Here is a 120,963-nt window from a genome sequence, read left to right on the forward strand (position 1 = left end):
TCCTGAAGATCTTCAATATTGAAATCTTCAACCCATTCAAGCCCTGAATATGGCAATTTATCCATCATGGCATAACCATAGAGGCTATTGGCATCTACATACAGTATATAATTTGATGGCCGTGCTGGATCATAATCAGGAATATATTTGTTATTTGCTCTGGCATATCTCTGAGAGCATTGCACCATGCCTCCTCTTATACATTGCTCCATAAACAAGTACATATCTTGATCTTGGATCAGATCCAAATGCATGTTAGTGTTTAAAAACATTGCAGCCCATGCTAGGCCCGGAGCACTGTAAAAATACATTGGATCCAGTTCATAATTTTGCATAGAAGATTTTCTGAATGCCTGCAATATATCAGCTAAGAGGGTCACATCAAGTTTCAAATATGCCATGTGATAATCACCAAATGTCTGGCATTTTAAATTGTTCCACATCAACTGGGCATGGTGATAATCTTCATCAGTGATTCCAGATCCTCTGATTTTGCTGTAAAACTCTTCTTGTGGTGGCAAAGAACACTTATCAAATTTAGAAAAATCTGTAACATAGTCATATGGATATACACCCTTCCGCCTAATTAATTTCAGGTCCTGATTTGGAAACAAAGCACATGTGATTTTGAATTGATCATCAGATAATTGAGTGGCCAGTGTAGCCAGGCTAGCAGATAAAATTCTGTAGGAATCAAGAAATCTTAAGTGAATAGGAACACCATTAACTTTAATTATTTTGCTAATGGCAATATATTTCTCATCATTTTCAGCTAAAATATTTAAATTCTGCTTGTCAAACCCCTCATATCTGATCAGATGATGAAAATCATAATTGGAAGCTCCATGGCAAAATATGGGGACAAATTTTGGTCTCTGGATCTTAATATTACATTTATTACACAGTGCCATTTTGAATTTACCATCTGTATGAGAATGGTGTTTCACCTTGATTTTTGTATCTGAAAATTCAGAATCACATACCGGGCATTTTTCTGCATTGTTGAAATCTTCAATCTGTTTCTCTGTTAAAGGCAACATAGGTTTTGATTTTAGTAAGATATTAGATGCTATGTCATGGCACTCAATTTCTATTCTATGTGCAAATTTTTTGATGGCATCTGGTCCCATGTGTGAATATTCTTTACTAACAACACCATCCTGTACAACAACATAATAAAAACTAGAAGGTTCATGTAGCTGGTATGGTGTAATTGAAGATTCTTCAGGATCTGGATTGCAGAATGCAAGAGGTTTGAGATTTGATTCAAAATCACAGACTATATATGCTGGGTGTTCCAACAAGGCTTCAAACTTTTTGAATTTGGCATTTTCACTTGGCATTGGCATCACCATATGAACAGGTTTATAGTTGCCACAGTATTTCAGATGCTCAATTAACTTGTTTTTAGCAATTTTTGCATTCACTTTACAAACCCCTTTTATTATTTTTTTTACCATCAAATACAGTTAAACATCTTCTGCACAACTTGAATATTGTATTGGATTTGTCTATTTGCTTTCTTACTAAAGCTTCAAGATTATGTATCAGAGTGTAATGATATGTGCCATCCCCTTCAATTAAGAGCAGATCAATTGGAACAGCAGAATCATCATCAAATGTACTGATTCTGAGAGGTGCTATCAAGCAATTGCCACGGCCAGTGGAACAAATAAATACATTAATAGATAATTGTTTACCATTAATATCCCTGGCCTTTTTTTCAAATTTATCAATATTCTGAACAGACATTGGATATTCTAAACCCTCCATTGCTTCATCAAAATCATGTTCATGTTGTTTATAATAACTTATTCTCTCTGGATGCCTTGAAACTGGATACAAAGCAGCTAAAATACACCACAAAAAGCATTTCTCATCATTATTTTTTATATTAACCACGGCTCTTTTGTTTTTAATATTGGCAGGTAATGGCAGATATGTAGATCCTTGTAATGGGCTGAATTCAGAAATATTAACATATAACTTGTGTGGAGATCTGCATAGGCTCCATCCAGACTCTTTTGCTGCAAATTCAGAGTGTTTAATATTTAATTGATCTATCAAACTGCTTATTATTTTGTCTGAATTTGCATTTGAATATACAGGTACAGTTTCTGTTATGTGGGGCTGTGTAAATTTTGTGCCGTTTGGCTTCTTATATTGTGTAAACAATTTGAGGGACAGCTTATAAGAGCCATTTTGTGTATTTAGAATTGCCTGCACATCAGGATTTACACTGTTCAAAAAATTCTTAATACCACATCTTGGCTCTGATACAAACCGGTAATCCCTTAATTGGCCATTAAAACTGCTATGGATAGGTGGTTCATAGCGTGGCTGCTTTGCCGGTCTAGCATTAACAGGTGCTTCATGCTTCCTTTTCAGAGCAGATATAGATGGTTGTGAGGGCAATATTGATGACTGTGCAGAGCAAGTACCTTTATGTTTATATGTGAAATATTCCATGCTATATTTTCTATGGCATTTAGGGCATATTTTTGTGGGAGTTCTGTATTTGTCTGGATTACAATTCCTTTGATGCTTAGCCCAATTGGGGCTGGATATATTTTTTTTGCATTGATTACAATATTTTTGATTTGGCATTTTTATTATTAGTTTATTATATAAAATTTCTTGGGTTTCAAATCAAAATTCTATGCTTAATAAAAAATATCAGTTGGGTTCAGCAGTGTGATTTGTGTGTGTGTATGTGTGTGTGTGTGTGTGTGTATGTGTGTGTGTGTAGCTTTTTAGCTTAATTTTAAGTATAGCCAAAAAAATATCAAGAGGGGCATATTTTTGACAAGTTTATGGACAAAAATCTGGCTGATGCAATTTTTGTAAGTGTGGGCAAATCAATCAGAGGGGGCTCATTATTTCACAGGAAATTCCCAAGGGCATTTTTACAAAAATCTTGGATTAGACAGGGTTCCACACTTGAGCAAAAAGCTCATATGCTCATGTTGAGCTAGTTTTAAGTGTAGGCAAATCTGCCTGAGGGGGGTCATACTTTCACGGGAAATTCAAGAGGGCATTTTTACAAAAATCTTGGATTAGACAGGGTTCCACACTTGAGCAAAAAGCTCATATGGGCATGTTGGGCTAGTTTTAAGTGTGGGCAAATCTGCTTGAGGGGGGTTCATACTTTCTCGTCCTCATCCTATATACTTTTACACTACTAACTTCTGTGATATATTGGAGTAGTGTATAGTATGAAACCGATTGAGAGGAATTTATTTGTTCTTTAAGTATATAAGAATCTATTAAAATTGTATATGATTCCCATGATATATTATTAATTTTCCAGCGATTAATGGGAAATATGATATGTTGAATTGGTTGTGAGGATATAAAATGTGAATGAATATAAATGGGATAATGATCACTACCATACATTTCTTCCGCTGTGGTCCACTGAAATTTTGGTAATAATGATTCTGATATTATAGTGAGGTCTATTGATGAGGGATTATTTCCGTTGCGTGGGACGTGGGTGGGCGATCCATCATTTAGAACAATAAATGAGTTATTTTCTATCCAGTCGGCAATGCTGGACCCAAGTCTGTCTGATGATTGTGAGCCCCAAATGTTATGATGACCATTAAAATCTCCAACCATGATGTATGGGCTAGGGGTATATAAAATATCTACCTAAAGCAGGTTTAGATATTCTTGTATCTTTTTACAATAACATATTCCGTACCGGTATAGTACCGAGGGAGTGGAAAGATTATATAGTTCTCCCAGATTTAAAAGCAAATAAATCACCACATTGTGCTACATCTTACAGACCCATAATGTTAATTTCAGTCTTGGAAAAAATATTCGAACGAACGATATACCTCAGAATTACCTGGACACTAGAACGTCAACGTTTCTTTTATCCTACTCAACTTGGCTTTAGAATCAATTATGGCAGTCAAGATGCAATAGCTATCCTAAGCACTGCAATTCAAAATAGCAAAATTAGTCGTGCACACTGTTATAGTCTTTTTATAGATGTGGAAAAAGCATATGATTCCATCAATTTACATATGCTCTGTAACAAATTAGAAAATCTTTTCATTCATCCTCAATTATCGTTAATCATATGGAACCTATATTCCAATAGAAAGATATATGGATGGTTCTCAGAAACAATTAGTGACCCTCCTTTCACTACCATAGGAATTCCTCAAGGTGCACCTTTAAGTCCTTTATTATTTAATATTTACACAAATGAAATTCACTCCTTACCTCTTCATCCGTTCCAGATAGTACAATACGCAGATGATTTCTGTTTTTACTGTACTATAGATGATGCAACCCAAGGTATAATCAAAACACAGAGATTAATTAACACCATTAGAGAATGGTTTCATAATGCAGGATTAACCCTTAGTGAAAATAAATCCAAAATCATTTGCTTTAATAACAAACGCACAGACAGTTATCCCAATAATATTTTACACATTTCTGACATCCCAGTGACAGATTCTCACAAATATTTAGGTGTACATTTTGATAGACGTTTTACATGGAATACACACATTCTATATTTATTAAACAAAGGTCAAAAGTTTTTAAACATAATTCGTAGCATGACAACAACAAAATGGGGAGGCCACCCAAAAATTTTACTTCTCTTTTATAAAAATTGCTTTCGCTCATTTTTCGACTTTGCAGCTTTCAGCTACGGGGGAGCAAAATCCAGTCTACTCGACAAAATAGATATATTACAAAGAAAAGCATCGAGAATTTGTCTAGGTCTTATGGAATCAAGCCCCAATGTAAGTGTTTATATGGAGAGTAAAGAGACTTCTTTGAGTCACAGGCGGATTCAATTAACAATAAAATTCCTCCTTAAATCATGGGAAAATCATTCTCATCCATTTAATAAATTGTTTGAAATACAAAAACAATGGGCTGAAGCCGATGTGATAAATCCTCATACCACCTCATATTTCCTTGTATACTGTCATTACTTATTTCCAGAACTTCGATCTAATACTTTCACTCTCTTACATCCTTTGATTTATCAACTAGATATTCCATTATATACTCAATGTTCAATCCACTTCAGAGATCTAGGTTTACATGCATTGTACAGAGAAAAATGGCCAATGCATGTAATGATTTACACCGATGGTTCTAAGAATAACAATGGTGTAGGATGTGCCTATTACATCCCAGAGAAAAACATTTATCAACAATTTAGATTACCTATAGATTCATCTATTTTTACTGCGGAAAGTTACGCCCTATACAAAGCCTTACAATATGGAATAGCGGAAGACTTTCAAAAAATTCTTCTCCTTACAGATTCTCTGAGTGTTCCTCAAGCATTATCTACATCCTATCCCAAATTATGTCACCAATCATATCTTATTATTTTAATTATTCAACAAATTCAATTTGCTTGCAAAAGAAACATTGACATACAATTCAGTTATGTCAAAGCACATAATATTAATGTAGGAAATGATAGAGTGGACATATATGCTAAACAGGCCAGAGATTTACAACTCATAAGTTTCAATAGGTTAATGTATCAGTGGCGAAGCTAAGGTGTAAATACTGGGTAGGCTGAAAAATCTGCTTATATTTTTTTATATACAACAGGTTCATGCGTCGATTCTTGTTGGTCGCAAAAGTATCAATTACTCTTTCCTTGAAGCCTTGATCAATAGAAAGTTCTTTAACCAGTTTTTTTTTTTTTTTGAATGGCTATTGTACTGAGAGAACTTAATCTTTTATTTTGCATTGAATTACGGAGATAATTTTTTTTACTCTCTTGAAGGTGCTCATACTTCTTTCGGAGGAAGCTGGGAATGTCAAGACCAACTTGATAAGTTGTGTTACTTCTTTGTAGATTGTTTGAAGATCATTGCTAACTATGAATTTTAGAAGGTCTGCAGGAGGTAAATGCTTTTCTTCATCAGCATAGATATTCTTTAAATCATTTTCTAATCGTTCTTTGTTGAAAAATGAATGTGTGGACAGAAGGTTACTTAATTTCATCACAGGAAAATGTAGTTTATATTCCCCAAAGCTATTTTGGTCTACCAATTCAACAAATTTTATCTTTTCAAGATCTCCAAAACGTATTTCCAGTTGTACAGTCAGTGTGTCCAAGATTTCGTAGGTTAAGCATCTGAGAGCCACGAAGTCTTGTTCACTTACATTTATTTTACTGCAAATCATCTTAGAGTTTCCAACACAATTTCACAGTATTATATTTTTATAACATAAATACACTATGTGACACACACGCGTGCATGTACTTGAAGTAAATTAACATTCAACAATGCAGCGCGTGAACGACGTACTTTGCACGAGAAGACTAGAAGCACAACAGGTTGGTTCTGAGGCTAGCCGCTTTTACCCAGCGAATCGACAGTTCCCTCCCCTTACCTTCCCCTCCCACCTACACAGAGCTCACGCTGCAGGGGGTGCTATTCCGGCTTCCCGCGCTACGGCGGCACGTGGAGGTCTTCTGCTAGAGTGACGTCAAAAAGGGGATCCCTCAGCTGCGGGCCGCTTAATAACATGTAAAATCATACAAGTTTATCGCCTCATAGAGGCGATTTTAACTCTTGGGAAGCAATGTTTATAACATGTAGTTCTTCTTCACTGCTTTCCCGTACCTTCTCAAGTTAACTGAGGATGGCAAACGAACAAATTCATGCTGAATTCAGCAAAAAGGAAATCAATGTCTTTGGTTCTTTAACACCATTTGTCTACACTTCTTCACGCAGCAATAAAGTTGTTTGGTTGGTTGATTGGTTGATTTGGTGTTTTAAGTCCACTTTATGCACAGTAAGGCTAGTCGGGACTGGACCTACATGTTAAAGTGGAATCCGAAGCACCATGTGCCTTCACCGGGTATCGACCCCGGGACCCCTTGATTACGAGACACAGCAATGAAGTTAAATGATTATTAGATGAGAGTCTCATCTTGAAACGAGCACAATAGAGAACACCCGAAAAATCGTAAAGTGAAACAATTTGAAATGCCTGTGTGTGCTGGAGGGGGGGGGGGGAGTAGAGTCTCGTGCGCATATTTTCATGCAAATAGTTTACTAAATTAATTATAGCGTGGACATAACTGCAACAGGATCGAGAGAGTAAGATTGAACGGAAAGGATTAAATAAGTCCCTCTACATGTATATAACGGGTCTCCATGACAGCATAACGCTTTAGGAAGCCAGAGGCCCCAGTTTGAACCATGGTAATGCATATAGCAATGTTTGTCTCATTCTCCACTCATTAGTTCATCATTCATCCTCATAGTAGCGATGAACCCAGTAGAAATTCGTCTTTAAATGAACAACACATACATACATATTGATTTGTTATTATTTTGTTTTTCTGCTACTTCTGGCTAATCGCGAAGATGAGGATGAATGGTAATAAGATGAGGCGTATGAAGGGACAATCATAAACATGTAAGGACAACACAATACGAGCCCCACAAAGGATTATAATGGGCACGAGTCCAGACGCCAGAGCCTCGCTAGTCACTAGTATGCAAAATGCAGTGGTATGAGTCCTGTCGAGTTACATCCACGGCAAGCTCCAAATTTTCGGTGTTGTGTGCGTGTGAATAAAACTATTATTATTATGAAGTTACAGTTACGCAATAATAAACGTCTAAGCCGTATGAATGCAAATATTGCCATCAGTTTCAATAATACGAATGTCTATAACAGTATCCTTCTTATTTAATTTTTATTTAACACGTAGGGTTTTTTTTTTTATACGGAAGAAACATGCATCAAATTATGTCAATATATTGTACATATATTCAGGTAGTGTTGTATTTTAAAAATTTCCAGCAGTAGAATTTCAGCAACTTCTTTGCAGGGGCGACTTATTGTTGACAAGAATTAATTGAAGTTACTGCTGCATAACATAATAAGTACGAGTATATTGCAAAATCATAGAGAAAATGCAGTGGGTGGAGGATGTCTATGCAATTTATCCTAGTGGGGGAATTTTCTTTAAGAGGATTTTCTTAACTAGAGAGATAGCATTCCAAAACCTTTCCCTCTTTGAGCACAGCTGCCTCTCCTGTGAAAAAATCTTGCGGTCTTTTTTGTCAAATTGCGTCATTACGAGGCAAATATTTTTTTCTTATTTTTGGGTTGCTTTCCTGTAACTTTTACCTAATTGGAAGGCGAGGATGAGTAATGAATAGATGAAATAGATGGACACCCGCAAAGGGACACAATGTCCAGGCGGGACTCGAGCCTTAAACCTTCGCTGGGTAGCGAGATCGTTACTGAACCAATTAACGTTCTCATCTATTTCTATTTTGAGAGCCTCCCGGATGGCGTAGTGGTAGCGTCATCGCCTTATAATCGAGGGATCCCGGGTTCGGTACCCGGTGGAGGCACGTATTGGTTCGGATCCCACTTTAAACTGTAGGTACAATTACCCTCAATGTACGTAAACTGGACTTAAAACGCCAATTCAATCAATCTGTTTTATTATTTCACGTCGCTTTTTGACATATAGAGCAAACTAGGGCAATGAAATGAAAATGAAAGATGAAATACATAAAACACACAATGATACACACCCATGCCTCAACCAAGGTTCGCTTCTGAGTTCATAGAGCGTTACGCTAGCGATTCGTCCAGGTAAGGAATATACGATAGACGATTTGACGTACACCGAGGGGGTTCATACCTGCAGTTGGGAACATTCAAATGGAAAGTAATTGCTTCCAGTTTCCGAAAGCGACATGGCTTTCATTGTTCGGTATAAGCCAACTTCGAGGCACAGATTTCTCCCAGATGTCAGAAAAATCTGCAGGTCCAGTAGTAGCGACCAGGTATTCGTTTACAGAAGTGCTTGCGCTGTTTGTCTTGAATATTAAAGTGAGTAATTTTAGGTCGTATTACGTGAATTCGGTGTCTGTACCATGAATAAGCGTGCCAAAGGTAAACATTCTTGTGCTGTTGCAGAGTGTACCAATTGGGGCTTTAAGGAATCTGGCACAACATCTATTTCTATTTTTAGGGTCTCCCCGATGGCGTAGTGGTGGCGTCATCGCCTTATAATCGAGGGATTCCGGTTCGGTACCCGGTGGAGGCACGTAGTGGTTCGGATATGGAAAAAGTTATTCAATTTGAGATTGTGTTTGCATCCTTCCATGGGTCAACTGTTTCCAAGCAACATAAAGTTATGGACACTCTAAAGACAGTACTTCAGTCAAAATTTCCTGAAGTTAACGAACAGATTATTTCCCTGTATGTCAGAACAAGAACTTTTATTAGAATTCGACATTTGAATAAACTAATGAAACTCAAGTCCATGGAAGCAAGTGCAGCGAGAAAAAGACGACAGTGGGTAGCATCGTCTTCAAAATGATAAGTCTCCAGGAAGGGTAAGTTGTAATGAATTTTTATTCTTACTGATATTTATTTCCGCCTCGGCCTCCACCTTATAGTGATTAACAAATCACATTGCTAAACCAAGACAGAGGCCAGGCCTATTGTTCATGTATTTGTTATTTGACGTCGCTTTTTTTACCACTTTTGGTTAATCGCGGCGATGAGTGTTGATCACATAAAATTGATGAAAGGGCAGGCACAAAGAACATCAATTCCCACGACGTGACTCCAAGTCGGTAACTTCAGTGATGGGATTCAAAATCGAACACGCGGTTGACCACATTCGACATCGAGCTGGCACGAGTTTCTTTGAATTTATTAAGGGATTACGCTTTCCCACGACATTGCATTTTATCCATTTATTATTTATTTATTAATTTCTAAAAAACATTTTTTAATGTTACGGTTATTTAAACACAAATCAGTTTAGGTAGAATATTTCTGCAATTTTACCATAGTGTAAACTTTAATGTAAGCGAAAGCATGTTTGCATCACTAGTTAAAGATTTTCACATCTACAAAAAAAAAAAAAAAAAAATATCCAAAACCCATTTCCACCTCACTCAAGGATTATGTTAATTCAATTCAAATTGTACGCGGGTTCAGTGCCATGAATCTAACCTTTACTGAACAGAATGAGATTGGTTCATAGAATGTATCGCCGAAAATCAATTTCGCTGATATCCCGTTGTCGCTGTTCTATTTTCATTAGATACGAGCTCCAATTACCATTTTAATCTTTCGATTTAAAAGTTATTCAAACACAAAAATAGTTATTGGGGGTCATTTTAAAGTTGTTTTTTTTTACTTCATTAATGTCTTCATTTGACTTTTTTTTTATTTTCTAAGAATTTCGGTGGAGTGCAGCCCCTTAAGCCCCCCCCCCCCTGCGTACACCAGTGCTTGCCACACTTATCTAGCCCATCAAATTTCATCATTCATTTTTATTGTTGCGGTTACCCTAAATACGTAGAAAAGCGACGTCATATAACAACAGCGACAGCGACATCCTATGTATACTAGATATATAAATTATAATGAACAAATTATTAATAACAAACATCTGTGAAAATTTGAAGGTGTGAAGGATAATAAGTATTGGTGTGGTAGCGAAATATTTAATACGTAAAATTGTATTTATTTACCCATCCGCAAGTTCACATTTCAATGTAGGGGCGATATAAGAGGATAGTCGTGATTACTTTTTGTTTGATTTGTATAACGCCATTTATTGTAATTGCGTGCTGTAAACTTCTTCATATTATTGCCTAGGTCTTATTCCTTGCGTTTTGCTTATTATTCTACTGCAAATGGTTAATAGAACCAAGATATGGACAATTAAAAATGAAAATATTTCCCGTAAGCTTCCATTGCTACGCGAGCCTCGCCCCTTGACAGATCCCCTTGGTCACGTCAGAGCTCGTTGCGGCTTCTGGCCAATGGGAGAGCTCCGTGTCTCGGAATGCTCTTCCTAAAATACTTCTATATTCCTTGCTCACGCTGTAGCTGGCTTTGACGAAAAGCCTCACAGTTCGGCCCGAACGCGCTCTCTTTTTCTGGCCTGCCTGACGAGATATATGGAAGGATCGGCGGAACCAAACGTTCGGATTATATAGTTTAATTCGTTTTAACGAACTTTGATTGTTACAGGGTACAAGAACATTTTAATTTCAACATTTTTTTGGGTAGGCTAAGCCTCAAAAGCCTCATAGGAGCTTCGCCACTGTAATGTATACTGATTTATTACCACGAGTAAAAATCAAACTTATGGAACAATGGAATGAATGGTGCAAGGATCAATTTAAGTTTGTGGGCAACACATATAGATGGATTGCAGAATTTAAATCTAAAGTCCCTTGGTTCAATTCATACACACTCCCACGGCAAGTCATAGTTTTCATTAATAGATTAAGAACAGGACACGTACGTACACCAGCACATTTAGCAAAAATAAAAATTAAAACTCAAGAAAATTGTAAATGTGGCAATAATAATCCTGATGCTCAACATTTAATTCTAGAATGTCCAATCTATTCAGATCAACAAATCATACTCTACAAAGGTTTTCAACGTTTAAAAATTCCATTTCCAATATCACTATCATCCATTTTAACAGATTTATCCCCTTCATTAATATGGATGCTGTATGCATATACTCGAAAATGTAGACTTGAAATATAAAGTGATTTTTAAGAAACAGCAAAAGGGACAAAAAAGTGAATTATTCCGATTAATTTGTGAGACTAACTACCAACTTTAGAAGAAAACATTAAAAGAAATAAAAAAAACAATAACGATGTCCAAAGTCGACAAGATAATGCTGACAGGGACAAAAAGAAGAAGAAGAAAATTATTTTAAGGGTGGTTTATATTTACCACTTTGGTTTTTCTCGAGTTCTTTACAGCTTCATTTGAAAATTTTGATTTCTCAAAATTTCTGGAGGGGCTGTAGCCCCATGAGCTCCGCCCCGCATACGCCAGTGACCTCCACTTGTGCGGCTACGTTAGTCTCCATGTGTTTTACATGGAGTTTCTTTACAGTTCAATGGCTTGTTGATCAACAAAGAGACAACTTCTTCACTCCCCCTCCTCCTACATTCGTTAGGAGATCACTAGACAAGAAGAAGAAAAAGAACAATTTCATTAGTCTGTGAACGTAAACAAATTAAATTCGTCCGTGTTTCGCATAGGTGTTCGCGGTCGGCTGGTAGGAAGAGGGATTTTTTAGTAGCTAAGAATCAAAATGGATATTTTTTTGTTGAAGCATGAATAACAGTGAGGTAACAGCTACAGTCAATCAGCACAATGTCTCTTTTCCCGGCGTATTCAAGTGATGCAAACACTCCAGCTTCCACTAGCACACAACCAGAAGACGGACAGCAATTCAGTTCAGGTATGGGAGCGATTTTACAATACCGGGAATTTCTCCATTTTGTTTGAAATTCGGGTACTATTATCGTATGGGTGAAACACCTACGAATCATATATTTCGGACTTCTTTACATTGCTAACGTGTTGCGGAACATTTCTTAAGGCGAAATAATGCATTTATAACTAAGATAATGTTTATTTTCTTTATTTACGAGTACTTACTGTTACTTGTTGTTTCGAATCTGTAACACATTATGGCCGTCATAGCATACAGGTTTAGGGGGCGTTCTGAGAGTGTTTTGTCGATTTATGCAGTGGTGCAACCTCGTTCACCGGAAAATATCTACTTTCGTGCCCCTATTTGAAATTATGCTAATACGTCGCATTTACGTGTAGAACTTGTAAAATAACCTTGCGATTTACCACGTTCATTGTCCATACACAGCAATTCGGAACCATCTTTCTTTCGCAATTCGGAACCATCTTTCATTCGCAATTCGTTTATGCTCTTCCTTTACGCACAACACTCTTGCAACCTTGAATATTGACGTCAGACGAGGAATGCCCAAGTGGTTAGGTTAGGCCTGTTAGGTTAGGTTCCATTAGCATAAATACAAAGAAAAAATAATATTTTCCTTAAGAGACGCGTTACCTTTCTATTGCCTAAAAGGTCTCTCCTGTGACGTCAGAACACAATGTTCGTAGAGTGTTGTGCGATAAGTGACACCCATTCGGGTCGGAACCATCTTTCTTTCGAAATTTGTTAATGCTCTTCCTTTACGCACAACCATCTTGCAACCTTGAATATTGACGTCAGACGAGGAATGCCTACGTGGTTAGGTTAGGCCTGTTGGGTTAGGTTCCATTAGCATAGATACAAAGAAAAATTATTATTTTCGCTAAGAGACGCGTTAGCTTGTATTGCCTAACATGAAAAAGATCTTTCCTGTGACGTCAGAACACAATGTTGCTACAGTGTTGTGCGATAAGTGACACCCATTCGGGTCGGAACCATCTTTCTTTCGTAATTCGTTAATTCTCTTCCTTTACGCACAACAATCTTGCAACCTTGAATATTGACGTCAAACGAGGAATGCCTACGTGGTTAGGTTAGGCCTGTTAGGTTAGGTTCCATTAGCATAAATACAAAGAAAAATTGTAAAAACAGCTCTCTCCTGTGACGTCGGAACACAATGTTGCTACAATGTTGTGCGATAAGTGACACCCATTCGGGGAAAAATGGCTTGTTCCGAACTCGACAGGTGGTTCTAGTGAAAATACGGCGAGGCTGAAACACTGGCTACGGGGTTGCATCGTCTTAACACACGGAACATTGCACTCTCATGCAAAAAGCAAATGGCGGGAGCAGAAACAGCGTGTCGGACAGAGATTTTCGCAGAAAACAACACGCATTCACATTAAAATGGATCAAATCTACATTCAGGAACTTCCAAAATGCTCAAGAAAATGATTTCCGTAAGTACTTTCTCCTGTAAATTTGAAGGAAATTTGAAGGAATCCGTTTTACCCATACGATAATGTTACCGAAATTCGGCATACTCACTAAATTAGGGCTCCTAATCACGAATCTGAAGTTAAAATTTGGCACTCACGTGTCAAACTTGCAAAATAAGAGGGTCAGTCATCGCAACCGACAATGCACAATTGCTCATTATTTATCGCAAGATTTTTCGTTTCGAATACTTAAAAGAACGAAATATATATATTCCTGATATTGCTACGACCCTAAAATTTAACTGTGTTTCCTAACCTAACCTAGCCTAAGCTAACCACGCGCCAATGGTTCGTGGGGCTAGCGCCAATGGTCCGTGCGGCTAGCCATAATTCAGGAATTTCTATACGTGAGCGCCAAATTTTAAGTGCAGATTCGTGATTGGGAGACCCAAATTAGTAAGTATCCGAAATTTCAAACAAATTGGAGAAATTCCCTGTATTGTTAAATTATACCCAGGTATGTACATGTCATATTAATATAATATTATTAGAAGGACATACAGCATCATTTGTAGAACTCACACATCTTTCTCTCTCTGAATATTTTCCAGAAAGCACGGGTTGACAGTGAAGTCCTGCATATGAATAAAACATAGCCATTCAGTACTTAATGCTCATGATGCTTACTGCATTAGGTAAAACTTCGGTATGGTCCCAACACGTCACTCGTTTATTTCGTCATTTTTAACATTCGTACTTACCTATTCTGGGTAACTATAGTATAGGGGTGACGGATTTCTTCAAATTTAGAAGAGAAAGTACTTACGAAAATTGTTTTGGTACCAGTTGTATAAGCCGGAGACACATTAAACTCGTTTATTTTCAAATAAAAATCATTTCTACTTACCTCATATGCATACCGGAACATTTTTCAAGCTGGGGATAACTTTTTTTTCCATGAAAAAAGCATTATTTTTAACATTATAATCATTTATTGGTCGTTGCTAATTTGGCAGGCAAATCTTGACTCACGTTGTCTATCGTCAGTTGATATGCAGTATCGTCAGCTGATGTGCAGTGTTTCCAAACTTATGAACCGATAAATGCCGCACAAACTATTCACAAAAGGTTTTTAAGTGAAAATTGAGGCTAGACAACACTCCACCATGAAAAGTGTAACATGTGGGGTGCCTCAGGGAAGTATTCTTGGCACTCTTTTGTTTCTCATGTACATAAATGATTTACCAAATGTTATACCTGAGGCAAATCCAATATTATATGCTGATGATACAAATATTATGGTAACAGACACTTCCAAAGATGCTCTACAATCTAAGGCTAATAATGTATTAAACAAATTAGATGACTGGTTTTTAAATAATAATCTACTCAACAGCAAGAGAACAAATTACATTACATTTTCTACAATCCAAACCAGAAATCAAATAAGCCTCAATCTAATATCTGGCAATACACAACTAGAACCTAAAAAAAGTTCAAAATTTCTGGGTATCCTTCTGGATGAGCACCTTAGCTATACAGAACACATAAACATGCTACAATCAAAATTAAGTAGTGTGTGCTATGCCCTTCAAGCACCCAAACTGTATGGCAAACTTTGATGCTTTACTAAGATACAGGATTATGGTTTGGGGTAACAAGGGCCACTCCAATATCCTTTTTATGTTTCAAAAAAGAGCTATAAGAATCATAGCTGGAGTAAAGAAAACTTATTTATGTAGAACTCTTTTCCATAAATTTAATGTCTTAACTCTCCCCTGCATATACATTTATGAATGCTTAATTTGTATTAAGCAAAATATTTCCAACTTTGCCACAAATGAGGAAATACATGGCCTAAACACAAGAAATAAAGACAAATTTCACATAAAACACTGCCGCCTTAACTTATGTAGAAAAGGTCCCTTAAACTCTTCCATATATCCGTACAATAAACTACCACAAGATGTGAGGGAAGAACCAAAATTGATGATATTCAAGCCCAAGATAAAATCGATGCTTCTGAAGCATGTATTTTATTCTATAGCTGAATACATGGAAGCGACTTTTACATAAGACAAAATGTATATAATGTAGTATAATCACATATTCTTCTTGTAAATTTAAATGTCAAATGAAGGTGGAAAATTAGTATCACCTAGAAGTAGGCTGTAGTGATCTACATCTTCTCGTATATTTTTTTGTGATTTTGATATAATACCAGAGTAAGGCCCAATTTTTTTACAATTTTTGGCTATGTATTTTGTATTTGTATGTAAAATCTATTAATGTAGTATTGTATTGTAATGTAAGTATTGACATGTCCTATATTACCATGTACTGTTATTTGTACACACCAGTAGTCCTTGGACGCAAATAAACTAAACTATAAATATTAGAATTTAAATACTCTGATTTAACTATGAACTTAGTCGCAGATTATATATATATCTGATATTAAAGTGAAAACATTTGGGAAGACGAATTGTTCATTCACCTCCTTAATTAATGTATGTGACCAGGTGGCCAGAATGTCTTACAAAAAGGGACTTTGTATTCAGAAATTAATGTTACACAACCAGGGTACATTGATTTCACAGATTGGCTGAAATTTATGCTCAATAAAAACTGGATTCGTTAATTATCAGCAGTTTTACCAACAGGGAAATATAAACATTTCTTAATTATTTTAATTATAATTTTCTACCAATATTCCTATTTGTTTTATTGTACCACAAATAATTTCAGGATCTGCCCCTTTGTCATGGCTTGAGAATGAAAGTTTTGCTTCCGGCACAAGGCAGTTGGTGGAAGAATTACATGCAAAGAAAGAAGAGAAGTCCATACCTGTAGATGACAGCCATATTTACAAGTCTCTTGAGCACCATAGAAAAAGAAAGAAATCCAGGCATAAAAAGGAAAAGAAGAAGTTAAAAAGCACAAGAAACAAGTAAGATATAAGTATATACATATGGTGGCTACTTTAAATACTTGTGTACAGAAGTTTTTGTTTTTGGAAAAAATGTGAATATTGTGGGCTAATGGATGTCATTTCAGTTTTTGACTAACTTTTTTTCTTTTCTCTTCTTTGTTGTGCTCACAGAGTTGTTCTGCTCACAAATAATAAACATAATGAGTAAAACTGAGATTGAAGTGTGTTTTGGTGTCTCACATTTGAGAGTTTTCCACAGTCAGATTTCGTGAGTATGGGGTTGGATTTTAAGTCCATTTTATACACACATAGGCTAATCGGAACTGGGTGTACAGTTTAATGTGTGATCCGATCCATTATGCAATGTGACTTCACCAGGTATTGAACCAGACCCCCCTTGGTTACAAGGCAACAACAGTACCACCGTGTCATCGGGGAGTCATAAAGGAATATGGAATGGAATGGTGATCTCTGCATCCTTGATGCCTAGAGCTTACAATATATATTCAAACTAAATGGTGATCACTTTCTTGACATCGTCCACAATGTTCATGATGGATGACATCTGGTGATGAAAAGTTCGTTCTCCCACATTTCAGGATTTTTGATGTGATTTTTGTTGTTAAGCATCACTTTGCTGCCACTTTTGGCTAATCAGGATGAGTGATATGATGAAATAGATGAAAGGACACTAACAAAGAACATGCTGGGATTTGAACCAATTGCCTCTGGCTTCGTAGCACAGTATACTAACCACTCCACCTTGGAGGTCGGCCAACACTTCAAGAGAAAGCTGTTCCGTTCCCTAATTTTTCATTTGGTTATTAGGGCATTCTGATTGAAAGTTAAAATTGTTTTCTTAATTACAGTGGTTAGGGGTGTAGCCAGGATTTTTTTAAGGGGTGGGGGAGCAGCCCAACCTTTGATAGAGAGTGTTGAAAAGTTGTTAAGGGAAAATAGAGCTAAAATAACTTGTAATCTCAGGGTAGCTACTCAACATGAATTCCTTGAATTATTGGCTCCGGGAATTCTGCATGACATGATGTGAAAAATTGCAACTTTTATTAATCCAAATCCCATTGAATTTATACATATGTATTAATGCCTTGAGACAAATTTTTCACAGTTTAGATTTTATTTTTATTGTTAAATGAAAAGAAATAAAAGTTGTGTGGAAAATAAAACAGAATTCTCTCAATCCATATGCTTTTTTAGTGTCCATTGCAGAACACTCTGACAGTTGGAAGATTATTGCAGGATAAGATATATTGAAGTTGATTGGGTAAATTTGAGTTTGAAATTCTTGTAATAACAGTTGGGCTGAAAAGTTTGTAGGCTGACTCATAGATGGCGTTACTAGAATTAAATCCATGTGATTTTTACTTAGTACTAACCTTCAAAGGATACGTGTATAAATTTCACAGCTGCCGGATAATTAGTTCGTGAGATATATCATTGTGAGTGAAGCAGCTTTTGTTATTGTGAAAAAATGGATAAAAAATAATTTCGTGTGTTAATAAAGCATTGCTTTTTGGCGAAAAAAAATACTGTTGAAGCCAAGGCTTGGCTTGATAAACATTATTCGGACTCTGCACCAGGAAAATCAACCGTTGAGAAGTGGTTTGCTAAATTTAAACGAGGCGAAATGAGCATCGAAGACGATGCACGCAGTGGACGCCCAAAAGAGGCTGTTACCGACGAAAACATCAAAAAAGTCCACAAAATAATAAAATCAAAAAGGGCCAGACCATCAACATCGATTATTACATAGCGTTGTTGGAGCGTTTAAAGGATGAAATCACGAAAAAAACGGTCCCATTTGAAGAAGAAAAAAGTGCTGTTTCATCAAGACAATGCACTGTGTCACAAATCAATGAAAACGATGGCAAAATTATATGAATTAGACTACGAATTGCTTCCCCATCCACCATATTCTCCAGATCTGGCCTTTTTCCTGTTTGCAGACCTTAAAAGAATGCTCGCTGGAAAGAAATTTTGCACTGATGAAGAGGTAATCGCCGAAACTGAGGCCTATTTTGAGGCTAAAGAGAAATCGTACTATAAAAATGGCATCGAAAAATTGTATGACCGCTATAATCGTTGTATCGCCCTCGAAGGCAACTATATTGAATAATAAAATCGAATTTTGTCAAAAAAATATTTTTTACTATGTTAGCCTACGAACTTTTCAGCCCAACTGTTACTAGCAAATTTTCATAGATTAGTATATCTTGTAACATTTGTGACTTGTGTTTGTAGATGTATTTCGAGTCTGAGTATGTGAAATGGCAAATGAACACTCCACACCTTAAATTAAATATTTTAAAATATGTACGAATACCATTTAATTAGGATTTTTTCATATTCTTATATTGCTAAGATATTTGTTTGTATGTGGTGGTGGGAATACGTAAGGTTGGAATAGAGAAAACATGTGCTTATAACTTTTAATATTTTAAAAGTTCGGCTTGAAGACCGTGAATTACAATGTAAGTCAAAATGATGTTCCCAATTTAATTCATTTCTTATACGAAAGGTAATGAGCTTTTCTTGCATATGTAATTTTTTTATGGAATAAAATCTCAGAAAGTTTTTTTTGTTTCTATTGAAGACTCGTAGTTGCACTGTCGGCCACCAGAAGGCAATTTAGTAGCAGTGAGGAAAATGGCTACCACTGGACAGCAGAAAGCGTTCTGTATTCTCTTTCAGCGGCATTTCCAAACAAGATTTGTGGTTGAACCGCCTTCTGGCAAGTCAATTAGAATATGCTACAACATTGGTGGAATTGCATGAGCGCATCACTGCAGCCATAGCCGACGTGGACCCTGGCTTGCTAGGAAGAGTGTGGCAGGAACTTGATTATAGACTAGATGTGTGTCGTGTAAAATGTGGATCACACAGAGAACATTTATAATAGGCCAGGAAAAACATTTTGAGTTTTTCAATCTGTGTTTGTAATATCAGTCATTTACGTATCATTACAATGAAATAAATAGACACTGAAGTTGGGAACATCATTTTGACTTACCCTGTATACTTGAGTTTTATTATGGTCAAAGAGTGGCCTCCTTGAATCTACGGCCAGCATTATTCCCAGCCTGCAATAGCATGTTATGTATTTCTAGCTACTTTGTAACACCCTCTTGTTGGAGGCAACCCTGCAGCTTAACTCCTAACTTTTTTCCTGATGCTGATGTCTTTCAGAGCAGAACCACCTGAAGCATCTTTGCCCGAAACAGACAAGCAAGAAATCTTCCGTGAAGATAAACGCCAGGATAAAAGTAATTTGTCAGTGTCGTGCTATTTGGGTTCATCAGTGCCTCGGTAAGTACGTGTTTGAATCTTATTACAGTAGTAAAGTACTGGTAAAGTATGATTTTGACCAACATATATTATTAATTATTATTTTTAGACTCCAGTCACGAAAAAAGCTATCAAAGTCATGTGAAAATTAATGTAAACACTTTCAATTTGCAATCTTGCTTGTACTCAGTGATATTTTAACAATAAATAAAAGTGTAATGTATATTGAGGTCATATTAATGTATGCCAAATCAGAAATATAAACTTGTTATAATTAGTATTTTTTTATTTTAAAAGAATACTTTTCATGTATAAAGTGGATTAGAAACATTTTTATCTTCTTGCTCAGAATATTTGAACATGAGTAGCAATTAACTTTGTATTGAAGATTTGATTTTTCATGATATTTTTTTGTTTTTCAAGTACGATATATGTTGAAATTTCTGCAAAAAAGGACCACAAGTCACATTTATTTCCAAATTTGCATTATTTTATGATTTCATATGCCTGAGAAATAAGTTGAGAACATGTAAGTAACACTGTTTTCAACAATTAACATTTTTTGGTTTTATCTCATTTGCGTGAAATCAAGGTTCCTACTATCACTAGGAATAAACCTGTTAGTAAGATTAACCTTAGCTTATCCAAGTGGGCTGCCAGGCCCATCACCTCAATTTTTCAACTGCATATCTCCTAGGGTGTTCATAATGTTTCTCTATTACTTTTTATGAGCATCATACGTAGGGGTAAAATCTATGTGGTGGGTCTATCAACCCCATTCCACCCTGCTTGTGATGTGTGTTCCGACACGACACTCATGCCTGTACCAGTGTACATAAAAAAATTGTGTCTATGTGCTTTTACCAACCGTACATATGTATGTAATATGTACATACAAGAAAAAAAGTGTACAATTGATTCGTAATGATGGTATTTTTGTAACTATTATAATCATTATACAACTGCACATTTATAATCAACAAAATAATATCAAAATGGTTTCTTGAATTTTAGTAATAAAAAATTGAGTGGGCCTCTAAGCCACCCCCCCTCTTTTGGTAAGTAAGTTTCTTGTATGACATGGGTAAGCTACGGCTAATATACATCTTTCATTATTACTATCAGACGAGAAAGAACATTGTGGTTTAATTAAGTACTTTTACTCACTACTGAAGGAGCCGGATCCTGTGGCCGAGTGGTTAGCACATCGTGCTGCGACGTCAAGGGTCCCGGGTTTAAATCCCGCTCGGGCTTGGTTGTTTGTGAATGTCCATTCATCAATTTCATTATTTCATCACTAATCCCCATCTTCGCAAATTGGCCAAGAGGCACAAAACGTGAAGTAAAATAACCTCAATCAATCAGTCACTACTGAAGGAGTGAAAGCTTATTTTTTCTTCAGTGGCGTAGAATTATATCACATGACGGTGAGAAGTTTTACCTTTTGTACTGTAATAATCTTGTTTGTATCTCTCCACAGGTATTATAGTGGTGGTTCAATTCTGGGTTTAAATATAACCAAGAAGAAGTTGTCCAAGAAGATAAAAATCTTGAGATATTTCCATCCAAATCACAATGAAATCTTCAGAGACGACATCAAGTTGCCAGCAAATGACTGCTTGACACAAGACAATGCAATATCCATCTGTAAAGACGTGGAAGATGAAGTATCAAAACTTACTGCTCATTACAATAAACAGCTAACGGAAACACCGAACCATGTGGAACTGTGGATAGAGTTCATTCGATATCAAGATAGATTCGTTAGGTACCAAAGAGGATACACATTTAACGAAGGGAAAGCCGAACGGGCCACAACAGATAGAAAGTTGGCTATTCTTGATAAAGCTATACAAGCTAATCCTAGTGCAATACCATTATTGAAGGAGAAGTATGTCGTATCTCTAGATAATGTGCCGACGGATTCCATCTTAAGTGACTATACTAGTCTGCTCAAACATTATCCAGACAATATGGTTATCTGGCAGCAATATTTAACTGTTATTCAGTCTGACTTGTCTCGGTGTTCTGCAACGTCTGTGTCTAAGAAGTACACTGAATGTTTGCAAGTGCTGAATAAGATGAGGAGAATTTCTAGTGATATGGAAAAACTGGAAATCATGATATTGGGTAAGTAACTCACAGTATTCTGATTTAATTCAATGTGTATTAACCCTACTAATGCTCTTATCTTTATTAGAATATATGAGAAAATTACGTATGGAGGATACCAATTTTTTAATGTGACATAAATGTACTCTGCTTCGAGATTATGAAATAAAGTTTTGCAATATGCAATCAGTTTTTATATTAAAATATTAATTAATTCATGTATCTGGCTTGTTGGTGTTACCCAAACCTTCTTCGAAGTTGGTAATAAATAGAAAATAGGTAGCTGTACATTGGCTGTTGTATGTTCATTGTTGTCTATGCTATTATTTTGTTCACATTGATTAAGATGAGTTTAAGGTTTGTTTTCACTCTTTCTAAGGCTATGAAAGATGTGGTGGGGGTCTTTAATATTAACACTAGGGATGGGCCAATATGAAATTTTGGCTGATACCGATTAAGTACCAATATAAAATTTGCCGATACCGATAACTGATATTCTACCGATCTGATATAAAATTAGAAATTGTCCTTGAAGAACCTGAAATGTTCATTGACCTCCTTAATAAATGTGTTTCAAGGGGACTGCAGTGAAAAAGAAATTGCATATTTAGACATGTACATTTTAGAAAGTAGGGCATGGAGATTATCCATAAAAATTACAACAAAATGGCAGAATATTGCACTAAATTATGAGATATTTATCGATATATCGGATCGGTAAATTACTCGGTAATTTTACCGATAAACAAATACACTGATATGCCTATATCGGCCGATACTGATAGAGTATAGTTTATTTATTTATTTAATTGGTATTGAATGACAGCAGAGGCCTAGATTATATTTAGCATTGATTAATCCTTGATCAATAATCAATAAATCAAAATGCAAAATTATTATATTTGGTCTAGGAATTAATTCGTGCGGTTGTTACGCACACATTGAAGCTGTAGTTCAAACACAAAATACATAAATTCCTTAAGAAGAATATTGTCCATTGCGAGCCACCACTTTCGCCCATCTGTCAGGCAAGTTACGGATTCCGTGGCGAAAGAAGTCCTCATCCTTTGAAGTGATCCAGTCAGAGACCCATTTTTCGATATCTTCTGAAGAAGTGAACCGCTGTCCAATCAAATCGTTATTCATGCAATCGAACAAGTAGTAGTCCGAAGGAGCAACATCTGGTGAATACGGCAGGTGGGGTAAAACTTCCCATCCGACATTTTCTAAATAGGTTTTGACCGGTTTTGCGACATGTGGGTGAGCGTTATCATGTTGAAAAATAATTTTATCATGTCTGTTCTCCCATTCTGGTCGTTTCCTGGCCAGAGCTTGCTTCAAATGCATTAATTGTCGTCGATAACGTTCTCCATTAATAGTTTCACCCGGTTGCAGCAGCTCATAGTACACCACACCTTTCATATCCCACCATATGCACAGCATAAACTTTGCACAGTGAATATCTCGTTTCGGTTGTGATGGACCTGGTTCACCTGGCTTCACCCAGGCCTTTTTTCGTTTCGGGTTCTCGTAATGGATCCACTTCTCATCGCCAGTAACAATGCGATGCAAAAAACCCTTTCTTTTCTGTCTTTGAAGCAGCAATTCGCAAATGGTTTTTCGTCTTTCAACGTCCCTGTCTTTCAATTCATGTGGAACCCAATGTGACATCTTTTGAATCATTCCCATGGCTTTGAGGCGTTTGGAAACTGTTGTTTGATCAACGCCTAATGCTTCTGCAAGTTCTTCCTGCATTTGACACGAATCCTGATCGAGCAATGCTCTCAATTCTTCGTCTTCAAATTTTTTTGGCTGTCCAGGTCGCTCTTGGTCTTCCAGGCCGAAATCACCACTTCTAAACCGTCCAAACCACTTCTGACACATTCGCTCAGCTAGTGCATGGTCACCATACACTTCCACCAAAATACGATGACTTTCGGTAGCACTTTTCTGCATGTTAAAGTAATGAAGCAGAACACCCCGCAAAAACACTTTATCTGGCACGAACTGTGCCATGTTCAGTTGACTACAAAATGCTGTTGTTGACGCGTCAATCAACTGCCCTATACTACGAACGATGCGCGCTGACAGGAGTTTTCAACGCATGTGTGGATACACGGAACTGTGGGATGATACGCTCGTTATGCCATCTCTTGTCCAGGCGCACGAATTAATTCCTAGACCAAATAGTTTAACTGATGTCCACCTGGGCCCCTGTTGATAGTTTACATAGATTCCATATCATTAGAGAGGTGAAGCATTTCTTGTGAAACAAAGGACCATAATGCTGCAGTGGTCCATGTCCTTACGAAGAGGAACATCTGTCTTTAACCATTTCAGTTAAATACATTTAGTTAAGTATAACAACAGTGACTAGAATTAGGGCAGTCGATACTTCTTTGAACTGATATTGACACTCTTAATGATTCTGTTGTCAGTACTCAAACATTTGCAACAATTAAAGTTGGTCAGAATATTCATGTAGAAGCTTTCCACTTGAAGTACAGAGTTTTGATTTAAAATATTCATAATTTCATGTAAGACAAATTTCTCCCCCCCCCCCCCAGTCCCTTTGCAAAAATAAAGGACATTTTAAAATATGTATTCCAAGATAATTATAATATGCAAAAGTTTCACATGACATTTCGGAGTTCTAATGTGTCATTTTGTGCTTGAGTTTTTTAAAACGTTAATGTGCTGACCAAGGCAAAATTTGAATGTTTTATTAACATGGAAACAAGGTTCAACGGTGTTACCATTGAGTTTTTTATTATGTTCCTGGTTATCAACAGTTAACAGCAGGTATAATTTTTGTATTAATATTTGTAGTTAGGCTGACCTCTTTGAAACGATTGCACAGACTCATTTGGAAAATTATGAATACGAGATGACTTTCAATATAGCTAAGTGTTTATCTAGCTTTTAATAATATGTTGATTTTGAGAGAATACATATATTACATATAGATAAGATTCATTCATTCCTATGTACTCATTTCAGACATCACACAAATGCTGAGCTTCTTTTTACAACAAGCAGGACTGTGGGAGAAATTAGTGACTCTGCTGCAAGTGCACTTAGCTTTGAATGTTTTTCACACGGAGACATCGGAGTCTGTTGGGAGAAAAGTGCATTCGTCTTCCCATGCAAGCGAAATCAAGAGTTTGAATTTCAGTTCTTCAATTAAGGAAGACTTTGTAGGTAAATATATTTTGCTTCCCTCCATGAGCATGTATGTTGTATAACTCTTTCACACTGTTAAACAAGGCATGATCAGAAGGTGCAAGGTCCAGCAGGTATGAAGGATGTTTGAGGATGGTATACCAGAGTTCCTGTAGGTTTGCCTTAGTCTGTGCAGACATGTGGGGCCTGGCATTGTTGTGTAAAAAAATAAAGACATGTTTGGGCCATTTTCCTGACTGTTCTTGGTGTATTCTTTGACTAAGATGATCGTGATGGCCACAGTACTTCTCGCTGCTGATCTTTGTGCTGTGTGGGAACCATTCCAGCATCAGAATGTCACCAGCATCCTGGAATTCACATGGCAGCTGTTTTTGACATCTGAAACGTAGTGTTTTTTCTTCTTGCTTGCATGTCATGGGCTGTTATGTTTCCGTTGAATTGATTTCTGCTTCTTAAGCTGTAGAAAGACTCATCTCACATGACCAAATGATTTGTCATGGAGTTCCACGAGTTCCCTGCACCTGTCAACATGTTCTTCCTTTTTTTGCTGGGTGAGGGCATGTCGCACCCATTGAACACAAACTTTTCTCAATTTTAAATCTGTCATGATGATATCATGGGATTGTTGCCTTCCCACCCCCATTCCATGCTGCAACTGTTTATGTGTAACATGTCTGTAGTGTGTTGGAAACTTTCTTGATGATATTCCTGAACATCCTGGACTTGTCACCCACTCACTTCCATCCTTAAAAACCTGCATCCAATGAAACACATCTACTCAGCTAGGATTATTATTTCCACACACTGCCTGTAACAGATTCACAAAAAGCAGATTGTCCACCGTTATCTGCGATGTCATGTTCCATGATGAACACCTCAATTGTCAATGTTACACTTAACACTAATTGGAAATACTGCTCACCCTGTGGTGCCAGCTGGTGGAATAACTCTTATGCTTCTGCTTGGCAAAGGCCAAAGTCACTAGTTATGTGAACCACAGTCACTTTTCCTTTAACACAAAACATGTTCCATTCACAGAGTCTCATTCTTTTCCGACCAAGCTAATAGTACCTAAATATTGAAATCTGAAACTTGAAACACAGTGTTGCAAAGGTATGCCTGTACAACTGGGAGGAATTTATCATTGATACCCATGCATTAGACTTGTGCAGTATGTCATGCTGATATGGTGTGAAACGTTGCTGTTGATTGGCTCGTTCTCAAGCATCTTATGCTTTCGGTCTGAAATCTTCCTTACTGGTAGAGATCCTACATAATACGTAGATGTCAATGGGTAATGTGTAGACCTGAGATTTTAGGTTTCTAACCTATTTTTTCCTTTACAGGTATGTAAGATATAATAAGTTATGTCAGCGTTTCGTTAAAAAATGCAACAACCGATGAAGTTTTTATAGTGCCTAAAAACCTATTTTGCTTGTTAAAACATATTTTAGGTTTATGTGCCTAAAGCAAGACTCTTTTAAGGTTTTTACATATTGTTAAAGGTTTTAGAGGATTTTTATGTCACACAGAGGCATTTGCTTTGTTTGGTCCCCCAAAAATTCAATGACGAACGTGTTGGAAACATACTCTCTGTCGATTTTCCTTCCTCCAAGTCCATGCTGATTTTTCCAAGCTCTAATCAAAGCAAAATGTCTAGTGCCCCTGTCACCTGTACAATCCAAAGTGCAAACTTCTCATCTGTGTGATCTTGCTCACTTTCGTGTCACTTTGGTGCTTTGTGGCATTCACGCCTTACAAACTAACATTCCAGCATTGAAGTTTGCACCACTGACTATGTTTTTGTTGAAATATTATTTTCAGCATATAAGTTGATCCTCACGGACAAAATTGCGGAGTTTGACTGAGGATAACATGAAAAACGATCGTTGCCTAACTATACGGCGAGGAGTGGATTTTAATAGCAAATTTCCAATGGTAAGTTCTGCCATCGCAGAAGGTTAGGCAATGCACATAACGTTATGCAAGATAGTGTGTATTTCAGGATATAGGTGTCCCATTTTCATTGCCGGTGACTATACCTAATCAGTATTTTTCAGGAATTTTGAACTATTTCAAGTTTTTTTGAACCTACTTCAGAATTTTTCGAGCCTAACAAGATTTTTAGGACCTATTTTAGGGTTTTTAGAACCTATTTTAGGGTTTTTAGAACCTATTTTAGGGTTTTTAGAACCTATTTTAGGATTTTTAGAACCTATTTTAGGGTTTTTAGAACCTATTTTAGGGTTTTTAGAACCTATTTTAGGATTTTTAGAACCTATTTTAGGGTTTTTAGAACTTATTTTAGGGTTTTTAGAACCTATTTTAGGAACATAAAAATCTGAGGTCTAGTAATGTTTCATGTAAGGTTGCTTTTCAGTTCACTGTAGAATTGTAGCATGCATTTCAAGAATCCATAATACTACACATTTTGTGATTTAAAGTGTGATGGTTATAATACAATACATGTTTTGTTTGTTTTGACAGAATCCTTGGAGGATGAAATAATCAGCAGTGACGTTCCTTTGCCTGAAATGTGGCTGAAAACTGAGAAACTTAAGACTTGCTTACACTGGTTGCCTTGGAGTTCACATCAAGAAGATAGCAGCGAGGCCGCAGAAGACTGCAAAGACCCACAGCGAATTGTGTTCATCGAAGACGTGTCCGAGTTTTTGTGTCCTTTGGTTTCCGATGCCGTCTCTTTCAGACTTGTTTCGTTGGTACTCCTGCTTCTGAAGGTCCCTCCCCTTCCATTCAGGGATACCACCTTTTGGAGGTTTGGACTCGACGTTCCGTGGACCTTTGAGTCTGCCGAGTTAATCTTGGCTGCTCTTTTCCCGAATTCTCTGATCGCAATCACTGAAGTATTTCCCTCAGGAATCAACGATTTGGTTGTGGGTCCACAGTACCTGAACACAATGCCTGGGCAGGAAGAATACTTGAGTTTAGTTGAGTGTGTGTTTCAGGAAAGTGCAAGGCATCTGCAGGAGCCTTACAGAACCTTTCTGTGCATTTGGTGGCTCCGTTTTCAAAGATTCTTACTCATCTTGGACAAGCAGCGCAAGTGTCAGGTACCCAAAAACAAGAAAAAGTCTATGAAGCATACAATAAAGGACTTTCTGAAGAGGGAAGAAAACAGGAATTCAGTCTTGTTCTACAGAGAGTATGCTTTAATTGAAAAAGAACTGGGACACTATGACAGTGCTTGCAAAATTATTCACACGGCAATGCTGGCATCCAATTCGAGCGTCGTTTCAATCGTGAACGAAGTAGATAAAGCAAACATGTGTTCCTTATACAGAACATACTTCGAGTTAGTTCTGATTGGTTCAGACAAGAAGAGTCACGCTATATGCATTCTCACGAAGCTTGGGCTCGGAGAATTACCGCACGGTTTAGATGAAGTTCCTTCCAAGGAAGACATTTCTTCTGCAAAGAGAAAGTACGGTGCGATAACGAGGGAACTTACGGCTTCTCTTAATTTTGACGGTGGGGGTGAGCCTTGTGAGCATCTTGAACCAAACTTCTTGCTGGACTGGGTGGCATGTCACATGTGGCTGGTTTATTTAACCGAGTCCTGTTGGGTGGCTGGCGTCATCTTAGAAGATATTCTCCATCAGCTTGAGACCGATAAAGTGAACGAAGGAACATGCTACAAGTGGAAAGTTGTCAGGTATGTTGAGGGAATTTTAAGATGATTCGTAGTGCCACATGTTTATGGTGAATAAAAGATCAAGATTTTGGTGCAGAAATTGGTCATATTTCGGGAAAAAGCGGTATATAAAATGGTATTTTGGTGTTAAAATGGTGAATAAGAACCTAAATTTGATTTAAAAACTATACTCATTACCCAAAATTAACATTCACTTGTAATAGCACATTTATATAGTTATCAGAGTATTAAGTTTATTCCTGTGTAAAGGAGTCTATTTTTGCTTCTCAAATATTTACAGCTGAATTAATCAATTTTCCATGATTTGCATAACCCGCAGGATAATGTACACCTCAGAAAGCATTGTGTTGGTAAATAAACCCTAAATTTCGTGTTCAGGAGTTTATCTCATATTTTGCAGATCATTTCGCATTACTTCGGGACAACACATGGTTGCAAAGTGAACCTTGCACCTTTAAAGAAAAAGAAAAAATAACTTTACAATGTGTTATTTCACATTTCGTGTTTTAGTCAAAAACAAAATATGCATGCCCCTAATGATTCGATGCAGTAATAGTAGCAGTCGCTGCTGCTATGTAGGGGGGGGGGAGTATCTTTCCTTAGATGTTGTACTTTTCATTTGTGGACTAGTAGAAAAAAATGTGAAAATGATTTGTTAAGTTAGGATTCTGACATTCCTGACATACTCACAAATCTGCAAAAGCATTTAGCAACTGAGGTACTTTAGTATTATACGGACTACCTCCAATTAGTATGCTATACATGCCTAACCTAACCATCATATCTAATTAGTATGCCATAGGAACATAACCTAAGTTATTAGATATGAAGATTATGTTAGGTACCTATAGTGTACTAATTGGATGTAGTCCGTATAACACTAAAGTACCGCAATCGACTCACGAGTTCCACGCCGTGCGTGAGTCTCTCCATGATTTGATTTGATTAATTTTTGTTATTTGGCATTACTTTCTGCCACTTTTGGTTAATTATGATGATGACGATGAGTGATGATATGATGAAATTGTTGAAGGGACACTCAAAATGAATACCCATGCCCTGACTGGGATTCAAACCTTGGAGCCCTGACATCGTAACATGCTGTGCTAACTACTCTGCCACAGAGGTCATCAGTCTGTCTTCATGAATTTTGCTTAACCCTCGCATTACCGAGAGGGGTATTCTGACTACCCTAGGTTGATTTTTTCCTATAATAATTTTATCTGAAGAGCTACATACTTGTGGTTTCATGACTTTGTCCTAAAATGATTGAAATTGTATTTACACTTGTGACTGACCCATTTTTTTTTTTGGTTTTTATAGTTATTTTTGACAGGATATATTGGTGGGGTTGTGAGACTACCCCGCTTGGTATGATATGTCTTCTCTTCTTATTTGTCAAAAATGAAGGTTTTATGAAATATGTCTCATTCATCTTCGTTATTTAATTTTTCTATTGTTGAGTTTTACCATACATCCATTGTTTAGCTCAAATAATATATATTGTTCTCTATTTTTTCAGGTTACTATTGTTGAGTTGAATTAGAGCACGCATACATGGCAACGCTGCACTAGTGTCACCATATGATGTTTATGTTCAGTTTAAATACTTTTAATAATTTGAAAAACTGTATTTCAATACTAAATAAAGCTATTCATTGAAAATAACAGAATCTAAAAACAAATATTACACTAAATCACAAAATTGTATTGGGGTAGTCAAAATACCCCACTTGGTAAAATAAAGGTGTCGAAAAGCTTGGCAACGGGAAGGTTAATGATCATTCATACTTATCATTGCAATTAGCAAAAGCTTGCAGAAAAGCAATGTAAAATAAGAAATATAAAAATTACTGGGTGATTGTAGCAATGTATGTATTCAAAACTTGTCAATGATTCCTTAACAATCTGAATTGCTTTGTGCATTTCCTTGATGGCTGCAGAGGTTTTTAACCGTCCACTCACCCTCTTCCCAAAACACAGGGACAAATAAAGAGGACCTTTCTGGCAACAATCTTCGAGTTTGCTGTATCCTGCTGAAAAAGAGTTTTCAGTTTTGCTTTAAATTCACTTTATGCACAGATAGAGTAAAGAGGACTGAACCTATAGTTTAATGTGGGATCTGAAAAATGATGTGCCTCCACCAGATATATAGCCCAGGACCCCTGGATTACAAGGCAACACTATTACAAACTATGCCAAGAGGGAGGCCATCCTGTGAAAAGGAAAGCAGTAGCGTGGCAGCTCTCTACAGTCCACAAATGTTAGAGACAGCTTGCAACAGACTATTGCAAAAATTGGAAATCCAAAAATGTAAAGGGGCAAAAATTGCATGCTGCACTCTAATATTTCACAGGAAAAAAATCAGAAATTTTATTATATTTCATCTGGATCAAGATTCAAGTTTCATACTCGTATTTCATAACAAAATCCAAGAAATTGTTCTTGTTTATATTGCAACTTATAAAAGTAATAAGACTCATGAAAAAACATTACTAATCAGATTTGTAATACATGGCTTGATAGACTAATACATTGAATATGTGTGGGGGCATGGAGGGGAGTCAATTTGGAGAATTGCAATTGTTACACTGGAGTATTTTCATCAGAGTGATTTAGACAATTGTAATGCAAGAATTCAGTGTATCTGAATGACGGTTTGATATTAAAGTAACACTTGAAGCTTTCTTGGCGACGAATGATGAATAGATTCTCTCGGGCTATCGACCAGGTGAGTTGTGGAAAATATTCCAAGCTTTCGAGAGCTTAACGTCACTCTCATCTTCAGGGTAGAAGTGGTTTGATATTAGATTCTTAAAATTCAATATTGTTGTTATTGAGTGTGGATTTAATGGGTACTAGATACTGTACTGTACCTATAAAATGAGACGATGGTGTAATACAGGAGTAATTCCTAAAAGGTATTCTAACGACCTTCATCTCCGTATCCCCACTTTCGATATTCCTGAACATGCTACAGCAGGTGGGAAGAATTTTGCAACCATGTTATGAGAAATAATCTCCCTTCAGATCTCATTTTGATTTAAATTTCAGGACATATTCATTATATAGTGATATGATTTAATATCATTTTCATTATAGTCTGGTGCCAAAATTGAGCAAAGTATAGTTTTTTTTTTGTTTTTTTTTAGGCGGGGAAGGGGGGGGGGAGTTAACATGTTATAGTGGAACCACAGGCAAAAGAGCTTGCACACACCTGCGACTCCTGTGCACTGTAGTCCTGCTGGAGGAAGGAGGAGAGTGGAACATGTTTCCTTTTGGCCAGAGTTGAACCGATGGAGGGGAAGGTGCGCAGAGAGTTTGGGCTAAAGGTTATTTTCCTTGTTGTCGCTTTATAGAGAGTTCTAACCAATCTGATATACAGTGAAACCCCGATTTTACGTTCCCGGATTATCATTCAATTTTCATGGTTCCAACATGGAAAAATGTTATAAAATTTATTTTACATTTTCCAGCATTTTAAGTTCTTGCTGGTCGGTTCTCTGAAAAATGTAAAATCGAGGTTCCACTGTATTTCATTTTTTGGGTCCTTAAAGATGAAACAGCTTCCTGCCATTCTTTGATTTCTAAAGTACTCCAAGAGTCTCCATTTTGTAAAATGATGGATACTTTCAGCAGTGAACCATATGTACCTGGAAATATACTTAAGTGTAATTGCAGCTGAAGTATGGTACTAGCCTAATCACATCACCGTAGCAATGGCTAGGATTATGGATGGGTGGAACACATCCTGCTTATGAGCCTCCATGCCTTCTTACAGTGTGCAGCAGGATGCTTTATTGAGATATTTGAATTTAGACATACTTATTTCATAAAATGATATTGAAAGCTGAAGTGTAGATGGAAAATTATGGTTTGACCGAGGCTTGAATGGGATTGCATGCCTCTGTTATAAATAGACCTCGGATTTTTAGGTTCTATAAAGTGTGCTTTTATGTTCCTAACATAGTTCGAAAAACCCTAAACTAGGTTCGAAAACCCTAAAATAGGTCCTCAAAATCTTAAGTTAGCTCGAAAAATCTTGAAGTAGGTTCAAAGAAACTGAAAATAGTTCAAAGAAACTGATAAATGCTTATTAGGTAGAGTCACCGGCAATGAAAATGGGACACCTATATCCTGAAATACGAACCATCTTGCGTAACGTTATACGGGTTGCCCAACCCTACAGCGATGGCAGAACATACCATTGGAAATATGCTATTAAAATTCACTCTTTGCCATATAGTTGGGCAATTTTTTTTTTTTTTTCATATTATCCACAGTCAAACTCCGCAATTTTGTCTGCGAAAATCATATTTTGTGCTGAAAATAATCTTTCAGCAAAAACAGTCAGTGCTGCAGACTTCAATGCTGAAATGTTAGTTTGCAAGGCGTGAATGCCACAAAGCACTGAAGTGACGTGAAAGTGAGACCACACAAAGCAGACCACTTTGTATTGTACAGGTATCAGTGTCACCAGACATTTTTCTTTGTTTAGAGCTTTGAAAAATCACCATAACTTGGAGGAAGGGAAATCGACAGAGAGTACGTTTCAAACACGTTCGTCATTGAATTCTTTCATGACCAAACAAAGCAAATGCCTCTGTGTGACATAAAAATCCTTTAAAACCTTTAAAAATATATAAAAACCTAATAAAAGGTTTGGTTTAGATGCATAAACCTAAAATGGGTTCTAACAAGCAAAATAGTTTTTTTAGGCACTATAAAACTTCATTAGTTGCATTTTTTAACAAAATGCTGACATAAATTATTATTTTGTAGATACCTGTAAAGGAAAAAAATGGTAAAAAAACTAAAATCCGAGGTCTAGTTATAACCAACTTAGCTACCAAGACACTTTTCGCAGCTAGGTTTTCTGTACATGCCTTTCAATATTTTCTGCAAGTTCCTAAGGTCCCAGGTGCAAATTTTGCTCAATTTATCCACCAACTTATTTCTACAGAGCATTCACTGACATTCGCTACGAGACTGCAGCAAGCGGCCCGGCGTCAGCACTTGTCTTTCCCGGTGAACAGGTCTGCAACAGTCACACGGTACAATCTGTTTTTTTCGCTCTCCCTGCCTTCGCTCTCTTTCCCTTTCTGTTGACATTGCAGACTGACGCCAGTATAATCCTTGCTCAGAAGATTGTTGTGTCGTGTCCGTGTGTTGAACATTGTGGCTTAATATGGCACCACAAAAGTTTACATTACAACAAAGGATTTATCTTGTCGAGTGTTACTTCGGGAAGAGGAATTGTGGAGAAGTGCGACAACGTTTTGCAACAAAATTTCCTGGTGTTCCCGTTTGACATAGGACCACTATATTAAACCTCATAAAAAAGTTTAGAGTAACAGAGTCAGTTCTGAATAAAAGTGGAAAGAGAAATGGTGAAATCTAAAAAATAAAGTATGCAAAGACAATCCGCACACCATCCGTGAGTTAAAAGAGAGTATTGTACGAGAAATCGGGAGAATTACAGTAGACGAACTTGCACATGTAAATGCCAAGTTTCTTTCGGAGATGCCAGGAATGTGTTGTAGCAGAGGGACATCATTTTCAACACCTTCTATATCAAGGTTAGTACACAATATGAAAACTAATTTTAATAGCTGACTCTAGCGACTGTTGTGGACCCCGTTCACCGGGAAAGACAAGCGCTGATGCCGGGCCACTGCCGCCGAGTCTCGTAGCGAATGTCAGGGAATGCTCTGTAGTAGCCACTTCTGTATGGTTGTGCTTTAAATTATGAAATTTTTATTCCTTCCAGGCAAAATCACCTGAGGGAATGCTTTTACGAAGTTTACCTGTCTATGTTATGGTACCATTGTCAGAATTCTCCAGGAACATACAGCATTCTCCAAGGCATTTTGCAAAGAGCATTGAAGGATTATCCTAATAGTCTGCACTTCCTTGCACTATTTGTGTATGTTGAGGTAATGTTGACAAACTATCACATAACTTATTAAGATTACTGAGCAAATTCTGATTTCAGTATACTAACCAGTCCTGAAAATTCTGGTTTCAAAGCTATACCATGGCAGAATTTCAGCAGTGTTATAATGTTACAATCAGACAAAACTAAAAATAATTCAGGTGTCGGCCCGTTATTCTCAGGAACCAGTTTTTTTTCAAATATGGTCTAAAAAAAGTCATCCTTCCAACTAAGATTTTGAAATGTGATCTTAAAACATTAAATTTATTAATTAATACAAGAATGGATTAAAGAACAGCATGAATAACTATTTTTCTTGTAGTCTACGGTTATTACAAGCATAAAAACACAGTTTTTTGTTGTGACATTTCAGGAGAACCCACACTCCCTTCATCACACATTTATTTTTAGTTTGATTAAAGATACAGTTATAACAATGGTCAAAATTTTTTTAAAAAAAAGGATCAGTTATACAATGGATGTTGTCAATGTTACATTGTTGTAATGTAGCAACTTAAGTGTGAAATAAGCATTCTGTTTTATTAATATTTCAGATAAAAAAAAATGATCATTTTTTCTTATAATTATGAATCTCAAATATGATCAGACAATTCAAAATCATCATTACTTGAACAGAGATTCTTGATGTTTTTAGGTTACATTAAATTTTAAAGATAGGGGCTTACTCCACTTGTGAAAAAGAAAACTCCATAGCGGGTCTATGTTACCATTTTCATTACTTTAGTCTATGGGCCAAGTGGTGAAAATCAAGAACTCGGTATAATGTGGGGGTACTAAGTTTCCTTTATACCACAGTTACATGGTTATGAATGGATGCCAAAAAACCATGATTGCCATCTCAAAGTGGTTGCTAATAGAAATGGCGGCCAATCCAAGATGGCGGATGTTGAAATTTGAAAAAATGACTATATCTCTGAAACCAACGGCCCGATCTCAACGAACTTTTTTTAAATGAAAGCTTAATATATGTTCTATATTTAATGTTATCTTCAGTTTTTCGATAGGAGAAACCGTTAAGTAGTTAATCACGGATTAGTAAAACAAAATCGTATTTTTTACTATTAATTTTATATTTATCATTAATTTATTAATAATATAAGCATCTGAGAAGAAAATGTTCCAAGCAAACATTGTAGCATAAATGCTTATCTTTAATTTGACATATTACACTTGTTGGTTTTCACCTTAGAATTCATATAAAACAAATGAATTATGTAATGTGTGCATCGAATTCTTCTAGCAGCAGGTGTCCTTAGTCCTATTTAATTACACGTATTGTAACTGGTATTGACTATTGAATAGTATGTTATTGTTATATACATACACATTTAATAATAATCATAATAATTTATATTAGTATAAAAAAAAGGTAAAGCTCTCCCCTGTGCATAGCACCACGCCATGAAGGCGTATAGGGGGTGTGGGGGTAAGGCCCCACACTTTCTTGATCCGGTCATGAGTGGGGGTGATGTGATCAGCATCATGCCCCTGACCGCCTTTACCCCCCAGGGTTTCCCCCAGGTACCCATGTTATTCGACGCTGGGTGGGCACCGGGGCCGCTTCCAACGTTAGAAAAGTTCCCGGATTTGAACCGGCCGGGGATCGAACCCGGGACCTTTAGCATGGTAGTCAGACGCGTTAATACTAATTTATATTAGTATTGTTATTATTATTAATAATAATAATAGTTGTTTTTGTTGTTGTATTAGGTAGCCATTAATTTTGTTTAATTTTTACCACTGTTCATGGAAGAATGTTATAGACTGATTGAAATTAAAATTTTGTATGCGTCAGCACTTAGGCTATTTTCACCCGTCATATTATATGAGGCCAAGCCCCTTACAATATATAAAAAATCACCATGCGTGTGTCTAAAATCTCCTTACCCAGGGTAAAAAGCGAGGCGGTACTGGAGCACTCAGCACATATATTCCTATGACCAATACACAGGAGACCATACATACAACCATACAAAGGTAGCCTCTCTGATGGTATAGTGTAACGTCGTCGCCTTGTGATTAAGGGGCTCCTGGTTCGATACCCTGTGGAGGCACAAAGTGATTCGGATCCCACTTTAAACTGTAGGTCCACTCCGGATTTTTCTATCTGTGTATAAAGTGTACTTAAAAAGAAAATCTCAAATCAAACAACACTACAAAGGATTGTGCTGGCTGTAGGTTCAGGCGCCACAGTCTCGTTGGTCTCCAAGACTGCAGTTGCTGTGGTGAAGTACGTGGAAATGAGGTTAACATTTTGGGAGTGTTCAGAAGAACATCATAACATACATATATACTCGTTATTAGTTATTACAGCCGAAGTGTCTGCTTTCAAGAAAGTGAAAATCTGTAAAAACAGAAGACGGACCAGAGAAGTTGTATTATACGTATGTTGGGGAAATGCATTCACCAAAAGACATAGACAGTTTTGTACAGTGCTGCCGTGAGCAGAAATTTTGATTGAGAATAAAGATGCATGATTTATGGGCTGAAAAATGTCATCGCATTGTGTCGAGCCAATTTGACTAATATCAAGTCCTTGAGAAGACTAGAAGCAGATGCTTCATCCTCACATTTGTTTTCTGAAAGTCGTCCTTGCTCATCAAAGCATGCCGAGAAATGCTTGAAACGGACACTCACAGATGTACACATCGTATACATACATCAAGAATTGTGTTTCGTATGACAACAAGCAGCATTCATGTCTCTGGCAATGTACACCATGCAGAGGAAACATTAAGTGAGGCTGGCACTTCCTATCGTGCCAATATATTTATTGCAAAAAAATGTCGTCTACTTGCCACAAAGGTCTAGTAGTACAGTTATCCAGTGAAAGCAAGAAAATATTGCAATATCAGTTTCATGTATGCAGGATTACATACTTTGAAAAAAATGTGGGCAATTGTTTTATACACAACGCTGTATCTAGCTATTTCTGAAACTTTAGTGTAGTTACATTTTTATCTTATGATTTAAAATTGCATCTATCTAAAAGGTTCCAGGCAATCTTGCTAGGAAGTATGACTACGTAATTCATGTAAAGCTCGTGAAATGATGATGGGTTTATCCTACACCTTTCGAATCTTCCTTTATGTGTTTAGCAGCTCCATGAATAGGGTTCCCCCCCTACCTTAGCCAAAATGTGCTCTTCTAATCAGTGCTCAAAGTTAGTGGGGATGTGTGGGAATGGTATTCCCAAAGCTAGTGAAATTTTTGCAAATCATCTCCCCAGTTACCTCATTATATAGAAGCATCCCCTCAGCTAACTCCAAGTCTCGACCAAACACCCCCTCAGCTAACATTTTTCCATTTCAAGAGATGCTTCTAATATGATTTACGTCCTCAGATAGTTTACAAGTAGCAAATCCTAAGTCAGATTACCTATCCTACCGTCAATGCTGAATACATTAGGAGGAACCAATTTCTTGGTACAAGCTATAACGGAAACTTTTCTCGGCAGACTCTTATATTTTATCATCATCCTTAATTATTTTGAAAGGAAGTAACTTTGAGGTTCAACCCTCGAATTTCTTGAATAATATATATAGTGAAACCACAAGAAAAGAAACCTGCACAGACCCGCGACTCCTGTGCACCTTACTCCCACGTGGAGGGGAGGGGGAGAGTGAACCATGGTTCCTTATGGCCCGAGCTGAACGGAAAATGAGAAAGCTGCACGGGTAATTTTCGTCCAAGGTTTTTTTCTTCTTCTTGTGGTCGCTCTATAAGAGTACCATAGGTTTTACATGCCGATTTTCTTGCTTAACTACCTTCACCAATATCTACAGGTTTATCTGATCTGAATTTGGTGTAGGCAAAGTAATAAAGACTTATGATAACATTCTTCTGCAGCTAAGATCTCCCTTAATTTGATTGCGATGATTTTTCCACTCTTCTCTCTCAATTGCAGTCACATGCAATATCTTATCAATTCCCAGGAACCTGAGTAAGTGTTTCCCTTGATCTTCACATTCACTTGTATTTCCTTTCTTTGTCACACGAAACTCAATTCTTGATGTAGGCTGGTAGTGTCCCTTTCAAGCGTTTTGGAACATTTTCTTCTCAGATGCCTATTTTATTAATAAATTAATGATAAATATAAAATTAATAGTAAAAAATACGATTTTGTTTTACTAATCTGTGATTAACTACTTAACGGTTGCTCCTATCGAAAAACTAAATATAACATTTAATATAAAACATATATTAAGATTTCATTTTAAAAAAAGTTCGTTGAGATTGGGCCGTTGGTTTCCGAGATATAGTAATTTTTTCAAATGTCAACATCCGCCATCTTGGATTGGCTGCCATTTCTATTAGCTACCACTTTGAGATGGCAATCATTGTTTTTTGGCATCCATTCATAACCATGTAACTGTGGTATATAGGGAAATTAGTACCCGCAAATTATACCAACATCTTGGCTGGCCCATAGACTTATTTAATTTATTCTAGTGTTCCTTGGGGGAGAGAGAGGTCTTTCTCTCTCTCCTCCCCTGAGAGAGAGAGAGAGAGAGAAGGAAAGAAAAAGAGAGAGAAAGGAGGAAAGAAAGAAGAAGAAGGGGGGGTTGGGGGAGGGGCTTCTGCAATGAACGAAGCTTCCCGGACATTCAAATCTTTGTTACCCGTCACTCTTTTTAAACCCCTTCCCTTTTTAATCATGTGCTTCTCCTCGATGAGAGCTGACAAACCTTTTCTTGGGTTTAAATTTGTAATATCCATATTGTGTTTGTGCCATCTTATTGCCATTTTCCTCGTTTTTTGTCCTACATAATCCTTTGAACATCAACAACTTGTATTATATATTCATGTGGATTCCACATCTGGTACAGATTTTCTAATTTTGTATTCATTTTGTTTTGTATGTCTGACAAAGGGAGTGTGTGTTCTCCTGAAACGTCACAATGAAAAACTGTGTTTTTATGCTTGAAATAACCGTAGACTACAAGAAAAATAATGAATGACTATGCAATACATTCTAATACATGGCTGACTTTACTGTATCGCTGCTGATTTTAAAATTTGGGTAGCAATAGTGAATATATTGATTAGCGCATGTTTATTATTCTGATTCAATGATACACATGGTACAGAAAAAACACAATAATTTTTAAAAAAACACATATTATACTCATTATTTTTAGAAAGAAAAGGTATTGCAATTTTCTACAACCGAACATGAAATACTATTAAAAAATTTAGAACTAAATTTGAAAATTCAGGTGCCATGTGATATTTTTCGGACAACTTAGTGTATTTGTCTACTGGTGGTTAGAATACATTGATGTATGTACAGTGGAATCCCAATTTTACGTTCCTGGAAATACATTTTTCTACTTTATACATTCATTCTTCATGGTCCCAATAAATCGAAATGTTATAACATTTTCAGACATTTTAATGTATTTTTGCCATGGGCCACTGAAAACTTAAAATTCAGGTTCTACTGTATAAAATGTAGAGATGTACTGATATGAATTTTTTGTTGATACCAATAAGGTGTAAACGATTTTACTGATAACTGATTTAATATAAGATTGCAAATATTCCTTATCCTCCTTAACTAATCTATATATCCAAATATCTGCAATGGGTTTTACCTTAGAAGAACAGCATGCAGACATTTCCTTTGCAAAAGGAATGTATATGAATTACACATTTATGTTCATAAATACTATAAGGGTTGCCCCAATGAAAGTGAGACTTTTGTTTTTTTTCTTTAATGATATATTGGTTGGAATACAGGTTGTTCGCTTTATATCCGACCACTTTCGATTTGGTCCTGCCACCTGGCGTATCATGCTGGAACTATGGGTCTGCTGGTGGGAGCAGTGTTGTGTCTGACCTTGTAGGTGCGTGAGTGTTGGTAGTGAATGTTATCAAATGGTGACGAAAATCAACCGGTATTGGGAGGGTTACGTAATGGCCCTTTTCCATTCTAAGTTTTCATACGTACGCACTGTGAAACAGTGTCGGGAAAATGGATTAACACTCGGGGTGACTACTGCGAAAGCTATTGTGGCCCGTTACACACAACAGGCTCTCCTTACGAAACATTCACCCACGAAAACCACCAGAAGAAGGGCTGCAAGCAAAGTGTCACTGCTGGTGGTCACATTCGGGCGATCACATACCGTGACATTGACGGCAAGGGGTGCAGCAACTTTGTTAGCCAGTGCAGGGAAAGTTTCCCTCGTGGCTTTATGGTTGTGACGGGATTCGGATATGAGGGTAAGTTGATGATATGCAAGGTGGACAAAAACGTGAAGGTGAATGCCAGATACTACCAAGATTCCATTCTGATACCTATCTATCGGAGAGACATCCCGCCAGAACATCACTACGTTTTTATCAGGAAAGGGCAGAGGAATTCGGAATTCGTGTCATTCCGTTCGAAGACATTCCTGTGAAAAGCCCAGATGCCAGTCCAAAGGATTTTTGCGCATTTGGACTGTTAAAACGACGTCTTCAACATCGCCACCTGCCCACCCTGGATGGTCTATGGAAAGCTTGCAGGGAGGAGTGGGACAGAATTCCCATGCCTGTCCTGCGCCGGAGCTTGCAATGGAAACTGCGATGCCAGGCGATAGTCCACAATGCTGGGTGTCCAATAGAACATGATCGGTGGTGGCGGTGCGGTATCTCTTAAGGTGAGTACCCATCAAAAATGGTCGGATATAAAGCGAACAACCCTGTATATGAACTTACAGGAAGTTAAAGTGATCCATGGGTGACATATCCACTACACATAGTCACCTTGTCTGTTCAAGCAAGTGTCCCAGCACGTCACAAGGGTATGGATACCCTGAGCGAAGAATATCCGTGGCTGACTGCAGAACCAATCTTCGCTCAACATTGTTTGCAAACTGGCGGCCCTTCAGATGTTTTTTTAGTGGCCCAAAGATGTGGTAGTCTCAGGGCAAGAGATCGGGGCTGTAGGGAGGATGGTCGAGGACTTCTCAAGCGGAAACACCGCAGCAGATCACGGCACACCTTCTGCTTTCAAAAATTGAATAACTGCTCGCTGGGCCAGTTTGAACGAATCCATGTTGTGAACGTGCTTCTGCACAGGTAAACAACACACTGCGCCGTCAGACCATACCAGGTATGCATACGATGTATGCTTTCTTACATACAACTGCACCTACCAGAACAAACACAGAGCTCTGCATAGTTAAGCTATGACGCTACAAAAAAAAAAGTCTGTTTCACATGGGCAACCCTTATATATCGAATCAGTCAAGTTTTCAGTAATATTACCGTTACAACAGTGTACAGTGTTCGTTCTGAAAGTATCCGAACTTATTTATTTGCAAACAATTTATTGATGACAATTACAACTGCTGTCAATATTCTTCAATGTAGGCACCTTCAGCCTCAATACAGCGAGTATAGCGACTTTTCCACTGTTCACAGCAGTCCTGGAAGTCCTTGACTGACACCCTCTTTAATGCTGGGGTCGTGGCAGCTTGAACTTCTTCAATTGACGCAAAACGCTTCCCCTTGAGCTGGTGCCAAGTCCGGGCTGTAAGGGGGATGAGGCAGCGTTGCCATGCGTACGTTGGCCAAAAACTCACCTAACAACAGCACTGTGTAAGCCGGCGCATTGTCGTGGTGAAGCACCCACCTGTCGGCGATGTCAGACCGAACGCGCTGGACCCTCTGTCACAGATGCTGAAGCACTGTTTTGTAGTAAGCTGCATTCACGGTGGTCCCAGCAGGTACAAACTCTTTGTGCACGACCCCCTTCGCGTCAAAAAGGACAAGGAGCATTGTCTTCACCTTTGATTTTGACATCCGGGCCTTCTTTTGATGAGGGGATGCGGGGGTGTTCCTTGAACGCAGTGTGCCATGTGCAAACTTGCATGCGGGACATCACTTCCTCACCGTAAGCCTCCCGTAGCATGGTTAAAGTCTCCGCAACGTTGTTTTTTTCAATTTAACACAAAATTTCACAGCGTAGCGCTGTTCAAAAGTGGGCTCCATTTTCACCAAATCCACCAACTGCAAATTCTCGACGCGACGTTTTTTCCGTGTCCACAACACGAGCGATCGCACCTCAACCACTGCTCGCAGGCAACTGAGCGAGGCCTTGTTTTGAAGGTTAAGGTACCCACTGCCACCTGGCGCAGCTTACCCGAACCCTCGACCGATTCTCGCGCCGTGATGCGGACAGTTCGGGTACTTTCAGAACGGACCCTGTATGTATTATCCTATAGGCAAATGGAGATTGAACATATCATTTACAGTTATTTTGTTATTGGTTCTAAAGTTGCAAGGAGTGTGCATTTCCTAAATTTGAAATTGGTGTGTGCTTGAAATGGGATTTTTTAAAAAGACGTTTCAATTGTATTCCTTCCAGAATAATTTGGGTGTGGCTGGAAGCCCTTGGTGGAAAATCCTAAAGTGCTTCAGTGAGAACAAGTCCTATCTGCAACACCTATTTTTGATATTCTTGGCCCAACGCAGGAAGTCTAAGATAGAGGCAGCGGCTGCAATGAGCCATCAGATATTACAGCAAGGTAATTCACCTTCTCTTACTTAACATTACTAATTATAACCGATGGCACGACAACCAACTTCCATCCTCACTCCCACATGCCTTGGCAGTGGGTGCTCTTCCAACCTGTTACAGGGGTTAGCACGTGGTCAGCACGACGAACCCCGAGTCGTCGATGTAGCTTCCCAATTTCCTCACGATGGTGGGTGGCCGCTGGTTCCATACACTGGCACAAGAGAAAAGTTGTTATTCTTCCTCCTCAATAGACTCGAACCAGCGTGCCTGTTGGACCAAACAGCCACGGTTCAGGACCATTGCTAATTGCATTCTATTAATAAATATTTTATAATAGAGCCAGAACAACTCATCCTTTTACATAGAAATTTAAGCAAAAAAGTGCAGACTCTACTAATACCCAGACCTGGTTTCCCCTGATTTTTCATTTTCTCTGTTTCATCTGTGTGAATTTGTCCCCTGTGGTACTACGTAGTTCATGTGTGTGTGACAAATGTTAAGGTGATTCTTTTTTGTGCCATGAACCCGGAAGAATTGAATATGAATTCTGCATGCAAGATGTTTGATTTCAACAAGTCATTCCATGGGATGCAGTTTGTGTGAAATTATGACTGTTTTGAAGCCAAATTTACAGATTTCTGTGGTTTGCTTTCAGTGTAGAATTGTTATATTAAATTCATAAAGTGGGAATTGGTAACTGTAGAACTTTGATTAGTATTGATACTGGTTCAAAGAGGTGTTGACTCGGCTCTAACATTACACACACACACACACACACACACACGCACATACAGAATCTCATGAACTAGAATTAATATATGATAAATACAATATTGAAAAATACTTTGGTACAATTTCAGAGTGTATAAGAATAGTAACTTTGAACATAAATATAATCATTTTTCAACCAGAATAACGTGCTTATTTTGCAATAACTACATTGTATGTATATCAAAAGTAATGGTTAGTGAATTTGATGTGAATAATTTGGGTTTGCTAAATTGATAGATATCAAGATATTCAAAATTAATTTTTTTCAGCATTGTAATAAAATTTGGACATGTACTTGAAAGTAAAATAATGGCCTCCATTGAATAGTAATTGTCGTATGTGTGACGCTTATTGCGTAAATAGTCTGTATTGTTTATAAGACCTTTGAAGTTTTCAAGATGTTGGTAAAAAGAGATTGTGTTTTGTCTGGTATAAATGGAGTTCATTATAGTTTGTTGAATGGTAATTTGTGGTCAATTAAATAATGTTGAATTATCCGTGCATATCATTTATAATGTGTTCCAAATACACAACAGTAATCTGATCTGATTTTTGTAATTTAATTTTTTTGTTTAACATAAATTACTTCATGTTTGGGAAATTAAAAAAAATGTGATACATGGTAATTAGACTTAATCAAGTTATTAACTTTTTCTGCGAAACGTATGTGTAGAGGTTCTATTAAGTTACAAGAAAAGTTAGTACACACTTACGTCTAATTACATTACTTCATTCATGATTGGGAAAAGAGAGACGCGGTAGTATATAAATATGGAGAAACTAGTACTCACTTTTATCCGCGAAGCTGTTTTTTCTTCTTTTTCGATTAATTTCAGTGGCCACTGCCACCATCCTCGTTGGAACTTGCTGCGCTGTTGCTTGGCGTGCGTCTTTTTTTCGTAGTTCTCTGGCTGCCGTTAGGTGCGCTGCTAGGTGCGCTGTGCATCTTGGTGCGTCGTCTGCTATTTCCGGGCGATAACTGCTGCAGTAGTGGAATCCAAGTATGGTGCGCTTGCCCGCTATCGATGTTTAGTTCGTGCGGGAAGTGCATTATGGCGTGCGTTTCCTTGATTTTGGTGTCTGAGCGTGTGGGCAGTGTGTTTGACTCGAACCTTTTGAATTTTATGGCTATTGTATTTTATATGTCTAGCAAGACCAGTAGTGGGTTGGGCTTTTTTCGCATCTGCTAGGTGCTGTTGGATTCTTTCATTGACAGATCTGATGGACCTGCCGATGTAATGAGCCTTGCATTCACACTCTGCATCATATACACCTGGGTTGTCAAGGGGGGAGAGGAAGTACCGTTTGTGCTTGTTCAGTTTATCAGTTATTTTGGAGTTGGGTTTGTGCGCTACTTTGATGCCAAATGGGAGAAGGGCTTTGGCTATGCGGTTGGAAGTGGTGGGATGGTAGGGGAAGGCAAACCATTTATATTGGTCGCTGGGGGTTGGTTGTGGCTGGGTTGATTGTGGTAGGTTAGGGTGTCTGACCTGTATTTCCGCCTTACTGCACCAAGTGGAAAGTTGTGATTCAGTGTAGCCATGTTTCAGGGCTATTTCTGTGATGGTGGCTATCTCCTCTCGTAGATCCTCTTCTCGAAAAAGAAGAAAAAACAGCTTCGCGGATAAAAGTGAGTACTAGTTTCTCCGTATTTACATTACTTCAGTTGACATTAAATCTTAACTCACACGCCATCATAGTATTAACAAAGATCCTTGGTGTGCCATAAGGTTTATAATCCAATATACCAGATCACTTGGCTTCTTCAGAAACCAGAACACTAACATGTGGAAATGTTAGTATTAAAATATATAAAAACAGGCATCCATTGGACAGTTAAAAAAGGTTGTAGTACATGTAAAAGGTGAAGGCTAAAATGTGTTGATTCCTACAGAATTGAGTCAGGTGATCTTGGTGAAACATTGAGTTATAACCTTATGACATTCCAAGGTGAGTACTTTTTTAAATATTATTTCAGTAATGTTTATTATTATGTGCTAATTATTATTTCTGTACTTGTTCATAGCTGGTCCCGTTATACAAAGCAAGGGTCCACTAAATCAGACTCTGTCTACATTTAGAAGAGCCACGAAGTGTAAATATTCAAGGCATTGCCCCTTGATCTGGAGACTGTATATGCAGTTTGTGCATGAACTTGGAGATTTGAAACAGTGCCACAAGGTCTTCTACTGGGCCCTTGAACAGTGCCCATGGGTGAAGGTAAAATATCAGCTCAATTGTACTTCTAACTTTACCTAGTAGTCTTGTAAGTTTTAAATAGAGACTGATTAATTGGTCTGTAACTATTCTCGCTTGATAACATATTTCATAAATGGCCTGAGTTCCATGACTCAAGAGCCCTTTAAGGGCCAAATTTTTCAAAGTGGCATTCATCGGGTGATGGATGGTCTACACTATTGAGTCCTAAAGTAGCTATTTTCCCCTCCCTTCAACCAGAATTTTCCCCCACCATCAGCCAGAGTTCAGTACTGTTCATTTCAAGATGCTCCCAGTTGACCTCATGACGCTTTGTCAATGCCAAAATATTTGGAGCTCCCACTGGAAATAGAGACCACCACAGTTTGCATGAGAGGTGTGAGAATACCAGCTATTAGGTATCCAGGAACTCCTTCATATATACAGGGTGACAATTAATTAATGACCACATTTATTTTGAGTATAATTTTATGTATGTTAAACTTGCAGCTACAAAAGTAAAGGAGTAAGTAGTATGATATATGAAATTACCGGAAAATAACAAACACTGCTTATTTTTTGAAAATAAGAGACTTGAGGTACCCTCCATTGAATCGTATGCATTCCTGAGTACGAACAAACACATGATCCATAACTTTTGAAAGTGTTTCATTTGATATCAAGTCAATTTCATTTCTTATGGCTCTTTTCAAGTCCAGTAAGTTGTTTGGTTTCGTGGCATAGACTTTAGACTTTAAGTAGCCCCATAAAAAAAAAAATCTGGAGCAGTTAAGTCTGGGGAACGAGAAGGTCATTCAAAGTCACCAAACCTCGAAATCACATGATTGGGAAATTTCTGTTGTTTCACGACTAGTGTGGCTTGTTGCACCATCTTGTTGAAAAAACATGTCCTCAAATTTGGGGTTTCGACGCCGTAACTCAGGGGGGAAAAAATGCTCTTAACATTTGTCTGTAACGGTCACCGTTAGCAGTTACAGTAACACCATTTGCATTTTCAAAAAAAATATGGGCCTATGATCCTTGATCTCGATAATGCACACCATACAGTGACTTTTGCACTATGTTTAGGGCGTTCATGGATTTCATTAGGGTTTTCTCCAGTCCATATTCTCACACTCTGCTTATTCACATAACAGGATAAGTGATAATGAGCTTCATCGGTCATTATGAGCCTCTCTCCAAAATTCGGATTAGTGTTAAGTCCAATCATTGTATTGCAAAGTGCTAAACGTTTTTGAAAATCAGTCTGTTTCAACTGATGGGATACCTGAAGTTTGTACGGAAACAAGTGCAAATCGTTTCTCAGGATTTTGCGCACTGTTTCTCTATTGACACCAACTTCTTGTGACAACCTTCTTGCAGATTTCTTTGGACTGTTTGTGATTGAAACTCTCACCCTTTCAATTGTTTCTTTTTTGCGCACAGATCTCTGCCTACCAGTACGTTTAGCATCAGTTACACTGCCTCTGTTTCTATGGGATGCAACATATCGCAGAATTGATTATCTCGAAGGACACGCACGCCTGCCAAACCTTGCACAGAACCTTCTTTGAGCAGTGATCACCGAGTAATTGCTAGCGAAATAAAATTCCACTATTGCTGCTCGCTGTTGTGCACTCCACCTTTCATGTTACACCACTAAATTTTGCAAAGGTCGATCTCTATATTCACCTGAAATGAAAAAGAAAAACCAAATTAGTAACACAAAATTTACAATATAAATGTGGTCATTAATTAATTGTCACCCTGTATATAAGGGTCGTTCAAATGAAACATAGACTGGCATAAAAACATAAACATAGCCACCGTTCAGGCAACAGTCCCAACTCAGAACAAGTTTCTGGATACCATCTGCAAAGAAGGATGCTGGTTGCATATTGAACCACTCTTCCACACCATCTTGAACCGCTTGATTGGAGACAAAATGCTTACCCTTCAGAACCTTCTTCAAAGGACCAAAGATTAAATGTCGCAAGGGGAAAGATGTGGGATGTGCCGTGGGTGTTCCATAACATCCCACCGAAAACAGTGCAGAGTGTCCATCGTTGCATTGTCAGTGTGTGGGCATGCGTTATCGTGGATCATGCTCACACCTCGTTACAGTTTTCCCAGTTGTTTGTTTTTGATGGTTCTTCGGAGTTTCTCTAAGGTGCCACAATAACGTTCTTAAACACTGTGCTTCTTTTGAAACATGCATTCCCGTACACGGCTTGCATTCGCCGAAAGATTTCACTCGCAGATTGAAGACTTCACTCTTTGCACTTGAATTGAATGACGCCTCGTTGCACGCACTTGGACATATCCACTACACACCCCTTGTACTTTCACTTCTCCCCGTACTCAGCAGACACATGCAACAGACTGCACACATTATGTTCTGTTACTACGAAACACCAAGTCCTACAGTGCTGCCACGATCTAGCCTCCCTGTCAAATACTTGCAGTATTGCCAGCTCTGTCTATGTTTCACTTGAACAACCCTTATACTCCCTCTGTCCCATAGTTATAGTCCGGTATGCCAAAATGGTAGAACAGGAATGACAGACGAAGAGGCAGATGGAAAGCCCAATTTGTACTGATCCTTGAGTAGTAAAGTTGTATGACTCATTCCCTTGTTTCATGTTCTTCTTCTGTATACACCAATGTCACAGTTTGAATATTGGGCAATTATTATGAGACGACAAACAAAGGTGTACCGGACAATAATTATGGGACAGAGGGAGTACATAAGTATGAAGGACTTCAGAAATTAATGAGTGACATATTCCAGAATAACAGGAATATATATGTGGACAAACCTTTAATATTTTTTTTCAAAACATTTATCCATTCATTCCACACACATGGTTAATTTGATGGCAGTCAATGCTGCATATAATGTTGAGTACTTGGTAACAGTTCCAAATGTTTAATGGTTGAATATTCGTGCTTTCTGGAATCATGTCCACTTTTGCACTTGCGATTGCTATTGTACTGTCACTGAAAAGCACTCTGGACCCTTGTAACAGTTGAGAATTTCGTATACCATCCAACACACTGTTCTCACTGTTGCGGTGTCATCTCTATGATGGTGTCTCATTTGTTAGGGCCACTCATTGCTGAACCAACTGTAAACTCTTCATTGTCCCTAAACAGCCATCTTTGCAGCTCATATTCATATAAAATGCCCAGATATATACATACAATTTGCATTTTTTAAAAGAAAATAACAAAATTTCATTTTGGTTGGGACTAGAAACAGTGCTTACTAGATAACTTTGTTGAACCCACTGAGTCTGTAGATACTTTAGTCTCATGCATCCATAAGTGAATCATAAAAGGTTCAGGTATTGGAAAAAAAAAAGTACTTCATGAATGCAACAAGGTGTGTTTCTGTTGCAGGCTATATATCTGGATGGAGCCAAATTTTTACCTCAGGAATTGGGACAAATTCAGGATTTGATTATTGAGAAGGAGTTGCGCTTACATGTGTTACCTGAAGAACTGGAGATCCTTCGAGGAGAGGAAAATGAAGGCAGTGGTGAGGTCAAGGAAGAGGTAAAGCCTTCTTCTTCGCTAGAGAGCTCATGATGGATTTTGTTTTTCTGATATAGCCCTGTAAATATGTATTATCTCTGTACATGTACTTTTGTACTATATGATTTAAATATAGTATTCTGAAATTTTCCTCAAACTTGCCTCATTATTCGAAAGAGAAATGAAGGGCAGACTAAGTTTTTTGTTAATAATAAATTTGTATAATTATAAAAAAAGTGTTGTTTTTTTTTGTTTGTTTCTTTGAAATGCTGTTTTAAGTCCACTTTATGCACAGATAAGCTAATCAGGATTGGACCTACAGTTTAAAGTGTGCCGGCACTGAATATCGAACCCCGGATCCCTTGATTACAAGGCAACGATGTTACCACTATCCATCGAGGAGGCGAGTTTGTTGGGTTTTTTACATCTGTTGTTGTTGCTATGAATAACAGAGTTATACTTAAAAGTTTGCTTGACTACTGGTGGTATTATGAAATAAAATAAATAATGTTTTATTTTGGAAGTGGGTTTTATTCTTCTGGCAGTGTGCCTTCCCGATGGCATAGTGGTAGCGTCGTTGCCTTGTAATCGAGAGGTTCCGGGGTCGATACCTGGTGGAGGCACATAGTGGTTCGGATCCCACTTTAAACTGTAGGTCTAGTCACGATTAGGCATACTGTGCATAAAGTGAACTTAAAAAACACCAACTCAATCATTCAATCTTCTAGCATGTTTTGTTCTGTTCCCACTTTTGACTTTAAGCTGTTGACTGGGATATTTATATCTTATGCCATGTATTGCCTTCCGGAAGGTATGTGACAGCAATTAACATGCCATTTCTTCAAAACCACACAAGATCTTTTCAGTTCTTCCTTTTTTGATCATTTGTATACATATGAAGATGTATACTCGAATTACAAAGCAATATATCCATTGATACTATTATTAACAATTGGGAGTTTTTGTCCTTTCAGTTCTATGGCCTTATACCCAGTGATGTGTGGTGACATCGGCACTTGGGGTAGCAATGAGTGGCGTGCCCAATGGGTCATAATCCCCCACCCCCCTTTTTAGGGCCCAGTATTCCTAAAAGAAGAATGCCAAAGACAGGAAAAATTGCAAAGTTAGGAATGACTATAAAAAATTGTACACAACTTCCACCCACTTTTGAAAATCAAAAACGATTTGATTTGACTACGGAGCCAGAGATGCCGGGTTTGAATCTCAGCTTATCAATGGGTGATCTTTGTGTGTCCCTTCATCAATTTTATCGTATCGTCTTCGCGATTAGCCAAAAACTGCGAAAGCGAAGTAAAATAAACCAAATCAAACAATCAATCAATGAATGATTTGATTTGCTTTTTTTGACACATTTGGTTAATCGCGAAGATGATACGACAAAATTAATGAAGGGACAAACACAAAGAACACCCATGTCCAGGTAGGGGTTCGAACTCGGAACTCCTGGTGTCGTACCACGCTGTGGTAACCACTCCTCCACGGTTGGTTGATTTGATGTTTTAAGTCCACTTTATACACAGAAAGGCTAATTGTCCCTCACGACTTTCATAAGCTCTTAGCTACTTATCGCGATTAAATCTATACAGCTAGAGAAACCGATGGGGGGATAAACAGGTAACAAAACACACCTTTTTCTACTTTCTTCAATGATATTCATTTGGCTTTTTGAGTTCTGGGATACATTTTTCATTTCTAATTTTTTCATTATTCACTGGAGGCAGAGTACAACACATAGGAACAAGAATGCATGTTCGTCACAAATTCCGGCCTGAATTGTTCTTTGTGAGGTCCCTTCATCAGTTTCATCATATCATCACTCATCCTCATTTTTGCGATAACCAAATGTGGCAGAAAAGCGAAGTAAAATAAACCAAACCAACAACAAGAATTAGAACGCACGTTCTCTTGCCCAAATAAGTACATCCGTATTTATGATTGTTTAGCTTATTCATTTTTTTATTGGGGACCAAGAGATTAGTATATTTAAATAAAACACTACTAAAACGAGAGCAAGAGAGAGCGTGAGCAAATATTTGTTATTTAATCATTATATATTCCATATTTGAAAAAAAAGCATAAAATTTATGTCTGCACATAAGACGTTCCAATTGCATAAATAATAAAAGTACAGGGTGTCCGGAATGGGACTGACAGTTTTTAGAAGTGTGTTATTTAAATATGGTAAGGAGTAGCTAGAAACAAAAACATACATTTTAAAGGCAAACTCAAAAAGTTGGAAGCGGTTACAGCTCTGTATAGGTCAGTATAGCTCCACATGAGCTCCGTTAGTTGCATGGGGAATGTCTAGCCTGTATTCAATCTCCCTCCACGTGTTCTGTCGCTCAAACAAAAATTGCGTCTGTGCAGGAAAAAGCAGGCATAGCCTATGGAAGTCAATACGAGAGAGCACCAGGCAGCTGGGAATTTCAAGGCCCACTGTTAACGAAGTTGTGCACAAAAGCTTGCGTTTGTATGCATCCTAGGTGCAGTTTTTGGATGAAATTAAGCCAGATATCAAGCCGAAAAGACATTCATTTTCCATTGACATTCTGCAAAAGATTTACGTTGCCCCTCTAGACTTCTAATTTGGTGGTACATGGGTATATTCTGGCCAAAAGATACATGATTTATAAGAACTGTAGGACAGTATTCGGAAAACTCTTGCCTCTGTAACCCCTCAGATGCTACAGACCATGTGGAGGGAGATTAAATGCAGGCTAGACATTCTCCATGCAACAAACGGAGCTCATGGGGAGCTATACTGAGCTGTAAGTACTTCCAATAAAACTTTTTGAGTTTTTTCCTTCAAAATGTATGTTTTTGTTTCTAGCTACTCCTTACCATATTAAAATAACACACTTTTAAAAACTGTCAGTCCCATTCCGGACACCCTGTACTTCCCATATTATACATACATATTGTACAACGTGTAAAACGTAGTGTAAATACAGAGAACATAAGTACTGCAGAAAAATTTTCCCTTAGTTCTTTAGAGGATTTACAAAGGAAGCGAAGGGAATCCAATCCCCTATCTGTCCTATAGGAGATAGACTGGAGGACCTGAAAGCACGGGCTTTCAACCATTGGAGCAGGGGCAAGGGAGGTAGAGGCAGAAATCTTCCCTTTCCCTTCAGAAACCGGTTTCTACCTGGAACTGTGAGGTGGAGGAAGAGCGAGCTAGGCCAGCTTTGCCTGCTGAACGCACCGAGGGACGAGAAACGCATGAAAAAAAATTGTTGAATATGAACAGTGGCTTGCAACAATACAATAAATATTATGATTCGAAAATAATTAGAGATTTGAGATTGATTGATCTATCTCTGCTAGACTATCTACTCCTCAGTGCACGTCACTGCTTGTACCTTCGTTGAACAAGGACATCTATACCATCCCTGTTCCAGGTCCTATTTCTTGACAACTCCAACAACACTTTCGTCCTTCCACATAGTACATCCAGGACTTGTAGACTTGCGAGTCTCTGGCGTCTATTCACAGCCAGTATAATCATCATTCATCCACATCTTTCGCAATTAGCCAAAAGTGGGAGAAACGTGAAGTAAGATAAATTCATTCATTCATTCAAACTTTGTTCTGTGTATTGCATAATTCGTTGGGCCAAACAGATAGAATCGCAAGATCCAGGATGTAGGGTGGATGAAGGAGCACAGTCCAACCAAGTTTAGCAATTGCCTCCAGTGTTCTCAGGCTTGTGTGCAAGCATACATCGTCATGGAGGAGCATGTAATTTTGATTATAGTAATGTACATAGCACTAACTCCTCATTCACGCTATACTGTGCTGCAGGTTATTAACCTTACTGCTTCTGATAAACTGGGATGGCAGGAATTTTCTTATCTCCTTCATCATATTATTCTAGGAACCCATTCAATGTTGATCTAACGTTATCAAGGCGAAACATAGAACAGCAAATTTAAGACCAATATTTACTATTGTTTTGTTTTGTGAGACTGGGTGCACCCTGGTTACATAAAAATGTATTTGGGCAGTGTCCTGGCATGACTACCACTGTGTATTATTATTATTTTGAATTCTGGCAACCAGAATTCGTTCCTATTGCAAAAGAGCTCTTAGAGATATGCAACGCATGTCACAGCATAGGCCCTTGCAAAATACTTATAATGTTATTAAATATTTTATTCACTCATTTCTTGTACAAGTGCTATTAGAATAGAAGAAAGAAAATGAAAACTATATTAGCGATGCAGCATCAAAGGATGTTAACAAATAGGTAAGTTGGTAGTAACAACGTATCTGTAGTGCAATGGTGCATACTACACAAAGGAGAAAATATGCTTTTCAAGGAGTCGTAGCACCGAAAGAAGTCCTTAACAGTCGTAAATTAAGAAAAAGTTGTTTGTCTAAATGTTCTCTATGTGCTGTCAAAATTTTTGTTGGGTTTCACGTAGAAACTATTTTTTTGTTGTGTGTGTGCCCACGTGCTTGCACATACTGTCCCAGGAGTCTGTGAAGCAAGCGAACAAAAACAAGTCCTCTTTGCACGAAGCAAGGAGCTATATACGTATATAAACACTAGAGAGGGCCTAAACCGGTTTTCACGCGACCAAGCTGTGACCATTTGAAGACGCAGCAGCCACATTCTGAGTGGTCAAAACATTGAGTGTTTACGAAGGAAGCGCAAGATGCCGAAGGTGTGTTCAGCGTGTAACTGCACAAATGCAAGCCATAAAACAAACTGAACGCCATATGTTTCGTAAATAATTATTGTATTACTGTTATTTATTATATTTTGAAGTAGAGCAAGTAGAATTCACACGAGAAAAGAGGGAAATTTCTGATTTGTTATTACCATCCTTGTATCATAAGCAGTGCCGCACGTCGTTGACAGCGTAGATCAAATGTAGATCAGAGCGGGCCCAAGGGCGGGTGGGGGGGGAGGGGTTTTACAACCCCGAGGCTCCGTGTTTCAGGGGGCCCCACAGCAAATAAAAATATTTGTTTCTATGCAGTTTATTACGAGTTTATGGGACGCAGGTGTTTCCAATTAAGCAACTAATCTGATTTTTCCTGACTTCATGGATTGTTTTGACCTTCTTTAAAATATCAAAATTACTGACACCATAATCTAATCAAAGTACAGTAGAGCGTCGATTATCCGAAGTAATTGGGGGACATGGGTGTTCGGAAAACTGGTTTGTTCGGATAATCGAACTGTACATGTTTATTTGCCAAAAAGAAGTACTGTACAGTAAATTTATTCATAAAAACAGGCATCTCTTTAAGTATGTATTACAAAGTAACGTACAAAGGCAACTTTAGTAGGAATATATAGTATGTGGTACAGTTTATTAAACAAAAATATGTACATATTACATACGCATTTTGCATGAACAATACACACAGTACACAAAATTAACGTTTAAAAAAACCTTTATTTTGGTCTGTCTAAGCAAGCCTACACGCTTACAAGCAGCTAAGTCACGTACTTTTTTCATTACAGATATCTGAAAGTGAGCGAGTACACAGTTCGGTTGACCGACGTTCGGATAATCGACGCTCTACTGTACTACATAAAAATCGGATCCAAACATTTCAATCAAAAGTAATATGTATTATTCATGAATTCATGGAGTTGAAATATTATTTTATATGAAACCATGTAAATTCACTTCAGCCTTAAAATTCAATGAAAAGAAAGCAAAAGAGAATTATTTTAGAGAATGTTATTGGATATGATTGAAATTGCCACTTTTATACGTAAATTATAAGTTTGATATTGAAATGAAAAGGAAGACTACTTTAGAAACTCAGCATCCCATAATTCTTGATTTTAATCTTCAATGTGTTCATCTTTTTTCTTCATGTAATAATACGAAATATGTACATAAATTAATTGTTCATTCATTATAATATTTTTGCTTTTTTGATAATGTACGACATCTGTACTTCAGACTAATTAACAAGAATCTGATGTTTTTCAAAGTTCTAAAAAAAAAAATAACTAAGAGGTCCGCGTATATTGTATGCCCCAGACCCCACACCCACCATTGGCCGGCTCTGATGTGACTATGCATATGGAATACATGTAGACAATGTAATCTATGCAATAATGTAAACTACTCGGCGTCCAAGGAAGGCTAAAATAGCAGGGTTTTTTTGGAAGCAGAATTGAATTGTCTTTGGTTTTGATTTGTTGAATACGTGCGGGATACGAACATCTTGTTACGTATCACATACTGAAAGCAGACGTTTGTCGCATGAATGCAACCTGTATTTACTGAACATTTTATTTTTCACCAAGAGTATATGCTCGCCAAAATTCTGACTTTGTTTCACCTCAATACAGGTTGACAAGGAGTCGCCTAAAGCATACTCTTACAGGGGCCTCGCAAAATCGATATTTTATACGTACTTATTTTTGATAAATGAGTATATTTCTTTCCACCATGCCTGAAAATTAACTTGAAACAAGTAGTCACGGATACTTCTGGATTGTAGCAGTCCTACTGAAATATGGGTGATACAATCCAGAAGTGTCCGTGAGTGTACATTAGGTTTGGTGTTTTATGGTAGAGTATTGTTATATTAATAATGAAATAGAAAAATGTACACAATGTTATAGGGTTTGGGACCTCGCAAATCTCAGGGCCACCACGGAAGTTGGCATTGTTAAAAAAAAAACAGGTGTCGTTCAAAACAGCATTTCGCATTCCTTTTCTTGCAGGTTACATTGTCTACATACAAAGTGGCAATTTTTGATCATAACCAATAACAGTTTATCATAATTCTCTTTTGTTTACTTTGCATTGAATTTTGACGTTGTTGTGAAACGCTCTTTCATGGAAAAATAATAATAATCTCACTTCATGGTTTCATTCTATAATTAAATGAATAGCACACATTAACAACTTTTTATTAATACGAGGGTGGTTCAGCATACTCCGCCCCTGACATAGAAGGAACCCTCGTAGGAAAACCAAATCACTGTCACTTTTCAACATAGTCCCCTGCAACATTAACACACTTTTCCAATCGGCCTTCCAGTGCTTCAATCCCAGCAGAAAAAAAATATTTTGGTTGGTCCTGCAACCAAGCATTCACAACATCCATAACCTCAAAACCACTGGCAAAATGTTTTCAACAAAGGTGTTTCTTCATGTTCGGGAACAGGTGGAAGTCACTGGGGGCCAGATCTGAAGAATAAGGGGCATGAGGGACAATTTCGAACCCTGTTGCATGAATTGCAGCCACCGCAACTTGGGAGGCGTGGGCGGGAGCATTGTCACAACAAACCACGGGCGAACATTCCGCGGCGTTTCTCCTTGATGGCAGTACGTAATTCTTCAATTAGGGTTGCAGAATAAACACCTGTGATTGTCTTTCCCTGTTGGAGATAATCTATCAAAACTATTCCTTCTGCATCCCAGAACACAGATGCCATCACTTTGCCCTTTGATGGTTGAACCTTGAATTTCTTTGGGGGTGGAGAATGGGGGTGTTTCCATTGCATGCTTTGGCGTTTACTTTCAGGATCGAAGTGGTGAACCCACGTTTCATCCATTGTAACAAATCTCTTCAGAAACTTTGGCTTGTCAGCCTTTATTGTCCGCAACAGGTTCTGACTTGTCACACAATGTGTCCTCTTTTGGTTGACCGTCAGCATTCTCGGGCCCCAATGTGCAGAGATTTTTTTCATTAACAAATGATGATGAATAATTGAATGCACACTGCCAGTTGAGATGCCACATGTGTCTGCTATATGGCGGACAGTCACTCGCCGGTCTGCCAAAATCATGCCATGCACTTTTGTAATAATTTCTTCTGTGGTCACCGTTGCAGATGAGCCACCACCATGCTCATCTTCACAGGTCTGCCGACCACATTTAAATTCACGGCACCATCTCTTCACTAGATCATATGAAAGGCTAGAGTCTCCAAGAGTTCCCACCATATCTGCATGGATGTCTTTCGGTGTTAGATTTTTCTTGAGTAAATATTTTATCACTGCTCGGACCTCAGATTTTTCCATTGTTTCACATGTGGCTACACTTCTTACTGATCATCAACGTGTAACGAAAAGAGAAATTGTTGTAAATTCTTGAAACTTTGTGGATATTAGTCTAAAGAATGAACAATGTTACATATAAAATTACAGGTCTCTACTATCACTGGAAATGGGTCAGGGGCGGAGCATGCTGAACCACCCTCGTATATATGGACACGAATCTTATGTAGTTCTTTGTTTGAAGTATAATTTCAGTGATTTTGGATATATTTAAGTCTGTGAAAGAATCCGTGAAGTCAAGAAAAATGAGATTAGTTTCTTAATCGGAAGCACCAGCGTCCTATAAACTCGTAAAAACTGGATGTAAACAGTTATTTTATTTGGCGCGGGGCCCGAGGTGCCCCTCCCTAGGACCGGCTATGATAAGATACTGCAGTTACATATTTATCGGAGCCTTGTGGAATAAGCACAAAGGAAGAAAGTATTTAATTCTCCAAGTTATTTTGTGTCACGAAGGGGCTATCTTTCTGTGAAAAAAAAGGAATGTTCCACGAGGCAATATGCGTGCAAATTTTGTATTACCAGTTTATACAGCTCTAACTTTTCGCAAAAAAAAGTAAACAACTCATCTGTACGATAGTAGAAATCATTTATAATGTGTAAGTATTCCTTGTTAAGTTTCAAGTTAGCTGTAATGCATGGGTTACGGCTTGTTAACGTCTGCGCCACCACGCCAGCCTGCCTGACCACTTACGGGCTACCTGTTCCCCGCTCAAATTGTTTCAAAGATGGCTGCCTCGTTGCCTCTCTAGTGTTTATATATATATATATAGCTCGTTGGCACGAAGTGACTCGAGAGGGTTCTACCAATGTATGAGAGGGAAAGGGGTTGCTGCAGCTACCAGCCGTTAGAAGCAGCGTGCACTTCTTTGCTCCATCCCCTCGCCTTCTCTACTGTTATGTGCAGCGTTGTTCCACAGACCCCCTTGGGCAGATTGTAATCCACTGTGTATGCATTTATGTATTTGTATGTAACAAAAGGTAATACCAACGCAATATTAATAACAGTGCTGGTTTTAGTAGCATAGAATTTGACGAGAAATGCAAGTTGTCTATATTTTAACTTTTCAAAACATAAGGGCGTAGCGGATAGAGTTCGCACAGAGTGTCTCATTTTCTAAGCCCTGCTCTGTCATCGAATCAGAGGTGCAGTGATGGGTAGGATACTTCGTTACTAATCAAGCGAATATTTAGAGGGGAGTCTGAACCAGCAAGAGACTTCCCAAATACTAAAACTAAATAAACAAAATATACTTGTTTAATGAATGTTATACAATCGAGAGTTATTTATTTCCGCTGAACTTACTCAATAATTAGATTGGGATTATATGGCCTTGAATTAACAGTAGGTAAAGGTTTATACATACTACTACTTACAATAATATGCATAAAATATTAATCAGGAACTTCACTTTCATCAACTGGACATATAAACCTTTTTTGTTATTCAATAAATATTAGATTTTTTATTCTTTTACGTTAATATTCTTGGCAGGATACTTGTTTTATACTAATTTTAGCGATCTGTAGTATATATGTTTCTATGCTTTCTTTTCCCCAGTTCATGTAATAATAATAATAATATTAACAAAATTAAATCACGTATTCTGATAATTATTATTAATAATTGGAATATTAATTACAATTATTATTATTGTGACACACTTGGTTCAGACCCCTCCCGAAATATATTTCTAGATACGCGCCTGTTACTGACCTTCAATTGTGCAATTGATCATTGATGACGTGTTCAAATTACTTCGAGCTAAAGGAAGCAGCGCCACCTACTGAGGGATGGGGTTGTGAGGGGGAAATGAGCAAAAACGTGAAGAATCGACCACGCACCGCCTACTATGAAATCGAAGAATGCTCGTACAACAGGTGCGCGGGTGACAAGCGCGTGCGTCGGGCTACATACCACAGCGGAACATGAGTGAGCAACGTCCGAACGTCCCGTGAAAAAGATATCAAGAAGCGGACAAACGTGGTAAGTTGTTGGCGTCATTTGTTCAATCCAACTTCCTCGCTTCATTTAACTTATTTTCCAGCTGCAACGGCTCGTCTTAAACTCTTGTGTGTAGTTTCGGAATCGGAGAAAAGTTTGCATGTTTCAACTTTATCAACGATTGTTTATTATACTGTTGTGTGAATTGGATAGTCCATGAAAGTTTACATAGCTTTTCTTATCTTAAATTGCTGTTCCGGTATTTCGTCAACACCCCTTGCGTTAGGAGGATTTGACAGTCGTTCTATATCCCCCAGCTACTACAAGAAAAAAGCGTTGGCGGCAAGGCCGTACGTAGGTTTTTCATCAAGGTGGGGAGGGGCAGCAGCAGTGCTTAAAGTAGGGGAAAGGTGGGGGTGATGCTTTCCCCCAGTTAACACAATTCTCATAAAGCAGCCTCAGCACTAGGATAATGTGCATAGGCACTTAATCTGCTGTCTTTTACGGCATCCGTAGGCCATGTTATCACGCTACAATTTCAAAATTTGAATTACCTGAAGTCTTTCCTGTGCGCGCACTTTATGGTGTATTGAGTACCAAAAGCATTGTTTGACGGTACCGGACTGCTGCAAAGTTGCGAAATTGAGATAAATAATTTGAGCAAGCCTCTGTGCTTCTAGACTGTTATTACTCGGAATCGAATTGTTCTTTTTTGTTGTTGTTTTTTTCCGTTTCGGTGGTGGAGCGCGTTGATTGTTCGTCTCGTGCTCCCGCGACCAAAATATTTCAGCTTAATAGTCTGAGCCGGGTATGTGTGTTCATCGCGATCATTATTCACTCTAAAGGAAATGTACAAAGGCGACTGGAATACAAATAACGTATTTTGGTTCTGTAAGATCATAAATGTCAATATACGTATTTATTCTTGTTTGTGACAGTTCACAACGGTTCGCCCTTTTTGCTTTGAGAATAAAAACTAGTAATCTTTGTGTCATCGATAGACGAATATATCGCATACTTTTCAGTAACTCCTATGGTTTAGTGTACATCAATCAGTGTGTACATAGCAAACTGCCATTTGAATGGCATAGGAAGCTTTTCTCCAGGATTTAAGCACTGTGCTGTGTGTGTGTGTTTAAATGTCTATTTTTGTTACTTATAGTCTTTCTTCTGCTACTTTTGCCAAATCGTCATGATAATGATAAGATTGATGAAAGGACAATCACAAAGAACATCCATGTCCAGGCCTGGTGTCGAATACACACACATGATATTATGCCGCTAATCGTAACCTTCTGCCTGTCGGAGTGGTCAGCACCCCACGCTACGACGCCAGGCGTCTAGGGTTCGAATCCCAGCCTAGGCATAGTTGTTCTTTGTGAGTATCCCCATTCATCAAATTCATCACATCATCACTCATCCTCATCGCCGCAGTTAGCCAAGTGTCAGAATAACGACGCTAAATAACCAAACAACAAATACAGTAAAACCTCGTTAATCCGGACTAATGGGGGGATAAGTTGATCGGTTTAACGAAAGTCCGGATTAACTGAAATAACCTAAAAGAACAGTAGAAAGTGCATTAAAACTCCTTTTATAGCAACCAAACCCGTTTATTATGTTGTATTTAAAGGGCATAGGCCTAAATACACTATACAGTACAGTACAAAGTCTGCGGGAAACATAATTTCATCAGTGGTTGACTGCCTTTTCTTTGGGAAGTTCTCTTGTTGACTTCTAGCCACATTTAAAAACTTGCATTCTGCTTTTCTTTTGGCCTGCCCGGCTTATCGGGGTCTGGATTAACGAGGTTTTACTGTATTTGTGTGTTTTTGTCTTTACAGTCACAACAATAAGAACGGGACACTTATATCCTGAAATACGCGCTTTCCTGCAATGCGTAATGTGTGTTGTCGATGGCGAACTTGAATAGCAAGTTTGCTCAATGCACGTACGTATGTTTACTAGGGCCATTTCCCACATAGGAAATGTTTGTTTTACGGCACACACATTCAATAGATAATATTGTATCGTGCGTGGCTTTGCGGGTGTTCCATATTCTCGGTAGCAAATCTCACAAAGGCATTCGATGTTCCCGCCCCTTCTTAGTCCCGACAAGCACGCTAACTGTCATGTGAGTGACATTTTTCCGCGGATAACTCATAAGTAAACAAATTTTGGTATATTTAGTGGAGAGGGGTGTATTTATGGCATCTTTTATTTTTCTTTACCTCTTTAGGTATGTCACATAGACGAGTGATGATTATACAGGTATACAATTGACAAAAAAAAGAAACAGACACCCAGCACTCGAATTCAGAACATCCGTATGTCCGTAAAAATTATGAGTTGGTTGTTTGAGTGAGAGTAATCCTCTCACCACCGCTGTTACGAAATTCCTGAGTACAGTACGATAGTACTGTATCAGCAGGTAATTTATTATTGACTATCTGATTACCCGGCGTTGCCCGGGTATTTATTTATCCCAATCTTCTATCAGACAGGAAAATAATGAATTCTAACTATAGTGTAAAATGGAACTAATTTTATTTAAAGGTATTTAAGAGTATAAGTACAGTATACAAATTACAAAGGAAAACTTGATTATAAATAACATTTTTAGTTTCACCTCCAGGAGCAAGAAGTAATAAATTGAACGCCATTGGAAGTGTCACTATTCATCTTAGAGACCCCGAAAGCTATAGATTCCACACTAATATCGGTCGTTTTCTATTATTTTTACATGTCTCCCCTTCCCACCCCACCCTTAGGGATAGCAGGGGTGTCTTACCCCCACAGTATTTCTTTCCAGATTGTAAGTCATATGTGTACCAAGTTTCGTTGAAATTGCTCCAGACGTTCGAGAGTTATGCCGGAACAAACATATATACATACATCCATTTTTATACATATATATATAGATTAATTTCATTTGTATTAGATGCTGGTGCAAAAGTTCTCGATTTCAATGCATCGTTGTCGATTTTGAAGAAAAAAAAACAATATTGTAACTTCGCATTACGTGAAACAGAGTGGCTATTAACTGTCAACATGTCATCGGCTTGATCTAACTTCTGGACGAAGGTGGCCCAGAAATGCTGTTTGTAACACCAGAGGTTAAGGTCCCCATGTGTCCATAGCGTCGCCAAAATGGGACCAAAGATTGATTTGGAATATCGACGCTCTGTGTGCGTGCCACTAACCCCTTGCCTATGTCCGAGAAGCGTCTGGAGGAGAAGCAGCGCAACCCGCAACAATCGAAATGTCATGTTTTTAAATATTTTTTCGTCGGTTTTTAGCCCTGCTGCTTCTTTTCTTTTGATGAACGGTGCCAGGTAGCTTTCCTTGTTCATTGGAACACACAAAATAATCGATATGACGAACCTAGAGCCCCGAAGCCCAGGTCTGCGTTACACAAAACCCTCCAAATTGTCAATATTTTTGGTATTTCCGATTTGCGCAACAGAAGATATTGTCCTAGCGCAAAAATATTTTTATGGTGATGTACTCTGATAGAATGGAAAAAAATAAAACTCTTTCGTTTCGAAATTGTATCCTTTGTTCATATCAGTATGCCCTAATAAGTATAGTTAAAAGCGCTAGACAATGGTAAAGGTAAAGCTCCCTTTACAAATTTAAGTATTTAGTGGATGTGGGGGTAGGGTTGCCTCCACGTATCCATTGATGTGAGGCTGGGTGATCCCTGGAGCAGGTTTATGTGGGGACAAGGCCGGGAAAACTCCGACCTTAGATCACCCTCACCGGGAATCGAACTCGAGTCTCCCGCGTGGCAATCAGACGCCCTAACCCTAGAACACTACCGTACGTAAAATGTACGTGTGCTTCGCGCTCATTTGCCTCCCCTACCTCCCACATCGCACCCACCTACCCCTCCGCCTATGGTATTCCTCTATCATTCTGTCAGGCGCGTGGCAGCACTGTGGTAAGGAGGGAGGAAGCAGTGAACGTCCTTAGTTTGTGCGTTATGTGGGACTCTGTACGTCAATAATACGTAGCGATAGTAACAGAAGAAAAATCTTGCACGTAATTTTGACGTGCATGTAGTAATAACGCCATTTGTATTCACGTAAGATTTGCGTGAATTTTTCTATAATATCTAATTTTTCTATAATATGATCAACATAGCAGCGGTCAATGGATACATTATTCACACTCACAACTTCTACAACAATCAGGGCAACTCAGAAAAGAGACTATTCTCACGAATTCAGTTCATGCTTTTTGAAGGTACTGGGGAAGGAAGACACAAGTACAGTAGCAGCCACGTCACAAGGGAACAGAAAGTATTGCAGTTTCTGCAACTACAAGAACAGGAGGATGACACCAACGTACTGCTCCTGTGGGAAGCCAATTTGTGGAACACTACCGTACGTAAAATTTACGTATGCTTTGCGCTCAAATTCCTCCCCTACCTCCCACCTCGCACCCACTCACCCTTCTGCCTAGCAGTGCCTCAAGTTGTCTGTCGGACATAAGGCAACACATAAGGAGGGTGCAAGCTCTGATCGTCTTGATTTGGTTTGTTATGTTGTGCACTGTACGTCAATTTTACGTATCTGTGTAAAACCAGAAATATCTTTCACGTAATTTTGACATTTGTAAATTCGATTTGGATACTTAGATTTTGAAAACGAAAGTTTAAAGGCATGCACTATTTTCTTGCAAGACTTAAAAATTACATTTCTTCCTTATTTACAGCGTTATGAATATTATTATTGTTTGCTTTTCATTGTTCGAACTTTTCGCCTTCATTCTTAATGTACGAATGGGCTTGTCAAACAAGACCTTCTCTTAAAATATTCTATGTTTAATAAAACCATGCTTATACATTTTAAAATGAAGAATAAAATTCCAATGTAAGGAAAAATAAACAAAATAATGTTCACAATGAATAGAAATTTGTTTTCATGATGTAGAGGTTGTTTTAAAAATAGATTCCTTCATGTACGTAAAATTTACGTAGCGGTAGTTACACTGTAATATTGGAACGCGGTAGTGTTCTAGGGCTAATGCTAATACACGTTCTTATTAATGTCGAAACGTTCCTTTAGTGACATAAAATCCAATAGTTAGTCCACAACCACTTTATGACATTACACAATTGAGTCACATACTAGTATTGACATCATTTTATAACAGGAGAATTATATTTTAATCCTAGAATTTTCAATGTGTACCTACTCATGCAATTTAATTGAGTGCAGCAAAGCAATAGTCACATTGCAAAGTTCCAAGAGTAAAGATTTCGCTATACCCGCATTAAGCTTTATCCTTAAAGATATGCAACCCGTTCTATTTTGGTGTAATTTGGGTTGCCTGAAAATAAGGGTTCCGATTTTTCTAACGTCCAAGAAACTGGGTTGTTTAAGGAGCTACCTTTTCAGAAAGCACGCAAATGTCAACCTTGCTTGCATGTAGTACACCTCGGTGACTGCAATCATGCAGGCTAACGGAGCTCTGGCGTCTGGATCTACGCTAAGGATATCATCTGTAGGGTTGTGTGTTGTCCTGTGTTATATCCTTACATGTTCTGAGCGCCCTTTACTGCCTCAGCATTTAACCTCTGTAAAGAGCTTTTACTTTCCAGAGATAGATGTTGATTTCAGTTACGGTAAGGGGATGAGCCACGTATATTGTAACGGGTGCAAATAACCAAGGGCTGACGCACCACAAAATTTTTATTTAAAACAAAGGAGGAACTGCACGTTTACTTGAAGATCGTATTGAGAATACACCTAAAAATTTCGGGCATTTGTCATCCTAACTAGTCAGTGGCGGGCGATACTTGCTTTGGGGGCTCTCCTCCTGAACTGAATAAGGGGCCTATATGCGAATATAATCGATTTTCAAACTGTAGTTTCCAGTACGTACGTTAAAATGAAATAACATAATTTACTATTCCATGGTGCAGCATAGCCTACAGGGAATCAATAATACAATCATATTGTTATAGAACCATATCATCAAAATGACTCACCTGCTTTAAATTAAACCTTATACTAACACTAAACATTATATTTTAAGAAATTATATTGTATTAATAGATATCGAGAATATCGTTTATGTCTCGTCTCATGAAAATGCCAGACACGCAATTTTTGTAACGCAATATTTAGAGCGAAGCAACCAAAAAATGTACATTTCTTTTCAGGCTTGCAAGAATATTAATTTAATGGGACGTCAATACTTTCATTGGATCCCTTGATATTTACTCTTTTTCAGCTTCTCTTTTCCCATGTTCGGCGCCGAAAAGTGCGCATACCATATCGCTAAATGTAATTCACAAATCTAATGTCCGAACCCTAAAGAAATTCCTTGACAATCTAAGATTTTGCACTTTATTAAGAGCTCCATATCTCCTTCCCTCAAATTTAATCTTCAATCCTCCAACCAAAATGTTGGACTTATTGTTGATAGATATTACCCCCTCCAAAAGAAAAAAATTCTCCGTCCCCAAACCACATTTTCCGCTATAATCTCAGGCGTAATATTAATACACAAGAGTTGGATATCCCTCCAAATTGAATGCTCAGCCCCCTAACTAAAATTCCCAGGATAATCTAAGATTTAACACTGACATTCAATAGTCGGATATTGCCTCCCCCTCCCCCAACGTTTAATTACTCAATCCCCACCTGAATCTACGTGTCGATTTAACACCCAATGTGCAAGTGTTGAATATCCCCCCCTCCCTTAATAATAATATTACCCGTTAGAATTTCCTTCGCAGTCTAGAATTTTCTATTTATGTAACAGCAATGGATAGTTAATAACGTAATTCAACTTGCAACAAATGCTGTACTGTTTCACACCAAAATTCCATCACAAAAAATCTTCCCCCCCAAAAAAGTAAGTTGCTTGGACATAACGTGAGTCCACAAACCCACCTGTTGTCATCGCTACCTCTAAATACCTCATCTTCTTCATCTAATGGATTAAATATGGTGTACCTAAGGTGCAAACGTCTTTACATTTATTTTGGAAAAATATATAAATGTTGAATTTTATATTACATTATGGAAAAAATCCCCCCAAAAAATTTCGATGGTGCAGTCTGTGCCATTCCCCCCCGTGGGCACCCCTGATCCAAGCTCATTTAAGTTACAGTTGCAGTTTACGCTTCTGCCACCGGAGCTTAGCTGCGTGGTTTAGACACTTTCGCAACATAGATTGTATGTTTCATGTCCTAAATATCTCTACTTCGTAGCTTCGTTTCCAAATATTTCACTAACTCATAACGCCCCCCTCCCCTCCTACAGAGAAAATGCATTTCTTTCCCATCCCTGGAAATAATTCTGCGAACCAATGACGTATTTGGGGAGGGTCCAAGGGGTCCGGACCCCCTCCCCCAAAGACTTACCAAGTACTAAAATTACATAACGAAAATATACTTGTCTAGCATTTGTTGTACAATCAAGGGTTATTTATTTTCGCCAAACTTACTGGAAGGCAAGGAATTGACAGTGCCTGAGAAGATTTATGCACACTTCTATTTATAATACTGTAATATGCATAAAATATTAATCAGAAACTTTACTTCTCGTCAACTGGACGTAACATCCTTTTGTGTTATTCAATAAATATTCAATTCTTTATCTATTCGACATTAATTTCCTTGCCAGGACAGTCGATGTTATGCAAATTTGGCAACTTAACTACACGTAAGCTAGATAAACAACGCCTGCTCTTGCATCCCTATTCTTATACCGTCTTTTTACCTATTCATGTAATAATAAAAATATAGAATTAATTTACATATTATGCACAGACCTATAGATTATATTATAAAAGTAAAAAAGGTAAAGTGCTCCCCTGTGCTTTGCACCACACCATGAAGGCGTATAGGAGGTGTATAGGGGTGTTGGGTTAGGACCCCACACTTTCTTGATCTCGGCCAAGCTGGGGGTGATGTGATCAGCACCACACCCCTGGCCGCCTTTACCCCCTAGAGTTTATATTAAAGTATTTATTTAAACATTTATATTGGGGTGTAAGGGGCGACGTTCCACGTAGTACACCCTGGACTGAATTTTGCAGACGAACGAGGCTCTGGCGACTGGCCCTATGGCCAGTCTGTGTGTTGTCCTGTGTTTTGTCCTTAAGTGTGCTGAGTGCCTCTTAACAGCCTCTGCTTTTAACCGGTCAGAACATTTTAATGTTTTAGTTACGACATTACAGTTACGCTATTTTAGTTATGGTAAGGGGCTGGACCCCGTATAAAGTGACGGGTGCAAAATAGCCTACGTTCTGACGCACCCAAAATTTTAATTTCAAATTCAAATTCAAATCAAACATTTATATTATTTTATCATTATTTGTTGTTATTATTATGTTATTTTTTAGATAATTAGTTCGGACTTTTCCCATCGCTTTGTAATCAAGGGGTCTCGGGTTCGATACCTGGTGGAGACACTTTGCTCATTCATCGTATGCCACTTGCAACTGTAGGTCTAGTCCCGATTAGCCTATCTGTGCATAAAGTAGACTTTAAGCAATTACTCAAATCAGACTCTTCCCCCCCCCCCGAAATATATTTCTAGATACGTGCCTGAATGGGAACGTCCATGAATGATTACGATCACATGTTTGAAGTTGAAGATTGAAAAATTAGAACGTGAGATCTTGTTCGGATGATTCTCGTGACTAACGAATTCCTCAAAGTGGAAGCCACGAATCGTGCCCGAGTCTTTTAACTTTGCAACCGAACAGTCACGTGCTTCCGGGAACCCCTAATGCCTCCGCTGTGCCCATTGTAATTGCGGGTCTACCCCTTTCCTCTTCAGACACGCGATCATCGTCCGTCGCGATGTGTGCAGCCCGATTGTCACGAAACAACCGCGACATGTTGTTTCCGGCGTTCAGATATTGATCTCACTTGCCACCACAGAAAGCGAATGTATCGTAAACAGGTCTTCACTGGACAAAGAATAGCATTGGTTTAATCAGTGAAGTACCCGCAGTGACGTACGGTAGCTTAGGAGCTAAGCACTAAATTTTTTAAAATATTTTAGATATATTTATATTTATTTACGTTATAACACCATTTAGCCTTGTTTCCATGATATGAAAAACTCAATATGCTGACCAAGGCAGAAATTTATTTTATTTTAAAACATAACCTAAACGTAACGTTTCAACCTTCTAGCAAGGTCTTCTTCAGACTCTGTACCAAGTACAAATGTAACAAGGTACAAAAAAGGACGATATATATACACAAAAATCACTCGCTCCAGACACAAGATTATTAGAAAGTTGTTTCTTCTGGAACATTCCAGCAGGTGGCCTTCCCTTGTCAACTGTACTTTCACCTGACAGGCGATTTAGCTAAACATTTCCTATCATCTGGAAAGTGGTTGGACTCTTTATCTCACGCTCTTTTTCCTTTCTTTCTTCATTCTTCTTCCTTCTTCTCTCCTCCTTCGCTCTTGTCCTTTCCACTCTTTCTAACACCTTCTTCCATTCTTTGTTTATCTTCAGTCCCCCATTCCAGTTCATTGTGTCTTCTTCTCCATTTCCTTGGCCTCCTTCCATTTTCTCACTAGAGTGCGCGTCAAATCTCATGTATATGGCGATAGCCAATAGCAGCGCACTGCAGCGGTGCCATGTCGAAATCTTACACGGAAAAGAGACAGCGTGGTTGAGCGAAACGCCTTGTCACGGAACTAGGCAACGCCGCACGTCTGTGATTCGCTGGTGCTGTTCAGCCGTTCAAGGTCATATGCAGGAGACTTGACGCGCACTCTAGTACTCTCTTCTCCCGTCCTATCTGCTTAGCCTCATCTCGTGTGTATAAATATCGCATTTCTCTCTCACTTAAGTCGTACATCATCCCAATGTTGTTTCAACCTGTCATTCAGACTCTTTTTCGTTTCTCCTATGTACACACACACTGACATTCTTTACATTTCACTTCGTAGATAATCCCTTCCTCTTCCTCTTCTCTGTTTTCCTTTTTCTTGTTTGCATTCCTCGCTATTCTTAAGATGCTTCGCCCCCTTCCCTTTTTTTATTTACGTATATTATTATTAATTACCCTAGCATTTCTGCCACATTTGGTAAATCGCGACGATGAAGATGAAATTGATGAAGTGACACTAACAAATAACACCCATTCCCGGGCCGAGATTCGAACCCGGGCCCCCTGACTTTGTAGTGCGCTGTGTTATCACGGAGGTTGGTTTATGTTTCCCGGATCAGGATTATCAGTTATACAATTCTCTTATACATGCTTATAAATTTGCTGTAGTCTTGCAATAAAAGAGTGCCAGGTTCGATACCCGCTTGAGGCACATTGCACAGCGATTCTTGATTGATTAACTAATTCCCAGCTCGAGGTGTAAATTCCTAGCTGGGCGTGCTTGATTGAGTTTGAAGATAGAAAGGGACATCCTTGTATGGTTAACATGGAGCCAGTGCAGTATGTGCAGCTACTAGCTGTTTGAAGCAGCGTGCACCGTTTCGCTCCGCGCACTCGCTTTCTTCCCTTCTCTGCCGTTATGTGCGTCGTTGTTCCACAGACTTCTGCTACACATTGTAGCTTCTGGGATGCTTTATGGAAATTTTCTCAACTGCCAAACCCCGCCCTCTTTCGAGTACTGGAAGGGTTTATTTTTATTTCATTCTTCTGAAACTTTTGCCTAATCGCTAGAGGATTTCAAATTTCGTTTTTGACGAAAACACGAAATATGAAATAACATGCTGTAATGTTCATTTTTCATGTTTCTTAAAGGTCTGAGGTGCATTTTTCTACCCTGTTTTGTCACTAAATAATGCGAAATTGACTCTTAAACACGAAATTTACCGTTTATATACCGACGCGACACTTTCCGAAGTCTGAAGTATCCTGTGAGTTACGCAATTCACGGAAAATTGATTAATTCTGCTGTAAATATTTGAGAAGCAAGAATGGACTCCTTTACACAGGAATAGACTTAACACTCTGGTAACTACATAAATGTGCTATTAGAAGGGATAAGTTTATTTTGTGTAATAAGTGCAGTTTTTAAATCAAATTTAGGATTATATTCACAATTTTAAAACCAAAATGTCATTTTGTATAGCACTTTTGATGTGATTATTCACCGCTATAACACCGAAATTTTATTTTATTTACCACTTTTGAACCCGAAATCGACTGCTTTTTTTACTGAAATTTTGCTTTTTTGTTTACCAAAAAATATGTGCCTCTACTAATCGCAAAGACGAGCATGAATGAACACTCACAAACACACATGGACAGCACACAACACTCGCAGAGGATTATGCTGGCTCGAGAGCCATCGTTACTCTGCAAAATTCAGCCCAGAATGAAATGCGTGGAAGTGAGGTTGGCATTTAAGGGTCATCCCTTACACACCACACAACGTTTCACTTCCTATTCTGAGCTGTAGCTTCTTCGTTCTTGATTATCAGCTTCGATACCCTGTGGAGGCATAAATGGTTCGGATCCCACTTTAACCAGTAGGTTCAGTCCCGATTAGTGTTTCTGTGCATATAGTGGACTTAAACTCAAACTCTTGATTAGCCTATGTGTATTTATATCGAATTTCCTATTTGTGTCTTGTTAAGTCAATAATGTAGCAAAAGGCACAAAACTTTGCAATTTATTTTATGATACCTGAATCTCTCGTGTCCCTCCAAGCGATATTTCCAGGAACACGTGGATTTTGGCAGGAGAAATAGGAATTTGTGTGGTAGTAATGGAAGCGCGCCTGCAGCTTAGCCAGACGGCTGTCAAGAGGGTCTAAGTCCTCCCCATACACTAGAACCAACTTCATCCCCGGCCGTGATTTTTTTTGAAGTTTCGAAAACCATCAATAGGGGTAGGATTTTCATGATTTAGCATATTTTCTTTGGTAAGGGTAATGTGTTCCCTAAATATATAGACATACATATTGTGAAGAAACTAATTGAATTAAGGAGCTTTTTAAGGGCATATTTTGGCATATTTGGCCATTTCTACGTTATAGATCATATTTTGATGGATTTTCGGTCATATTCAGCATATTTTTGCGTTTTAAAGAAATATATCATTTTCGAAGTGGATTCATTCTTACTTCCATTTTCACTCGACTTTTATTTTGTACTGCAGCAAAATCTTTTCATTTTTATTCAGTGATGTGCCGTAGACTATACGTTTACGTCTACATGCGTTGTCTACACGTAATCTACGCGTAGATTACATTGTGTTGTAGTTTACATAGACTACGTAGACAATCTAAAGTGCATTAAAAATAATTTTCAAGGGTTTCATGAAAGAAAAGTGACATTTTCAACTATATTGGTTCCTAACGAAATGAAAAGAATCCTATTTACAACAAAATTTCTCTTCTCTTCTATTATCAACTATGGAAGAAGATAAATAGTATGCAAAAAAACAACAACAGATGGCAGTCGTGAGGCAAGAGTGGTTTTTTCCCCATAAAACACTAGAATATTTTCTATGTTAGGATTTTTCCTAGGTGAGAAATTGTTCGAATTTGGAAGAAGGAATATGAAAAGTTCTCCTCACACATCAGCAACTGATACGAAGTATAATTTTCTTTTAATTCCAAGGCGCCCTTTGCTAAGTTATTACCTTTCGCCATGTTGTTTACATAGATTTCGTAATCTACGTGTATAAAATAGTCTACGTGTAGAATGTAGACTATCGTTGTTTACGCGTAGACGCACATCACTGTTTTTATTTGAAAATTTACAGAAAGTATTCATTGTGCACTCCCAACTCATGGCCCATAAAGTGAACTAAAAATAGTACGTATGTGAAAATGTTTCAGCATATGTTAGATATTGATGTTTGAAAACAGTTCAGTCATAATGGCATATTTTTCAAATTATAGTGCACATTTTGTAAAATTTTAGGTCATAAGAGCATACTTTATCTTGCATATTTTGGTGGTTTTTAGGTCATAAAAATTCTAGTCCTAATCATCAATAATACTCCTTCATTTTGTTATCATAGGATGTAATGAAGTGTAAAATTCTCAATTCGATGATCTATGCAATCAGATGCAGTAAGTGGAGTTAACCACGGACGCAAGCAGATCTGCATCTACAGTAGGGTCTCGATAATTCGAGTCTTGATAATTCGGTGTTCCGTCCGAAGCAAAATATACGAGTTTTTTTCTGATAAATGGGTTTTTGAAACGATGCAATGTCCTGAAGCAGAAGACACTTGACTTTTTCTTTAAAGTGTAAGTTCAATATTGTTTAACTATTTTTCCTAAAATCATTATTACTAATGTACTGTGTATTGTAAGTACAATATTGATAACAAAACATTTTCCACATGTACTGTAGATTTTTGTCATATGACATTTTCTATCACTTCGAATCCCGGCCTGGATGTTCTCTGTTAATGGCCATTCATCAATTTCATCTCATCCTTATCTTCGCGATAGGGAAAAATTGGTAGAAAAGCGATGTAAAACAAACCAAGTCATTCAAGCAAACATTTCTGTGCATTTATGCATAACCGATTGTAATCTGCATGTAAAGTTTTAGAGAAAAATAATTTAGAGGTTTCTAAAATATTTAAGTAGAATTTCCTCTAAACCGAGGGTTTTTTTTGTTTGTTTTTTGGAAGGAGGGTTATGTTTTCGGGGCCCCACCTGATTAGCTTCATATATGCAAACTTAGGAATGTTTCCATTGTTGCAGGGAGGGATGGGCTGCGGGTCTTCCCGCGCCACCACCGTGGAGCAGATGGGAGAGCCTGAGCCGGACCAGCAGCAGCGGAAGCCCACGATGAGGTCCACCAGCGCCCTGGCGTCCAGGGACCCCCTGCAGGGGGAGGAACCGGCGGAAGAGATCCTGGACGAATCCACGTCTTCTTCTACGAGCAACGTGCACGAGCCCTTAGGTAAGCGCAGGCCGTGGAGTATGGGAAGTGCTCCCAGGCAAGATTTTCTCTCTAACAATAGCCGTGGATGTTGCTCCTGCTTTAGAAGTTCTTCCGCGTATGATGGAACCTTGAAAACTCAAACCCGCGTTTTCTCATCAATGACTCACGTAGCGTAAAGCAATCACTTTAATTTTGCATGTACTGTAGACAGTAACTTTATAAACAAGGTGATTAATTGTTATGTGTCAGGTCATTCATAGAAGCAGTGGTATTAAGGATAAAAAAGGTGCAGAGAGAGAGAGAGCATTTCGCTCGAGTGCCAAATAGTTCGCACGGACGACGCTAGATAGCGTGCGGAATCGAGAGCTTCTTCGCTCGAGCGAATAACGCTCGAACAGGCAAAATGAGCGGTATACGCTCGAAGTCCAGTAGTACACGTATAATCGTAATTTGTCTGTGATAGTGGGTTCTCAAATATGGATCGTGAGATGAAAGACGCAGCGAAATTGAAGCTTGAGTGAACATAGTCATCATATCCACGTTAAAATGCAGTTTAGTCTAAATGAAAATGAAAATGATTGTGAGCTGAAACTGCCAGAGCGGATATTTTACATATATGCGTCTGCTATTATCGTCGCAAATGCTCGAGCGTGGAGACTCGAACGAGTGCTAGGGAGCGAAAGTGGTTCCATGAATACTCTAGGCACCGACAGCTGTCGTATTCCTAGCACGTTTACAACGCTCTACCGGAATGTCGAAATGATCTATATAAAGTTTTGGAAACCTTTAGTCAAGATATTTAGTGAAATTTTAACACTGCCCACAGTATCGTGATCACTAGGGTTAGGATTTTTATGACCTAAAATTCACCAAAATATGCCAAATAAAATATACTCTCGTGACCTAAAATTTTACAAAATATGCACTATAATTTGAAAAATATGCCCTTATAACTGGACTGTTTCAAACATCAATATCTAACATATGCTGAGATATTTTCACTTACGTACTATTTTAGTTCACTTTATGGGCCCTGAGTTGCAGTCCAATGAATACTTTCTCTAAATTTTCAAATAAAAAATGTAAAAGATTTTGCTACAGCCCAAAAAAAAAAAACTCTCGAGTAAAAATGGGAGTAAGAACGAATCCATTTCGAAAATGACTGTATATTTCTTGAAAACTCAAGAATATGCTGAATATGACCGAAAATCCATCAAAATATGCTCTATCACGTAGAAATGGCCAAATATGCCAAAACATGCCCTTAAAAAGCACCTTAATTTCATTAGTTTCTTCATAACATGAAGTTCTATATGTTTGGGGAACACATCACCCTTAGCAAAAAAAATATGCTAAGTCATGAAAATTTCTAGCCCTAGTGATCACGTAACTAACTTATTGAAAATAATTTTCCAACCATAACTTCAATATTTCCTAACTTGAGATGTTTGAAATGTTGGGGAAGTTTAGGAGAAGCGAAGGAAGAAAGGGACCAATTTTGTATCACGATAACTGCCGCAAATTTAGTGATCTTGATTTTAAAATTTAAAAGCTTCGGTATTTCATTTAAGGGAAATTGGCCCAAGTATGAATGCAACAACAAGATTTAGAACTTAGGGAAACTTAATTTTCTGGCGTCTATCTTTAGACGCGTTGACCTGTTTTCTTTAAATCAAAATACAACTGTTTGATATCTCGAATAGGTTTGCATGGTCTTAAGAACGGTCTTAACGACTGTAGATAACCATTACAAGTTTAACTCTTTAAACGAATTTGTATTTTTGTCAGAATTTTGGGGGTGAGTGATCGTTTAGGGAAATATTAAGAAGAAACTCATGTGCATACACTATGGGCGCGACTTTGGAGAGAAACATTTGGAACATTCACTCATTCAGAACTTGCATTGCATTTGTATGTCACCAAGGCATTCAAGAGGACGACACTTCTACGGCAGAGGTGAGAGTTATATTGTACTTATTTTCAGAATCGCTGCTAACGACTTTCTAGCGTTGTGGTGTATCCTTGTCAACTCAAAATACATTCAAACCAGTTGAATGACGCCATGAAAGTACATAAGGTATAGCGCCAAACAAGTAATATCTTACAATTATACGTGATAATATGTAACTCTCACAAATGCTTCTCTGTTCAGGCAACGACAGTGCTGTGCGTTAGATTCGGATAGTGTGATGTATACAGCTCGCCACATGTGATGGCTAATGGCAGCGCAGGCAAAGAGAGAAACACTGCGAGATACCAGCCGATGACGTTGCCAGGTATCCTGGGTGGCCACGCCTTCGCTAGAGGGAGCTTCGATACAATAGAAGCGGATTGACTGTCGCAGTCACGTGACTCTCCACGTACTGCTCATACGGGTCCCATCGGCCGTCTTATATGGCAAGTTGTATGATGAATGTGGTCTAACTTGTGAATAGCCCATGTTTTATTATTTTTTCGGAACAAATTTATCACTGCAGACAGCCTACGATTATGACGATTTCAAGAGAGCTGTTGTGAGTCCTGATAAAACAGTTTTTTTTCTTTTCTCACGCACCACTAACTCTTCTGAACCCTCTCAGAAATTTCTAATTTACCTTCTAGTAAACAAAATCCTTGCATTTCCTTTAATTCTGGACATGTCGCCGATTACAATCATTCAAAACAAAAAAAAAACAGAATATATTTCTCTCTGTTCTGGAGGTAGGTCGAACTACCAGCCACGAAAGAACAAAGTTTTAATCCAAATATGCTGTAGTCCTCCACGAAAATTATTTTAGTTCTGGATCACAGACTACTCGTTCAATAATAATAATAAAAACATTTAAAGCGAGCTATTGTTCGTAGTGCCTAATTTGTGAACGCCCTGTATTTTATCCTATTAAGAACTTCTCATTTTGAGTCCATAGCACTATTATAATATTAAACCATCTTCATTCAAAATTTTTCTGGCCATTACTTTAAATACAATATTTCTAATTTCTTCACTATTTTCCTTTGACACCGAATATCCATCCGCTCGGACAATAAATCATATCAGAACTTTGGAACACAGATTTCTATTATGAAATAGTCCAGGAAATTCCAGGACGTACAAATCTGCTTCAACCTACTCAAGAATGTATGTCGAAACGTATTGTACTTTTTTCAGCGTAATTACTTTAAGTGTGAATTTAAAAGTTCATGTAATAAAATTCAATGTTAAAAGAATAAAATAAAATAACAATAAATAACTAAAATTGTCTTGATAATAATTTTGATAACTGTTTGTGTAATAGTCATATCTAATATTATTATAGACTTAATCTAAAGAAGAAATTAAAAGGTTATTGCCCGCTGATAAGTATAAGATCCAAATTAACACCACTGTGATTATTGTGCATTGCTCCTTATATGCAGAGGGAAATATAGGTGGAACCTTGTTTGTGTAACGCAAATTAAGGGATCTACCTACTATTGTAAGACTATTTAAAGCCAACTTAACTTGTTGTTTTAAAGTAGTCGCAATTTATGTGCTATCTTCATTTCTTTCTTAAAAAATAATAAATAATTCTAGTATATCGGGGCAGGGTGTGTTTCGATCTCGAAGGTCTTAGTCAAGGTGTCCCAGGTTCGATTCTTGTTGAGGGCTCGTAATATCTTGAATCCCACTTCAAGCTTTAGATCTACCGATTAGAGCAATGTACGTAATAGATAATCCTTGATTAGAGTATCAAGTGTAAATAAAACAAACATTAAATAAAACTAATTCCACTTTTACAACAGGCCTTGTCACAGTAATTGGGACTCTGACACGCGACTGTGCAGTCCCTGAGGATGTTTGTGAACTGCACAATATGTTGTGGTGGTGATGTTTACCTTACGTAGGTTTCTATATGCAACACACCTTCATTGCCAGAGTAAGTAGAAGCCGTCACTTTACCAGAAAGTGCCCCAGTTATGGATTGACAACTGTCCGAAATGTACCAGAAGATTCTGCTGCCAAGGAGCAATTCTAGTGTTGGAAAAAATAATGTTTTGAAGTACAAGGCGAGGGCTGAAGTATCACTAATTTCAGCAAGACAATACACTAAGCCCAAGAGACGCATTGCTCTAGTAGTGGTGCCTGTGATATGTGAGCTTTTGATAAAATATGATCCTGAATCCTTGAGATTACCCTTAAAACTTGGATATGCTGAACTCAGTAGTTGGTTATCGCACTAGATTTGGTGTAAATCAAGTGTCCGTTGAAAATTCGATTCCCGACACAGGCAAAAAAAGAAATTTGAGCGAAGACGAGCGAAAAGGTGTTGTCTCGAAATGTTGTGTTATGTGCTGAAGCAGTACCTCCCCACCTACTGGAACGTCGTCACTTGTAATTAAGGGCTCCCGGGTTTGATACCTGGTTGAAGCACATGGTGATTCGGTTCCCACTTAAAACTGTAGTCCTAGTCCCGATTAGCCTTTCTGTGCATAAAGTTGACCTAAAACGAAACTCAAGCCAAATCCTGAAGAACATTTTTATGTAGTAAAGCTATTTGAATATTTTATTTTCAACTTACTATAATTATACAGGTCAACACGGATTTTCCATCTTTGATTGTGACGCTGATTTTTTAAGTAAGTTGAAGTTGTGTTCCTGAATCAAAAAATGACCCCAGTTTTATCCTATCGCATACCAATTTTTAATAATTTACATATGTCTATTTAACAATAAGATTTAAAAATACACACTATTCCTATGAAATAGCAATACAAATATTGATGTGAAAATCAACAATCATTCATCGTTATTTTTTATGTGCAAATTAAAGACTAAAAATAATAATGTTTTATTCGGACTTGTATTCTGGTAGAAGGCCTGTATCACATTGCTCTGATGTTCCTGCACCGAACCCTCCGAAGAACCTTGAGATACTGCAATCTGAATCAAGTTCTACGCCAGTCGAGTCATCTGAAGATGACAGACTCATCTTGGGAGACACACAAGGTTCACACACACAAGGCATACCCCAACCTTTCACACAAAATGAACCCAATGATTTGGTTGAAGATTTAAATGTCCCAAAGGATACTGCAGAACTTCTGGCTTCTAGGCTGAAAGAAAAACCTGCTAATTCCAGGAATATATGTAACAGTTTACAGACATTTCGAGAAAGAACTAGAACAGTATTTTACTCAGGAAAGATCCTTAGTATATCGCATACACATTCCAAACCTCATAAATAAGTTAGGAGAAGAGTATAACAGATACGAATTGATTTAAGCAATAGAAGTTTAAAAAATGTGTTGTCACATAATGGTAACATTCTACAGTCCCAGTCGCTCGTTCTGTCCATCTGAAGGAGACATGTGACAATCTTGAGCGGCTACTAGAAAAAGTAAAGTACAACGAAGATGGAAAGGTGGTACCAAGGACGCTGGAATACATCAATGATGGCCGACTACTGTTTGTTACAGTGCACAGGAGAACGTGTCGTACAAGAAGTTGTTCATCCAAGCGGCAACGCTTCTATTGACAGATCATGTACGGGATCATTAGTGGCTGTCATGCTTCTTTTCCTTTGGACTATATATGTCACAATAGGCAATGTGAAATGTGTTTATGAATTTCATGTACTAATCTATACCTGTACCAAATGACATATTATAATGCAATGTGTGTTTCATTGCTGTTAAGTATATTATGTTGGTTGTATGGGTCTCGTGTATTACAGAATTGCAAGTTCAACCATGTACATATTATGTGTCATTTTTAAGAAACCTGATGTGATACAGCAAAATGGCTCTTTTCTGTAATTCATACATCTTGAAGATGCAAAATCACTTATTGGATATAAAAAAGGTCTCAAAAAATGTTTCCTTTGTCGACCTGTGTTATCTGTGCATGTATATATAGATACAACATGCCAATCTGTGTAGTATATTCGTCGATCGTTCACGAAGATTTCCAGACTGTCAACAGAGCAGTCCTCTCATAATAGTTGATACATTTATTTGCACTGGCAGGAGCGAAACTTAGATCTGGTTTCACCTACACTCTGTTCCGGGAATCCCTGGAGCAAGCGAGCGAAATCAAGTCTCTGCGCAACCAGTGACTCAGAAGGCTAAACCAATGAACTCATGAGAAGAGAAGTTGAGGGAAAACGCGGCTACAACTACCAGTCATTTCAGCAGCGCGCACTGCTTTGTTCCGTCCACTTGCTTTCTCCCCTTTTCTACCATTACACGCTGCTCCAAAGATTCCCAAGACAGATTTCATAGAGCTGGTAGAGGGTGACCACAGCTGACTCCTGTTATCAAGTATCGTGCTCTTCTGTTTCATTAAATATTGTCTTTGAAGAACTTGTAGCAGGGAGGGCAACACTGTTTCGCTCCAGAATACGCTGCAACTTCGTAGAAGCAACATCACTCGGACGTATTTCTGTCACCCGAAGATTTAGAACACCATCATCACTTTCAGGACACAAATGAAGATGACAAAGATTGGCTACATGTGTTCGTCCATGAGTTCCAGGACTTCTGTTCCATTTTAGGCACAGCTGACCTCCGTGGCGGAGTGGTTGGCACAGCGTGCTACGACGCCGAGGATCCTGGCTTCGAATCCCAGCCTGGGCATGGCAGTTCTTTCTGTGTGTCCCTTCATCAATTTCATCATATCATCACTCATCGTCTATATTAGCCAAAAGTGGCAGAAAACCGACGCTAAATACCAAAAATTAAAATAGAAAAAACGCTCCAGGCACAGGTAGGCCGAGCATAAAAAATATAGGCCTACAAACAACCCATTTCCTGACTTCCTTCCCTCAAAGTTATCTATTTTAATTTCTTGATTCCTTACCGCCATCTCGTGATTAATTAATAAAACCTCCTCGATCTGCACATTTCCACCACCACTCGCACACACTGGCTCTCAACAAGAGAATGTGATGACCTTGAACCAACCAATAGCAGAGCACCTTGCAAGTAAATTTACTTTTCAAACCCCAATCTGTAGGAAGTTGAAGCAGCGTGGGTTCTTGCTTTATCCAGTGCTGGGAACTATATGATTACGTGTGTACAATCACATAGATTATTTCCTCAGTTCTGCTTGCATAGATTATGACAGATCAATGAAACATGTTTCTTTTTTCAAAACTCTGTGAAAAAATAAAAGTTTTGCAAGCAGAGAAGAGACAAATATACGATTGCTTACACACGTGTAACATGGTTTGCATGGGGTAAACTTTTTCATACATTTACTGTCAGTCGATAAAAATATTTATAATCTTTATCGTTAGTAAGACACCCACTGTTAAGCCTACGCTGGTCGTCACGCTCCCTGTATGTCTACACGCAGTGGTGCAGGAACTGGGAGTACAGGGGTGCATTGTACCCTCCAAATTTTCGGAGGGGTAAGGTACACCCATAAAACCTTTGATCCCTTTATACTCCCTCAAAAAACTTGGCAGAAGCAAAATGCTGCCATTCAAAGAATCTCGTTTTTAGCATGTAAACGCAAAAAGGTTTTTTGACTACATTATATCGTTATCGAAAATAATTCAAACCACGTCGAATCTATTACACAGCTATTGTAGTATTAATTACCTCACTTGCTCACTCACTTGAGAAAATAAAAACTTTTAGAGTAACAACCTGTTAAAATTTAACTTGAAAAAAGTGATAATATTCTTTAAAAATTAAAAATTACAAAGTCTTGCGTTTTTATGGCAGTTCAAGTTTATTAAATTGACTTTGTAGCATGCAAATCCAAAACATTCCTGCGCCAACATAGCCTACATGGCCTATTCGTAAATGTAGGCCACCGTTGAGTACACGTAGACGCCAGAGGTGTTTACAATCGGGAGGAGGCCCTCATGAGGGCAGACCTCACTTTCCGGAAGACATGAGAGGGTTAGGAGTGGTGAGGATGAGGATAAGAGCGAGGACGAGATGGTGAGTCGTGAGTCTAAGGTGAACCTTGCGGATGAGATTTAGCTAAAAGTAGGGATGGGCCGATATGAAATTTTGGCCGATACCGATAAAGTACCGATATAAAATTTACCGATACCGATAACCGATATTCTACCGATCCGATATAAAATTAGAAATTGTCCTTGAAGAACCTGAAATGTTCATTGATCTCCTTAATAAATGTGTGTTTCATGGTGACTGCAGTGCAAAAGAAGTTGAATATTTAGACATTTACTTTTTTAGAAAGAAGGGCATGGAGATTAACCATAATAATTACAACAAAATGGCAGAATTTTGCACTAAATTATCAGATATTTATCAATATATCGGATCGGTAAAATAATCGGTAATTTTACCGATAAACCGATACACCGATATGTCTATATCGGCCGATACCGATACAGTACCGATTAATCGGTCCCATCCCTAGCTAAAAGTAACAAAGATAATCTTTAGTGGAGAATACTGAATCACATTTAGAGCCTGTGCCATCTCTTCATCAGTTACTGGTTCGCTTGTTACACTTGGAACAGACATACGGTTGTCACGAGCAATAGGCATCATGGCAGATGGAAAGAGTGGGCACGGAATTTTACGTTTATTTTTCCTGGAAAACCCAGACACGTCGCAGAGGTGCTCACCATACAGAGGTCGACCCTCATGAGGGCAGACCTCATCCACACAATCGGAAGACTTGTGGGGGTGAGGAAGGTTGATTTAACCCTATAACACTACCTTGTTCCAATATTACAGTGTAACTAGCGCTACGTAAATTTTACGTACATAAAGGGATCGATTTTTAAAACAACCTCTACATCATGAAAACAAAATGACGATTCTTTGTGAACATTATTTTCAATATTGGAGCTTTATTCTTCATTTTAAAATGTATAAACATGGTTTTATTTAACATAGAATATTTTAAGAGAAGGTCTTCATTGACAAGCTCGTTCGTACATTAAGAATGAAGGCGAAAAGTTCAAACTATGAAAAGCAAACAATAATGATATTCATAACGCTGTAAATAAGGAACGAATGTAATTTTAAAGTCTTACAAGAAAATAGTGCATGGTTCTAAACTTTTGTTTTCAAAATCTAACTATCCAAATCGAATTTACAAATGTCAAAATTACGTGCACAATTTTTCTTCTATTAGTAGCGCAACGTATTAGCCCCGTCTAGTTGGCTGCACTTTTTGACATTGCAGTGCAGGTGTATCCAGTGTTAAGCCCCTATCACACGGAACTGGATATCTAGCAGGAATGCCCTAGTTGGCGCTGAACTAACTTTCTAGGTAGCAATCATGGCCGCCTGGCTAACTGCTTGACTGGTTTGGAGGAATAGGACATGTTCTAATTGCTACTAATTCTTCGACTAGATTCTGTGGAACAGCCAATCATAGCAAAGTTTCGCCATGTGAATATAATCTGTGAGTTTGCAAAGTAGCGTTTTTTGTCTGTGGTTTCCGAGTGCATACAGCACGAAAGGCAAGTCGAGTACCGTCTATGGTGACTGAGTGCACGGTGTTTACAATTGAAAAAGCTAAAATATTCTTCCATACGTGTATAGTAAACATTGTAAAGTATGTATTTTATCAGCGCCATTCTTCTCTACCTAAAACTATTTAATACGAAGCGATATTCCTCTTGGTTGAATAGTTATCGTATTTTAAAAGTGTGAAGTGATACGTTGTTTACATCTCGCGCGGCCGCCATTATGGGAACGAAAGACTATCGGCAAGTACGGTGTAACAAGTACCGTGTGAGGCGAAAACTAGCAAATCCAGCGTCAACTAGAGCATTCCTACTGGATATCCAGTTCCGTGTGATTCAGGCTTTAGAGTGGTGCAAGGAAATTACGTTCAACCAACTAGACGGAATGCGATGTTCAAATTCAGAAGATTCAACAAATGCATGCTGCTTTAAACGGTCATTTGATTAGTTAGCACGCACCACGTGACCATACACCGGTCCGAAAGGTAGTGCAGACACCAAATATACTATTTGACTCGAAATCAACGAACTAGACGCTTCGGTGCAAAGAGAGTCAAATCTAGTCAAAAAGTGCAGCCAAATAGACGGGGCTATTATCGGCGTACAGAGTCCAACATAACGAACAGACGTTCAATGCTTGCACCCTCCTTACCACAGTGCTGCCTCGCGTCTGAAAGAATGTCCGAGGCACTGCTAGGCGGAGGGGTGAGTGGGTGCGAGGTGGGAGATAGGGGAGGGATTTGAGCGCAAAGCAAATTTTACATACGGTAGTGTTGTAGGGTTGAAACAAACACCACTGGCAAACGCTCATCATTGGCCATGAAGAAGCTGCACTTTCAAAGTATAAAACGTTGACGAAATAACATATAAAACACAAACGGTTCGTACTGCTATATTTTAACATGTTTGGGTTGTAAAAATTGACTTGAGACTAGGTGTACAGATACCTTTATTCTTGTTCTCGCAGCCCAGTCCATGGCCTTCGAGGTGCCTGTGAAGGACGACAGCCTGATAAAGAAGCACCCTCCGAGGCGGTTGCAGCGACTGGAGGACCAGCAGCTCTCGCTCACCCACCAGCTGCTGGACGAAAGGCAGGCCGAGGCAGAACAGCGCCGCCTGCAGGTTGGACATGCATTTACGTTGTTTGGCAAGTACACGGCCTCCTACTACACGCTCTCTTGCACGGTAGTTTAGTGAACTGCCTGTTCTCTGTGGATATGTGATATATATGTGTGTGTGTTTTCACATTCGTCGTTTCGGGGAACTGTGTGAGTACACACCGGGGAATCAAATTGGCTCTGGGAAACTTTCCTTTAGTCCCCGGGGTTAAAAACCATACAAAATCCGGAAGAAAATTATGATTGATTGGTTGATTTAGTTTATTTTACGTCGCGTTTTGTGCCTCGTGCCTAATTTGCAAAGATAGGGATGAGTGATGAAATGATGAAAGTGATGAATGGACATTCACAAACAACCAAGCCCGAGCGGGATTCGAACCCGGGACCCTTGAAGAAAATTATGAAATAATGCCCTGATACAGTTTTGAGTTTATTCTAAAAAGTTCCCCAAATTGTAGGAAATTTTCATGAACAGTGTGTGAGTTAGTTCTCGTAAAGCATTTCAGATGGCAGTACAAATGCAAAAAAGTGTGTAAGATCTGCCAGAAGTGTGTAAGCCAGGTCATTGTGAAATTGCAACGCATGTACTGGGATCAGAAAACTACTGTAGTTGGCAAAATAAGAGGAAACTTTGGTGACGAGATCGAAAATCGACCAGTTAACGCGCTCGGCCATAGACTTATAAACACACACACAGAGGGAGAGAGAGAGATGTATGTATAGGATACGTATTTTCCCAGGATGGTTAATCTAATATAGTAATCTAGAAATGTTTGCAGCAGTGTCCATACATGGAGCGTCTCTGTGGTTCACTCAGCGTCTAATAACGTCTGGGGGAACTTCGGGAAGTAAAGGCGGCCCTGCGCGTGATGCTGATCCCATCACTTTCATCAATGGCAGGGACTGTAAATGTGTGGGACCCTATCTCCACCTATTTGATATTCTTACTTGTTCTATGTCTGTCCAAGTGCTGAAAATAGGATACATCTTAGTCCAGGGGCATATGTCAATATTTCTATAGTCCGTGGGTTTTTGAATGAAGGGAATAAATGACTACCGGTAATATGTTGCTAGTATGGTACACAATCATGATTGTATACCTCTAAATGAAGGCCATCCTCCATACACATATCTTCACTTCGTGCAAAACCCAATAAACTTACAAATGGTCAAAATGACTCCCAAAGAAGTTTAGGAGATATGCTCGTTTTTCTTTGTTAATGTCTGCAGAGGCAGCCATCTTGGATGTATGACGTCACTCAAGTCATGCGCCATAATAATAGGCGTCAACAAATATCACAGGCAGTAATGTTTCCCCTTTATATTCCAGAATGTCAAATAAAATTTAACATACGTTTAGAATCCTTGCAGAAAAAGACACAAAATAGTTTCACTGGATATATCTCCATAACAGTACAAGATACGAAAAAAATCTTAAGAATCAATTTTGTTCTCTTTTCAATTGTGAACAAAAAATGTATGTGTAACATTTTGTCAAAAAACACTCTTGAATGAGTTATTATCGATTTTCTTTGTTAGTGCATGAATCGGCAGCCATCTTGGATTTATGACGTCACACAGGCCATATGCCACAATTGCGGGTAAATACCTGGTAGTATGTGATTGTGTACCACACTAGCAACGTATTACCGGTAGTCATTTATTCCCTTAATTCCAAAACCCACGGGATTACATATGCCCATGGACTATCTGCTAAATACCAAATATTCAAAAATGTCGGAATAGACTTTTTTGTGTCATTGACGTAGCATTAGTTGTTTGGTTTGCAAAGTATCGAGCTCTAAATTCTTTGTTTTGCTAAAATACGGTACTCTATACTAGGGATGGCCAAACGGATCCGGATCCGGATCCAAAAGTTACGGATCTGGATCCGGATCCGAAAATTCCGGATCCGGATCCGGATCTGAAAGTTTCGGATCTGGATCCGGATCCGAAAGTTCCGGATCTGGATCCGGATCCGAGAGTTCCGGATCCGCGGATCCGGATCCGAAAATTCCGGATCCGGATCCGGGTCTGAAAGTTTCGGATCTGGATCCGGATCCGAAAGTTCCGGATCCGAAAGTTCCGGATCCGAAAATTTCGGATCCGGGTCCGAAAGATTCGGATCTGGATCCGGATCCGAAAATCCGGATCCGGATCCGAGAGTTTCGTATCTCAATCCCATTATAATATTACCACAACTTAAAAGGTATTATGATCTTCTATTACAAAGAAATTTTTCGTTAGTCCAACAAGAATTTTTTTCAAGTGTTGTTCCTAAAATACTTTGCTACGCATCGGCTAACACACTCGTGCACACATGTCAGAGGTGATTTTGTAAATGCCATTGAAACGAATATGTATTCATTCGAATGTATTGGAAATGAAAACACACATAAATGTGAGACATTCCATTCCAGGATGAAACCTTTAACACATATAACAAGATAGAAATGTTATACAAAAATTATACAATTGTTCTACAGTTACAGTTCTACAAATTAAAATAAAACATTATAATATATGCAGTGTTAAATAATTACAAGGGAGGTTATCTAAGTATCCACCTCCGATTTCCATGAAACTTGGCAGGTGTATAGTGGGGCCCAAAGGCAGAATTACGTGTTTTTTGTTTCAGCTAAAAAACTGTTTTAAAAAACTGTTTTAAGGGGCAAAACCCCCTCAAATGTCAAGATGAAGACAAATTGAAGTGAGGATCTGACCCCTGTGTCCCTCTCCGATTTCCATGATACTTGGCAGGTGTATAGTGGGGCCCAATGGAAGAAATACGTGTTTTTTTGTTTCAGCTAAAAAACGGGTTTAGAGGGCAAAACCCCCTCAAATGTAAAGATGAGGACAAATTGAAGTGAGGATCGGACCCGTGTCCCCCTCCGATTTCCATGATACTTGGCAGGTGTATAGTGGGGCCCAAAGGCAGAATTACGTGTTTTTTTGTTTCAGCTAAAAAACTGTTTTAAAAAACTGTTTTAAGGGGCAAAACCCCCTCAAATGTCAAGATGAAGACAAATTGAAGTGAGGATCTGACCCCTGTGTCCCCCTCCGATTTCCATGATACTTGGCAGGTGTGTGTATAAACGGGCCCAAATGAAGAAATTCGTGTTTTTCTTTTGTTTCTGCTAAAAAACTGTTTTAGGGGGCAACCCCCCCCCCCTCAAATGTCAATATGAGGACAAATTTAAGTGGGCATTTGACTTATGTGTCCCCCTCCGATTTCCATGAAACTTGGCAGGTGTATAGTGGGGCCCAAAGGAAGAAATACGTGTTTTTTTGTTTCAGCTAAAAACTGTTTTAGGGGGCAAAATCCCCTCAAATGTCAGGATGAGGACAAATTGAAGTAAGGATCTGACCCCTGTGTCCCCCTCCGATTTTCATGCAACTTGGCAGGTATATAGAGGGGCCCAAAGGAAGAAATACGTGGTTTTTTTTTTGTTTCGGCTAAAAAAAACTGTTTTAGGGGGAAAACCCGCCTCAAATGTCACGATGAGGACAAATTGACGTGAGGATGATCTGACCCCTGCGTCCCCCTCCGATTCTCATGAAATTTGACAGGTGTAACAGGTGTATAGAGAGTCCGTATGCCCCTTGTTTCTTCCTATGCCATATTTACGTGGTTTCGGGGTCAGATCCCCACTTCAATTTCTCCTCATCTTGACATTTGAGGGGGGGGGATGAAAACACACATAAATGTGAGAAATTCCATTCCAGGATGAAACCTTTAACACATATAACAAGATAGAAATGTTATACAAAAATTATACAATTGTTCTACAGTTACAGTTCTACAAATTAAAATAAAGATCTGGATTTCGGATCCGCTAGGATCCGGATCTGACCATCCCTACTATACACCTGCCACGTTTCATGGAAATCGGAGGGGAACACAGGGGTCAGATCCCCACTTCAATTTGTCCTCATCTTGACATTTGAGAGGTGGTTGCCCCCTAGAACAAATTTTTTGCCGAAACAAAAAAAACACGTATTTCTTCATTTGGGCCCTGCAAGTTTCATGGAAATCGGAGGGGGAGACTTAGACCTCCCTTGTAAGTGTATTAATTAATTACAAATCGCACACGCGCGCACACACTATATATATATATGTGTGTATGTATATTATATATATCGGGTGGGCTGAAAAGTTCGTAGGCTGACTCATAGATAGCGTTACTAGAATTAAATCCATGTGATTTTTATTTAGTACTAACCTTCAAAAGATACGTGTATAAATTTCACAGCTGCCGGATAATTAGTTCGTGAAATATATCATTGTGAGTGAAGCAGCTTTTGTTATTGTGAAAAAATGGATAAAAAAGAATTTCGTGTGTTAATAAAGCATTGCTTTTTGGCGAAAAAAAATACTGTTGAAGCCAAGGCTTGGCTTGATAAACATTATTCGGACTCTGCACCAGGAAAATCAACCGTTGAGAAGTGGTTTGCTAAATTTAAACGAGGCGAAATGAGCATCGAAGATGATGCACGCAGTGGACGCACCAAAGAGGCTGTTACCGACGAAAACATCAAAAAAGTCCACAAAATAATTTTAAATGATCGTAAAGTGAAGTTGATCGAGATAGCTGAGACTTTAAAAATATCAAAGGAACGTGTTGACATATTGTGCATGAATATTTGAACATGCGAAAGCTGTGTGCAAAATGGGTGCCGCGCGTGCTCACAATCGATCAAAAGCAACAACGTTTTGATGATTCGGAGCAATGTTTACCGATATTCAACAGTAATAAACACGAATTTTTCCGTCGATATATTACAATGGATGAAACATGGCTCCATAACTACACTCCAGAGTCCAATCGACAGTCAGCCGAGTGGACTGCACGTGATGAACCGAATCCAAAGCGTGGAAAGACGCAACAGTCGGCTGGCAAGGTTATGGCATCAGTATTCTGGGATGCGCATGGTATTATATTCATCGATTACCTCAAAAAGGGCCAGACCATCAACAGCGATTATTACATAGCGTTGTTGGAGCGTTTAAAGGATAAAATCACGAAAAAACGGCCCCATTTGAAGAAGAGAAAAGTGCTGTTTCATCAAGACAATGCACCGTGTCACAAATCAATGAAAACGATGGCAAAATTATATGAATTAGACTACGAATTGCTTCCCCATCCACCATATTCTCCAGATCTGGCCCCCAGTGACTTTTTCCTGTTTGCAGACCTTAAAAGAATGCTCGCTGGAAAGAAATTTAGCACTGATGAAGAGGTAATCGCCGAAACTGAGGCCTATTTTGAGGCTAAAGAGAAATCGTACTATAAAAATGGCATCGAAAAATTGTATGACCGCTATAATCGTTGTATCGCCCTCGAAGGCAACTATATTGAATAATAAAATCGAATTTTGTCAAAAAAATATTTTTTACTATGTTAGCCTACGAACTTTTCAGCCCAACTGTTATATGTATATTAGCTGGTAACAATATGTTATAAGCACATTGTTACTTTCCAAAGAAGCGCATGTGGGATGGCAAAACGGATCCGGATCCGAAACTTCCGGATCCGGATCCGAAAGTTCTGGATCCGGATCCGAAAGTACCGGATCCGGATCCGAAAATTCTGGATCCGGATCCGAAAGTACCGGATCCGGATCCGGATCTGAAAATTCCGGATCCGCGGATCCGGATCCGAAAAATTTTAGGATCCGGAACCAACCGGATCCGGATTTCGGATCCGCTAGGATCCGGATCTGGCCATCCCTACTCTATACATGTACGATTTTTATTACAATATACATGTTCAAAAAGGATTTTAAAGTATTATATAAGGTAATTTATGAAATATAGAATGTAAGTCATTTAGCTGCAGATGTTTGTTTGATACGTGTAGCATATTTCTCTATGAATAAGAATCGTACAGGCTATTTATACTAAGCTTTGAAATTTGGTAAGTATTAGTTTCAGCACAAAAATGTAATGAATTTCCATTTCACTTTCATTGTACGTAAGTTAGTTTTGAAGTATTGTTCATGTAGTTGGTGATATTTTGTTTTTTTATTGTTGTCATTCTTGTTGTCAATAGTATTGTATTTTTGGGCACATTTTACCATTATAGTTGTATCTTTTCTCATTGCATTTTAGTTAATTCATTAGCTCGTCCTTCATTAGAACCACCGCACTCACAATCAAGTCATGGCAAAACACCCTGTAGTGAGAAAGTTGAATTTCTTACACCAGACCTTGTGTTATGTATTTCTTTTCACCTCATGGTTTCTAATATACCTAAGAACATACCGATTCCGTGGCGATGTGGCGAGCACAGCTACGACGCCAGAGGTCCCGGGTTCGAATCCCGTCCTGTGCGTGGATATTCTTTGTGCGTGTCCTTCATCAATTTCATCATCACTAGGGCTAGGATTTTTATGACGTAAAAATCATCAAAATATGCAAAATAAAATATGCTCTTATGACCTAAAATTTTACAAAATATGCACTATAATTTGAAAAATATGTCCTTATAACTGGACTGTTTCAAACATCAAAATCTAAATGGTGAGATATTTTCACATACGTACTATTTTTAGTTCACTTTATGGGTCTTGAGTTGAAATACACAATGAATAAATACTTTCTCTAAATTTTCAAATAAAAAAGAAAAAGATTTTGCTACAGTAAAAAAAAAAAAACTCTCGAGCAAACATGGCAGTAAGAACGAATCCACTTCGAAAATGACTGTATATTTCTTGAAAACTCAAGAATATGCTGAATATGACCGAAAATCCATCAAAATATGATATATCACCCAAGATGGCCAAATATGCCAAAATATGCCCTTAAAAAGCTCCTTAACTTAATTACTTTCTTCATAATATGAATTTCTATATGTTTGGTGAACACAATAGTTCCCTTCTACCAATCTACAGGGTGGTCCATAAATACGGAAAAACTCGTGTAAAACGTTTAAGAACGATGAGACAGGAAGGGTTTATTTTATAATAGTCCATCCTTTTATGGTTAGGAGATTCTATTTAATAATTATATATGTTTTAAATGTTATATTTGTTTAAAAAACAATTTTGCCAACCCTGGTCCCGGATCGGTACGAGGTAGAGGCACATAGTGATTTGGATCCCACTTTAAACTGCAGGTTCAGTCCCGATTAGCCTTTCCGTGCATAAAGTGGACTTAAAACACCAAATCAAATAGCCTTGGGGAGTGGTTATCACAGCGTGCTACGACACCTGTACCCCGACTTGGACATAGGTGTTCTTGATATTGATATTGATATTGATATTTATTGATATTGGTACGAGCCCTTCGGCTGTGCGTATCTTACAATATTGTTACATAAACACCCCGACCTTAAACATGCACCCCATTTATCATACATTCAGAAACATTTATAAACAGAAACATTTGGAAAATAATTACATACTATGTACATATATAAATAGCAATGTGGTCCTCTTCTTGCATTTGAGATTGTTCATTTTCACAACACTACATTACACTCTTCACCTATGCTTGAGCCCCTGCTGTTCCGTACCCTTCACTTTCACTGACTCCTTGCAGCATTTTCCTGCGCTCCCTCCAAACTGCATGCAAATAGGAGCCCAGGGCTTTGATATTTACATTCGTTATACCACTCCTCTCCTCCCTACATATAGCCTGGATGGTCTGCTCAATGTTGTCCCTTGCACTGTCCTCCCATTTGCGTTGTCTGAGGGGTGCCGACCAAACACACTCGTGTAGGATGTGAGCCCTCGTCTCCTCTTCGCCGCATAACGTGCAGATGGCACGACCGTCCGGCCCCTTGAGTTTGTGTTGCCTCCACCCCCCCTAGCAGGAACCAGGCGAATCCACGTCTTTGCTGGTACGTACACGTATCAATGTATCGTTTTCTCCCCCATTCCACCCACACCCCTGGCGGTTGTGCGGCGACGAGCGTTACCTTCTCCCTACATTCTGCCATGATGTCTTGCCTGCTACCGTCCACCAACCTTTCCCTTATGATTTGCAACATCCCAGTTTCGCGCCTCCCGCCCCTCACCTCTTCCCACAGTTCCCCCAGACCCATTCTGTACAAGTCGTCCTTAATTCCACTTGCCCAGTGGCGTGCGAACCCTTCCTCAATCTGAACTCGCAGACACTGTTCTTTCAGTGAGTCTCCGGCCCCTTGTTCCAGCTTCATCCAGTACTTGAAGCATCTCATCCTCGCTTCGACATCCTCCCTATGTTTTCCCATATCCCTCAGGACGCCACACGTGCTTGCACTCGTGCTGGTTCCCAGTATTTGTTTTAAAAACCGCGCTTGTATCTGATTTGCTACTCGCCCCCCTACCCTCCCCCATAGTTCCGCGCCGTAAAATAGGGTTGCTTTCACCGTTGCTTCATAAATTTGGTCCAGCAATCTCACACTGACTGTAGGGACTTTCCGTTGCAGTCGCTCTACCTTGCCCAGCCCATAACAAGCTTTCCCTTTCTGCCTTCGATGTGCTTTGTCCACTCCCCTGCCATACTCAGCGTGATGCCTAGATAGGTGAAACGTTTGACCCTTTCAAGCTCGGAATCCCCATAGGTCCACCGCTCCTTTGCTGCGAAAACATAACCTTTCTTGAACGCCATTATTTTAGTTTTTCGTGTATTTACCTTCAACTTCCATGTTGTGCAATATTGTTTAAGTCTGTTCAATCCCCGCTGTAACCCCTGTACTTCGTTTGATATTAAAACGAGATCATCCGCATAGAGAAGCATTGGTATCGGTGTCCCGACTATCTCCGGTGTTTCAGCTCCTTCTTCTCCCACGAAGCTAGCAACGTCATTAATAAAAAGAATGAAAAGTAAAGGTGAAAGTATGCATCCCTGCTTGACGCCTACCGTGCTCTCATGCTGCCCAGACACCACCCCCTGCCCACATTTGACACAAAATTTGACCCCTCTGTACATATTCGTTAGCGTATTAATCATTCTAGCCGAAACCCCCATGTCCCATAACTTCCCCCACAGCATTTGCCTATTGATAGAGTCAAACGCCTTTTCAAAATCAACAAAACAGCAATATAATTTTCCCCTTTTCTCGTTTAACTTGTTTTGGATCAATGTGTTCAGGACAAAAACATTATCTACAGTGCTATAATTGGACCTGAAACCAGCCTGCAGGGGGGTCAGTTTATCAAAAATATCGGCCCATTTTCTCAATCTGTTGTACAGAATACTACAATATACTTTCCCTAACACGGGCAGGAGAGAAATACCTCTGTAATTATTAGTGTCATTTACATCCCCTTTCCCCTTGTAAAGAGGACAAATAACGCTCGTTTTCCATATTTTGGGGAAGGTTCTACTATTGAATATGTTGTTGAGCAGAGACCTTCCCGTTTCTGCCAATCGCTCGTTACAATTCAGCACCTTCACGAGATCTGGTCCAATTCCATCGATACCCGCCGCCTTGCCGGTCCTCAGCGAGCGGACAGCCGCATCATATTCCAGCCTCGACACACTTTCGTCAAGGATTGGAACAAAAGTACCCAGGAACCCGCCCTCGTTTGGAATAGCCCCTGACCCCCCCTCCCCTTCCAGCAGCTTGAGAAAATGATCCTCCCAGCTCCGTGCAGAGATACTGTCTATTGTGTACAGACTCCCTTGCAGGTTGCGAATAATCCGCCACAAGTTCCTCATATCCCGGCCCTGGATGGCCTCCTGAAGAGCACTCACTTTCCTCTCCCCCCACTTCTCCCTCTCCCTTTCCAAAACCTGCGCGTAACGCCGGCGTTCTTCTAAGTAACTTAATCTAGAATGCTCAGTTTTGCGAGCACGGAATTGCCTTAGAGATCGATCCAATATTCGTTTGTGCATCTTACATACGTCTTTATACCACGTGTCAGCCTTGCTGGGAACTTGTTGACGTGTGTCCCGCAACATGTGCCTCGCTGCTTGCATTATGATGTGGTAGTATAAAGAGACCCCTCTTTCCACCTCGCCTTCGCCCAACGCTCTTTCCATTTCCCTCGTAAGCATAACCGCTATATCATCTTGCAACCCTTGTTGGAACCACTCTAGCCCCTCCTCTGAAATCTTATATTGCCTCACTTTTATCGAATCATCTTCGCGATTAACCAAATGTGATAAAAAGCGACGCTAAGTAACAAAAATCAAATTAAGTCATTGATTGATTGAAGGATTTGGTTTATTTTACTTCGCTTTTCCGCCACTTTTGGCTAATTGCGAAGATGATGCGATAAAATTGATGAAGGGACAAAAACAAAGAACACCCATGGCCAAGCCGAGATTCGAACCCGGTATGTCTGGCTTAGTAGTCAAATCAAATCGTTTTTTTATTTTCGAAAGGGGGTGGGAGTTGCGTGTACTTTTTTTCTTAGTAGTCATTCCTCATTTGGCAATATTGTCCTGTCCTTGACGGTCTTTTATTAGGAATACTGGGCCCTAAAAGGGATGGGTTATAATCCACGCAAACATCCCTTGGGCACGCCTCTGATTGCTACCCCAAGTGTCGACGTCACCGCACGCCCCTGTCTGAACACAAAGCGGACCTAAGAGAATTCTTGCCAAGCTGAAAAAAAATAGTGAGACATAATGGTTGATCTCGGTAAACACACACACACACACTTATCTTTGGAGAGAAAGAAATCAGTTGACAGTGAATTGGATGAAACTCTCGGACATACTGAAAAGGGTTGGTGTAGATTAGAGAGGCATGGGAGACTTATCATTTCACGATTTTATTGAAAAATATGTTCATTACCATAGGCGTAAGGGTGATTAAGGGCGGCAAGAGCCTTGATGAAAGTTCAGTCGGGAAAGAAAAAACTAATTTAATCCAATTCTTTTAGTTTTATTGCATCGATGCGCGCGCGCGTGTGTGTATGCACACACACATATACAAGGTGTCCATTTTGATGTCTATAAAGAATTCAAGCTTACATTTTAATACGTGTATATTTATAATTATTTTAATTATGTTTCAACAATATTTTAATGTTTTTGGCATTTTCAAGTTCTGACCATAATCCTTGTAATCCTTCGTAACCAGAGTTGGAAAAGTTACTAAAAAAGTAACGCTTTGCAGCCATTACTTTGTCAATCAATAGCGACATTCAACTGTTTACGTATCTGTTCGCTGTAGTGCATGTTTTACGATTGTAACTTCACATGTTTGAAACAACACAAGGAAGCAGGTTATGTCCTGGCAAATAAATCTTCCACTTCTGAGGATTTGGAGTTTTGGACCTATCATTTACAAATTGTGGTACTGAGTATGATAACCCAACGATTGTAAACCGACCTGTTCTGGATACCAGATTAAGCCTTTTGAGCATGAGCACATTGATCACAGTTTTTATGTTTCTTTTTATTTATTTGTTTTTATTTTTTAAATACTTATATGTAATCTATTAATATCAAACATAAAAAAGAATACACAAATCGGGGAACTGCATTTCTGAGGATACTTACGCCCCAGTTTATTTAAGGGCATGAAGCAAAGTATCCGTGAGAGTCAGGGGCGCCGACTTGTCAAAATTATTGGGGGGGGCTCTGATCACTGAAATAAATTAATGAAGGACTCACTCTCTCCCTTTTTTAAGTTTTGGCCTCAGTGTTCAGAATTTCATAAAAGCCCATGAATTCCTCAAAAATATCAAAATTTTTATTCACAGTTCGAATGCAGAATATTAATTGTCCACGGATGGATATGTCACTGTCACAAGTTTCGTCAACCATAATAGCAAAATATTCCCGACTTTTAATATCTGCTACCACGGAGCGCAAAACAGATCTCCCTAGTAGATCAATGATTTCTTTCTAAATGTCATGTGAGAGCCATTTGTAGCCCGAACGTCCCATCCACTACCCTAGTTCATGCACGGTCTTTTGAAACTTTTAGTAAAAATTTTAATAATACTCATAATTACATACTTAGTATATAGTAATAAGTCATGTGTTTTGCTGTTTCTGGTCATAGCCCTCCCAAAGTTGATGGTTTAGTGGTCTCAGCCCCCCAAAGTTGATGGTGTAGAACATTTCAAATGTGTATTTAAAGTTAAGTTCATGTGGCACAATTCAGAGTAAACTTTACAAGAGAAGCAACATAATACATTAGATCCTCTTAAGCAAAATTATTTGGGGGGCTCTGCCCCCAAGCCCCATGGAGTCGGCGCCTATGGTGAGAGTACGCGGGTGGAGGTTGGCTTCATCGGGGAAAGGGGGGGAGTGTTCCTCCGTTCCTAAGAATGAATATCGCTGCATTTTTTTAATATTTAACATCCCTGTATTTCGATTGCGTTTAACTCATGTAATTAAGTGTACAAACGAAATAAGTTAATAGGGAACTCCATGTTCGTTTCAGATCCTTACGCAGCGTGTCCAATCGGCGAAGCACCAAAGTGCCAGGAGGCGGCCAGCTGACCTCGATACCCTTAGCCAGGTAAGTTGTCTCCATTCTTTCCTTTTGTCGGTACCGGTACGCGACCTTAAAGTATAAAGGTTTTATCTGCCAACCCGTAATATTCTCAGGACAGCTAGTTAAAGATTTGACTGCGTGCACAGGGAAAACTAATTATTCCAACAAGTTGTGCCTCTGGCATTTGTACAGTGATCCCTCCCTCTCTAATTAATGAAAAAATATTTACTAATGTTCAGGTATTGCAACGACGAATTTGCAGTTAGAACCTTTTTACTCCAAAAGTAAAGTTTCAAATGAGAGTAAAAAGAAAGGTGAGAAATTAGTTATATTCTAGTTATTCTATATTCTACATGAACTATGTACATGTTTAAGTAAATAAGATGTAAAAGGTGCTTCAGAGTACAAAATAATACAATTTGTTTCATCCAATATTATAAACCAATTTTGAAATAATGTTTAATAGAAAGTATTGACATGTGAGTCAGTTGAAAGAAGTAACCATGTTGTAAATAGTGTTGCAGTATATAATCCCAGTGGAAACACAAAACGTTCATTTTAACATAATTTGCTACTGCATATCCTTCTGATAAGAAAATGAAAAGTATTTGCACTCATTGAGAGTAGATATCGCTTATTGGCAAGACTGTAAACAAATGGAGAAAAAGTATCTTATATGTTTCTTTTCCGCACCGTAGTAAAGTAACGTTGGTCCACAGCCGGCATCCACTTCCATCATATAAGTGAGATCTGACACTTTTTCTTTACATATTTGCTTCCTCTTTACGTTGGAGGTTCCAATAGATGGATACATAGGAGATGAACGTTGTGCCATTTGTCTGGTAGTCACAAAGACCGGAAACAAAGCAGATAGAACTTTTTTACCCCAACTTAAAACCTCATTTGCAGATAGTACCTTTTTACCCCGTTGATTTCTTCGAAACTAATATATTGGGTTGGCCATAAGTTCTGGCGTTTTTTTTTTTAAGTGAAAATTTTATGTGAAAAATAAAATGTGTTGGCAATGTGTTTTATGTTATTCGATAGAGAATTATGTGCTCTACAAAATAGTCTGTTTAGTTTTTTTATGCTGATATACTTTGTGTTCTTTTCAGGTCATTATAATGGAGTGTCAAGTCGACAAAAAAGAGCATTTTCGACACCTGCTTTTTGCATTTAATCGAGGTGCCAAAGCCACAGAAGCTGCTGGAGAGATTTGTGAAGTGTATGGCGAAGAAGCGATGCCTCTTAGGACGGCTCAAAATTGGTTTAAGCGATTCAAAGATGGCAATTTCGAGCTCAAAGACATGCATCGCACCGAACGCTTTGTTCAGTTCGATGAGGAGCGACTGAATCAGCTTATTCACGAAGATCCACGCGAAACGACGAGGGAATTGGCAGAGATAATGGAATGATCCCACAGTACCATAGAGCGTCACCTTCACTCGATGGGAAAGGTTCAAAAGTTGGGCGCATGGGTTCCGCATGCTTTGAACGACAACAACAAAAATCAACGAGCCACAATCTCCGCCTGTTTGCTTGCCCGTCATCGGTCAACTCATGGACACAAGCAGCGATTCCTCTACCGAATTGTTACCGGCGAGGCATCGCTTCTTCGTCATACACTTCACAAATCTCTATAGCAGCTTCTGTGGCTTTGGCACCTCGATTAAACGCAAAAAGCAGAAGGTGTCGAAAATGCTCTTTTTTGTCGACTTGACACTCCATTTTTATGACCTGAAAAGAACAAAAAGTATATCAGCATAAAAAAACTAAACACACTATTTTGTACAGCACATAATTCTCTATCGAATAACATAAAACACATTTCCAACACATTTTATTTTTCACGCAAAATTTTCACTTAAAAAAAAACGCCAGAGCTTATGGGCCAACCCAATACTTTGAAGCATGATCTTTACGGAGTACAAAGAATGTAAACCAATGGTCTGCTTAAGGTCACAAACTCATTTTCGCACAAAAGTGCAGATAGAACCTTTTTACTTTAACGTCGCGAGTACTCGAAGCCTTCTCTTCCCAAACCCAAACTCTATCGAGTATACCCCCAGATTGATTGATGGATTTGGTTTATTTTACTTCGCTTTACTATCACTTTTGTCTAATCGTGATATGATGAAATTAATGAAGGGACACTCACGTAGAACACGCAAGCCCATGCCTGGATTCGAACCCGGGACCCCCAGATAGAAATTTCAACTTCGAGCACTGATGTTTTAAGTCCACATTATGCACGGATAGGCTAATGGGGACTGGACCTACAGTTTAAAGTGGGATCTGAATCACTGATCACTGTGCCTCAATCAGGTATCGAATCCGGGACCCCTTGATTACAAGGCGACGACGTTACCACTACGCCATCGGGGAAGCCCTCAATTTCGAGCACTGGTCAGTACCTCGTGGGTTAATATCTGCTGATATGTTCCTTAGGGATGTCAATATCGGAACACCATAAGACACCCAATGGTAGAAACTGTAAGGGAACCTTTGTTTTGATGACGGTCGACAGATAGAGAGATGTGATTCGAAAATGAAGCACAGACAAAGAGAGAATTAGATAGCGCTAAATATATAGTTAGAGGGAGGGGCATGAAAATAAAGAGGGAAAGGGGGCATAGAGGAAATGGACAGTGACATATGAAAGGGGGTTACAGGGATACACTGTACACCCGCAAATGTTTTAGAGAGGGTACAATACCGTTTCCCGTCATTGATTGATTGAGTTGCTATTTTAAGTCCACTTTATGCACAGTAAGGCTAACCGGGACTGGACCTACAGTTTAAAGTGAGATCCGAACCACTATGTGCCTCCACCGTGTATCGAACCCGGGACCCCTTGATTGAAAGGCGACGACGCTACCACTGCGCCATCGGGAAAGCACCGTCCCGTCATGAAAACTTACAACGACTGGGGGTTTGTAGTGCTGACCACACGTCACCCCGTAACTGGTTGGATGAGTGTGTGAGTAGAATCAGGTGGGAGTGAGGTCGGTAGTAGATGGGTAGGCCCATGTCCTCAATGGGCTGTTGAGCCACGGGTTACAGTACCGTCTATGCAGAGCCCTCCCCCCGACAGCTTAGTGACAACGTTGTCGCCTTGTAATTAAGGGGCCTCGGGTTCGAAACTGGTGGACCACGGATACCATAAAATTGACTTAAGTTTGAGTGTCTAGTTTTTTCCGTCTGAAAAATCCCCGTGGTTACTTCAATATTGACCGCAATCTCCGGACACACATCTTCTTGACCTAAATGTTCACAACGTAAAAGGTGAAGGCGTGTTTCGCGTCGTGTAATTTGAGACACTTAGCGCGGAAAACCATTGTGTTCAATCACGTGTCTGCTCGTTCAGAAGGAATTAAAACTGAATTCTGTTATTGCAAACTTTCCAAATCGGGTCTAGAAGCGATGAATCTTTAATTAGGCCATTTGACAACGTAGGGTCTTAAAGGAGAGGAAGTATTCGAGCGGTGCCTGTGTTCAGGCATGTTTTTCAGATAAAATTAATGAGGGGGTTCTTTGGAGTTCAGAAGAGGCCGTACATACAGTCTGTTCCAAGAGTTTTCCCGAATGTTGAGCTGAAACACATTTTTCTGCAGTGTAATTTAAAACTTACGGTTTGTCATAATTTTACTTCTTGTGGGCAGAGGCAGCCCAATATATTTTTTTTCACCCGGGAGAAGTGGATTGTTGACGCCCCCTTACTTTGCATTCCTCTAATAAAGAGAAAGACCTCGTTATATATTTACGATTATAATGACGAAAAATGATACATTTATTTCTTAAATGCTCCAAGTGTTTCTGCTAAAGAACACGTTTATTGTAGGTAATTTATGTGTGTATTTATAACACCATTAAGCCTTGTTTCCACGATATGAAAAACTCAATATGCTGACCAAGGCAGAAATTTATTTTATTATAAAACATAAACTAAACGTAACGTTTCGACCTTCTAGCAAGGTCTTCTTCAGACTCTGCACCAAGTACAAATGTTGTACAAGTGCAAGTACATTTGTACTTGGTGAAGAGTCTGAAGAAGACCTTGCTAGAAGGTTGAAACGTTACGTTTAGTTTATGTTTTATAATAAAATAAATTTCTGGCTTGTTCAGCATATTGAGTTGTCTATTAAATATCTACATAATGACATCAGAATAACAGTAATCTCTTAGCTTAAATTGCTACATGATTTTACAATATACTTATTAAGTTATGCAGAAGTAAGTTCAAATAATTCCTGTCAACAATAAATCCAACAAATTGATGGAGGCGCATATTCAAGTCAATATCTTGGCGGGTTGTGTTTGTATTCGAGTGTCAGCCTTTGTTGGGCTCTGACTCATTATTTTCATTGCACTGATGACATGAGCTCCGTCAACTTGGAGTTCAACAATCACGAAAATTCAATTTCACAATACCAAAGTGTTGTACAAGTTTTGTACACCCAGTACAATGAAGTGCAACATTGACCAATCTGTTCGAAAATGGGCTTAAAATAATGTACAGGTTTTGTACAGCTTTGTACATCTCGAAAAAAGTTTTGTAACGCCTCGGTCCAAGAGAAATTCAAACTTCAAAAGTTGCACACCAGTGTCAACTTGGAGTGCAACTTTTGAAGTTTGAATTTCTCTTGAGCCGAGGCGTTACAAAACCTTTTACGGGGTGTACAAAACTGTACAAAACTTGTACAAAACTTTGGTATTGTGTAATTGAATTTTCGTGATTGGTGCACTCCAAGTTGACGGAGCTGATGACATGGCAGGATTGTCTTTGTTACTTTAGTCCTCTTCGCAACTGTCGCGGTTTGGATTTCATTATCCTCCCCCCCCCCCCTCATGGCAGGATAAGATGTAGCAGTTCTAGATAGTTTTAGATGTTCTTTTATTAATCGTCCGTCCTTGAAAGCTTATATATTGGTTCAGATCCCACTTTAAATAGTCCCAGATAGCACGAAAGCTTCTGGCAAGCTTGCGGTAGCTTACGTATGGCATGTTTGAATGAAGCTAACGGTTGACTTTGACAAGCTTGTATCAAGTAGGCACGAACTTGATGCAAACTTGTCGTGTCAAGCTTGCTGCAATCTTGACGTGTGGTAACTACGGTTGGCTTGATTCAAGCCTGATGCAAGCTTGCAGCAAGTTTGGTCACTTTACGTGTCAAGCATGAAGCAAGCTGGGGGTAGGTCAAGTCCCGATTAGCCTTTCTGTACACAAACTGGACTTATTCTAAAACAAACAGCCACGCTTAAGTTGAACGTGTCGGACCATTCAGCCGCCCCTGTCCACGAGCCTGTTCCTGAGTGCGCCACGGACGCTACATGTTTGAAAACAAAGAAACAAAGCGACGGAAATGTTACGAACGGAAAGTGACGGTGTAAACACAAAGAGAATCGATTGTGTCTGTGCGACAATCGATGTGACGTAATCGATGCTCCACATCCGCGACTCAATGGGAGATGTGGGGCACAAAGGGGTGAGGGGGAAGGGGGACGAGACCATCGAGAAGTGGAAATCATTAAGTCGTGTTTTAACAGTCTCCTTCCATGGGCGTCGCTCTCTTGCGAAATGACGTAGCGCACCATGCTCTGCTGGTGAAACCAAATGAGAGAAGTCATTATCTAAATTGCTCCTGCAAGCTTCGAACTAATACGCGTGTTCTCTGTTCTCGAAGCAAGTTCCTTATTTAGAAAGAATAGTGGAAATTTGCACTTACAAGACTTGGAAGTCACAACCAGGCTCGTTACCAGAAGATATTGAAGCAAATTTTCCCTTACATTTTTCATAATCTTCATAATGCTCCTATACCCGGTCCCAGCTAACTGTAGAGGAGGGCCGCGCATATCGGCAGAGGAGGAGGAGGAAAATCAATTGGTGAAAGCGCAGTGTTGCCAACCGTACGGTCCAGACCTTAGTCCGTACGCTAAATGCACATCTTCTCAAAATTTGCTCTTGCAGTTTTATCCCTAATATTTCCCTAAGAAATTCTTAAACCAATCGTACCCACAAAAATACGGCCCGTTTGCCATGTACGTTCGGTATTATTCTTTTCAAAAGTTTGCAACGCTTACAGATTTCCCCGAGGAAATCGGGTAACTCCCGTCGCCTATTACACAATCCCGTTTCTCTCACTGTTCATTGGTGGAGCCGTCTTGCGTCACTACTTGCGCAGAGACTTGTTCTCTTTCGCCTGGTCTACAGTTAGCTGGTGCGGAGTTTAGGATATTTTTGTATATCAGCACATAGGTATTTTTGCCCGCCATACACTACGGCGGACAGTAAAGGTTAGTGGAAAGCTAGTAATCCGATACCCTTTTGCACATGGAAGTCCTAGGCTTTAAACCCAAGTCCCCTTAAATCCAGAATGTTACATCATAGAGGAAGACTATATCTACCAATACTTATAAAGATTTCTACGGTTTCGAGTCCCCTGGGGAAAGCGTAACAACTTTTCTCCTGAGATTTCGGCCTTTGTATGGGGCCGGTGGCCACCCACCATCGTGAGGAAACTGGGGAGCTACGAATGAGTAACGCAACCCGGTTATGGAAACCTACAACGACTGAAGGTTCTTCGTGCTGACCACACGTCACCCCGTAACTGGTGGGAGTCAGTGAGGCCGGAAGTCGGTATAGGTAGGCGTTGGCCCTCAAGGGCTGGTCCGTCATGGGTTATTATTTATTATTATTACTTATAATGATTTGATTTTGAGCTAAATTGATTTTGATTTGATTTATTTTGCTTCGCGTTTGTGCCACATTTGACTAATTGCGAAGACGAGGATGAATGATAATGTGATGAAATTGATGAATTGACACTCACAAAGACAGGCCGGGATTCGAACCCCGGCACCCCTGGCTTCGTAGCGGGATGTACAAACCACTCCGACACGGAGCCCGGCAGAGGTAAATTGATAGAAGTTCTCCAATATGACGGTTTTAAACCTACCGTTACCAAATTTCGAAAAACACGTTGTGTGTGGTTGATACAATATGAATGGATGTGCCAATATTGAATTAAGATGAGATACTTTTAAGTTCGAGAACAAGAATGTTATGTCAAGTCAACAGATTCCAAATAAATTCTTGCCTTACTCGCTCCTATTTTTGGAAAAATCGTATTTACAGTGTATTTAAAAGTTAACCTTAAGCAGGCCAAGAATCTCAAATTTGAGAATCTCCATTTTTTCCCGTCAGTTTGATGTTCATTTAAAAGTAACATTACACTCATGGAGACTGAGCACTTAGCAACTTTTTAATTAATATAATTATCATTTGAAATTATCATTCTCTCGGTACATGCATTTAATGAAACACAATTGGGTCTATTTAAAAAGTCTGAAGTTATAATTTTCATAGACAATATAATGATCCACCTATTGGCTTTGTATTTAATTTTGAGTTGTTATAGATTTATTGGAGAGATGCCGCCACCGATTGAGCGACGTTCATTATATTTAATTATAAACTGGGTGTGTTCAATATATATTAAAGTGGACATTTTTAATCATATCCATTGTTCTCTATCACAATTCTCCCTTGTCTACTTTTTATTGAATTTTGACACTGTAGTGAATTTACATTGTTTCATATAAATTATATTTTCACTTCACGATTTTATTCTGTATAATAAACGAAAAGTACATATTAACTATATTTGGTTTTTATGTTTAGAATATGATTTCAGTAACAATACTGATAGTGGATATTTTTAAGCGTGTAAACTTAATCCATGAAGTCACGAAAATCAAATTAGTTGCTTAATTGAAACAATAGTGTCCTATAAACTATTAATAAATTGCACACAAACAATTATTTCTATCTAGTGGGGCTCCTTGAAGCGCGAGGCCTCGGGTGAGTGCCCGAGTTGCCCCTCTCTAGGGCCGGCCCTGACAGTGATTCAAAGTCAAACCCATGTTCCCTGATTCGCAGCGGGTGACTATTAAAGTTATATCACAAAGGTCACCTTTAAGTTTTAATCTCTCCAGAAAATTCCAGAAAAAATTATAGTACTTTTATGTGAATGTCCTGTGTTAAGGTATTAACAGATTATTTGCGATTCTTTCCAGGATGAAGACACAATCGAGACAATGAAATACCTCGACGACCCGTCCGTCTTATGATGTCTTTCGAGAAGATTTGTTGACCACCTTTCCAGCGCACATCCATGCAGCACTTAAATATGTTACTTTCTGTTACGTTTTGTTACAAAATATAATATAAAATACACACACCTGACTATATGTTTTCCAACCTTCCTTTCTTGAGAGGTATTCGTACAGTGTGATCCATGAGTATTACCGTGCAAATTGTCCATCACCATGTTCGTGCATTTTATTTGACCCAATAAGAACATCAAGAATTAAAATAAAACTCAAAAGAAGCTGTTGACAACTTCTGCACCGGCATACATAAAAATCCATCGCTTAAAGACACTTAGGATGTAAGAGAAAAATTAATGAGAAAAGTCATGCACAATTTGCACAGTAATACTCATGGATCCCACTGTACAAGATTTTATAAACCTCTCTTTCTCCTAACCGGCCTCCGTGGCGGAGTGGTTAGCGCCGCGCGCTACGATGCCAAGTGGCCTGGTTCGAATCCCGGTCTGGACATGGGTGTTCTTTGTGAGTGTCCTTTCATCAAATTCATCATATCATCACTCATCGTCATCTTCGCAATTAGCCAAAATTGGCAGAAAAACGAAGATTAAAAAAAACAAATCAATCAACCAACTCTCTTTCATATCGACATAAAATTTGATATAGTCTAATTTCGTATCGTGAATGAGGAAGCTTGTCTTGTTCTCGGTATCGTCTCGATTTATAAACGTCAATCTCGGTCTCGCGGAAAAATCAGATGTCAATCTCATATCAGTTTCGAGTCGATTCTCCAAATAGTAGCTACTAAAATTTTAAATTATGCTTATGAAAATATACGTTTTTGGTTTGGTTTGATTTTGTTTATTTTACTCAGCTTTTATGCCACTTTTTGCTAATTGCGAAGATGAGGAAGAGTGATGATATGATGAAATTGAATGAGGGACACTCACAAGGAACATCCATGCCTAGGCCAAGAACACAGGACCCCTGTCGACGTAACGCACAATATACGTTTTTCACCATACATAATCTGTAATCTATCTGGGAACAGGCACACAATATCTCAGCAAGTTTTATAGTAAAAGTATTTGATTCATTCTTTGGAGGTTTGGGAGCCCCAGAAAGTTGTCTTGTCTGGACGTTCTACGTAGTAAGTTTGTCTAACTTGGAAATTCATTGGAGACTGTTACATGGTAAATTCTATTTTTTAAAAAGTGCTGTTGTCTGTCTTCGGTCGATAACTAACCCCATTGTGTGTCAAAATACAAACTTAAAGTATGTCTCAAAGCCAACAAGGAAAGTCTTCCACTCTTTGAGGCATGTTCCTAATAAAAATAAAATAACTCTGCTGATAACTGTGAACATTGCAGATATATCAACATAGTCAATCTCAATCCCATATCTAAGTGCTACACACGTAATCAAGGTCGAGTTGAAGTCTGCAGTGACATGAAATGACCAGATCACCATTTATACGTCTGGATGCCTGGGACTAACAATAATATCGTGAGCCCCCTTATAACAACAGATTATCATTTTAGTTATGACTTTTAGAACAAGGTATGTCAGATGGCTAGTAATAATTTTGTTGGACTATGTGAAGTATTTTCAATCACTCGCCAAGATAAAAGCAGGGCCGTTTTTCTATGGTGTAGTTTTAAAAATTGTTGTGAAAAGAAATTATTGGAAATTTGTGTGGACATCCTTGCTCTCCCTTCGAGACGTCCATGTCCCTACACTACATTATTATATTATATTTTCACCTAGAAATTTAGTGTAAAGGAATCTTATCACTGTTATTAAACGAAATTATACTCTTAAAGAAATTAAAATATTTTCAATTTGATTAAAGTTCAAAACAACTACGGGGGATGGGAGTGCAGTGGTGCAACGACAGGGAGCAATGAGCATTGCCCCTCCCCAACCTTGGATGGAAATCATCTAGGGGTGCAGGGGGGGGCAAATATTGAGGTAACAGAAAGCAAGACTAGTAGAATCTAGAAGTAACAGGACAAAAAGATACTCAAGATGGCCAAGAGCACCTGCAAGGTGGCACAAAGGTAAATTACCCCCCTCGATATCAAATTTTATAAAAATAAAAATACATTTCGTAAAATTATCTTGCTCGCTTCGCTCGCAACTTCTCCTTTCCATATGTAGCCAAGTTCAGAGCTGTAGCTAGGGGTTTGGCCCTGGGCGCCGAATGATCTAAATGAAAAAAAAATGTAAATGAGAATGCCATGGCGCCCCATGAAATTTTTTGTGCCATATTAAATCAATATTGTTTTCAGTTTGCAAAAATTGTCTTGCTCGCTTCGCTCGCATTTTTCTTCTTTTCTGTAATGCATTGTAAATTACCAGAGATCAATGCAATGAAACTAGAACAGAGAAATACAATGAGGTTTTTCTTTCCAGACTGAAATTTCATCAAGGCTTTTGTCTCTCCTAATCAGAGAGTCTGCGCACGCTTCTGTGCGGCACAGACACTAACTTTAGTTTTAATTTTAGCAGTGGCGTAGCGTTATAGTACTCCCGGCGTTCCCAGATTTAAAATTTCAAAAATGCGTAAATGCTGTAAATATAAAGTAAATCTTGACTAATTTCATATATGTCTGACCTTCATGGCATTATAATAGCTATTTCTCGCGATCCGCTTGCAACGCTCCACTAACAACACTCGTTCTAGCATTTTTTTTTCAATGCCTTTCCTGGCCGGACGCCGAGCAGGTTCGGCGTACAGAACCCTATATTCTTTGTTGTCATTCTGGGGGGAAAGCTTGGATCTCTAAAGCACGCGCCCAAATGCTCTCTTTTACGCAAGCGTATGGAGCAGAGAGCTACGTGATTGGTTCACGTGACCCTTCCGCCTTCTGAAGCAGACGACAGCGGTAGAATTCCTACCCGGTTCTTCGCGCTCGTGCCACTCGTGCTATGTGATGCTACAATACGCAATATTGACTGACGTAACTTTACCAAACTGAAATATATCACTTCTTAATGGCCACTGCATTGTATAATTTATCGCACGAACAGCGATGTGCATTAAAAACTAAAAGATCAACACAGTTTTTGTCAAATAAGTTGCTGAAGTCCTCGTGGTAGAAGTTCAGCCTGCGGCTGCTTTACCACTTAATAAAAAAAAAAAATAATAGTTTTGCGGGTTATTATTTTTTCGTCATTATGTAACTGCTTAATATTGTGTCAATGGAAATGTTTAGCATTCATTTGAAAACTCTTAACATCGAATGGTCTCTGGACAAAATTATTTTAAAATGTTTATCAACATTCTCAAGACGTAATAAACAGTGGTCTGAATTACTAATCGGCACTGTTACGTTAGTAGAGTGTACGATAGTTGGATCATCCACCCACCTCCGTGTCAGAGTGTTTTGCACAGCGCGCCAAGACGACAAAGGCCCCTGATTCGAATCCCGGGGTGAGCACGGGTGTTCTCTGTGAGTGTCCCTTCATCAATATCATCATCACTCATATTCATATTCGCGATTAACCAAAAGTCACAGAAAAGCGAAGTAAAATAAACCAAATCAATCATTAGTTGGATCATTCACAACAATGACGTCTACTGTTGTCCAAAGGCTTGTGATTCAGGTAGGTTTTATAATGATTTGTTTCATGCCGAAAGGTATAAAACACCAGAGTTCAAAACATTTGTTGCATAGTGAGGCATCTAATTTTCTAGCTAAAAACTGCATGGATGATGATGCTTTATTGCAAACCCAGCTGACTTCAGGCAAATAAACAACACTTGTGGCGATAATTCCATACGTAAATTATTAACCAAAAAAGGGCCGACTTTTCCTTCGGACTTGGCGTTCCCACCCGAAATGCCCATGCTACGCCACTGAATTTTAGTAGTCTCCGATATTAATCATGCTTAATGATGCACTTTCTTTTAGATACGCCAAAATTATGCAAAACATTAAGAGTAAATACTAAATAGAGAAGAGAAGATTGTGGACCCTATTTTGATTTTCGTGTAGCCAGCCACTGTTCCTGTCAACTGCCGTTGTAAAATTGGTCATGAATGACGTTAGACTGGTGTACTCGTAGTTCGTCATTTTTATTTGTCTTTTTTTAAAAATATATATTGGTAAAACCTTGATATCTTAAACTTATGCCGTGAAGAGAAAACTAAAATTATATTTCTTCCTTAAATAAAAGTTAAAATGAAATAACAAATAGAGTTGCAGTAATATTAGCTATTTAGTATTTATGCACGGTACCGGCCGCGAAATTTCTTTTTCCACATAGGACAGGACTAGCACCGGAAGTGATGATGAAATCCTGATTAAGGGGCCTCGCGCAATCGTCATGTAAACAAATGAAGCTCAGATACCGAAGGGTGTTGTTTGTTGTTGTCCTATTCTGTATATCAATTGAATATATGTTAATTATAAAGAAGAGTGTGAATAATTTGTCAATTGATATCATTTTCAGGTGAAATCCTTTTACAAACTCCCGAAAGTTAGTAGACAGTTGAATCAATAATGATAATAATGCAATAACTGGAGTATAAAATTATATTGAAAACTGCAAGATACAAACTCCCGAAAGTGAGTAGACAAGACAGTTGAATCAATAATGCAGTAACTAGAGTATAAAATACTGAAAACTGCAAGAGGAGCTGTGACGAAAGAAATGTCTGTAAGAGAAACCTTAGCATTCGCGTAATGATCGTTTAGTGCAAGATTCCAGCAATATGCAACATGTTGATATGGGTATGTACTGCGAGGCAGTGATTTATCAGCACAAACCCCACATTTTTTCACAAATGCCCAATTTATAGTGATTTTGGGGCCCAAGTTCCTTTTGTTTTATTGCGATTTCATCATGCTACGTACGTAATTTTTACATGGTTCGATTCCGATTTACGTCTGTTAACACACACTGTGGAGTTTGGTACCCATGACCCTGTGTATACCCCCTATAGAATGTGAAAGGTTTTGCATGGTATATGAATATTTTGTTGTTTGTGAACGTTTTCAGTTGATTTTATCTCGCGAAAATGTGCTATAATGTACCAATAAGAGCCTGAAAGCTTCGTGCAATTGAATCTAGCACCCAAAACGACATTCTACAACAGCAAGTATAATTTTACATGGTTTGGTTTGGTACCAATAGTTATTATCGACTTGTTCTTTTGCTATTTGAGTTGGCATACAAAGGGTTTCAATAATAAAAAATTGGCGGAAGCACTCCAAAATGGCAGGTTTTTGCTTTTGCTGGTCATACTTTATGATCGAATATCTCAGTTATTTGTGTTTTACACACGCTGCAACTAATATTATATTACGCAAAACATCAAAAACTGTCGATTAATATAAATTTCAATGTAATTCTGGAGGGGTATGGTGGGTAAACGGCCCCATGTGCTTGACACCAGTCATTCATGTATCAAAATGTTTGAAGATTTTGTTCAATACCCTTCTACAGTTGCAATGATTGCCAAAATACTGCAATTTAAAGGTGTTGAAAAAATTGCACATTTTGCACTCATACTTTCGTAGTTAGGTGGGTCAGGTTTAGTTCTTTTACCATTTTCACATGAAATGACCCTGTTTAGAATTTGATGATAAATTACAGAACACAAAGTTAATATGCCATTATGTCCATGATGAAAAGGACCAAAATATATACTTTAGGAAATGAGTTCATGTTAATGCTAGTATAAATTCTGCGTTTGGTAACAGTTAGATATAGTGAAAACAGAATTCTTCAAATTTACAGGAGAAATGATGGGAAAGTACTTGTGGAATTGAGTTCCTGTGGACTTTTGGAAGCTGGTAATAGTGTTCTTTCGATTCGTGCAACTTATTCGGCCTGTAAATAATGTCATTTTCAACATTAATGTATCTCCGTTGCACGATAGCTCGTGCCACCATTACCGTCAACTACGTGAATCAAATGTTCTGTGCATTCGAATATGTAACCCCCTGCCAGTGTAGCAACCACGGCAGGCATTTTACAAGATGACATATGAGCGAGGTTTTTTTTTACCAATTTAATTTTCTATTTTTGCCTAACCTAACCTTCTGTGAATGGTTTGTGGATCAATGTTAGCCTAAAAACCATCATTTTTCGGTTAATAAGTGTTAGTGTAGCAACCACACGGTAGTTTTACAAGATGATGTGTGAGCGGTTTTTTCCCCCAATTTAATTTTCTATGTTTGCCTAACCTAACTGAACCTAACCTAACCTTCCTTGAATGGTTTGTGGATCAATTTTCGCTTAAAAACCTTTTGTGAATAGTTTGTGCGGCATTTTTCGGTTCATAAGTTTGGAAACACTGCATATCAGCTGACGATAGACAACGTGAGTCAAGATTTGCCCGCCATATTGTGTGTCACGAAAGCGAATTAGCAATAAATACTTGTAATGTGAAAAATTACTCTTTTTTCAGTGAAAAAAACATAATCCCAAGTTGAAAAATGTTCCGCTATGCATATAAGGTAAGTACAAATGTATATAATTCGGAAATAAACGAGTTAAATGTGTTTTCACTATATCTAATTGGTACCCTGCTTTTTATACAGTAACGCACAGGTTTCTGAAAATTTGATCTGGTGTACCAGATATAGGCCTATGTAATAGATGTAATAGAAGAAAACACTAATGAAGGCATGCTAGTAAATAAAAGAAAATGGAAATCCAACAACTTCAAATTTTCTGCTTTTTTTAAATTTTTCATAAAATTACCTCTTTACCTACAATTGGACATAGGTTTCCCTGTACCAAGATAAATTTCCCTTCACATAACAACACTGCCTCTGCCAAGCCTCATGTTTTTAAATAACCACTCGTCCTACTTTCTTTTCGTCTCCCTTACCTACAATCTGGGAGGAAACCTGGTCATCAGAAGGGCGTGATGGAGACCAGCTTTTAAGTTTTTTAAATAATTTACTTAAATTCTGGTTTAGAAGCTTGTTTTCGTAGCTTGCAGAATATATAATGAGCAATAAACCATACTTTAAATGAAATACAATATGAAAAAAGTTGTAATGTATGTAAACGTGGTAATTGGAGAATGTGCCACTGTAATTTACATACACAGATATGGACATCCGAAAGGAGCCAAGGAAACTGACTGTCCACCTAAAAACTACATATTTCACACATAATTTCATTTCAGTCACCGTAATTCATGTTATTTATTATAAATTCATTGAAGAAACATGATAATTTCAGACTGAAATAGTGTTTTTTGAGGGGTAAAAATATTCCTGCCCACCCCCCTCGAAAAGATCCTGGAGATGTCCATGTACACACAAGTAAGACAACTTATAGTAAACTTTATTTATATAAAAAGGCTAGGCAATACCAAATTCAAAAAGTTACATATATTTTCAACCAGATATGATGCATCATATACATAGCTTAAACAGTTTTTAAATATGAGTAAAGTAAAGTGCTCCCCTGTGTTATGCACCATGCCATGATGGCGTATAGGGGGTGTGACGTTACGTCCCCACAATATCTTGATCACAGCCGAAGGTGGGGGTGATGTGATCAGCACCATGCCCCTGGCTGCCTTTACCCCCCCCCCCCCCCCCGAGTTTTCTCTAGGTACCCACTTTATACGATGCTGGGTGGGCATCGGAGCTGCTTGAACAGGTGGAAAAATTCCTGGTTCTCCCCCGCCGGTGATCGAACTCAGGTCTCTCGCATGGTAGTCAGACTCCTTAATGACTGAGCTACCGCAACTACTTTTAAATATCAGTAAAGAAATTATATGGGTCATTCCTTGTCAGACCAATTTCAGAAAGTCTTGGATTTGGATGATGGTCCAGTTATGTATGGAAAGGTTCTATACAAATATTAGGTTTCTCTGAGAAATAGTTCTAAAGCTATAGCCTGTGGAAGAAGGTGGTGCACAACAAAAATTGTGACCCATATTTGACCAATAAGTATTGTAGCTAACTGCAAGGTTCAATAACTTTGGAACTATTGATCAATCACAGCTTGTTTAGCAAATACAAAATCAAAATATGTGTTAAAAGGTCTTGCATGCCATAACAGGCATATTTTGTGTGCATAAAGTTACAACTGTAATCCACCCAGGATCATGGTATTAATAGTAACACTGATGTCGGCTCAATAGACACACATTAGATTATTTCAATATCTATCACATGTGGCTGAATCTACTAGAAATGGAAGAATCACTGGAAAATGTAGCACAAAAAGGGTAATATCCAAGCCAAGTTAGACACACTATCTAATCAGACTTCTCCTTAATGAGTGACATAATACTAACTTGTTATTGCAAGGCATTAGTGTACAGTAAAGGTTTATAAACATGTATTGGGATAGGTGATGTAAACAAAGTTTTAAAAATGTTGATTCGAAATCTCCTTCATTGCCATGTGCCATGATCTCATAGGAAAATCATTTGTAAATGATGAAGCGTCGAAGGTGAACAAGAAAATGGATGCTCTGAACAACAGTGGTTCTCTACATTTGTAAGCCCACAGTCCAGTAAATTCGTATTTTCAAAGTTGATGCTCCGATCCCAACAATTTTTCTCGCAAATATCATCCTATTTTTTTCAACTTTATACATTAATTAATATGTACCCTTGAAATTTAACATTAATACATGAATTATGGAATATTCAAAGAGAGTATCAGGCCGTGTCCAAAAGATGCAAGACCGTACTTGAAGCGAGTATACTTCGAGAATGATCTTGCAGTGTGGTCTTGAAGGCGTTGACTGGAAGTGTAAATCTTTCAAACTGCACTTCGACTGCAGTGCTAAATACGATCAGTAGATATAACCGAGAACACGTTGCTTTTCCACATTTTAAACACTTGTGTTTCACCACAGAAATCACATAGCAAATGTTCTTATACATACATTTCCACACATTTGAAGAACTGCAACAAACAACTTGCTGGCTTTCTACCTCTGCAATTTCAAACAAATGAACAACAACTCCACTTGTCATGTGACCAAGCCTGTAACTTGGCGTGCTCTTTAAAATATCTGTGTACGCCACTTGCAGCTCCACCTTGAATAACACACAATAGGTTATAAATGATGGTATTTTCCCCTCAGGTTTTTTTATCACCCTGTCTCTGAACCACCCATCCCAATTCTTCCATCAGGCATTAGCACACACTCCGAGCTACCCACATATAAAATTGGTGGGAAATTGAAAGGGGGGGGTATTGCACGAAATTCGCTATTGAAGTAAGTAATTTATTCTTCTAAAAATTACATGGAACTATACATTTCACCTCGGTCTTGCTTGTGCATGCATGGTGGATGCTTGCTTACAGACTGAAGGGACCCATGTCAGTTGTCATGGCCCCCCACTGTCATGTGTTGCTTTGGTCTGAATATTCTCTAAACTTAACAAGATTGTTAGCTACTTCATCAGACATTAAGATTTAATTTAGCCTGTAAATCACAGAGAACAAATTGCTAGTACTATTGTTGTAAAAAGGCCGGCTTTTTGATATAAGTTTCCTTTTATAATCACAAATGGGCCTCTGGAGTGGAATAAATTATTAATGTTGCCTTGTAACAAGAAGATTGAACCTCAGTGGTCAGAGTGCTTCGGATCTCATTTCAATCTGTAGGTCCAGTCCAGAGTTCTAAAATAGGATTTTTTTGCTTGACATTTGCGACCAGTCTTATTTGCTTCTGCTTCAGTTTTAGTGCCAGTGTTTTTCAACTGCTGGGCCGCAAAAATCCATTGCACCCAGGGATTGACAACAAATTTAAATCAAATTTTATTTGACAGCAAGTCTATACACAATTGAACCATGATTATGCCAGAGTTGATATATAAATATTAATTAAGGGTGCATATTAATTTCCATATAAACTTTAAAGATCAGAAATGTATTTATCAGTGAAATTGTTGGCATCAGGGCATCGACTTGTAAGAAATAAATTTACTGGGCTGAGGTCTCACAAATGTTGAGAATTTTGCAACAAGCAGCGAAAATACACCACTAGTTTCTCTGTGACCAGGGTTAGCAGCCATTTATCCAAATTATGCATGATGTACTGGAAAGCCAGAATACAAATATACATATTTTACTGAACACAAAATTTAATGTAAAGAGATTTGATACTAGACTTTCTAAAGGTAGAGCAGTATTTTCTTTTTTGCTTCATGTACTTGTTCGTACAACAAATTCAAACATTGTAAATAGTATCTTACTGATCATACTATTAAATTTAAAAAAAAAAAACATACAAAACTACTCTAATTACATGAATATGTTTATACTACATAGATTTATTTAATAAGCCAACCAAAATATGAAGATAACACTCGGTAGGAACCGTTTCAACAATGTTTATGTCTAGCTACGAATTTCATATTGTAAATTGCATTTTATATTATGAAATGAGTGTCCACTTTACAGTAGGGAGCTAAACGAAAACAATGAAACAGGAAAAATACTGCCAACTCCTGTATTTTCATTGATTTGACACACTTTTGTGAAAAAATCCGCAGAAAGCCATTTTTTCCCGACCATTTCCAATTCTAATTCTGCATGGATTTTTCTCTGTGCAAGTGAAAATAGCAACTTTTGTGAATCAAAATTCCATTGAATTTATACAGGTCTATAAATTCACTGAGGCACATTTTTCACAGTTCAGCTTCATTTTTATCAAAGAAGGAAAAAAACCCTGCGTGGAAAATAGAACAGAATTCTCTCAATCCGTTTACTTAGTTAGTATCCTTTGCAGAACAATCTATCGGACAGATGGAAGATTATTGCAAGCTAAAATATCTTGAAGTTGATGTTAAATTGATTTTGAAATTTTCATGCAATTAACAATCTTTCATAGATTAGTATATGCCGTAACATTTGTGATTTATGTTTGTAGATGCATTTCGAGTCTTAGTATGTTAAATGGCAAATGTAAACTCTGCACCATAAATTAAATATTTTTTGAAGTATGTACACCATTTAATTGAATTAGAATTTTTGGATCCATTGGAATGACTCAGACCCTTTATATTGTTACTATATCTGAGTGTGGGTGGTGAGAGACGGTACTAATGTGTAGGATTGAAATAGAGAGAACATCTATCTGCATGTACCCTTGAATTTTTGGAAAATTCGCCTTTAAAACTGGGAATTATACTTGAATATTACCATGGTCCTAAAGTTGCCATCCTGCAAGATCACTTAAACAAAAAAATAAATGTTTAAACAAAAAAAACAAATGTATTTTTGTTTAGTATCACTTTTCTGTCACTTTTCTCTATTCATGATGATGAGAATGAGTGATGATATGGTGAAGAGACAGTCATAAAGAACACCCATGTCCAGACTGGGATTCGAAACCTGGGACACCCACCATCTTAGCACACTGTGGTCACCCGGTGCCACAGAGGTCCACTAAACAAATAATGAATACTATTTAGGAACAACACAGCAATAGAATTATCCAAAGGCACCCAGAAAATTCAATAGTGGTTCTTTGCCAACAATTTTTGTCAGACAACAAAGAACAAGGAAAAACATGTTATGGTGAATGATGCAATGGCTAAATGTAATGAAGACAACAGTATTGAGCCATGGGAGATAACACAGGTCAATACAAAAGAAGTAAAATAGAGGTTTGTGATAAGGGATGGAGTTCAATCCAAACTTAACAATTGTAATGTGGTACAAAGGTGTCCGCAGGATTTTTTCTCAGGGAGACTCAAAGTAAGATTTCATATCTTGACCCTCAGTTACAGAAGTTGTTACCTTTTCTTGTTATTATTATGTTACAAATTATAAAATTGAAAATGAGTGAAAATACCTTGGCGCTGTTGACAAATTCTGACTTGAGTCCACTATTTAAATAGAATTCGGATTTGCCTTGTTTCCTTTACATAAATATCTATCACTTTGATCATGAACAATTCTTTATCATTTTGAAATTTTTCATGATGCATTGATATATGCATCAAAGGTTACTGTATAAAAGAAAAGTAATTCAAAATGACAGCATGAGAATTGCCAACTTGGGGAAATGATTTTCGACTTTTCGAGATCCCGAGAAATCAAGAAATTCCAAAGGATTGTGTTGGGAAATGGTTATTTCTTGGTATTTTTTCTGCTAAAAGTGTCTAAATTTTTTAAAACTAATGGCTTTTTATTTCAGAAGTGCAAAAACAATCACTTAAGAGGGAGGGGGATAATGTGTAGAATTCAAGATTTTCACCGTGAGATCTCTTAGTCAAGATGGGGGAGGATTTTCTCTATCGTTAATCAAATAGACATGTGTGCCAATTGTTGCGAAAATAGTCGCATACTCACAGCCAATGACTCCAGCTCCTACAGTTCACAAATATTGTAAGTTTCTCAAAACATGATTGGGGAGGGAAATCCTATCATACGGAACTGATAAAATTTGCCATTTCTGGACCAGTTTCGGGATGGGAAACTTGCAAAATTTGTGAACATGGTGAAAATCTTGAATTTTACACATGTTCTCATCACAAATTTTTATCCTTGGACACCCCTAGTTATGGCAGTCAAATGTTCTTTCCTTACTTTGTTCAACATGGCAGTAATTGCTATAACTTACAGTTTGCAAGTCACAAAAAAATATTACTCCCTCTGTCCCATAATTATTGTCCAGTACAACTTTGTTTGTTGTCTCATAATAATTGCCTGATAGTCAAACTGCGACATTGATGTAGGCAGAAGAACATGAAACAAGGGAATGAGTCATACAACTTTACTACTCAAGGATCAGTACAAATTGTGCTTTCCATCTGCCTCTTCGGCTGTCATTCCTGTACTACCATTTTGGCATACCGGACTATAATTATGGGACAAAGGGAGTAGTATTTATCATAAAATGTCACCACTTGAATTACATGGTATTTTCTCATATCTTAGCTTTTAACAAGTCAGAATATTTTAATAGTTTAGTAAAACAACATTGCAATTATGCTATTTTAGTTATGGTAAGGGCTGGACCCCGTATAACGTGACAGGTGCAAATTAGCCTAGGTGCTGACGCACCCAAAATTTTAAGTTCAAATTCAAATAAATGTATCTCCAGAGTTTTTTACTCCTTAAACCACTCTATTCTTGTGAAAAAATTGTTGCAATTGCTGTACAGAAATCTGAACAATTTGATTGAGTTGGTGTTTGAAAGTCCACTTTATGCATATTAAGGCTAATTGGGTCTAGACCTGCAGTTTAAAGTGGGATCCGAACCACTATGTGCCTCCACCGGGTATCGAACCTGGGACCCCTTGATTACAAGGTGACAATGCCATCGGGGAGGCCAGAAATCTGAACAAGAATTCATAAAAACAGTAGGACGGAGCCATGTTGGTATCGATAAGTATCTTTTGAATTTTCTCCACTGTTGCCAATGATCTTGAGTGACTAGACGAGCAGCCAAGAGAAACAACTCTTTAGTCAAGATATGTCATTTTCAAAGGTTCATTCACCTTTGTGACTTGGGGGTCCAACACAGGAAGTTCCACATAGATTTTCGAGAAATGCTGTACCCTTCTGGAAAGCAGATGACAAGTACCAAGGCAGAACTGATGTGCTGCACCCAAATGTGACATCGAAGGCATGTAACTGCCTAGTGGTCAATGCTATGTGGAAAAATGAAACAAATCATCCATTGCCAATTCTTGCTTGCAAACTCTTGGGTAAGAACGTGGACATTTTCAAAACCACCATTATCATCATGTGGGCCGATTCCAGAGTTCTTGAGTAAGGAATGAATGTCACTGTGTGGAGGGAGGGTTGTGGATTCCTACCCTTCTGTGTAAGTCTTTTATGGGACTGCTGACTGATACACTGCAGCGGCTTGTTTTTGTTGCACATGACAGAAAAGAATGGGCAGCAGGGGCATAAACAGAGCTGGTCAAATTAGCATTATTATTTTTCCGTATTTGTATATATTTCTATGCCATTTTCCTCTCTCTCCAGGTTAACCCAAACAACAAGAATCTTGATTACATCAAATTGAATAATAATCCACCAATTTTTCGGTGTAACTGCAACACTTTAAAAAGGCTTGCAAACTTTCAAAAACTTCTTCTTCTTTTTGCATCCTGTGGGTCTAGAAAGAAGTTCACATAAAATGTCACAAGACATTTTAAAGTGCTATAATGCTACATGAGAACAATTTAGGAGTTATTTAATGTGATGTGATGAGTTGTCATAACTCAGTAACTAGACTTTCTTATTTTAAACTGCTGAAATTATATAATCACACAGCCCTCCATTTTGGGGGAAAAATTTGGATGATTTCAAATCAGTATGCGATTCTGAAAGTATAATAGTATTTTGAGTGCAGATCACAGAAATGGCATCCATTTTTTCCACATCATGACAGGATTTTTCAAAATTTCACAATTAAAATTCTCACATTCACCATTCCATTACACTTATTACAGAATGCAATAAACTAAATTTAAACATGGGAAATTTCGGTTGTTTACAAACCAAAAGGAGATTCTGGAAGTATTTTGAATGCTGATGGAGGATATAACAAATTTCTTCCCATCATGTCAGATTTTTCTCCATGTCATTAGGTTCAATTAAGCGCCACCGTATTATAACATTCTGTTTTCAACACCTTCCCAAACACTCAATGTGTAATGAGAAGAAAGTAATACATGCCAATAATATTTTCTCTTTGGAACAGTTCTTCATGTTATGAATTGGGTATAATATCACATCTTTTTTATTTGTGGAGTTCTTCATCTTGTTTCATTTATACATACGTGTATACATCTCTCTCTCTCTCTCTCTCTCTCTCTCTCTCTCGCACACACACACACACACAGAGAGAGAGAGAGAGAGAGAGATATGAAGGAATTGGGAGCATAAAAATTGAAATCTCCATTTGTTAAAGCATAGCCCTGAAGCTCATTGGTTGAATGCTCATTCACCCCAATTTCTACCGGATGCAGAGCCTAGTAATAAGAAATTTCCACTTGGCTCTGCACAGTCAGCAAGGCAACGACCCTTACCAGCAGTGATTGCACCTCCACTATAACTTTCCACCAGCATCAAGGGATACCCCTGGTGAATATCTTGAGGTGCAAAGTCCACCACATCTCAAAGGAATTCTGAAGTATAAAAATAAACCTGGAGATGGTAAATAGACACCATCGACGCTGATTGACAAGATCACATCATCACGAGGTCGCAACAAGCGTGCAGTACGATTGCAGGTGGCTGGACTACAGAGAGCCAGAAGCCAAGAAGCCAGCCCAAGTCCGGAGAAGTAGCGGTCCAGCGATAAGCCACCAAAACTCCTGCCGCCTCCTATCGCTGTCAACATCTAGGCCAGCAGTCTCCAGCATCTCCAGTGCACCCATCTCTGCCCAACTGTCGCCGACGCCAATAGCCGAGGGCCAAATCATCACGCAAGTGGTGAGTATCATTCAACCGACTAAGGCTCCCAACGTCCTTAGTCCACACCATTCAGGGTAGAGGTGGTCAAGCATGACCCAAATTGAAATCTTATGTTTATTTAATTGAGCTACGTCCCGGCGTGACTCGATCCCATAATTAACCAGATGCCACACTACAATATACATACATATGTGTGTGTGTGTGACACACTCACCAGATTGACCCTGCAAAAAAATAGTCCAATCTCATTAAAGAACATTACAGGAGGCAAAATATTTGTTGCTATTTTAATGTTTCAAAGGCATTATACTAAAATTCTGTGCAAAGAAGCTGTTTAACATTAACAACACCTGGTACGAGTATTTTTTTGGTATACTCAATCTAAAATTTTGTGTCAAGACATTCTTCTGAGGACGACAACTACCATCTTTCTTTAGATGACTCATGCACTGTAAGTAGACTTCTGTCACAATATCTTCTCAACTTTCTAAACCCAATCCTTAGACTTATTTATGCACAACCATAATTCCTATTTTCCATATAAGGAAGGGGGAACACTAAAATTTTGTTGAAATTCAGTTGAAATAGCCATGCTTACGGAGGGTTTGTGGTTGCTGTGCATGAACAACATGAGTATGATGATAAAATACAGTTATGTGCCCAGTTTCTTCATTTACTGTGGCTTCAATTCTTGCTGGACAGTTTACACGTTCGATTGCTAGTTGACGAACATACCACTGTTTTATGCATCCATCCTGAAATGTTTTTTGTCCTGATCTGTTGAAATAGTT

At 38.4% G+C, this 120,963-nt stretch overlaps 2 protein-coding genes across 3 annotated transcripts; both read left to right on the top strand.

Annotated features, from left to right (window-relative positions):
* The first annotated feature begins 12,091 nt into the window (after positions 1 to 12,091).
* Positions 12,092 to 50,067, top strand: LOC145989703 (nuclear exosome regulator NRDE2). The gene is made up of 10 exons (XM_083124940.1): positions 12,092 to 12,277; positions 16,459 to 16,660; positions 19,847 to 19,966; positions 21,426 to 22,075; positions 25,058 to 25,258; positions 27,728 to 28,913; positions 34,684 to 34,849; positions 43,229 to 43,388; positions 46,179 to 46,372; positions 49,751 to 50,067. The coding sequence occupies exons 1-10, from the start codon at positions 12,190 to 12,192 to the stop codon at positions 49,937 to 49,939; spliced, it is 3,156 nt and encodes a 1,051-aa protein (XP_082981066.1). The 5' UTR covers positions 12,092 to 12,189; the 3' UTR covers positions 49,940 to 50,067.
* Positions 50,068 to 59,824: 9,757 nt separating this feature from the next.
* LOC145990122 (uncharacterized) lies at positions 59,825 to 104,869 on the top strand. 2 transcript variants are annotated; one of them, XM_083125780.1, is made up of 5 exons: positions 59,825 to 59,937; positions 73,575 to 73,776; positions 84,148 to 84,327; positions 96,634 to 96,711; positions 104,763 to 104,869. In XM_083125780.1, the coding sequence occupies exons 2-4, from the start codon at positions 73,581 to 73,583 to the stop codon at positions 96,690 to 96,692; spliced, it is 435 nt and encodes a 144-aa protein (XP_082981906.1). In that variant the 5' UTR covers positions 59,825 to 59,937; positions 73,575 to 73,580; the 3' UTR covers positions 96,693 to 96,711; positions 104,763 to 104,869. The 2 variants fall into 2 exon arrangements, with proteins under 2 accessions (XP_082981906.1, XP_082981905.1); XM_083125779.1 differs by having other exon boundaries at positions 84,148 to 84,302; positions 104,763 to 104,864.
* The last annotated feature ends 16,094 nt before the right edge of the window (positions 104,870 to 120,963 follow it).

This window comes from Lepisma saccharinum, chromosome 7 (genome assembly GCF_977018435.1).
Source record: "Lepisma saccharinum chromosome 7, izLepSacc3.1, whole genome shotgun sequence".
Taxonomy (NCBI): domain Eukaryota; kingdom Metazoa; phylum Arthropoda; class Insecta; order Zygentoma; family Lepismatidae; genus Lepisma; species Lepisma saccharinum.

Bases quoted from the DNA above. Each gene is read 5' to 3' on its own strand.
- LOC145989703 (XM_083124940.1), top strand. From the start codon at position 12,190: ATGTCTCTTTTCCCGGCGTATTCAAGTGATGCAAACACTCCAGCTTCC. The intron at 12,278-16,458 runs GTATGGGAGCGA...AAATAATTTCAG, and splicing joins CGGACAGCAATTCAGTTCAG to GATCTGCCCCTTTGTCATGG. The intron at 46,373-49,750 runs GTAAAATATCAG...TTTCTGTTGCAG, and splicing joins AACAGTGCCCATGGGTGAAG to GCTATATATCTGGATGGAGC.
- LOC145990122 (XM_083125779.1), top strand. From the start codon at position 73,581: ATGGGCTGCGGGTCTTCCCGCGCCACCACCGTGGAGCAGATGGGAGAG. The intron at 84,303-96,633 runs GTTGGACATGCA...TGTTCGTTTCAG, and splicing joins CAGAACAGCGCCGCCTGCAG to ATCCTTACGCAGCGTGTCCA. The intron at 96,712-104,762 runs GTAAGTTGTCTC...GATTCTTTCCAG, and splicing joins ACCTCGATACCCTTAGCCAG to GATGAAGACACAATCGAGAC.